The sequence below is a fragment of the Drosophila innubila genome (genome assembly GCF_004354385.1).
Source record: "Drosophila innubila isolate TH190305 chromosome 2L unlocalized genomic scaffold, UK_Dinn_1.0 4_B_2L, whole genome shotgun sequence".
In the NCBI taxonomy this organism is placed as follows: Eukaryota; Metazoa; Arthropoda; class Insecta; order Diptera; family Drosophilidae; genus Drosophila; species Drosophila innubila.
Window position 1 is genome coordinate 21,268,549 of NW_022995372.1, and position 115,687 is coordinate 21,384,235.

Here is a 115,687-nt window from a genome sequence, read left to right on the forward strand (position 1 = left end):
TTATATATTCGCGTTAGTCACAGTATTTTCTCCATTTTAAAAAGCCAAGAAAAGGAACTAAAACTCAGCAATAATTATAGTAATCTGAGATATACTCATGTATTAACCAGGAACTTTCTTAGAACTCAAAAGTTTCCGAGCTTATACAAATAGTTTTCATATCATCAAATCATCATATTCATCAATAAGAGACTAAGAACCAACTGCATAAGAAATGCATTTATATTAAAAGGCTGTCAAGATGAATTATACCATAGAATTATTTAAATTACATGATCCCGGAAATCAACCTATTCACTGTCTCAAACTAATCAGAAATTTAATTGAAAAGCAGATACTCGTATTTCAACAATGACCATAATGAAAATGATCTTTTCAATATTATATTGATCATTGAATCTACTTTAGAATCTAAATGAGATAAATGCATTAAACTTAAAATGGTCGGAAAGAAATAAATATATTTATATACATACAATTTTTTTCGTATTTTAAAATGATTAAAAAGTTGTTAAATCCATTTGAGAAACTCGTAATAATTTTATTCAATAAGCAAGCATATTTTAACTACCTAATGCTTGAAGTTCTTCTTCAAATAAATTTGAAATTAAGATCAGGGAGACTTAGAGACATAAAAAGTCAATCATATCCTTCTTATGTCTGCCTTCAAATGATAAGTTACAAGTTTTTCTTGTATTCCTCAAACATTCAGTTCATCTGGGTAAGAACTTTGGTAGATAAACAATTTCTTCAGCAAGTCCTGAATTCTCGTACACTCGTCTTTTGGTGTATTTGATGTTTGTATGTACATTGAATAGAGTTTCTCAGCTTTATTGCTTTGCTCTTGGCTACATGACAGCATCATTGATTTTTCATTTTTTTTTCGTGTCTTTCTTTTCCTTTCTTGCTTTTCTTTCTCTCTTTCATTACATTTACGTTTTCCCTTCCACTTCCGTTGAAATAACTTTTCTGGCGAGCACGTGCATGCAAAAAAAGTATACAATTTGCATATAGGCACACACATAAATGCGTGTGTGTGTGCGTGTGTGTGTGTAGCAGTGTTGTTGTTGTTTTCTCACTTTCAGCAGCTGCTGTCGCGTGCTTGGCAAAGCAACAACAACAACAACAACAACGAAACTAGAGTTGGCAAACAACAGACAACAATTTCATTTTAATTGCAGACGTATTTTTTCTTTTAGGGGTAAGTTGGAGAGGCAAGAAAGTGAGAGGAGGAGCGGAAGAGAGGGAGAGAGGGTGCAGGCTTGACTGCGCCACATTGCGTATACGCCCGAGTTGACCAAAGCATAAATCAAAGTCCAAAACGAAAACAAAAACAAACCAAACTTGCGAAAACTTGCGAAAACTGCAAGCTGTGAAAATGCTGGAAAGTGTAAAAAAGAAAAACTAAAATAAAAGTAAAAAAATCAATTTGTATTAAAAGAATGAAATTTCGATTTGCTGCTGAGCTGAGCTGTGACCTAAGAGAGTTTTAACGAGACTTTTTGCCCCACGCAACTTGCAGATACTTTTGTATCTGTGACGCCTTCAACTGACTGTCTATGCGTCTGTATGTGTCAGTGTTTGTGTGTATTTTATTTGTTTTTGTATGCGTTGCTCCTGTGGCTTTTACATAATTAAACGACGGCACGCGCTAACTTTGCTTTAAATAGTGAGCGTAGCTTTAAGGACACAGGCACGAGACACGAGACACGAGGTGGCATGTGGCAAGTAGACATTGTGGCAGCTTTGGCCACTCGCTAATGATTTCCCGGGGGCTTGCTAACATTCACTTATCACCACATTATTTGCTGCTTTGCTGAAAGAGCGATTCTCACCATTATCACTTACACTTGCAACATGCAACGCACGCGTGCCACAAAAACAACAATAATTTTTTATTTATATTTTCTTTATTTTCTTTATTTTTTAAATGAAGAGCTGACCGCGCGTCTAAGCGTAACCTCGCGCGTCTGGAGCGGACTTTGGAGCAAGTAAGCCTACTCCTCGGAGTAGGGGGTCAGCTTCTGAGAATATATCGACGTAGGGGTTGCGTGAATGGATGGAGGGGGTGTTGTGGGAGGGGGCAGGCCACCCTTGTGTGAACGCTTACGTGGACAATTTAGCTGGAGACACAAACGCGATGGCGATACGCTGGCAACTAATTTGGGTGACGCTTGCCACACTTGCCACACTCGCTGGTGTCTTGCGTTCCACCAGCTAACGCTTCCAGTTGTAAGTTCTCAGCTCTCAGCTGTCCGTTTTTCCAAGGGCAGTCGAGTTTCAAACCCTGAGCTTTGCTGCCCCCGTTTGTGGCAGCTGTAAGCTCCGTAGTGCACGACCTATCCCAAAAGCTTTTGCAACATGGCTTCCACACACCTTTTTGTGTTGCTTCCACTGCGCAGTGTTGATACTGCGCAACATTGCTCGCCAGCACGTGCCACGCCGCAGCACCACAGCACCCCCTTCAACCCCTGCGGCCACCCCTTTCACTCACCAGTCAAGTGAAATCACCACTGTTATTCAAATCAGTGCGCGCTTGTGGGCTGACGTTGACTTCTGACCGTCGACCGTCAGCATCGAGTATGGTAGCTAGGGAGTTAGGTAGGTAGTTAGGTCGTTAGTTGAGAAGTTTCCTGGTGCATCTGCACTTGCTTCAATGCATTTGTGGCAGGCTAACTTCACAGTCCTCTCGTGCCGTGCGCCTGTGCGTGTCTTTGCCTTAGCCGAACTCGAATAACGTAGCTCTTTTTTTATTGACTATAGTTCATTCCATATAGGTTTCTGGGTCAGGCCAAAAACAAGCACACACACATTGACGAAGAGCTTAAATATTATATGTAACCCCCCTCCCTCACCCCTTTCAGCACTAAGATGACCTCCTCTAATTTTCCTTTATACTTACATACTTTCTCATGGTTAATCAGGAAATGCATCCGAAAAGTAGGCAACAAACCGACGCACACAGCATGTCACTCAAATGCCCAAGTACTATTTTAATATTTATAATTTTAGAAAGATTCAGGCCGCTCTAGTCTATGAGATACCCTATAAGCCAATTAAAACTGCTAGGAGAAGAGTTTTCCTCCGGAAATATCAACCCTTTGTAGGACTTTAACTTTTTCTGTAAACATTTAAAAAAAAGATGGAAATGCACCGCAGGAAAATTAGAAAATTCTTACCTATATTACACTAAAAGATACCCTGTAATCATTAAAAAAATATATATATTAACGAATCGTTATAAAATTTCAAATGGAGTTTTCAACAGAATATTTAATCAGTTAATTATTTTCCAACTATAGGTTAATTATTCTGAAAAAATAAAAACATATGTAAATTGATTTGCATATATTGAAACTAAAGAAATATATGCAGAATAAAATTCAAGGTATTATATATTAAGTTTAAAGTTTAAGTTTTATGATATCAATATTTCCAATGAAGTTTTAAACAGTGTATTTAATCAGTTGATTATTTCCCAACTATAGGCAAAGTGTTCTGAAAAGTTAAAAACATATATAAGTTGATTTGTATATTTTGAAATTAAATGAATTTATACAGAGTACAAAATCATGGTACTATATATTAACAGCTTTAAAGTCGATTCCATCCAGAGGTGATCGAGTTTAACTAAATACATTCTCAGCGCTCTGTTAAAATGAAATTAAATTTTTGATTTAAAAATGAGTGTAAAAACGATGAGAGAAAATTAAAGAAGATTTCCTTAAAAATCCAACCTTATAATTTTCCCCATAAAGGTGTAAGTTTTATGATATCAACTAAACATGTATAGATATTCTGTAGCATAGTTGATTGAATTAAAAACAAAATATAATATATAGATATATAGGAAACCCCGTTTTTTACTCATTTCTACCTTTGCAAATTATATGTTAAAAGATAGTGCTTTATTCCTAGCTGAGAGTTTTAGGCTAACGGCGCACAATCAATAAATTTCATAAGCTAATAAATTTATATTATTGATTTTATAATTTATATTATTAACAAATAAGATACACATTACAGTTTTTTCGATATTTCCACCCAATGGGGGTAATATCTACCAAAGATATGTATTCCCTCTGTTTAAATTGAATTGAAAGTTGAACCATCACATCGTGATACTGCACTTTAAATTGGCTAAGCCATAAAACTGATCTATTTGAAGAGTTAAGAAATGCTAACAATTGCAGCTATTGTTATTATTGTGGCAGATTACCACATTGTGGCACAGATACATATATCTATCTATTCGTAACTGTGACTCATCCGTATGCGTTGTAAGCCCCCAAAAGTTTTTGGTGCATTTTGTATGCCAAAGGGTTTTGTTTATTGTTTACAGTAACGCCCCAGGCTGCATTGAGGCATCATCTGGCCATAATTCGTTGGCTTCGGCTGACAAAAGACTGACAGGAGAGAGAGAGAGAGAGAGAGAGAGAGAGGGGGGGAAGCTGGAATAGGCCTCTAAACAAAGCAAAAGCGATAGCCCAAAAACAATGTCAGCGTGAGCAATTTTAATGATTGCAGATATTTTAATGCGACGCCGAGCAAAATGCATTGTTCTCAAGCAGCTTACAAACTGTATCTATGTAACTATGTATCTTTGTATCTATGTATCTTTTTGTATATTTGTGTATGCTTGTATCTTTTGAGTTTTTGACGCTGCAACGTCAGCAGCAAATGGCGCTCCTGGGGCGATTTGAAAGTGTCGCATCTGCAATTGGAGCATCTTCAGCGATTACTAAAAGAGTACTACAAATAGCTGAATGCCATCTGAGAACAGGTGAAAACCAACAAAGACAACAGCAACAACAGCAGCAGCACTTTTCTTACCAAATTGCTGTACTTTGAAACTCTTTTTGGCCAAAATGCAAAATGATTGATTGACTTTCGCAATCATTATTATTGTTTGCCCGTTTTGCCAACGCTTATGTCGAAGTAATTAACATACACACACACGCACACACACACACATGTGTCTTAGACTAAGACCTGGAGCAAGTCTCGGTTCATTCAACTCTTCTTTGGATGTCGGCTTAAGTACAACCCGTTGTGCCCCATGTGCCAAGCTGTCGACCGAAGAATTGTCGCGTTACTAAACCCGAAAACAGGTCATACTACTTATAGATGCAATTTAATCTTTTGTTCTTTATTTCCATTTAGTATTATTTAATTTATAGCTACTTATTTGTTATTAATTTTTTTTAAAAATTTAGTAGATTTCTCTAAATATTTTTATACCCGCTACTTTTTTATACCCGATACGTTGTAACAGGCAGATGGAGGCTTCTCCGACCCTATAAAGTATATATATACTTGATCAGCATTAACTGACGAGTCGATATAGCAATTTGTGTCTGTCCGTCGGTGTGAGCGCCTAGATCTCAGAGACCATATGAGATAGAGCAAAAAACATTGACACACAGATTTCTATTGACCCCACGCAGGTCAAGTATAATATTATATAATAATATTACTAAATATCAAATTATCTGTACAAAAATTAGTTAATATATTTTGTACATTATTCACCTTATTATAAAATCAATATTTTCTAAATTCTTAGCATATTATTCTTAAAAAATAAACTTCAGCTGGATAATACATAAGATACATAAAATTCATTATATTCTTGTATAGAATATTACGTTTTTAATTTTAAAAGTGATTCAAAACTTGATTAAAATTAGAATATTATTTTTCATCCAAACACGCAGTGATTTAAAAGGTTTGACGATGCAAAATAATAAAATTAAAATATTGTTGCTTTAATTCAAATTAAGTTGCATTTAATATACCATAAAAAATTATACTAACTTAGATTGAATACTTTTTGAGAGAATTCTGAATCATTTTTTGTTATATACTGTTTGTAAATACTTTCAGAAAATTAACAACAATTAACAACTCTTTTACATTAAGTAAAACAACAGGAACACACCAAATAAGCAGCACAACTATTTTTTTGAGGTACCACCATGTTTGGTAAGTTGGCAAGTCTGGAAAATGAATTTTATGGTAACTGACTACTGCGTGGTATAACAGCAATTTTATGCAAATGTAAATACAGCAACTTACGGCAATCGAATGTTATCGATTGAAATAAACAAGGGCACAACTGTACTTGCACAATATGATCGGCACCATTTTGAGAGCGAATTGAGCTAGCGGCACTTAATTCGCTGTTAGTTTTGGTTTAATAGAAAAAGCGAGCTCACACACACACGCACAAAAGCGGGGAGTACTCAATTGATTATGAATATCTGGCGAATATCTTTCAAGTCTCTGGTCAACTTATTGTACATAATAAGCCTTGATGTATATACGTTTCTACTTATGTACATGAAGTACACATACATAGGCATAGACTTATTAGTATCTATTTGTTGAAAGAAATACAAAATTTAATCATAATTAAATTCATGGTTCGTGTATCAACATCAACAGCAATAACAACGACAACAACAACGCAGCAAATCAAAAGCTGCCTTCCTCTCTTCGCTCTTTGCTTTTTCATTGATTTGTTTAAATAGTTTATGTTTCGGCTCTCTCTCGCGCTCTCGCTCTCACACTCTTTGCATGTACATGCGATGTGCGCCGCAAGGTGAGCGTCGACGGCGACGGCGACGTCGTTTCGCTTTGAATTCGTCTTCAGCTTGTGTATGTGTACTATATATATGTGTGTGTATTTTTGACTGTCTCGATCGTTTCTATTGTTCACACGCACACAAGAGAGAGTGAGAGAGAGAGAGAGAGAGAGAGACGCTGCTGCTGCTTGTGTAGGCAGCGTCAGGTTGTTGTCGTTGTATTAGTGTAGGTAGAGTTAGGTAGACAGCTGCTGTCAGTGCGTGCGTGTGTGTGTGTGTTGGTCTTAATTGCGCCTCCGTTGGCTGATTGCTCGTTTACACGAGCATAATTCCATCCAATCTAATGCCGAGGCGTAATTTCACTTGGACGAAAACGCCACCCATTTTGTAGAGCATCTGCTCAGCTCTATTCCCCATCTAGATAACACTAAATACACTGTACGGTTCTTCACTTTTTGTATAATTTCATAATCATGTTTCTATATTTCACATTGATAACACCGGAACTGAAAGCTCTCGCTGTTCCATGTACTTTTTCATTTACTACATTTGTGGCATTAATAACTCATACTCTACCCACTACCCTTGCACCCTCTTGATTTACAAGCTGTGACATCGTTGTTGTTGCATACCGCCTCCACTTTTTTGGGAAACAGAGAGGAAACTTTCGAATGACAAATTAAATGTCATTTGCCGAACGTTTTTTTTTTTTTCCAACTCGAAGATCTTAATTTTTATACGCACTGCCTTTACTATAGCTCTTCTTCCTGTTCTACTACCAAATTTAGCAATAAAATAGTAAGCTACTATATTTTAAAAGAAACATTTTATTGTTCTTTAGTTTTTTTATTGAACATCTGATTCTGATTAAAGAGTTTCTAATCATAAGTTAATAACAAAATGTTATTTTTCATTAAACTTTATCAAATTATTAATTTAAATCTTACATTTTTTGGCTACACCAATAAAAAATTGACATAAAGTATGAATGTATTTAAATGGATGAAAAGATAATGAGCATATTATATAAGATGTAGTTACCCGATTTGACAGATTCAGATTATAATTAGGTTAACAATTTTTAGTAAATAAATTGAATTTTTAAGTATGGGGCTTATTAGGTAGGAAATTTAAGTGGATAATAATAGAATAAAAGATATTATAGTTATCCAATTTGAGAGATTCAGATAATAAACAGATGAATAATTTTTTTGCTTTCATTAGCCTTTAATTATTCTTAAGCACAACATTTGATGATAATTGATCGCTATGATCATTATTCGGAATAGAATATTTAAACAAATAAAGACTTTGTATATAGTTCTTAGTATAAAAAAATCGTTTATATCCTCCTCCGCGAGATTGGGGCCTAGTAAGCGAATCAAATTAGACTCGAAGTATCTGAAGAGCAAGATGTTTTTGTAGATACATTTGCAGCTGACAACAATTGTTCTACTTTGGAATAGAATTCAAGCTATTTTCGCTGCCGCTGCTGTTGCAGGAAGTCATTAAGCTCATGAGGTGGCATAAATAAAGTTTTCCAAACCGCCTGCGCTGGATCCTCCCCTAGAAAGCTGGAAGGTGACAGGCTGGCGTAACATTATTAAACGCGACAAAACAAAATAAAATTTACTCGAAAGAAACAACAACATGAAATTGTCGACGGCGCTGCAGCGGCTATAAAGGCGTTGTTGCAACCGTGGCACGTTGAAGGCTAGACGCTCCCCCTCTCCCTCTCTCATGCCCTCTCTCTTTCATTGCCTCTCTCCATCCAAAATGGACAACGATCGCATGCAGTGGCTAATGTATCTAATAGATACACGACGGCATGTCAAATGCTACCAACCGAGCATAAATGAAGGGGGGAGTGGGGATTGGGGAGGTGCGGGGGGTGTTGGCAAGGGGAGTGCAAAGAAACGATCGGTGGGATGCTGCATGCAGCCTTGCAACGTGAGTTCCTAATTAACATTGGGATTGTAGTACAAGTTTAATTTATATCTTATTGATGCCGGCGACATTTGTATTTATTTTTACCAGATGCTCGCCCTCCCCGTCCGCCTTCCCACCCCCACTCACACACTCTCTCGATAGGGCCCAATAGGTACTTCCCTAAGATTCACTGTCACATTATTGCCCGACATAAGTGACTGTGTGTGTGAGTGTGTCGAATGTGTGTGAGTGGAATTTTATTTTTATAAAAATTGTGGAAAGCTCGAAATTTTATATGAAATACGTAGGTATCTCATATAGTGTATCTGTATCTGTAGTAATTGTTGTTGTTGTTGTTTTTGTTATTTCGGCTATAATTATTGTTAATATTTGTTGCTTTCTGTTCATTTCACGCGTTTGTTGTTGTTCTTGTCATTTTTTATCTATACTCTAATTAAAATATTCGTGTGTTTGCCTTTATTTGCTTCGCTTTGCTTTTTATATTTTTATAGCGTGAACAAAAAATCCAAAATAAAATTGAGATACAATTTTAAAAATCTTACTTGTACACTGAAATTTCATTTTGTTGTTTTTGTTTGAATTCTCCTCAAATATTGTCGAAAACAAGCACTTCGAGAACGTGGGAGGTTTAATTTTAATTCTCAATATTTCTTGAAGCTTTCTAAATTCATTTTATTGTTGTAGTAACTACAATGTAGTGTGAAGAGAACGAGTAGGTCAAATAAGTACAGCTACCTAATTTATTTAAGCTAAATTTATTCTTGAAGTAGCCAATAAGTGATTAAAATAATTTTATGGATTTTATTATAAAGACATTTTTATAATAGGTTTAATTCAATATATTTACGGTCGGTTTTCAATGTCTCCTTAAATTTATTGAAAGACAAATTTTTTCAAACTTGACATTAGTTTCTATACATATTACGTCGAAGTATCTCTGAAAAACTGGCCCTTAATTTCTTATGCCACTTGCATCAATTTAGGAAATCTGCTTATTTCAACAGATTCAGAACAAATATTTCCATTATACCCATTCTCTTCTTATATTTTCAATTTAATAATACTAAGTCGAATATGTTGAGAACACCTTCGGAATACACACGATCACAAAAGTATGTATGTATTGTATTGGTCACTTGTTTTATTTATATCATTTATTAGTACCCATCTCTGTGTTTATAAATTTATTTAAAATACTTATGCTAATTCTTTGTATTTTTATGACGTTATTCGTCTGTCTTATGAAACATACTTATTAAATATGTGTCCTTGAAAACTTTTGATTTCACTATAAATTCATAAAGATCCAGAGATAAAGGTATACAATTTGAAGAGCCATCCCTTAATTACAGCGGGTACAGTTCTCACGATTTCAACTAATTTCGATTAAAATAACCTATGTATTAATTATCTAATATATCTCTAAGCTTAACACATGTATACACTCCACCTTCTTACTGTTTGTTGATCTTAAATATGCATGCAAGTATTACCAAAAAATTAAAATCATCTACAAGAACTGCAAATGTACATGTTTTGGTACATTATTTATGTACCTTCTGCTTATCTAGTGTATCAGACATCGAACATCGAACGTGTTTGATGCTTTTGTGCCACACAAAATTAACATTGATTTAACATATTCCTTTTCGCAGACAATCGCTTGAAGAAGTTTGTATTTTAAATTATATGTTTCTTAATTTGTTACTTCAATGAATCAATTATCATTTAATGATGGGATAATAGAAGATTTTAAATTCTATAATAGCTGCTGGTTGAGTTATTCAATTCAAGTGCGAGACTCTTTAAAGCTTGAACTGTTATTACATGCTACAGATTGAGCTGGCGAAATATCTGTATGGTAATATTCCAAAAGGTTTTTCATCAACATTTAATTAAACAATTTAATTAATTAATAATTTAATTTAACTGAATTCATTAATATATCCATGTAGTTCCCCTGGAGTACTCTACTCCAATTGAAATACAAGCGATTAACATTTTGAGTTAAGTCTGTCAAACATCATTGTCAAACATCTCTTTAACGGTTTGCTCGGTTGCAACTAGTTTCGGTTGGACGTGCAACATTTTGGTCAGGCATTACGATTTGAGGCGGGCGTTCGTAACAGCCGAACGTGGCGTTCGTTCCAACCGAAGCCGAAGCAAGTCCAACAAGACGACGCAAGAGCAAGTAAAAAAAAAATTACGCGGGCGTTCTCAGTACATTTCCAGCAATCAGACGGGCAGCAGGTGTCGTGGTTCAAGTGCGGCTAATCTTCGATTTGCCTTATTTGTGATTTGTTTTGGTTTTTTGGCCAAGTCCGAAACTCGCTTGCAATTGGATAATCATTTTAATTACAAATACAATTACAATTACTGTGACAATTGCAATTACAGTTACAAATCGTGAACGAAAAGTAATTGAATTAATAGTTATGGAAAATGCGAATGCTAATTAAATGAGTAATAAATTAATAAAATGAATGATAAACAAAGTTCAAGTGAAAATTCAATTGCAATTTGTTGCCTAATGCAAGCGAAAACAATAATCAAAATAAACAACAACTAAAATCAGTGACAATTCGCCTCCTGCGGCTAGCAATAAACAACAATAAAAACAACTACAACTACAACAGCAACAGCAAAAAAACAAACAAACAAGCACACACACACATGCACAATGGCAGCGGCAAATTGGCATAAATAAATAAAAATCAGCGTAGCTTTAGCTTTTTTACAACCTGATTTTTATGAATGAATGCAGCAGAAGCAGCGACAGCGACAGCGGACGGCGACGACGACGTCGCGTGCACAGGAGCGCAGCAGCAGCTCCACCCGCGCCTTGCTTGCATTTCGCATAGCCTAGTTCCCCTCGCTGCGGCCCTGACTAAACTGTCTTTATATGCGTGTGTGTGTGTGCGCGAATTCGATTGCGATTTTCGATTACATTTCTGATTTCCCCTTGCGAACGCCTTGGTGACACATCACGCTCGGCACTTGTCGTTGTTGTTGTCATCGCTCAAGCTCAAGCACACACACACACACACAGACGCAGACACACAACTACAAACAAACACACTTGCAGTGACAACAATTGTCGCTGTTGCAAAATTAATAACGGAAGTTGTGCATTTTATTAATAAAAGCGAAACTCACACAAAATACGCAGCAGCAGCAACAACATAAAAATCACAACTAAATCACAGCGCATAGAAAATGCACAAAGTGTCATCATCTGCTGTTTCTTCTTCTTTAGCCGCTCTTCTTGTTGTTGTTGTTATTGTTATTATTATTGTTCTGTTTGTGCACCGTGCACAGTGGGACGACCTCATTGATTTTGAATCTCTTCGTTATTACAGCCTTTGCAGTGTTTTGTGCATCTCCCTCAGCGAAAAGCCAGCAAATTAACTAAAATCTAAATTATAAATCGGAAAAAGTCCTACAAATTTTTACACCTCAAAACACACACACAAAATCAAATATCTCGCGTTTCAAAAGTATTTCAAAGTTTTGCATTTGTGGCATTTAAATTGAATACCAAATTGACCAAGAGACCTACAAGTGACTAAAAGATCAAAAGCGACAAAACTAAATTCGATATTCCCAAAAAGTAATCACCGAGGTTAATTCCAATAAGTAACGTTGAAATCTCAAGAAGAACTCTCATCAAAAATTATATAAATAAAGAATTGGTAAGTTAAAATGCTTAAAATAAACTACAAATTAAAATAAAATAAAAATTTATATTTCGTTTAAGTAAAGTCATTATTTTATCAATATTAAAACAAATGCATATCTCGAACTTATTTGTGTTTGAGTTTCTAATTATTTCCATTAGATATCATAGACATTTTGTTAAAGGCAATAGTTCCTTCGATTCTTGAAATTTAGAAAGATCTAAATTTGTTTTAGTTTAAATCTCAGATTTTTTCAAAATGAGTCTATTAAATGTTACTTCTCTGTGAATCTTTGTTGTTTTTGCTTCGGAAATTGGCTAATTTAAAAGATGTGTTTCAATAGCAATCGAATGAAGACAAGTTTCCGAAAAAAATTAAATATTTCAAATACTTTTAGTAGGGTGTAGCTGATTTAAAATCTTTTGAAATTAGCTTGCATAATTTGTGTATGGTCTTACAAAATGTTTCGATTATAATTATTGTTGTCCTTGCACTTGTCGAGAGTTAGAGAAATTCATCAATCATAACTCGGCAGATATATTTAAAGATCGTCTCAATTACGAACCCAAAACAACTGTCAGTAAGTAGTTGAGTACAGACATATGTACATACATATATGTATCTATATTTATTTTTTGAGAATAATGGTAATGGCAGATAATGAATAGTCGAACGATGTCGATATTTGGATAGATGCTTGGATGGATAGATGGGTAGATGCTGCGTAAGTGTAGTTTTCTCGCCCCGGCTAATGTTGTTTTTTATTTTGTTGTTGTTGGCCAACAAAAGCAAATACAAACATCGAGAAAACCGAAAATGTTAAAGAATGCAGAGAGGAGGCGAACAATTAACGCTTTGCTGTAATTACAGCGACTGCTAAAACACAAAAAACTAAAACGGGGAAAAGAAATAATGTTTGGGAACACACAAGCTACCAAAAATTAATAATCAATAACCCGCTAAAAGGCAGCAGCCAAGTCGCCAGAAGAGTGAGACGAAAGAGAAGTAAAGTGGCAGAAACAGGCAGGAGAGAATTGTAAAGACAAAGGTAATTTTATCGGTCGTTGAACGAGAAGATTTCCAAGCGAATTTCAATTCGATGATCTAGGGGGGAAATTAGGGGGTCCAGAGGGGGCCCTGGAGGCTGGTCTCAGGGGCGTCGCACGGTATGTTGTAAGACGGCGATCGGTTTTCGGCTAATTACGCTACAAAGTCGAGGTTCAGTTTTGGGCCTTAGCCGTTAGCTTGGCTAATTACATAAAAACAAGTGATTTGCGTGTGCGCTGGGGACCCAGAGGCAAGTTTTCGTAGTGCTGCTTGCTGCTTGCCGCATGCCGCATTGTAATTTGCAACTCACCAACTTGCGTAGCTAATTAGCTAGAGAATTGAGAAGAAGAATTGAAAGGCTGCTTCATTTCTTTCTACAGTAGTATTGATTTTGCAATAAAGCATAGAAAGGGGGAGGCAAGAGGTGACCTCTGACTGGCGCCTCTTTCTCTCTCTCTCTCTCTCTCTCTCTCTCTGTCTTTCTAGCTTGGCCTCAAACAATTTATCATTAAAAAAAAATAAATAAAATAAAAGTTTCTTTTTGACTGTGAGTTTCCCCCCCTGCTGTGGTCAAGGACTGCGGGAATGGGGCACATTCGTCGCCGTTCTAGATAAATAAGCATTCTTAATTATCCCCTTTTTGACTGAATACAAAAAAAAAAAAGAAATGTTATAAACAATGGAAAAACCGCGCACTTAATGCGTTTTCTGTTCCAGCAACAACCACAACAATATCTAGCCAAAATGCCAAGTATTTTTCTTCATATTATTCATTATTTTATTTTTATTTTTACTTTTTTTTCGAGCAACAAAAAGGAAGGAAAATGTTTTTATTGCCCGCGAAAAAGGGTACAAAATGGGCCGACGACTTCTTTGTCGTCTTCGTCGTTAGCCATTAGCCCCGCTTCCAGTCCCGATTCCCCCCGTTTTCCTTTTCGGAAAACAGCTCATAAAGCGTCTCAAACTTATGAAAAATTCAAAGTGCCGGCCAAAAAGTGGCCACAAGTGAGAGTCCCATTGGCGAAATGTTTTCAGTGCCGTCGGTAAACGAGATTTTAAATCGCCTGACAGCTCAATGACTTTTCCTTTTTACCTCCTTTACTTACTTTGTTTTTTGTCCTTTTCTCTTGTCCGGCAAATGTGTAATTGCAGTTTTCGACTCGGAATAAAGGAAAAGGGACAAATTTGTACTTCAATTGTTTTCTTAGCGCCGCTGATGACATGGCTAAAATTCCAGCTCAACTGTCGGTTACCTCAACAAACAAATCCCAAAATCAGACTTGAAAATTGTGAAATGCACTTTATTCTCGGATTATTTCTCGTTTTTGACATATGAATCAGAAAACATCAAAAGAATTCCCTTGAATGTGTGTATTTTGGCCTCAAAACTGCATGATTTGCTAGATTTCTTTGTTTGGTTTATATTGCCACTTTTTGGTCCTATAGAATATTTAATCCTTGCATGCATTATAATAACAAGTACCTAAAGAACTGCGATATTGATTAAATTTTATACAATTGTTTAAATAATAATATGAAAAATAAAATTTTATATTCTGTTTTAAATTTAAATTTGCTAGAAATTCTTAATTTACAATAAAAAGTTTTAATTTTTTAAGCAAATGATAAAGGTTAAAGAAAATTTTAATGGATTCACAGAGGATTCATTACTTAATCCTGAATAAACGAGAAGATTTATATTATATTGATTGCACTTAGTTACAATTTGTTCAAATCGGTCAGATCTAGTTACTATATATTTTTACTAAGAAAAAGTCGATTAATTCTATATAAAATTATCTAAAAAAAATGCGAATAGCAATATAAATAATATCAATTCTGTTAAAAATTCTAATAGGCAGGTAAGACTGTACATGTTGGAGTAAGTGTAACGTATTTAAATAAGTTACACAAAGCGTGACAAAATTATCTCACTCTGTTAGGACAAAATAAAGGATTTCAAACAGATTTATCGGTTGACAGTTCTACAAATATATCTGTATATATTTCGGAGACCATGAGTATGAACTGACATAATCACATGAAAAGCTTTATCTATACATACAACATACATATATAAATGGGCAGCAAACTAACAAAATTTTAGAAACTTGCATCCGTAAAAGGTTATTTTTTTTGCTGCCTATCACCCCCCTATCCTGCATTTCACCTCACCATCTATCAAGCCGCCCACCAAACCAAGCCCACGACCTAAAAAGCAACTCGCATATGTGTGTGTTTGTGTGTGTGTGTGTGCTGCTATTATCAAATGCAATTTTCTAACGCAGCCGCACTTTCAACGTTGACAACGACGACGACGTCGACGTCGACGCCAGCGTCAACAGCAGCAGCAACAATTGCAGTTTTAAGTGAAAATAAAACAAATAACAAAAACAGCAATAGCAACAACAACAACAATTGGCCAACAACAATAAAAGCCTAAAACCTAATAAAAATTCAAATTAACATTTGAAAGAGCGAATAGGCGAGCAAATGTGCAAGCGAGAGCGTCAAGTGGGTGCTGCCTATACAAGCAAGTGTGAGCGAGATAAAAACAAATAGATAAAGAGCGAGAGAGAGCAAACGAATTGAGAGCGAGAAAGCGCACATCATGAATGGAACAGACAGAGCCGAAAAGCTTATGAAATTCTATTAATTTTTGAACAAAACTGCATGTAATGTCTGTCCCCCCCCAATCCCCACACACTCTTCCTTTTGCTACCCCTTTTTTAACTATTTGCTGCCGCCTGCAGTTTCCTAATCGCCCCTACAAAATAACTGCATGATGGTGGAAAGGGGGCAGGCGGTGTGGTCATACAATTTTTGTTTTTGTTTTGCGTATTTTGTTGCAATTTGTTATTGTTGTGTGTGCGACTGCGATTCGTTTGTTGTTGTTGTTGTTGCAGTTCAGACTGCAGACACTCGCATAATAATGCAATTTGCCAGCTGCCCATCTGCTCCTCCCTCCCCACCCCACCCTTCGCCATCCCCATCAACAAATACCTCACTCCACACTCTCTCACACACACACACACACACACACACATACTGCAGTCGACGTCACGCGCCAAAAAGACTGCACGACCAACGACGCCGCTCGCTTCGCTGTCTGTCGGCAGCCCGAGCCCCAATCACACACACACACACTTGCATAAGCAGACATACACACACACACATGCACAGACAGTTGCAACTGTGCTGCCACCTGCAGGCTTGATATCTTCTGCCTTCTTCTTCTCCTGCTCCTCCTCCTCCTCCTCATGCTGCTTCTTCGTTGCCATCTCCATCTACATTTTATTTGCTGTTTGATTTGACTTTGCTCTCTCTCCCTCTCCCTCTCTCTTTCTCACTCTCGCTCTCGCTCTCTTTTGCTTTTACGCTCTTGCCTCCACTCATATTCTCATTTGTGATTTTTGTTTTTGTCCTTTTTTTCGCAGTGTTTGCCAGTTTTTCCACAAAACAGCTGAAAAAAGCACGTGTCATCGTCATTGCTAGCGACGCGACGCGTCAGCTTTGGCAGCGACGTCGCGACGTCAGCGTCTGCGTCGACGTCAAAGCCTGTCTGCGATTTGTGTCGTTTTGTTTTCCACGCGCTTCGCTGCTATGCCGCGTCTACTGCTACTGTTACTCTCCTTCGTCTCTATGCTATCATCGCCTTCGCATCCGTAATTCCCTTTTCATGGTCGCCAATTCGTTTGCTTTGCTCGTTTGCTCGATGTTTTTCTCCGCTTTGGATTTGGCAGTGCTTTTTTTAATACCCGTTACTTCTGAAGTGTAAGGGTATATTAAATCCGTTACATGGAATAAGATCTTCCTAGAAATATCCTAAAGTATGCCACTGTCAACAGAGTTTTTCCAAAATGGTGCCATGCTCCCTTGCGCCTCCGCAAATCATAACACATCTACAGTTTTGTAGATAGGAGGCTTTATATGATGGGAAACATTAGCCTTTAGTATTCTCAATTATTCCACTGAATCTTATCAAGATCTGTAAAGCATAAAGTTAATTATGGCTGTTTTAAGTTTTTCAAACAACAGATGTGCTTAAATGTATGCAGTATTTTTTTTTAAGATTGTAGCTACAAATTCTTAGTTGCAATTAAAATATATTTACTTTCTTATTATATTTTTATTAATTTTGTTGGACTAACGGGTATGTTATTGTCGGCGACACAACTAAAACGTTCTTGTTTGATTTGATTTTTATGCTTTTGAATTTCCTTTTGATGCTCGCTCTGTTCTTGTTCTTCTTGTTGTTGTTGTTTCGCATTTGTCAGCGGCAGACAGGACAAAATGGGGAAAACCCCATGATGAAATTGGCAAATCTACATAACGATGATAATAATGATGTTTGCTTTTTACTTTTATTGTTGTTGTTTACTTTTGCGCTTCTTGGTCTTTACAACTGCCCCTCCCCCAGGTGGTAAGTTCCAATAAGAAATGCGTTGTCCAAGTTGCAGCCCCAATGCAATTTCTTTGCCGACTTTTGCGCCGTTTTCTTTGCACCAGCGAAATTATTGATTCGCCGACACGTTTATTTTTTTTGTTGGCTGCACGCCAAGCGCAAAGTTGGTTAATACCAGAAGACAGTAAATCAACTGCAAATATTTCTCAAGATATTCTCAAAATATATTTATTTGTGTACATGAAAAATTGTTACATAATTGTTTTTTAATTTTAAAACTATTTCATTCCAATGGAACCTTTATTTACTTTTATTTTTTCTAATAAGAAAAACAAAAAAAAAGTTTAAATATTTTTGTAATATCAAATATTTTAATGGTATTGCTTTGTCAAAGCAATGTCTTGACTAACTGCACATACATATATATTTTATATACTGTACATTAGAAAGAAGACGCCTTTCGGTACTTAAGTCAATTGTGCAATCGCTGACTGCAGTCAATTTCTCTCTTTTTCGCTATCTCTCTCTCTGTTTCCATCTCTCTGTCTTAAGTTGCATCGCATTTTCTCTCTCTCTTTTTTTGCTGACTCTTAAGTTTTCGCCCAGTTTCCTCAGCTGAGGTTTGTTATTGTTTTCCATTGACGTTTATGCCGGCTTGCGAATTGTTGGAGTAAGCAACATGAATGAACAAACTCACACATACACACCGACTCACACTCTCTCACGCACACATTGAGTGTGGTTTCGTGCTGTGTCGTTCTTGCACTTCGTGTTGCTTCGAACGTGTTTGAAATCGCCTCAAGAGGCGTAGGCGTAGCGCGTTGGAGTGAATGAGAGGCAAGATAACTTAACATTGGGGCGAGTTCTATTAAAACAGCATTGCAACTGAATAAGCGAATTGTCTAAGGGCAATTGCTTCCAGCAACACTCTCCTCTCCTCTCCCACTCTATCTGCAGCACTGCTTGACCAGAGCTTGGTAAGTTGTTCATTAACCGTTAATGCGGCAGATCGTAAATCGAAGTGGAAGGTGTGTCACTGTGACTTATAAATAAAATAAAATTAAACACGAGCACAAGCGGAAATATTTGCGCTTCAAGTGCTGTGGTTGTTGTTGGTATTGTTATTCTCCCTCCTTTTCGTCTTTTACCTCATTGTTGTTGTTGTAATTAATGGCAAGCAATTACAAAAAAAGGAAAATAAAAATAAATATAAAAAGAGACCCCAACAAGACAACGCATCCAAAGGTGGAATTACAAAATGAAATGTGAAGAGCAAGTTAAAAAGTGAATTACCCGATAAAGGACAAAACGCGATTTGAGGTGTGTTTGCCTCTGGCCAATACAGTGCGTATCCCTCCCCCTCTCTCCCCCTCTCCTTCTCACCCACTCTCTTTCGCAACAGCACGACGTGTGCCTTGGACAGGTTAAGAACCCGTGCTCAGCATGAGGCTTTGCTGACAGACACAACTGCTGCACAGTGGGGCCAATCCATGAGTCGGAGGTACAAGAATCTACGAATTTAATGGATTAGAACTTCAATGAAATCAGTTAGCAATTGATTATGAATTCAGGGAGATCCAATATATGTAACATTAGGATAGGTCGATTAAATCAATTTATATAAATTTGATAAATAATTTTAATTACTAAAAAGATCAAGGAATTTTTTAAGATTAACATTTATCGAATAAATATTAAAATAGAGCCGTATTACCTAATTTTATATTAAAAAGCTTATTCGTCAAAAGATTTCAATATAATTTAGTTCTAATTTTGAATGTGTCGACTTTAACATTTAATCTTAATTAATGAAAAACAATACTTTGAGTGTCTTATTCTGTAATCATATTAAGTTTCAAATATATTATAAATAAATAGTTCAGAAAAATATAATCTCAAACTTTAATATTGATTTCTCCAATATTTGATATTTTCAAAAAGTAATTCCTAATAAAAATAATCTTAATTTTTAATTCCTCCTACACTTAGAACTTGTTTATTAAAATTTTCCCCATTTAACTTATATTGTTGTAATACCTTGAGCTATAATTGATTATCTCCACTGTGCATCGCTTCCATATCGGTGGACAGTCTTGTCCAGGTCCAGTGTCCAGCTGACGCGCTTAATTAATTACGCGATTGTATTTGTGACTAACTGCTCGTTGTTCCCCTTTTTCTCTTTCTCACAAAGTAAGCCTTAAGCGTTTCTTTAGCCGCTTACTGGTTGGGGTCGCCGCCCCAACTCTCCCTGTCTTCCTCTTTCCCTCTCTGCAGCTCCCAAAACTTGCGCATTGATGAGCAGCAAAAAGTTTTGTGGTAATGCAATCGCGATCTGGCTAAGACTTCCTGCGGGAAATGTGTGGAGTGAGGGGGGAGTCGCTTGGGAGAAATTAATACCTACTTAAGCTTAACTGGACAGTTGACTCCGTGAAGTTGTAACTGGAAGGTGATTCACACTATACGCCCAAATAAATCGTAACAAGTACTCGAACAAGCAAAACACATGGAATGAAATGAGTCCGATGGGTTTACGTTCGGTTAACGGTCGGGTCTTTTGGGCTCTGAGGTGGGGGGATTTTGTGGGTAACATGCAGAGCAAGTCAACTACTGAATATTCAAATGCTGGCAATTATCCTGGCGTTGTGCTGGCCACGCGACACGCCCGAAAGGACTTCAAATTATGAGAGAGGAAAAATATGTGGAAAAAAAACAAGAAAAAGAAGGTGGAAATTTTTATTACCAAAAATTATAATGTGCGATGCAACGCAATATGGCTAAAATGCCGAAAGGTGCAAGACGCAGGGCAACTGTTAATTGTACCTTTAACTCGCACTACACAACACAGCTCGTACACTGCACAACAAAGCTACGGGGGTAAGAGTTCAGCTGTTGTTCTCGGTCAGCGATGAGGTCGCGATCCGTCGTCAAATAAACACCGTACTAACCCTAACGACGGGTGGTAACCCTACCTAGCCGACAGGGGGGTAAGGGAAGTAAAGAAGGGGATAGAGTTGCCTTTGTTCGTGTGTTTCGTTTGGCCATTACGCTTAATTTCATTAGAAATTCATAATTTTAGTTCAGCGAGTGTGTGTAAGGGATGGAGTGGGGATAACGGGTCAGGTGTGCGGAGGGGGGGCGGGGGGGGGATGACATGTAGGGTGTTGGCTAGTGGGTGCTGTCACTTGTACATGTGTAAATGTGAGCAATAAAAAACGAATTTCATGTTTTGTTAGTTGTTGTTTTGGCCAACCGCTGTGAGTTCTGTTATCCTGTTAGCCCTTTTTTCCAATTCTCTTCTCTTCTTCTACATCATCTGCTTGTTGTTGCTAGTTACGATTGCTTGTTGTGTTGTTGTTGGGTCATTATTGTTGTCGTAATTTGTTTATAACGGTATTTATGAAATGGTCACAAGTCAACGCTTTCCAGGCTGTTGCTTTCCCCCCACAACCCTGCTGGGCAACCCCCAGACAGTTCTACCACACGCACTACTTCTCTCTTTTTCCCTTCCCCTATCCCTCTTTGTTTTCCCCCCTTTTTGGGATCACCCACAACAGTTTGGACATAGCGCCAATTATTCTTATTACGCCTATTACATTTTTTTTAACTACTTTTAGTTGTTGTTGCTTGAATATCGCTGCCCTTTTATGTTAATCGCCTTGTTTTTTTGGCTGGGAAAACTCGTGTAACTGTAATTGATATGCTTCCTTATCATGCAATCCTTTGTTAGAGCTTACCAACACTCAGAGTTTTCCTTCTTTGCTCTTGTTTTTGTAATTTTATAAGCCCTAATTTCAAGTATTGCTTAGAATATTCTATACTCATTAAACATATACAAATATCAGAAAAAAGTGTAGTAATATTCAGTCAAGCTGCTCATATGGCAAATATTTTGATAAGTTTGCTTAATTTAGAAATTCTTACTTTTATTTAATTTTGAAACTTTCATTTAATATATGCTCTTTGTCTTTAGACATCAAATCAAAAGCAATTACTTGTTTACTAGTGTAATAAACACCTAATGTAAGTGAAGCTCTTGCCTGCATAATTCGACATTTTAAGATTCGCTTTTAACTCTTCATTAGTTTATTGCTGTTTTTGTTTTTTTCTCTAATTAATAAACTTTCACATCTGAGGTTTTTTTGGGGAAAGATTTTCACTTGCATGCAACTTAAAGAAGACACAAATAAAAAATTAAAATAGTCGTAGATATTTTGTGGTTTTACAATGGAAAAAATTGGAATTCAAATCGCTTTATGCAAATGATTTGTAGAAAAAAATGCGAAGAGTGTAAAAGAAGTCGCAGCTGGCCATTTGTTCATTTGGCATGATCAATTCAAATGGCCAAAAGGCAAACGAACTTGGCCAGATACGATAGTTTGTTTCAAGTTTGAATAAATTTATTGGACTTTGACAGTTAGACTTTAATTACAGCATTTCTGTTTGTTCAGTTGAAGAGAGACAGTCGACTATTTTGGCCTTAATCATTGACTGAGGGGAAAGTGTAGCTCGGAATTGGTAACATGAACAGTGAAGTACAATAAGATGCGGTCGGTACGCGGTACAACCTTTGACCTCAGGTAGTTAGATACAGTTGCATATCCAAGAAGTTGCGTCTACCTTTTTCTGTACATTTTTTCTTCTTTTTCGGATATCATAAAACAATAAATCTTTTTAATATCTTCTATCGTTTGTTCTGCGCATCTTTTTTATACATTTTCTTGCCGAGGGCGTACATTTTCCCTTTCAGTTGAAAATTTCTCACGTCCTTTATTTTTTATTTTTGCCATAACAGGGTCATGGGTGGGGTAGTGAGACGGGGTGTAGAGGCGTTGGCATTACTCAAGTTTGTGGATTTGAAGTAATAACTCAGTGCGTCATAAAAATTTTAATTGCTTTGGGTTTTTTGTCGGTCAGCCAAGTGCCAAAGCAGTTTTGGTAATTAACATTAGCCAGAAAAATGTCCAAACAATGCAAAGAACCCAAGCCCACATCCCACAATTCCTCTCTCCCCTTTACTCTTTACTCCTCCCACACTCTAGTCAGGAGTCAACCAAAACAACAACAAAAATAAGTAAAAAACATGCCGCAAAGAACAATGAAGCAATAAAAATTGCAGCGCATAATTTTCAGCTGCCTCCATTTGGTGTTACATTGTCCCCCGCAAGCCCCCCTTTATCCCCTTTCTACCCGCAGAGAACCCTTTTCTTAGTGCCCAAGATTTTTGAAATTTCCACGCGTATTTGTAATTAGCTTACTTATTGTTTTCCCCGCTTTAACTGGAACAAAAGTGAAGTTTGGGAAACAGTGCTTTTAAAGCGAAGCTGAAGCTTGACTACCCCTAACCCGTTAGCCTTTATCCCTAACCTCTCACCCCTAAGTGCTATTTAACAGTGCTTACATTTACGACAATTTTGTAACATGTACCAAGACTTATACAATTTGGAATTTGATTAGGCTTATACAGTCTTAAATGAATTGTTAGTAATTCCGATAAGATTTATAAATTCTATCAGATTTTTTAAATATTTAAATATTTATTAATTTAAAAAAAATTATGAAATCTCTTAGTTTTGTGTAAGTTAAGAACTTAACTGAATTTGGTAAAGAAGTCATAATGTCAAGGAACTTAAAGAAGATTACTGATCATTGTGCATTTTCTCTAAAAGAAAACAATAACAAAACGAGTCAAAACAATTGTTGTGCTACCAATTGTTTGCTTTCTGAACCAGAATCCATTGAACTCTGATCCTTTATGTATTATACACGGCATTTGGATTTGGATTTCGATGCGGACTCGGACATGTGCGACATGTAGAAATAAAAAAGGGACGCTGTCATGCAGGAAATTTATTTTTGGGATCATGGAAAATTTAAGGAAAACAAACAGCAATTGTTGCTGGGCACTTTGAAGATTTTAGCCAAGTGCTAAGTGACTGCAATTAGACAGAGGCGAGATTCGAGAGTCAGGCAGGCAGGTAGAAAGATTGTTAGTCGGGTGCGTTTGAAACTCGCAATCGAATCGAATCGAAATTAGGAACGATCGAGGGGCGGCAATAAATTGTATTGCAATCGACAGTTTTATCATGAACTGAACTGTTGGGTCTCTGTTAAACTACATGCTCTAATGTTTCTTTCTATGCCATTGTCTACTTACAGATCGCATCGGATCACAGTCCGAAGAGCAGCAACTTGATGTAAGTACTTGGTTTAAATAGCTGAATTATATAAAGCATAGTTGAGGTCTGACTTGAACGTCAAATCAATTCGCTAATTGAAATTGAAATGCTTCTTTAATATGGTTAAATGCCAATGAAATTGCACCCCTCGGTGCGGAATCTCGGGGCTACGCGGTTAACAATCTTAATAGAATCAAAGAGCGACGCAATACAAGTTTTAATTTGGCGTAATTGTGACGGGAAACTGGGTGCGGTACGAGTACAGTCGAGGTACATACGCGACTACAATAAATAAGAGAGAGGAGGGACCCCTTCATACAATGAAATGCCATACGAAATATTGAAATCAATTAACCAAAAGTCGCGAGTACTCGACTGTCCAGCGTCTCGATTAATAACTGCTTGCAAAAAAGTAAACAAATCATCAAAATCAAAATTGAAATCAGTATAAGAAATGGACAAATTTGTAGGTGTAGACTAAGAGATACCCTGTGAAATATATTTCAGATCATTCTGATTTTATGTACACATATTCAGGAAAAAGATATGGGAACGGGTTCATAAAAACTATAACAAATCTTTGAATTTTCATTAAAAAATTAATTTTAAATTTAAATAGAAATTATGAAACAAATTATTTCTAAATTTTAACAAAATAAAAACTTTAAAAGTATTTGAATGCAGTCTTGTTTCTACCAGTACTAGTCTACTTTATGTGTGTAGGGTATATTAATGAAATGTATGTGGGTATTTTCAAATGGCAACAACATATAAGTTGGCATCAAAGGGGTGCGTCTATCCATACGCAATACGCCCCTTGATGGCCTCCTTAAAGACCGGCGCGCCAATTTTCTGAGCAGCTTCAATTGTCTGCACTTGAGTTCAATTTCTGTTCTGTTCTGTTCTGTTCCCTTATTGTGTACGTTTCGGTCAGCAACAGGAACAGAAAAAGAAACAGAAACACAAATTCAGATACAGATACAGACAGAAACAAAAACCGAACTACAATAGAGCAAGAGCCAATGATTTGTTTTGGGGTAAAATGCTTTTAAATTTCATATACACACGCACAAACGTTGATCATATTTTTAGCAACGGAAGATGTTTGTGTAAATGTCATAACTATAAATTTTATTACGATTCAAATGTACTGTGTACAAATTTAGATACAATTATTACTTACTTCATGAAAACTGTCTGAGAATTGTGCGTACTTTATATGCTTGATTACCCAGGGGACTTTTGTGGTATCACAAAAAAATGAAATATCGTGACATGGGGTCTGTTTGTGTTGAAAATTAGCAGACAAATCGAAATTGAACGGTAGAATAATGACAAATTTGGTGGAGTTTAGAATTTTGATAGAAATTTCTTTCCTGTATCACAGAAACTTCTTTTGTAGAGCAGAGAAAACTTAACTAAAATAATCCTTCAAAATAGATTTTGATCCATTCATATTGATAGAGAATAAAAAACTTTTCGGTGTTTCATAAATAGGACGTTAGATAATAGGAATTTCATCGTTATTTGATCAAGTTCTTTCAGTTTTAAAAGTTAATAGAGTTTTCTAACAAAATGTTAAATATATATGCACCTTTCCCGAACGAATGTTGCTCAGTTCGTTATCTATATGATCTTCGGTAGAGCATAGCTTGCACCCTGTTTTGCAGTTTGTACGACAAATGAAAATTGCAACGGCTTAATTACTTTTAATAAAGACGTCCGTGCGTGGAAATTTTCTACTTCATTAGCGAAAATATAGTTTTGCATAATGGCTCATTATGACAGACATGGACTAGATATGATCGAGGGGGTGTATGCAACGTGTATAGTTGGGTGTGGGAGGTCGCCTTAATACACACAAATTGAAAATTGATGAACTTATCCGGTATGGGGACGACAACAACAAGACTTAAGTAGAATATGCTGTGAGAGCACTCGAATATGTATGGATTGTATCGTATCAATCAATGAAGATCGTTCGATCGTTGGATCGATCTACAACAGATCTACAGTCTACAGTTTGCAGTCTACACATTTGAAGGAAATTACTAATAATAATTACGACTTTAATTGAATATTGCGCACTTCATTCATTTCTCATTCGATATTTGAATATGAATATGAATAAGAATTTGAATTTGAATTTGAAGAGGGGCAATGAGAGCATCAGCAAATTATCCATTATATACTTTCAATCGACCATAAACACTTGGGGTCCCCTCTAAGTTACTTTGCATTGAGGTCCATTAAATGTTGAACTGTCGGTGGGTCTATCGATCGATCGATTGAGGTACTGACGTTATATTTGGATACTGCGCTTAATGAAGTTCCCTCACATGCCCCAAGATATTCGCAGCGTACTTGTTGCTGCCCCTTCATGTTGCCCCCTTCAACGCGCAAACAATTCATGCATGAAAGCAATTTTTAATTTATTTTGGTTGAGCGCTTCATTTTCCTAAAATTATGACATAATCACAAAAGCAGCAGCAGAAACAGCAGGAACAACAACAACAAATAAAAGAGTCACCTAATAATGTCATGTGAAATTTATCGTACCCCAATTGAGTACCAGGGGCGTGGTTACCATCGCCTGAAGCGTGAGGGGAACTGGAAGCATGTATGCGAGTAGACAACGGAGGGGAGAAATAAATATATATTTGGATGCGACGAACACCTTCCGCTTCACAAATCAGCGCATGTGTTGGCATTGTCGAATTAGAGCAGCGACTAAGAGGAGTGAAAAGAGGGAGAGGAAGAGAGACAGGGAACCTTGGTTGACCAGTTGTCAGTCGGTTAATGTTAATTTTATAATTAACCTACTGCTAAAGCCACAGCCAAGACCAAGAGCAAAATCGTCGATACTCGATTATCGATTGAATACACTCATAAAATACACTTAATGGCACAGTGCCCCAGTCTTAGATACAGACTCAAACTGACACTCAATCCTCAATTTAGATTCACATTTAAATTGGCAACGTGCATTTGCTGATTAAGATAAGTATTCAAATGTCTCTTAAATAACTTCATTGCATACATACTTGTTAAAGATACAATCAATCAGTAAAAGAGGTAAAGGAAAAAGTGCATTAATTTTTCATATTTAAATCCGAATGGTAACATAACTAAGAAAGTTTTCACTTAAACTTGTAGAGTATACAAAAATTTCAGTGAATTCTATAACTAATTGCGTATAAATTAGAGAAACTTTTAAAGATTTCTCATTTATTAAAATCAGACAGTCAAATCTTCAAAATATCTGAAACTTGTTCGAAATGCTAAAATCCATGCAAAACAACTTGAATTGTCTTTAGGTACAAATTTATTAGATGTATGATATAATGTGAATCAAAAAAGTGTATTTCGAATATTCCTATGGTTAAAGTAGTAAAACCCAATTTAAAACCTGTAGCAAGTGTTTGAAAACCAACCAATTTTATTATTTTTTAATGAGATGAATAAAGAATAGAATTTAAAGCAAACGACTTAGTGACTTAGTATTTGAACACGTTGGACTACTTCATAGATACAAGTATATTTACACTATGTGCCCATTAACTTTGGATTGACATCAAGTTTAAATTCAGTATAAGCAAATACACTAAAGTCCAGGCCATATTTTGTAAATGTAACTCAAAAAATCCCCAATCTTAAATCAACATTTAGGAATCGTTAAATCAAGCAATGTACTAATTGAACTGCCTTAAATATTCAAATAAAACAGATACAATTCGACGCACTTCAATAAGCTTAATTCCGGTTTCGTCTTAATGTTTACAACATTTCCCATACATATGTTAAATTTGTACAGCTCATTGGTATTGATAAAACTGTTAAAAAAAAGTAACCTTTAAGAATCGCTAAAGCAAGCTTAAAAATGGTCGAATCTTTTTTCTCAACAGAAAGCTGAAGAGATAACTATCTTGAGGTAGAAAAACTTACCTGATATTTGATATTTGAGACCAACCTGCAATTTGGTTGACCAAAAGTCTAAAGTCAAAAGAAAAAAAGAGACAAAGCCCAAAAAAAAAAGGTTGATACAATCGAAATAATTAAATGAAATACCGTGGGCGAAGTAGATGGTCCAAGTATGTAAACATGATCATTAAATAAAACATTGAGAAAACGAAACAATACAATAACAACTATATAACATAGACACACACAAACGTGTAGTGAGACAAACAAATAGAAATAGAAAAGAGAGAAAAACCAGAAACAAGTTAACCAATGAAATAAACACAAATTTAATGACAAAAACGCGAGCGTCTACAACTTGGCCAATACAACGTGGCCATTGCTCGTTGCTTTTGACCATAAGCACATTACAATCAAAGCCATAGCTTAAGTCAAAGCGCGAGATCACAGCAGAGCAGCGGCAGAGCAGCGGCAGAGCAGAGCGACAACAAAGGGCAGAGTAACAAACCGATCCATTTTTGGGGGACGGCGCAAAACGAAAACTACAAAATGAGAAACACATAAAAATTTAAAAAAAACTTCAACGAAGCAAATAATGTATTATTTAAAGATACATGTAGACAAAGTTAGTTATGGTGAAAGAGCGAGATAGATAAAGCTGCAAAGGCAATGACACTTACAACTTTGCCATTTTTAAGATGATTTTTGGTTAATCTTTTTCTTTTTTGTAATTCCAAATGAAAAGAAGCTATAATATTAATATGTATACATAATGTACCTGATCGTAAGCTGTATGTGTGTGTGCTCATTTCACTTTGATTCGCTCTTTATTGCTTTTCTCCAAAGGCAAAAGGGAAAAATCGGAATGAAACAAAAACAAATTAGCTTCAATATTGTAGTAGTAGTATTTAGTTGTTGTAAGTGGTACATAGACGCACACACATACGCACACCTAACGCTTTCTCTCTTGGCGTTAATTGTATTCGAATAATGATGCAGCATACGTATGTTATGTATCTTACAGATACTTTTTCAAACCGCTCTTTAGCTTTTTACTAATTTAATTTATGGTCAGTTTATGTAAATTTTTAATACCATTCAGTTGTTATTGTTGTTGTTGGTATGCTCATATTTATTTTTATTATCATTTCTACTTTTTATTCTGTATTTGTGTCTTGGTTTAGTGTCTGGTTTCTTGTGCGTATTTTCAACATTTTTCTCCCTTTTCTCAATTTCTCAATATTACCAATTTTTATTTTATATTTTTTTTTAAGTTCATTGACACCCATCAAAAGCACTGAGCGTGCAGCGACAAATGTATCCGTATCTGAATCTTTCAAATGTATCTGTATCTGTATTGTTGTATTGCTTTGAAGAAAGTTGAAAACTATTTTTTAGTGTTTGTGAGCGGCATTTGCATACATTTGGCCAAATTTCTTGGCCAAGCGAAACGTTTTGGATGCGCTGCTAATTGCGGCCCATTAGATGCCTATCAGTTGCCTTGCCCCATTAAGTGCGTCATTTGGTTTAAGTTGGAAATTAATTAGCACAGGTTACCAAAGCACTCCACAACTCTCCGTCTCTGTATTTCTATCTATATCTCTATCTCTGTCTGTGTGGGTGCTTATAAAATCAGTTATAAAAAAATATAGCAAATTACAGATTGCAGTAACTAAAGATACCCTGTAGGTCCTCTTAAATAACTTTTTTTTTACTTATACTTTACTTATTTTGTAGACTATGAAGTTGATGGATGAATATATCTTATTAACAAATATTGTCTAATAAAATGCGACTATATTTCAGTTTATCGATTGAAATGAAACTGATATTCTTGAAGTACTACAAGTTCTACAAGTACTATCATATAACGAGTATCTAGAGTTTTTTTAAGTATCTACAAACTTAAAAGTATAACACAAAATTGTTGTATACTCTTCTGACACATTTATGATTATAGGGTATGGCAGAGAAATGAAACCAATGCACTATAAAACTAGAGAGCTGCCCATTATATTCACTTGGACAGCGTGTAGCGATTCACAGCTGCAGATACAAATCCCCACACACTCACGCACACAGATAACATGCTTACACATGAGTGATGAGACTTGGAGATGAAACCTAGCCATACCCACCTGCCTGTCCCCAATCGGGGCATTCAATTCAGGTTTCGATTGCGCTTCAGAATTCCGCCGGTTTTTTGTTTCTTTCTTACTTTTTGCCCCTCTTTATTTTAGTTTTATTTTCATTGGTTTTATCGCTTTGGCCCTGTCAAATTTGTCGACGTCTTTGGCCTATCCGTGGTCGTATCTCGTCTATTTGCCCATTTAATTTCGTACTTTTCGGTGCTCAGCTTGGAAATTTGAAATTTGAAATTACTCAATTAGTTTAATTAGCAGCCCGAGCGATTCGACTTGATTTGCGGTCATTTGCTGGCTATGACTACGATTGAAATGGATCGTGTAGACAACTTGGCACTCTTCTGCTTACACACACACTGACACACACGCACTCCCTTGATATACATACTTGATGCAAACTAATTTTGTTTTGTTTTTAGATAAACCAGTTTTCTCTAAGACAAACAACCAAGTTAATGTGAGCCAATCTCTCACTTTTTCTCTTTAAACCTATTTTAAAAATTTGTTTAACAATTTTCTACATGCATTTATAATGAAAAAATGTCGGCAAAATAAATATATAATTTTAAAAACGATTAAGGATATTAAGAAAATTTAATTAAATATAAATCCTTAGATTAATTGTAGAATATCGTGTTACTAGTAGTAGAAGATATTAGTTTATTAATATGAATTTTTTAACATTTCATTGAGTAGTTTTTTGCCTAAATATTTTTAAAATCTTATTCGAAACTAACATATATTTATTTATTTATTTAACGTCAAATAAAAGCAGTCGTTAAATTTTTTTTAAAAAGCTTACAATATTAACATTCAGTTATAAAAAATATAACAGATTGTTGATTTACAACTGACAAGATAATTATGTAGAATAACCTGTGGGTATTAAAAAAACTTAAGATAGATAGATAGCCAGTTGTGCAAGTATTAAGCATAGATATGCTTTTTACATGACTGTTAAGATGTTTAAGTAATTGAGTTTAGATTATCATATCAATTGACTATATTTTAAGTTCTGTAAGGTGTTTTGATGGAATTGCAAAGATACATATGTCAAAGTCAAAGACGATTGGGGGCGTTTGTCATTTATCAAAATCATTAATGCAATTACGCGACCCCGTCGGACAGGGACTGAGACTGGGACTGTCTTCTTGCTAGCTAATTATTTTGAATTATTCAATTTCATGTCTCAATTTAAATTCTCAGAGGCAATTAGGAAAGTCGGTTCTGTTGTTGGTTCTGGTTCTATGTTCTGTTCCCATTGCTCTTGTTGTTTTTGTTGCTATCTATCTGTCCAGTCATTTTAGTTTTTGTGCCGTTGAGTGGCACTTTGATGCAATACCTAGGGTTTGTCGGGGGGATCAGTGGAGGGTGTGTGCTCTACAAATGCAAATTAGAAATGTGTGGGACCAAAATGAAAACCATTTAAATAATTGAAAATCGAATAAATCGCGAGTTCTGCCAAAAACAAAAAAAAAAAAACAAATCGAAACAAAAAATAATAATAAGAAGAAAAACGTGGAAACGCAATGCAAATTCAAAATCGCTTCCAAAAAAAAAAAAAAAAAAATTGGGAGGAGCTTAGACCCGCAAGGCGGAAAAGTGGAAAAACAGGTGATGGAAACCAAAAACGGGGAGCCTAAAACTAAAAACAAATACATTGGACTGCAAGTAAATACACATCGAATATGCAGATATATAACCAACAATATATATTTACATATTTAAATATCTGTATATATCTTTATGCCGTTGTGTGGTTAGGAGAAGCGCGCAGGATTGTTGATGTACAAAATCTAATTAATTATTTCATTAAAAGTGTATTTTATTGACACTCTAATTTAGATTTTTGGATACAGCTTCGTGTTTCTATCTGTGTCTATCTAATTGTATCTATACATATGTATTAGCTGTGTATATGTATTCACGATTAAACTATGTTTACATTTTCCTGTGTGTGTGTGTGTGTGTTTGTGGCCCATGCGGCGTATGAGCAATTTTAATTGGTTTTTAACTAATTTGCTTGCATTTAGCCGACCCTTTTTGGTATCTTTGTGTGTGCTTTTGTGTATCTTTGCAGACTTTTATTAAAATTTACATATTGTCAATGATTTATTTTGGCCTTTTCTAATCAATTTTATTTAGGCAGCAACAACATCGAAAATTTCAAAACAATTACATTAAAATAATAAATAAAAGTGAGTTTCATATAAATCATGGTAAAAAAGGGACAAAAACGTAACTAAACAACAATTAGAACTGCATAGTTTTAGCTATGTTTATTGTGTAACTAAAATGCAAATTTCATAGAAATCGGTAGAGGTTAAAATATGGAAGTGAACTCCAAACAATGTATAATATAATTTAAAAGTATAGAAATACAAGAAAAATAAAATATTGTATTATATTTTTTAACAGTTTTCTGAAAAAACAAGTGCTAAACATATTTTATTCCTATTATGGATTGCATATCTATGCTGAAAAGTATGCTTTGTATATTTGATTTGAATCTGTAGCAGATATGAGATAAGCTTCTTTCTTTTCACAAAATTCTGGTTCTGAACCTAATTTCGATTATAATTATGTTCTTATTTCAATATAATTTCCCAAATGTGACAGAATATGAAGTCATAAACGTTTTCCTGTCTACATAAACCTAATGGAGCAATAAGATTCTCCATCAAGTTATTTCCGAATGCAAATCGTAAAAATACTCACAATAATCATAATCATCATCATAAGAAACGCCAAAATGGGTACGAGTTATATACATATATGACTGTATGTCATGCCCCTTCCCAAGTATTTAGTATTCAATGGAGGATGATACTCAGTTGTACCTCCTTCTATCTTATGCCTGATTTTTTTTTTTTTTTTGGGTCGTCGATTCGTTTAACAAGGCGCCGTATCAATTTACCAAAAATAGTTGTTGTGAACGTTGTGTGTGTGCTTTCCACTTGTCTAACAACAACTGTTGTTACTCTTCGTCCCCTCTTACCCATCTTTCACCTAACCTCTTCCCTTAACTCCTTACCACGCATGGACTCGGAATCATATGATTGGATATCAAACGCTTTGTGTGTTGTTTAGTAATTCGTTTTTTATTTACTATTATCATTTACATTTATTTGTTATTATGATATGTGCTCTCCCACACTTCTTACATACATACATACATATGCAGGGTATGTGTGCGTGTGTGTGTATCTGCTTTTGGCCTTTTTATTTGGACGTATTTCTTGTTATTTCACGCAAATTTTTGATATGTTTTGTTTTTTAGACAGTCGATTTGCCATTTTTAGTCCTTGTCATTGTTGTTGTTATTGTTGTTGTTGTCAATGTCTGCGCTAACGTGAGAAATGCAATTGCGTTGCACCCACAAACACACACACACACACACAAAAAAAACACACACACTCACATAGATACACACACATGGTATCTTTATATATAATACACTTCCTTTTTTGTTCCAATTATATTTACATATTTTTCTGGTTACCAACGCGGATCCGCGTTTTGTTGTTTCTTGTTTTTTTTTTATATATATATAGAGAAGGGGTCGTTTTTCGTTTTGTTAGTGTTGTTATTATTATTATTATTGTTGTTGTTGCTGTTGCTGCTGTAGTTGTTGTCCTTTCGAATTTATGCGATACGACGCGAATGTTTGTTCAATAAACGAAATAATTGTCGGCAAGTGTGTTATGATGAAATTGTTTTGGGTTACTTCATAAATTAGCGCACACAAACAGTAACAGATACACACACAGACACACCCACACACACTCACACTCACGCACACCCATATAAAGTTAAGTAAGGGAAATTGCGAGTGTGTTTTACCTCCCTTAAGTGAGTTTATCATTTGAATTTTACACATGCACTGTCATTTTTATATCCGATTTCTTTGCAATAAATTACTTAAAAACAAATCAGTCAAACTGAACAATAAGATCTCGAATATATAAATCTTTCAATAATTTGATTTAATTTGTTTAGGTTTCTTTTTTTAAAACCTCACTTATAGTCATCATTTTCCAACTAAAAGTATGTTCTAAAACTTTCCTTTTTTTCCAGAATCGAAATATATTTTTAGCTAAATTTAAAAGTTGTTAATCGTAAGCCTTATCAAACGTTAGGTTTTTCACATTTCATTATTACTATATTTTATTATATCAATTATATTTAATCCTTTTCCATATATCCAAAAAAAATACAAACATAAGGACTTTTTCTTAAGTACAATCATTTTCTTCGATCCCAAATTTAAATTCATTTATTTCTATCCACAAGTTGAATTTTTGGATTACAAATAGTTATTCCAAGAGCAGCACAGGTGTCGCCTTTTCAAATGGGCACTCCAAATGCAAGTACTTCATCCCGGACATGAGACCTGATCTCATAAGATGATGATGATGCCCATAATCGAATTTAAAGCGGCAAATCATTAATCAAAGCCCCGAGGCAGGCGAGCAACCAACGAAGATGTAAACATAGAAATCTAAAAACTGAAATCCAAAAAGACGGGAAACCACAACCCACAATTGAGTTTTAGTTGGTTTTTTTTGTTTTGTTTTGGTATGTGGCATGAAAAATGAACTTGCCGCAAATGCAGGCGCCAATTGCAAATGAAAAGTTGTTGCATTAGGCTTCTGTGATTATTTTTGATTATTATAGGCGTTACGCTCTTGCCTTCGATATATTTCCATGTGAAGATCATAATACAAAGATCAGATGAATGGGCTTATAAATATTTTGAAGGCAAGTAAATCGATCAAAGGTTGAAATGAAAGACGGAGAAGGAAAAGGGTCACAGCCTCGTGTCTCTTTTTGGTCTTTTAATGATCTTGTACAATTATTTGGTGTGTTTATGTGTGTGTGTGTATATATATGTTGCAAGTCAGAACTCAAAGATCGAGCTGAGCCCGGCCCAAAGAGTGTTCGCTGCTTGTAAACGGTTAAATTAAATTGATTTGCGTCTAATGCCCCCGACAAGTGGCCCGCTCGGTGCGCTCGCGTAATTAATGATTCCATTAGACACCGCGGTGGGGCAACTTGACTGTGCAACTGAGAAACTGAGCAACTGTACAAGTGAGCAACTGAACAACTGAACAACTGGTAACTGGGCAACTGGGTAAGGCAACCGCCAGCGTCGTCTCGCTGCTTAAGTATGAATAATTGGTAATAGTATTTAATGATGGGGTTTCCAACTGCTGCTGAGGGGCCACCTGCCGCCCCGTCTTTACCTCTGGACAGTGGCAATTGAACCTGAACCTCAACTGAGACCACGACTTATGTGTTTCTACCAGTGATCGAAAATAACTATCAAATTTTAACTAAACAAGAATGAAAGGTCATCTTTGGCGCGCTGAAGATTTGATACCCTTCCCTTCCATAGCCCTGCATTAAAATTTCCACTGAATACAGCTATGTAGTATAAACAGGGATTGGAAATAATGATGATTTTTATTTCTTTAGAATATTTAAGAGAATATCAAACACATGATCCAAAATAACACTTTTTTATGAATTTTATTATAATAAGTAAAAAAACAACACTTATTTATAAATAAGATAAAATTAAACTTGTTTTGCTAACTTTTATGTTATTAATCACTAACTAAAAATTAATTTCGAATATTTTTTTCTCTATGCGATTTCAGATTGAGCGGCCCCCGTTTACTCCGTCCATGGTTGTGGCCCCAATAGTCCGGTGAAAATGGACAAAGGCCGACAGAGGTTGCCACAACTTTCGCCCAATTAGCACAGGGGGATAACTGGACGCAAGGACGCAACAAGATTGGCGGAACGGCAACTGTAAATATTTGGAAGACACACACAAAGCTGCCACAAAGCAAGCATTCGTCCACAACAATACAATAGCCAAATCAAAGCATTAGCAACAAAAGCGACCCCCAAAAATAGAAGAAAAAAAAAACGTAGATCGAGTCCATTAAGATACAGCACAAAGGACACAAGAAGAAGAAGGAGTAGAAGACATAGTTGAAGACACAGAAAGAGAGAGAGAGAGAGAGAGTGAGAGAGAAGAGAACACCCGAAGAGTATAGAGTCGTAGTTCCTATAAATGACCGAATCCACACAGCTACAAACGGCGGAGAATAATAACGCGGGCGTGGTCAAAATGGAGCCACCGCCACTGGCGACCTCCACCCACAGCTCGCTCACCCACTCCCTTGTCGCCACAGCAGCTGCCGTTGCCGGCGCCGGCGGTACGGCACTGTCGCCAGCAACACCTCCCTTGCCACATCCATTGGGGCAGCATTCATCGCAGCAACATTATGCGCTTAAGTGGAACGACTTTCAGACATCCATACTCAGCTCGTTCCGTCATCTGCGGGATGAAGAGGACTTTATTGATGTGACCCTTGCCTGCGACGAGCGTTCATTCACCGCCCACAAGGTTGTGCTCAGCGCCTGCAGTCCCTACTTCCGCAAACTGCTCAAGGCCAATCCCTGCGAGCATCCCATTGTCATATTGCGCGATGTGCGCAGCGACGACGTCGAGAATCTGCTGAGGTAAGTTTTAGATCCATTACAACGCTATAAATGTCATAATTTAGCATATGAAGAACCTTTTGAGTTAGGAGAATTTATATAGAACGTATAAAAGGTCTAAACTGATTTCTCTTGGTCTATCACAACAATAATTGGAAAGATTTCATTGATTATAACAAAAAAATATGGTATTAGAAGACCCAACTTAAAACAATTTTTTGATGATACTAACGAATGTCTAGGCTGGAAAGATACTTGATGAAAAATTGGTCAAAAATCTGATGTAGAAGGTTCCTTAATAAATTAAGAAGCCAAGCTATGCAAATTGGAATGAATTCGCTTGGAATCCTGACGCATATCTAGACTAGACTAGAATAAAGAGATTGACTTTATGGGAAAGTTCTTTCCCTTTATTAAAAAAGCAAATAGTATTTATAAAATGTTTCCCTAACTTAACATATCACATACATATGCATTCAAAGTTAGAAAATTACCTCTAAGTTGTAGAAAACTCCCAGACTTAAGACTGTTGAGAAAAGCATTAATCAAATGAAGTCTTTAAAATCATTGGGCTTATGAATACCTATACAATCCAATTGGATTTTAATAGCTTAAACAATAATAGAAATATTAATAAACAACAACTTGTCCTACCACACCTTCATTTCCGCAGCTTTATGTACAACGGCGAGGTGAATGTGAGTCACGAGCAATTGCCCGACTTCTTGAAGACCGCACACTTGCTGCAGATACGTGGGCTGGCGGATGTCAATGGGGGTTATCCCTATGCCAAGGCGCTATCTGCCGCCCTCAGTCATAGCAACAGCAACAGCATTAGCCACAGCAACAACAACAACAATGCTGACAGCAGCAATCACAACAAAATTAGCAACTACTTGCCCACAGCGCTGAGCAATGCCAACAACAACAACAGCTGCAACAGCAACAGCTCGAGTAGCAACAACAACAGCAACAACAACAGCAACCACAACAACAGCAGCAGCAACAACAACAACAACATTAACTCACACAGCCAGAATTCACCGTTCAACACGCCGCAGACGCCAACGTCGCTGCCAGCGTCGAGTGCAGCCGCCGCCGCTGCCGCCGCTGCATCATTGACAGCCGCTGTTGCTGCAGCAGCCGCTGCGACAGCGTCGAGTCTGCCCTTGGGGGGCAACAGCCAGGCACAAAGCCAAAGCGGAAACGGAAGTGGAGCAGGCTGCGTTACGCCCGCCATTCAGGAGCTTAAGGCATCCGCAGCGTCGCCCGTAAGAAACTCCAATCCAAATCCAAATGCAAGCAAAGTAAAGTGTGCAGTTCCCCTCCAGCTAGCACTCGATTACTTTCAGGCGTTAACCAACACTAAACACATTTTCCCATATTATTTTCAATCAATCTTCAGGCGAGCAGCAACCATTGGGATCTGAGCGATATGGAGGGCAGTCGCAAAAGTCATTTGACACCGCCGCCCCAGAAACGCATCAAGAGCGCCGATTTGTTCCGTGCCCAACATGGCATCAGTCCGGAGCGTCTGTTAATTGATCGGGACTTTCCTGTTGCGGGGCAACATCCGTTGACAAGGAATCGCAGCCGTGACACATCCAAGGATCGCGATCGCAGTCTGGAATTGCGTGAATCTCTGCTCGGTCAAGCTCTTGAAAACAGCAACGGACAGCAGGCCAATCAGGTAAGTTAAAATGTCCTCACATATTGTCAAAACATATTTTTTAACGAATTAAAATATTCGTTTCATAATTTCGATAGATCTTATGAAAATTTCTAAAGGTACTACTAAAGAATTTTTTACAGAACCTGAAACAATACCGGAACCGGTTCTATAACCGTTTTATTTTTGATTGCTCTTGCTAATTTGTAATTTTTTCTTAAATTCTGCAGAAACATGATCTCGGCCAGAGTGCCGGCGAGGACTCGAACAGCAGCGATACAGAGCCATCGGATCGTGGTGATGGTCAACATGATGGCACACTCGATGGCATGGACAATCAGCGTTCTCACTCCTTCCCCAATGCGTTCCTGGGCCTCCAGGGTATTCCCGGCCTTTTGCCAGGACCCTCTGGCTTAGGTGCCAATGATTTCGGTGAGTCCATGTCATACTTCTCAGTATATATTCTTGAAACTGAGTAGCTTTCGGAGCTGCAATCAGTTCGATAAGTTTTTATTAAACGTTGTTATCGAATATTTTTGAGTATTTGCCTCTTGTGTATGATTTATCGATTGTCGCGTATATATCGATTTGCGTATGATTTGCATTTGCTAGAAGCTCGTTAAACAGCAAGTTACTAACTATCGATTGCTATCGATAAACCGATAAAGCGTCAGGGCATTACAAATTCGACAAACAATTGGCCAACTAATCAAACAATCCCAAAATCAAAATGTAACCAAAATGAAAACCAAAACATCTACATATGTATAAGAATAGTTAAGTGCGCTGTATATCGATTGTTATCGGTTTATTGTAATCACTCATTTGCATATCACAAAACACACTAAATATACATAATATACTTTTATATTTAACTAGTTGTTATTCTTTATCATTTAAGTTGCGCAGTGAAACTCACAAATAGTCAAGCTAACCGAATTATCTGACTATCGATAACACATATCGCAGTCTAATAAAGTAGCACATAAGCAAGGCAATCATTAGGATTAGGAGTAACTATAACGAGAACGAGAATTGTATCCCTATTCCAATCCTGCGACAAGTGTCAAGAAATATGCGAGGACCACGTGTCGCATTAAGGACGACAACGAGTAAAGTTTCCTTTTTTTTTGGGCCGGACAGCGGCTGGTCAACACATTTGAAGTGCGATTATAAACATATTCCAGCAGCGATGAAGAGGGATCTGGGGAAAGGACCGTAATGTTCATTTACGTATGTGCAAATGCTTCGAATAACGCACAAAAAATTATTATTATTACTATTTCTATTACTATTATTATGATTATGATTACCATTCGATATTATGTGGCCAACCCCTTACAAATATGAATCGTTTCCTTTCGTTTCCCTTACGTTTCAACGTAAAAGTCAAGTGTACGTTAAGTCGGCCAACTTTCTCTTGCTGTCTTTGTCTCATTCTCTTTCTGAATCTCTTCCCCTCTCTGCCTGGATTTCGTTCCGCTTTTGGCTTGTTTGTTTGCGTTGCCGAGCACATTACACGCACTTTGTATAGCATCGCAAATGTCGCATTTATCGGGCATTAAAATGGTAATCGGTCTAGGGATGAGCGCGTGTCGTGACACGACTGTTGGTTATAATTTTGAGGGAAACAAATATACAAAATATAGCATACTTTACAGCATAATCATAAATAAGTGTATTTTAAAAAATATTAATAGCATGTTTTTATTATATTTTATCTTGGTTTCAAATTGTATTTAATTAAACATTTTAGCTGAATATGCTGGATACTACCGTTTCTATTATGTCAATAATATATTGTATCTTATAAATGTTATGCTATGCTTAAAAATGTTACTAAGCTTTTAGTTTTTTTTTCGTAGTAATGCACAGAATTCTTTGCATTTTCAAAATTAAATTATACTATGTCTATAAGGTTTAGTATATTTTAATAAAAACACTGTTTTCCCCTTTTTCTGTTTATTTTATTATTTTGCAAGTGTAAAATGTAAATTCTTAACTCATCCAAATGTGGATTATATTGTATTCTTGACTGATTCTAGTACGGTTGGATTTTGTCTTTACAAAATAAAATATATATTTAACCATTATTTCTGTGACTCAAAGAAAGTCAGAACTTTCGCATCGTATCGCATCATCTCTAATAAGCATCTAAGCCCAGTGCTAGGCTAAAGTTAGTAACGTGCTCGTCTCCCCCTCGTCTCCTCCCTGCCCTTCCTACTTTCAGCCATAACGAACTGGGCCAAGTCCGTTCGCTAAGCCGTCGAAGCCATTTAATATTCAGCGCACATAGATCATTGCAACAAATGTTGACCGGCCGGCGGGTTAGTCCTTGTGACGAGCAGTCGTTCTGTCGTTCTGTCGTTGGGTGGTTTAGGAGGTTGGAGGTTTCGTTGGCTCGCCTGTCGTCCTGTCGCAGATGCTGTGGCTCAAAGCGAGCGGCAAAGAAATCAAATTTAATAAAGCATAAACATTCAATAAGCTTCGACTTCTACGACACGCCCCAACATGAGACGAGAGCACGATGGGAAGAAGTCATTTGAAATTCCGGACAGCGTTATCCGTGTACGGCAACCGTAACTGTAACGGTAACTGTAACGTTAACGGTAACGGACTTGCCACTAGGCTAACACTCGGTTTCTGGCCATTTCGCAATCGGAATCGAAAATATTAACGGCCTGGCCTAAAAAGGATAAAGTTTTGTGCAATGATAAAAATGATAAGTTCCCTTTTTTTTGCTCCTCCTTATGTGTTTTGTTTTCTTTAACTTCTGTTGCTGCTTTTTGTGAGAGGAGGCGGACAGTTTCTTCGTAAAAGGACAAAAAAAGGACATACATACATACATATTTAGATTTTATTTCGTTTTATTGCTTTTTTGTGCATTCGATTTATTTGAAGACATTGGCAATGGCCGAAACGGACTTGGAAATTGCGCACATGTGTGCGCAAGGACTTGAGAGCTATACCCCCGTTCTTATCCTCACTAACCGCCTTCATCCTACCACTCTCTTTCGCTCTCTCATCAATGCAGACAAGTCCTGCTCAGTGTAGTAATATGAGTTGGGTTCGCATTTTAATATATTTGCGCCCTTTGCCAGAACCTCTTCCCTGCCCGACCCTGCTTGCCCCTTTACGCCCACACAAATGTCACACACTCGCAATCAGATGCGGGACAAGTGGCTCGAGTCAAAAAAAAAAAAAAAAAAAACTACAAAGGCGAAAAAGTTTACTTTGCAAAAATCCGTTGCAGAAACATTTATAAAGTAGCCAGCCCCAAAAAGACTTGAAGAAGTAGCTGCGACAGGACGAAAAAAAAAATAGAAAAGAAAATGGAACTGAACAACAAGGCGTAGAAGAGCTAGAAGCTGGAAGCTGACCTCTAGAAGGCGTTGCCATCTCTGAGCGACATTTTAAAATGAAAATGATAGCAAAAGAAACGGAAAAGAACGTTGGGAATATGCGAGGGGGAAAGCGTTGCCTGAGGGGCAGTTGGAATTTAGGTGGACAGGCGGCAGGCAGTCGAAACATTGACAGCAAATAAATGGCAGCCAAAATAATAACAGCAAAAGGGAGGTGCAAGTCAGACACACACACACACAAACACATGTGTGTGTGTAAGTGTGTGGATAACAAGAAAACAAAATAGAAATGAAAAAAATAAAAACGAACCAAGCAATGATATTCAAAAAGCAAAACGGACTTTTTGGCAGCCCAACGATCTATATGCCAGCTCAGCAGAGCGCCATCTGTCGGCCGACTTAGTAAGGTGCAAGGCGTCAGAATGCTCGCTCCCTCCCCATATATTGTCCTTCCCCAATTACCACCCTGCGTTGACTGGGCCAATGCAGTTTTTGCAGTTGGCGCCAAGCGACGTTGTGGGAGTTGAAAAATCATTGACATATGAGTTCAGCTTGCTTATTTCTTGTGCAAGGACTCTGATAGAGACAGCAGCAGGGCAGCAGTTGCAGCAGGGGAGGAGAACTAAGAAGGCTGAGGGAAGAATTTGAGTTTGGGGCAGCGGAAAGTCGCTTGGACTTGGCTGGACCGAATGGCGCTGTCGTGGCTAATGCGCAAAGTTTTCTATCAGTTTTATTTGCCAGCTGTTCACACACACACACACACACACACACATACACACACATATGTAGAGAGAAATGTGCATTATATTGTGGCACATTCGTTGAAATCACATTCAACACTGTCACAGATTCCTCGCAAGTTTCATTCCAGCTAACTGATGTGATTTGCCAGACTGCACAGGAGATAAGGTCATAAGATAATTACCAAAGATTACCAAGAATAACTAACTAACTGAATTAAAGCAATGCCCTAGATAGAAGCTAATTAACCGAGCTTAAAATAAACATTTTGTTGGGTTAAGCAAAGTAAAAATTAAAGAATTTAAACGATGCGTAAAGTTAAAGTTGTCCTCTGGTAAACTGCTCTTAATATACTTACCAAAAAAGATACCGATTTACTAAACGTTTCTTAAATATGCAAGAAAAATAATTTATTAAGAAGAATCATACAAATATACATTTTTTCTAGAAAAAACCATCTTTTTCAATTAAAAAAAAAATCTTTTATCCCTAGTATGCAACAGAAATGTAGCAAAACCTCTTTGACGTGACAGTTGTAGCCAAAAGTCTGAGTTCAGATGATAGACTATAGAGCAGTCAATGGGTCGGGCAATAGAGACATTCAATGAGCATTGAGTAGAGCATAAAATTAGCAGCTGGCAATAAGCATGCGAGGAACATTTCTCAAGCCAAACAAAACGCGCCCAGTTCAACTTAATGTATGTATATGTGTGTGTGTGTGTGTGAGTGTGCGTGCTGGCCAAAAGTGTGTGTGTGTGTGTGTGGGGTTGTGATGTTGGCGTGTTTGCATTTAATAAATTCGATTAACAACGGAATAAATACGCTTAAATGCGGAAAATAATGAAAACTAACGAAAAGCGTTTTGTTAGACGTCGACGTTGACGTTGACGTCGACGCTGACGCTGACGTTAGCGTCGCTAGGGCGCCGCTTTCATTCAATGCGGCATTCAATCATTCCATTCAGTTATTCATTCGTTTTACGAGCTGTGTTATTATTGTAAATATGTTGCTGTTGTTGTTGTTGTTGCTGCTGTAACAAATACAAATACATTACGTGAATAAACGCACCCATTATTTCATTTCATCAAGAACCATTAACGCCAACACGCTTGCAAGTCCCCATTTCTCCCTCTCTCCCTCTCTCTTTCTTCATCACATATACATATACACACACACTTACCGCGCCTTGTGGCACACACTTGGCCAGCTTGACTTGCCCCCACCCTCTCTATCTCTATCTCTTTCTCCCTCTCACTCTCTCTCACTCTAATGCAGGACATGAATATGTTGGCAGAAGACACAGGACAGGCATAGAAACTTTTGCCAGGATAATGAGTAAAATGATTGGAAATACATTTTCAGTGCGTGTGTTCACGCTTTGTATCTCGAACTTTGTATCTGTATCTCTATGTCTGTAATTGTTGCGTATCTTGCAGCTGTACCCTTAGATACATAGCATTAAGAATATTAATAATAGTCCAACCCACGTCAGATCATCTCAATGGCTTTCTAAAGCACTCTCCAAATGCGACAGAGTGTTTGAAATGTTTATGTGCTGATTAAATATAGTGGCAGCTATTTAAATTGCAGAATTTAATAATATTTAACAAATTTTTGATTTATTTTAATAATAATATTTTAATATTTAATATGTTTAATATTTTGTTTAAGACTTTATCGCAGTAGCTGGAAAAGTAGGCAACATTTTCTTAAAGGTCTGCAATTGTAGAATTTTTTAAAAAGGTCCTTATTATTACTTTAAATTAATATAACTTTTGAAAGTATATATGATGCGATGAGTTATCTAATTATATCAATCAATTTCGCACTGTCTGATATGGTTTTTCTAGTTTTTTAAAATAATTGCAATTAAAAATGCATTATTCCTAGTTTCTTTTTCCTTCATGGCTAATATTCTTGTCTTTTCCATCGCAGACATAAACTATTTTAGAATTATGTCATACAGGAGTGCTCCAGAAATGTATTCCAGACAAAAAGCAACCCATAATGTAAGGGTGTTTGTTGGTTTTCAGTTGGTTTGCATTTCTGGAACACCCCTAATAAACTATATTATAAACTATAATATAGTTTAACTAATGTCAAAGAACTTTGCATATTAAATGTGCATTATGCAATATCTTTCTGTTAAAGCAAAAAAGTAGGCTACACTTTTTCTCAAAAACCCAACTGGACTCTGTTAGAAAATTCAAATTTTTCTTACAATTAGAGATATTTCTGTATTCATAGCAACTATACTCATCGTTCATTACAACTTAAAAGTTGACTTAAATAAATTTCTCTATTGTCGCCGCAAAATATGCAACAATTTCCTAACGCTTACTATTATTTATTGAGTTTAACAATGCCACGCCCACTAGCTTAAAAAATAGCAATAGAGAACAAAAAAACGAATGTTATCAAATTAATTTGAAAAACTCGCATCTGCTGCACGTCACACACACATACACATGGAAGGCCGAGCATTTACAGTTACAAAGTGCCATGGACACTTTTGCACACGAAACAGGATATAGAAAGCGGGGGCGGATGGTAAAGGAAGGGGGCGTGTCAAAGCTGGACCGAAAACGAAACCGAAACTAAAAACTTTTGAGTTAAATTCTGGCTCTAATGTTTATGTAGATGAGGGATTATGTCATTGTGTGCCACAGCAACAATAACAACACGGACCAGTAGCAAAAGGAAAACCCCAAACACACAGAGAGAAAGGGGGATGAGGGGTTGGGAGGGTGGTAAAGTCCAGAGCTGTAAAACCCATTGCAGCACTTGAAAATTCTAATTTTCTGCTTAAACTTCATATGAAATTGTTTAGCACACAGTTTGGCAATAGATGCGATGTGAAAAATGGAAATGGAAAACATTATTATTATTATTATTATTATTATTATGCGTGTATATGTATATGAGTGTGTGTGTGTGTGTGTGTGTGTAAGGAAAAATGGGCTGAAAGTCTAAGGCGGAGCAAGTGTTTTGTCATAGAATATACATTAAATTTAAAACAAATTTGTAGTTGCTGTAGCTGTTTTCGAGATGTGTATATTCATATATATATATATATATATATACATATGTATACATATATATATATAAATATATGCTACTTGAGTTTAACACATACAGACGTGTGCAAAATATTAAGAACACCTCTCCATAAAATTGATGTTATTGGGTGAACGGCTCAATCGCCATTCCTTAATTCAATAATAAAAAGGAAGTGAATAAAAAGTGTTAAGATTCGATAGAAATCGATGATACGTCGATTTGTATCGAAAATTTTATTTTTCTGACTACACGTTTTTAAATTAATCCAACAAAATAATCAAGATTATAAAATAAGAACATATTGGGATTTAAATACTAACAATTTTTTAAATCTTGTTTGATATACTAAAAAAATAATAAGTGATTAAATAAGAATCTACACTTTTAACAACTTTATAGTGCAATTTAAGCTGCTCTTATTATTTTGTACTTGTCTGTATACATATAAGTATGTACATTCGCTCTCTCTCCTAGTTATAGACACAAAGCCCAGGCAAAATGCAAAACTTTTGAAAACTATTTGGTTTCGAGCATTTTGGTTTGGGTAAGTCGAGGGACTACAGCTGCCTTTTGGGTTTGCCAGCCCTTTTTGCCACGCCGTATTTTAAATTCAAGTGGTCTTCTCAAAACACACACACACACACGCACACATACAAACATGTATACACAAATACATATATATTTACATAGACATAAGTACGTGTCGTCGGTGTTATGCTTAAGGATTTCGTTCTACCGAATCCGAATCCGTTTCAAATGCGAATTTATTTCTACAAAATATTACAAAAGTCAAAGACACAAACCATGGCACACACACACACACACTCACACACACATGCGAATGCTTCAGCCGCATGGAAAAAGGTCATTTTTGGGGCCATAGAATTTACATAAATCCATATGGATGCCGCCTGTCCAAGTGTGTGTAAGTGAGCGTGTACGTGTGTGTGTGTGTTACACTCTGAGTCCATTTTTGGGCTGTCCTCCTCCATCTTTGGCAGCGTCTTTTGGCCACGTGCCGTTGACAGAGCCAAAGAACTTGGAGAAACGAATGCTCCACATGCAACCTTACGGTATTTTTGCTTATCACACAAAGCTGATGCTGCCTCTGTATGAGTGGGTGTGTGTGTGTGTGTGTGTGTGTGTGCCTTTCGAACCCATTGATAGCCGTAAGCAGGCGATGAGCAAACCGTACAAACCGCCCGAAAAACGAACGTTTCAACCTTCAAGTTCCGGCGATTGTATTACCAGCAGATGCATGTGTGTGTGTGTGTGTGTGTGTGTTTGTGTGAGAGTGAGTGAGTATATATATGTGTGTGTGTGTCCGTGCGGTTTTCAAACGGAAGTTGTAAGGCAGCAGACGAAGCAGCGACTGTTTCGGCCTTTTCCATTTGACCCCGTTGCTACTTCGTCTTCATCTCCAGCATTTAGTTGCTTTTTTCCCCACTCTCCCCTCCTCTTCTCTTTCCACCTTCTTTCGACTCACACTGACGCATTGATATCCCTTTTAATGGATGAATTATTGCCGCACATGCGAAAGTAGTTGCTGTCCTGCCTCCTTCTCCTACTTCCTTTTCCTCCTTCTTCTTCTCCCTCTTCCAGCTGAACTCGTCCCATTTGCAATTGGAACGACTTGAGAAGGTCTCCTTATGCTTCTCTATCCTTTTACACACACTCACACACACACACGCGTTGGTATACACACACATGCTTTGTTTGCATTTCATTTCCTTCAGATCTTTGGCCCAAAACATGTTGCTAGCGGGGATGGGCAGAGGAGTGGGGGGGCAGTATAACGCCGCTTAATTAACTGACCCAAAGCAGCAGCACCTTCCCCCTTCTTACCTCCCTCAGTCAACCCATTCGCATTTACGGATGCGCAGGAATGCGCCAAATATCCATAATAATTGAAGGATATTACATCAATAAACCGAATGGTCCCCCTTTTCCGCTTTCTCACCCACACTGCCCCTGCCTCCTGTCCATATTTATGTGCGTAGTGACCACACACAGCATTGTGGGACGGATGGGGGAGGGGGGAGTTGACAGGATGAGAGCTGCATTTTAATATTTCTAAGTATCCTCGCACATTCGCATATAATTCAGGCATTGACAGCGGATCCTACACCACCATAGGGGCATGGAGAGGGGTTCAGGGGGCTTGCTTTTGATAGGGAGTGTGAGTGTCAGTCAGGCCGAGGCCATAAACTAAATTTATTGCAAATATTTCCTCAGCAATGAGCAATTTGTGCGATCGAATCCTGTGGACCTCAATCCAAAACATACACGCAATTGTGTATTGGTATTTATGGAAGTGTATGCGAGTGTGTGTGTGTGTGTGTGTGTGGTGTGCGTGTGTCTGTGAATTTAACGTGTCGATGATATATTTGCCGCAACGATTCATGGAGCTCCCGTCCCCCCCTCAGATTGTGAACCCAGTTGACCGGGACTGAAAATGAAACATTGTGCAAATTATGTGTGCTATAATTTTCGCACATATATAGAAATTTGATTTGAGGCGAAATTCACTGGGAGTGGATTTGGGCTATGAGCCTATTTTTTAAATATTTCCAATAGCGCTATAAAAGATTTTTATAAACAATCCATGAGATGAAACTTGAACTTATAATAAATAATAATAATAATAAACGAAGAGGAAACTCACTTTCAAGAGCCTTAAATTAATCTATACAAATTAAATATAAAATTGTTATCCTCAAAATATTTTTACCCATATTTACAAGACATTAAAATCATAGGAAAAAAGAGCACATGAAAAAGATTGTCACATATTTAGTAGATTTACATTTTAATAAACATTCTTTTTTAAAGTCTTAATTTCTTTAATGTACTTCATTAATTATCTCTCAAAAAAATATCATTTGATGTAATCTATAATAATATATAATCAAGTAAAACATAAAATATATACAAATTATGAGAGCATATTTTTAACATACTTACTGTAAGAACATACAGTCTAGTTTCTGTAAAAATAACTGTTCAAGCTGGATTTTATTTTATTTGAATTTTTTATTAAACATTTTCTAAATGTATAATAGGTAATCAATAATTTTTTTTATTTTTAACTCCTTAACGAGTTGCCGTTAGCGAAGTTTTACTGTACTTGTAAATACTTCAAGATTACCATTTATTTTAAAAAGCTCAACAAAACAAGTTTCTCAGTGTACTTATTGATTTATTGTTGCCGTATTTATTTTGCTGTGCGATTTATTTGGCTGGACTCACTGCACATACACACATACACGCACATATACAGGCACATGGAATTCTAAACAGCAGCCAAATTCACTCCACACACAGATACACAGATACGGGTAACACACACACAAGTTGTGGCACTTCAATGTACGAAAATATCAGCAAAAGAGTTTTTAGTTGCGTTGTTAGAAAATAAATACAAGCATACACACATACACACACACACACACACACACACACACAGGAAAATACACGTACAGTAGTCGAATAAAATTACTCATACGCTATGTCACACACACACACACACACATACAGACTGAGAGGCCGACAAAATGGTTGGCCAACGACGTCTAAACAACAACAACAACAACACCAACTACACAACGACAACAACAGTAACAAACATGAATTTTAACAAAATACAATTTCAATACAATTCAAACTTTCTAACTCACGCACACACACACACACACTCTGGTTTTGAGTGTGAGCGAGTCAGCAATAGATAGCATTTCACAGGGTGCCAACCGCAGTGGCAACATCAGCTCCCCCACCTCCCCTCCACCCCATCTCCCCATCAGTCACAATCTGCAGCCTCAACCCGTGTCCCACAAGTGAATGTGAAACTAAAACTTCCTTTACTCATTTCCTGTGCCCTCCCCTGCCCCATTCTTCTTTTACCCAACTCCCCTGCCCCCTCGCACACTACGCCACTGGCATTGGGCATCCACAACAACGGCTGCTGTTACGAATAGTGGGCAAAAAGTATCTCGCCCGAGTGTCTCGCCGGTTTTCAGTTGCGTTCTAAATTCATACATTCATTACCATCGCATTTCATTCACACACACACTCATACACAAGTCCCCCCATTCTCCTTCTCAACCTCTGAAAAGTTAAATACAATCGTTGGTCCGTAAACAAAACGACGCCCAACACAACCGAACACAACCCAATGCACGAGTGGCAAGGCACGAATAGTTCTCGTGCTCATAAAGTAATAAATTGTACCATAAATAGTGTGGCACAAGTGTACTATACGGTAGGTGTGGACACCCTACTGCCCTCACTGTGACACCCTACTTCTCAACCGAAGCTCTACCTTCTTGAAGCAATTCATTTTACAGCCATTGCTCGTTTCGCTTTGCACTCGAATGAAGTGCGCGCCCAGCTGGACTCAGCCTTTAGCTTAGATCTCCATTCATCCATCTATGCATCCATTCATCTATGCATTCATCAGTGTTGTCAACTTTTCACTAGCAAAAAAATAACTCTGTTATGGTAAATGGGAAAAGAGACGAGAAAAACGAAATTTTGCTACAAAGAACGTCGAAAAGAACTGACAGTTTTTCATTTTCATTTCATTGTTTTTAGTGGAAAATTAAAAAAAATAAATATTATATTTTATTTATTGTATAAAATATGCCAATAGTTATGAATTTTGTTTAATTTCTAAAAATCTTTTACATTTCAGTAACACCGACAATTCGATCGGTTATTTTCTAAAGATTTCCTAAAAAACATCTGTATTAATCATATTTCGAAAAATTTACCATAATTCTAATATTATCTCAAAGTGTCAACGAAAAGTGTAGAGACAAAATATGGATCATATCGAAAGCTGCTTTTAAACTTATAAGCACAAAAGCTGACGTTTAGCTTTATTTTTTTAATTCTACAGATTATTTCATCATAATTGCTAAATTTATTGTATTAGGTTAAAAAAAAACGAAAAGAAGAATTATTTCAAAATAATACAGAATTTTTTTGACCCATATTTCTAGATTTTTCGCATAATATAACTTAAAAAAATCCAGATTTGACGGGAAAAGTCTGTGTCGGCAGCACTGCCTTCTATTCTCCCAACTGGGATGCCTTTAGCTCACCTAGCAGCAGCTTGGCATTCGATTTCTTCCACAACCATCAGGCACAAGGGATCAGCTTGGTAAAGCCAGTAGAACTATGCTTATTTGCTTCTGTCACGCCCGCTAACGTCCCTTCCATCCCCCCACACATCCGTATAGCCCCCTGCACATCCGCTCTTTATATTCCCCCGCTTACCCTTGCCTAGATTACGCCCAACTCTATGTTAACCACATACGACCACATCGTTCATCATTGCCCCGTGTTTGTATGTGAGTGTGTGTGTGTCGTGTGTGGTGTGTGTATGTGTATGTAAGTATGTTTGGGAGGCTGCGGCTCTTGGCAGGACTCGAGGGGGTTGCGGGGTCCTATTGGGTGTTGGTTAGTTCGTCTAGCAATGCTCTGACTGTACTAATGAATTACGCAATCTAAAACTATGTACATTTAATTCAAATTCACAAAACTGTACGCCAAACTAACACACACACACACAACCATGCACAACAAAAGCAACAACAAGTTTTTGGGCAAACTTTTTTGCTGCCAACATCAGCGTCGACTGCGACTGCGACAGCGACAGCGACGCTTAGGCCGAGGCTGTCGTATATTTTTGGATATAATTCAAAGCGAATACATTTCGGGGCATGCAACCCCATCAGCAGCTGGCCGTGCCACAACCGAGTGCCGAGTGACTGTCCGACGGTCCGTCCGTCGTCCATCCGTCACCCTTTGCTCTCCATGTCCATTCCATTAGCGACACCATTGGCGTCAACGTCAGCATCCATCGCACATGTCCTTGCAATTGTTCTTGCCACGGCAACACCCTGTATCACCCTCTCTCCTCTCTCTCTCACTCTCTCCCCACTCTCTCTCACTCTGTGCTGCCGCTGCTGCTGCTGCTGAGGAGGAAGCACAGTTATATTCCCATATAATATTCGTACACACTTTGCAAACATGTTTGTCGATGATGTATTATACAAAATGCCCATAAAAAGGCCCGCATGAGCGAGACGGCAAAGAAGAATCTGGCTCAAAAGGAGTGGGAAAGTGTGTGTGTGAATGAGAGCATCCGATGGCGTAATCATCGTTTGTCTCTTCACATATACATATACACATACACTCAAGTGTATATGCGTGTGTGTGTGTGTGTGTTCTACACTAAATCGAAATGCCAAAATGCCCATTTCTATTCTGTGTTGGCCCCGCATAAGCGATACAGACATTTCGTTTTTTGGGGTAATACATCAAACTAGCCGCATCAATAGCACACACACACACACACACATACACACAGAGGGGGTTGTTGGGTTGCATGCGGCGTGTTAAAATAAAAGCAACAACGACTACAAAAACAATGGCCAAGTTAATATGTGTCCCTGGCTCGCTTCAACGGAGAGACCCTACACACACACACACACACTAAGGGACCGCACACTTACAATACACACACATGCACGTACGTTAGGGTGTTGCTAGAATTTCAAGAAATAAAATCTCTTATTTGAACTAAAAATGTAGCTAGAAATAGCTGAAAAATTAATAAAAGTGCTTAAAAAAAATACATTTTTTTGCATAATTCAGTTTAATTTTTATCTTATTAAAATCGCAGATCTACAAGCTAAGAATAAAATAATTTAAATATACCATGTTTTTTCATCTACTTAATTGTTATGAATTTTTGTCAAAAGTAGCCAAATAATTTTTTAAAATAGTCTCTTTAAATTACTTTTGTTCTCGACTCATTTTAGCATGAAAAATCCAACGAAGAACTTCATTGTTTTCAGACAAAGTTTTCAAAATTAATTTCAATTACGTGAACCACAAATATTGTAGTTAAAAGAAGACCAGTTACTTTTGATTTTTTATTTATTCTTAAAGTCATCTTATTTTAAAAATCAAACTTTTATCAAGTAAATTCTTCATTTTAAAGAGAGGTTCTTTTATGAGTATAGCCAATTAGATTTCGTAAAATTTTTGACCTTTCTAGCTATTTAATTGCTATGGTGGCAACACTGATGCGCTGTAAAAAAAGAGTAAAATGCTAGTACTTCATGCAGAACCAAATCGAATAGAACAGCAACAGCAACAACTAGAACTGTAAGGGTAAAGTTGTTGCCACCAAAAGTAAAGGAGATAATCTTGGCCAAAGACGAAGAGCCAAAATGCTTGCCAGGAACCAACATCTTTGCCTGTCTGTCTGACTGTGTGTGTGTATCTGACTGTTGTGTGTGTTGCCGACAAACTGCCAAACAAACCAAGGTCTGTCGACGGCAGAACTCCGTTCTAATGACCGCCAAGATAGAATGACATTTCGGGGCTGTCAGCTCTCATTGTTGCCCCGATGTGTTGTGTTCGGTTGCTGCGTGTGTGCAACTCACACACAGACAAGCACACAGAACCCACATATCAGTCTGTGTCTCTGTGTCTTGGTATGTGTACGTGTATGTGCTTGTATTTGTGTTGTGAGATGTGAAGGAAGAAAACTTTAAGTACACAACGCCCAAGGAGTCGAGCTCACAGTGCCAACAACACATGCACAGTGGCAAAATGAACTGATAACTAAAACAAGGGTTTAACTTTAACCCATTCCAGAATTTTATTTCTCTTAAAATTTGAGTAAATGCCTTTAGTCGAAGCTCTAAATTTTATCTATGATGCAACTTATAATTCAATTATTATAGTACAAAATGTTTCAATTTATTTTCCATTTCAAGAAAACTTATTTGTTCTGCCTAAATTTGATTTATTATTATTTTACGGCATTAAAAGTTAACAGAGATATTCCATATCAGTATCAATATCAATATTTCACTTAATTTCGAACAAATTTATGAAAAAATCAGTTCTTTTTGTTACAAATTTTAAATACGAATCGTTAGAAATAAAATAGACGAAAGAATTAAAATGCATTTTTTTTACTGTAATGTTTCTAAGTTTTTGAGCAAACTTCCACGATATTATTTAGGCGAATGCCAAATTTTCTCTAATAATTATTAATTGTCCTCACTTTTCGTTTGCTTTCGCACCACTGTGCACTGCGCGTCTTATGTGAAAAAGAAAAAGGCTACATTTTGGCAATAAGACGCCCCGTTTCTGGTTCTCTCAGGTCCAGGCTTAAGACCCCGAACCCGAACCTGAATCCGAATCCGAACCTCAACCCTGACACAGTCACCAGGCAGAGAAGCAGCGGTCCAAGTACGTGAAAATTGATAGATGAGTTATGGGAGAGCAAAAGCATAGGATATATTCCACATGCATATGTCCTTTATACACACAGACACACACATACATAGCATGTCTGTCGGTGTGTCTGTGTGTGTGTGTGTAAGTGTGTGTAGTTGCCTTTTGCAAGTGGCAATGAGTCCGAAGACGTTCAATGTCTGTCCGGCGCTACCCTTACCAACTTACCTCCCACTACACCCATCTCCTCCCCTGTGTGTGTTGTTGTGTGTGTGTGTGTGCTTGTGTGTGTGAAGCAGAGCATTTTTCAACGCCAGGAGAGCAGTGGAGAGAGGGTTGAGAGTTTGAGTTGTGGGTTGAGCATTAAAAGTTTTTGTATTTATTTTGCAGTCGGTTAACAATATTCCTTTTGCACATCCAACCCGTTTGCCCTGACCCTCCCCCCCTCCCCCCTCTTCACCCCCTTCCAGACTTTCCTGTATCCTTTCCCGCAACTGCTGCTTACCCCTCTCCATCCAGCCTGTGGTCCTTTTGCGTGGCATACGAGTAAGAGTTTTGTAATTGTATGCGTGCGTTTTGTTTGCGGACGTGGTGAATGTCTTGGACTACGATGTCTTGTACATACATACACATGTCACACACACACACACACACAAATAGGAATAGGAATTCGAGTACATGGTAAAAGGATATGTGGGGGGCTGAAAACTTTTATGTGTAATACATCAATTGCAAAAAGATAGCCAAATGCTGTTAAGTTTATATACTACACACACACACACACACACACACACACGCACACACTTTCTTATTCTGTTTCTCTCTCTTTCTGTCTCACTTTGTAAGTTGCTTTTGGCTCTGTGTTTTGTGCTTGGGCGGTTCACTTGGGGCCAACTTACTTAGATGCCAAAGCAGCCGAGTGCTGGGCGTAGCAGCGGGGTGTGGCAGGCTGTGGGACTGTGTGGAAGGGAGGGGATGGCAAACTTCTCGAGCGCTGCGCAAGTAAAAGATACATTTATTATGTGCGAAGAGCGATGAACACAAGCGATTTATCCTTTTTAACTTTTTCCTTTGCTGTCCACCCACTGTGTGTGTGTGTGTGTGTGTGTGTGTTGTGGCTGCCGTTTGTTTGTCTGCGTATTTATGTATGTGTGTGCACGTGTGTTCTTGCTTTTGTTCTTCATCTCCAACCTACACCCCCCTCTCTCTCTCTCTCTCTCTCTCTTTCTCTTAGCCCACATCTCTGCCGTGACTAATTTATTACCGTAAGCGGGCATCATCTAAACAGTCTTTAAACTATGCAAGTGTGTGTGTATGTTTGTGTGTGTGTCTGTGTATTGCGGGCTAATTTCCTTTACTATAATTCGCCTCAAAGTAGGCAATGCTTTTTGGCTTATCCTCAACTAACACACACACACACACATCCAGACGCGACATATGCAATTTTTCAATCGTTTGCTCCTTTATGACTTTTCCTTTTGCCCCCTTTTCCCTTTGACCGCTGCAAACTTTTCTCATTTCAAAGTTAAAACAACAAACAACATTATCGCCATTCGTCACCCCCAAAATAAAAAGATTTTCAAAAAAACGTTGCGCAAAATCTCCAAGTGTCCAAAGCAAACAAACAAATAGCATATGAGAAACAATAAGTAGATAAAACAAAACTTTAATACTCTTTAAGATCTGTTTAATAATAAAAATATTTTAAAACAATTAGTATATAAAAATATAAATATTCAAAAACATTAATACAGTCCAATTTTGTATATTAAACTTCTCATGCTTACAAATTAATTTATTTATTAACGTCTTCTAAAAATCAGTGGACAGACAGTAAAAGAATTAGTTTGATTTTAAATACAATTCTAAAATAAGAATGTAAAGTAAACAATAAAATTCTTTAAAAATCAATCTTAATTCATAACTAAAAGGATTGAAAAGCTAAAGTATATGTTTGAATTTTAATCATGAATTAAATTTAATTTTTTAAGGAAATTGTGTGCTCTACATAAGCTAATAGATGGGTGCATCGAAAATATACAGGACTCTTTTAGATTCCATTATTGGTTCAATTCGAGAAGAATATAATAATGTAAAATATCATAGCATACTTTTCAGGGCATAAAAATGCTTAAAAGGATTTAAGGAATTTTTTGTTCTATCTTTATAAAAATGATTTTTCCTAAAATCTGTAGAGATTTTTTTAAGGATATTTTTATTTTTTTTTAAATAATTGAGCAAAGTGTTGATGTTACTGAAAGTTCAGTCTTCAGTTGGTTTTAATCTTAACAAAATTATTGAGTATTGTTATATTCTATACCATTTAAATCATTTAAAAGGGATTGATTTATTTAATTAAAAAATGAATTTAGTTTCAAAATCTCTTAAGTTATATTTTGACAGCTAAAAGCGTTTTTAAATGTTGTGTTATCAACTGACTTTCAACTTGGCTGTATATTTCTTAATAGTTAGCGTATTACCTTGCCAACATTTCAGCAGCATAGCTTAAAATATTAAGCAATTATTAATAAAATTAGCAGACCCAAAAGAAGTGTATACATTTCACTAAACCCAAACTTTCTGTGTCTGTGTATGTTTATGTTTCTACTAGTGTGTGTGTGTGTGTGTGTGTGTGTGTTGGTGGATATGCATTCGATGTCACTTACAATTTTGGACACAACTTGAACTCTCTTCCTTTCCCTTCTTTCCTCTCTCTCACTCTCTTCAGCCTCATCGTAGTCCCATCTTGAATTTAGTTCCGTTGTCAGTTCATATATCACGGCTGTCCTGTCGTCACACATGCTCTCCACGGCAATTTCGCTTTCAATTTCGAATGCTATCTATGAGATGGCGAGCGACCACGCCCCCTCTTCAACCCCGCCCAAGCTTTATAAAAGAAAAACAAGCAAACTTGTTTGCAAAGTTTAAACAACATTTTGTCATTTTTTTTTGCCTTTTTTTGGCTTTGCTTGGACCCACTGTACGTGCCCAGTGATAGTATTCCCCCCGCCCCATCTACCCCTCACCAGAAAGTTAAGGTTTGCTTTCTTTATTTTTCTTTTTTTTTGCTTGTGCTGCGTATGTGCCTTAAGATAAACAAATACAAATACAGAGATGGATTGTGCCGAGCGTGTGTCGACTGACATCTGGATGGACTATGTGTGTGTGTGAATGTGTGTGCAATCTAAAATGGGTTTTCGATAAATCTTGAGCTCTCCCCTCTATCCATACCCCTACGTCCCCCTTGGACTGTCCGCCTACACTCGTCTTTGCTAATTAACTCGCATCTAATGAATACAGTCAACGATTTTTACGGCTCGCGCTTATGAAAATTCAGTTGGGGGAAGAAGGAGATGGCAGGGGGAGGGGGAGGTCAGCTAGCTGTGTAATCACTTTATCAATAATTCAATCAGAACTTGCTGTCGTCGCAGACAGACGCTCGTAAAAGTGCGTCGCCAATTTGTTAGCAAAAAAGTTGCTGGAATACTTGAGACGCATGTATTACGTGTTTTATTGTCAATTCGACGATAAAATGGCACATAAAAATTAATAAAATACTCCCCTCTTAACCCGCTTCAAACACTCTACATTTTGAGCTGTTTTTATAGTTTTATTATCTTTAAGATGTCAAGGATTACTTGGGTCCAGTACAAAAATGCAAAACCAAACCGAATTTGCTGAAACCGCGCTCGTAAAAATCCCTCTTACCCTGAAAAGCAGAAGAAAGAAGAAGAAGAAGAAGAGCAAGTCAAACCCATCATAAAATGCAGCCCACAAACATTTCAGGTTATTAAGTAATAAATTCCTATAAGAAACAAAGGCAACCAAATTACAATCCATCCTCCCCTTTCTCTACTTCCATACTTTTTGCCTTCAAAAAATATGCATACTAATAATAATAATGAAAAGTATGGGTTGAAGAGGTGATAATGATCGCAAAACATCGAAAAATGACCATTAAACACACCTACGGCACAATAAACCACACCCCCCATTTGTGCAACCCTTTTTTTTCAGCTACAGCGACAAAGACAAAATGCCGCTGATATGCTTACATATTGAACCCCCACCCCCACCTCTACCCCCAACCATCCCTAAGCTATATTATCAATGGGCCTGGCCCATTGACGCGAGTGATTTATATAGAAAAATTCATTATTTGCGCGCTACAGTCCATTTTCCAAATGCAAAACGAGGTTAACAGTGAGCTAAGGGGTAGAAGGCAGGGATGAGGGGCTAAAAATAATGGCCAAAAGGTAAATGTTACTACAGCTGGCTTTATCTTTAATAAAGCTAATTTCTATTGCCGCTAACAGCACCGCGACATGCGAATGAATCTGAATCTGAATTCGAATCGAAGTGACTTTAAATAACCATTAAGTCTCACACTAGGGGGCGCCACATGCAATTGTTCTATCCGTGTGAAGAATGTGCGGGTGTGTGTGTGTAAATGTCTTACATAAATGCGGCCAAAGGTGGCTTTTATTGGTATGAGGGGACACCTTAAGCAAAGCGGCCAACAGCGCCTTTGCATGTGGCCATAATTGATGAGTCCTGGCCACCAAGCCCAAGTCGTTTAGGCCCAGTTATATCGCTGCCAATACAAGCCCAAATCAACACTGACGTGTACGTACAGTTTCTTCAATCATTAGCTTGACCAATATGCAGAGCTTTGTTTATAACACTTAAACTCCATTGGACTGCATTAAAGAAAGAAAATAAGTTGGGTACTAAAGAAAAGATTATAGAAAAACTGTGATTTTTATATGTGCTATTATTGTGAGCTAAAGTTTTTAATTATACACTCAGTCTAATAGCTCAACAGAGGTTTGTAGACCTTTACTTATTCTATTACTTATTCCTTTTTAACCCTAAGACCTAAAGCTCTAACTGTCGAATCTAAATTTAATAAAAAAAACAAAAATAATTATGAGTTATATATTTTAAAAATTATAATAATTATAATCCCTACTACAGTTTAAAAGATAGTTGGAGTTTATTCTGCTTTGATATTTTTTGAAGATTCTTTATGTATGTGTAGATAGACAAAATCTTTTTATTTCAAGTTAGATACGAGTTAAGTACAGCTGTGGATTTTATATTGCATATATAATTTTATTTAGACAGCTTTTGCATATTCTTAAAGAATATTTACAGCTCTCTAAATTTGTTGAATCTCATAATATTTCTAGTTGCACCCAAAGAGGCCACCTTGGGGGCCAAAACCTCTGACCATGGCTTAACCATATGTGAAAGGCACAAAAATAGCTGGCAATGTGCATAACTATTTAGGAAATTGAGTTTGCATTTTATATTTCATTAATTATGCACAGAGAGAGATTTTGATTGGGTGGTGACTAAGAGGGGGAGCATTACGCACAGGCCAACGCACACTGCACACTGCACACTGCACACAGCACAGTGCAACCAAACTCATTGAAACCTTGAATAAAATCGAGACGCAGGTAAATCTTTTGAGAGGCAACCACACAAAAATTGCAGCGTTTGGGGTTAAAATCTTACGCCTGATTTAGCCAGATGCCGAACCCGTCTACACACACACACACACACACACACACACACAAAGATGTGTGTGTAGTTGCACTTGCACAAAAATGTGCTTGGCTGGTCAAAGGAGCTGGGATCCTCGCCAGCTTCAGTCCCTCTAATTCTGCTCGAATCCTTCTCGAATATTTCTCCATATCTTCTTGAATACCCGTCCTCTGTTTTGAGTGCTAAACCAAGTTGAGCAGCTGCAGCCAATCGAGTGGCTCAAAAGACACAAAACGGCAGCAAGTGGGGCATGTTGCATGTTTTATATGCAACTATTATATATGTACACACATATGAGTATATAAAGCATTACACATACATGTTGTATTTTGTATTTTATTCAATTTTATTGTATTTTTCACTTGATATATTTATGCAACGTTTTTGTTTGCCTTTTCCCTTGAGTTGTCACGCACAAAGGCCGAAGTAAATTGTTTAATTTGATTTCATTTCGTTTCGTTTCGAAGCAAAGTCTCTTGCGTCATGGCCCAGGACATGCCTCGACCTCAGACACCCGATTCCAGCCCGAAACCCACTTAGGGTCTAGCTAAGCATATACGAGAGATAGAGACACGCCTTTGTCTTCCTCTATCTCCCTTATTCACTCTCTCTATCTCTGTCTTTGCAATGCAAATCTCTGGTCATCAAATGACTCAATAGACGCCCCCAGGTCTGACACAGCCCTGACAATTCTCTATACATTTAATTGCGTTTTATTTTTCAAATATTTATTATTATCGAATATTGAAACGATATCCAAATGCAACCTCAGCACGTCATATAAGACCTATAGTCTGAAATACATATATACACAGATATATTGAGTTGTAGCACTCAACCGACAATGTTTCTGGAGCACGCGATTTGACGCGCCCTCAGACATTCGAGATTCTACACTTTATCCTTTAGTCTACTGCCAATTGGCTTTCGTCACGGATTCTCTTTTTCTCTCCATACCATGATCCTCTTAGGAGTGCTACGATTAAGTATACTGCATGAAAAATTAATTCTAATACATTAATAGACGATTGGGTTAAAGAAATATGAATGAAATTTCTTTTACTTATTAGGCTTATGCCTTAGAGCTGTGCTCTTTCCAACAAGAACTAATTAACTCCTTTATTGAGTTAATATCTTAAGATATTCGAAAACTATATCGAATTCATCATGTTTTTTATGCGATTCGGTTTTTTTTTTTTTTTTGGATAAGTTTAATTTTGCAAGTGAATTTCAAACTGTAGAAATAACGAATGACTGAAAAATGAGGGTTTTACAAACTTTATCATATTTAAAATACTTAAAACTAGTTTCCTTAATAATCTTAACAAATAAAACATTTTTTAATTTTAATATAATTTTAAAAAAATTTAAAAATAAAAAAAGAGATTCCAACACCTCTCCCCGACGGGGAATTGAACCCCGGTCTCCCGCGTGACAGGCGGGGATACTAACCACTATACTATCGAGGATGCTGATTGCTGGGTCGACGAATACGAAACTTCTACGAGTATAAACTTCTAATGCACATTCTAGAAGACAATTTTTTAACACTCGTGCAATAAGAAATGTTTTGTTTGTTTATTATCATGTTGCAATTGCTTGCACAACGTTGATAATTTAAAAAGATTATTTACTGTCAAAGTTTTTTCTTTTAATTTAAAAGACCCTTTATTCAAATAATAATATTAAATTAATTTTTGTATCTTTCTGAAACTAATTTGGTACATGTAGTTATTATTCTTTTAATCCATCTTTTCAAATGATGAAATTTCCTACGTTGAGCTTCAAAATAATATAAGCTTTCGTGAGTTTCACTGTCGCATTAAAAGCAGAAATATAAAACGTTTTATAATTTTTTAAGAATATTTAGTGTTTAGAGTCAATTGTGTAAATAATTTAAATACAATTTGAGCCGTAATTATATACAATTTATTTTAATTTATGTAACCGCACCTTATGAACGATCATAAACTCATACTATACGATATTGCTTGCCTGCCTGTAAACTATTTAGTAATCATATAAATACCATATATATTTATACATAAAAGATTTATATAAATTATGTTTAATGCAAGTGAAGATATAAATCAATAGGACAGAGAAAGAACCGAATTGGCATTTGAACTGGACTCAATTGATGTGTGAGACTTTAGTAAAAGCAATGGAAACTGTTAGAACTGAATGTTTCCCTGACAAGAAAAGAACAGAATACAACAATTGGCACAATTAAACTGATAAAAATGTAATATAATCTGGAAAAAGAAAAAGAAATTTAAAAAAACAATTAAGAATACAAATTGAAAGTTATTCATTCAGTTCTGTCTGTTGTTGTTGCTGCTGTCTGTCTACTTAAGTGGATAACTCACATAGAAACACCTCACACAAACACCAATACACACACGTACTTGAGCAAAATTGAACGAGACACATAGAAGAAATTCGAAGCAGTAAAACCCTTAACTTTGTCAACTGATTTCTGATTTCAAACTGACTCCTCCTTCCAATTCCCCCTTCGATCAATTACCCACCCCCCGCTGCAGGCACATTCCTGAGCAGTCAGCAGAGCGGCATTAAGCAGGAGATTTTGGATGTGCCCGCCGAGGAGCTGCCACATGAGGCACATGCCGCAGATCGTCAGCCGACGGCCTGCAAGTTGGCCAAGTTAATGCAACGGCCGCAGTTGGCGCAGCTTTTTGAGCGACGCAGCAACAACAACAATAACAATAATCATAATAACAACAATAATAATAATAACAATAACAATACCAACAACAACAATAACAATAACAATCGTACATTGTATAAAAAGAATCGATCGACAAACTCATCGCCAACACCTTCGGCCAGATCATGGAACGACAGCGAGGATGAGCATGATTACAATCAGGATGATCGCTCCAGTTCCGCCTCATCAGCCATTTCATTGACCATGAAGCGTTGCCGTCAAGCCAGCGAATCTACACTCTACCAGACGCTGCAGCAACATCAACATCAACAGCAGCAGCAGCACCAGCAACAACAACAGCAACAATTGCAGCAGCAGCATCAGCAACAACAGAGCGAACATCGTCCACAAATCAATCAGCAGCAGCAACATCAACAGCAGCAGCAACATCAACAGCAACAATATCTGGATGAACTGCAGCAATCTGTGTCCGTTTCTCATCAGCAACAATTGACTGCGAATCTTTTTATGGCACGCACCATTGCCTTGAGTCGTTCCCGTGATTTTCCCGAGCTTTTTCAGAACACTTCAGCTGCTGCCGTGGCCGCCGCAGCAGCAGCAGCTGCCACAGCAACAGCGTCATCAGCAATCGCTGGTGCTGCGGGCAATGTCGCCGCACCTGGTGGCAGCAACACCAGCAGTGCAAGCAATGCCGGCAGCAACTACATGTTGCCGTGTCCGCTTTGTGAGACGCCGCTGGAGCAGCGCGTCTTTCGGCAACATCTTGACCGTCATTATCCGCGCGACAGTCCCGTCTGTCCGGTTATTGAGTGTGGTCGACGCTTTGCCCATCCGAATTCGGTGCGAAATCATATGCGCATTAAGCATACCCTGCAATGGGCCAAAATGAAGGCAATGCGCTCCTCGGGCGGCCCCTTTGCCGGTGGTCCCGACTTCAAATTCAAAAGCGAGGCGGCCAACTAGTTGGTATCGATCACACGTCCACAATATGCCCGCAGATACTCGCACTAGTACCAAGTAAAGCTTTCTAGGTTGCTGCTTTCCGTCAATGGCGACAATAATTCTAAACCTAAACCAAAAACTCGAGACACTCGCATCTATCCTAGATAGCCAAAAATAATAAAACGTAGCACGAGCCTTTGATCCCCTTTCAAGGATCGATCGTAGTCGCAGCCCGATTTTCACTTAATCTTAAAGATTGCTTTCATTTTGACAACGGTTTCATTATCTAATAATTATATTACACAATAAAAGTCACAAATTTTTCAATTGATATTATTTTTCTACAGTTTTTAAGCTAGAATTCTAATTAATTTAATTATATTCTATGGTCAAAAAAAATTTAATGAGGAATAACATTTTCAAAACGAAAATTAATGTACGTAAAACTTCTTTAGTAGCTTTGAAAAAAATTGTTAAATTTATAATTACAGATTTGATACCGGAATTGATTTAGTGTCATTAAAAGCTATCAACAATAGTGAGGTTATAAAAAAAAAAAATAAATAATTAAATTCACCTAAAGTTTTTATATTGCTGAAATTGTAGATTGGTTAAGTGTTTGAAGATCGGGCTGTCTGCTGAAGAATGTGGATGATATGATGCTAGCATACAACAATTATTACGTTCCTATATTCAATATAGTATACTATATTAAATAGTACATATACATATGTACTTCCACTACTGCGTATGTGCAACTTTATATACATATGTATAACATACAACAAACTAGGGATACACTGTAAAGAACCCAAAGAAATGATATGATATATAGCAGTGCTGCAAGTTAATTGTAATTTAGTGCAACTGGATGATTGATCCTAAAGATTGACAGATTGGCTACTAGACTCCAGTTTTAATGAATAAAAACTTAACTAAAACTCAACGTAAATCGTAACTCGTAAATCCAAAATCCAGTATTATACATAGGAAAAGCTAATAAAAACTACACACACTTTATAGTATGATATATATGTATATGTAAGCGTATAAAGCATAAACCCAATTATAAATGGAGGTATGTATTTGTAGATAATGAGCTGAAAACCAAGCAGAAACAATTATAATTAGTTATTATGAATAATGATAATGATACTACAAAATAGAATGTGCCTGCGTAATATATTTTTAGCCAAAAACAAAATGGAAAAAAATAAAAAACAAAAACTAAACTAAAGTTGAATATAGAATACAACCTACTCACACTTACACTCACACAAACACTCTCTCACATACACACACACACACACAACACAAATATAAACAAATACATAGAGACAAGGGAGAAAGTTGCAAAGTTTTATTAGAGAAAATTCAAGAATGGAAGCTCAAAATTGTCATCTGAATTGTAATACTTTTGTTTATTATTTTCATTGGCAATCTGCAGGGCATAATAGAAAAAAAGAAGGAGTAAAAAGAGAGAGCGCGAAAACATACGTAAAAAGGTTCCTATAATGTTAATCAAAAACTAAAAATAAATAAAAATGAAAACACTAAAAATCGTAACTAAAATGAAATTGAAAAATCTGAGTAAGAGATAAAAGATAGAAAGACGATCATGATCCAGAATCGTTGCGATCGTTGCGGTATTATGAATATTCTATTCCATTTCGACACGGACAATTTTACAGTTGTGTAGCCTATAAAGTATATTATTATTATATTATGTACTCGTAACAACTTTATGTATCATTTACGAGCATTTTAGTTGGCCAATTGTTTGGAGAAATACCTATGTATAGCTCTTATAAATGTATCTGCAATTTATGTACGACTCGATGAGGCAAATATATTTTGGTGAATAATAAAGAGCAAACGAAGAAAAGTCGATGTCATGGATTTCCAATTACTTTACATTTTTCTTTACCTTTCAAATAGTTTATAGTTTTCAGAAAAGAGCTCTAAAACAATCAAGTTTGTTGTACAGCGAAATTAACTGATTTCCAACTTCTTTTATTTTGATAAACATGATTTCGATTCCATTTCCAATTTTTTCACGTTCAGTTGGTTCTTCTCTTGACGTCCATCTCTCGAGAATATAAAGGGCTCTTCCAGTTTAATTTTCCTAAAAGGTTTCATTTCAATGTTTCAAAATAAAGTGAGATTCTGAAATTCAGATTCTTATCCAAACGACACTTTGATTGTTTTGTAGCTCTTAGAAACAGGATTAAATTATGAGAATTAAATTACTAAAAGCGTATTTATTTCGTGTTCTTTTCTCACAGTTTCACGTCGTTCTTTGGAGATGCGTGTACGTGCCACAGATCCGCGACCATGCCCCAAATGTGGCAAAATCTACCGCTCGGCGCATACGCTGCGCACTCATCTGGAGGACAAGCACACAGTTTGTCCTGGCTATCGCTGCGTGTTGTGTGGAACTGTGGCCAAGTCCAGGAACTCGCTGCACTCGCATATGTCGCGTCAGCATCGCGGCATTTCCACAAAGGATTTGCCCGTGCTGCCCATGCCCAGCGCCTTTGATCCGGATCTCGCATCCCGTCTGCTGGCCAAGGCCGGCGTGAAGATATCTCCGGCTGAGTTACGGGCACGTGCTTCACCCACCGGCGGCAGCGGAAGCAGTGGAGGAGCTGGCAATGGGGGCAATGGACAGAAGTTGGACCTCAGCAATGCCAGCGGTGGACCCATGGACGATGTGGACGATTCTGACGATGATCCCGAGGATCTGACCACCGGCAATGGACTCTATGGCGTCGGCAGCAGCGCCAGCGACCTCAGCCGCTATCACGAGAGCTTGCTGAGCAACTTTGGACACGCGAACACAACCATTTCTCGGATGCGGAACGAAGCTGCCGCAGCTGCAGCTGTTGCCGCCATGGGACAGAAGGATCTGGGCTCTGGCGGCGGCGGAGTTCAGTTGCCCAACAGCAGCAATGCGGGTCAATCCCTGCTGGACACGTATCTGCAGTTCATCACAGAGAATACTTTCGGTAGGTGACACTGTACTTATACTCTTTTCCCATTCCAATCCATCATAATCATAGTACCGAGCTCTAATCGCGAAAATATCATATGCAACAATAGAAAGTTATCGGTGTTAGAGTTTTCTTAAATCTTGAATTGAAATTATTTACAAGATTAAAACTATGAACTCCACGTATCCAATTCATTCTTTCATTCATTCATTTCATTCTTTTTATAGTTTACTACGTATAATTTTAACTTATTTTGTTGTTTTAACACTACAAGAATAACTAATTAATTATTGTGCTAGCCACAAGTTAAATTCAAAAATATATAATTTTTTTTTGTAAAAAATTAAAACAAAGCTTCAAAATATTTTAGATAGTAACTAATTAATTATTGTGCTAGTCACAAGTTAAATTCAAAAAATATATAATTCTTTTGTAAAAAATTGAATCAAAGTTCAAAATATTTTAGATAATAGCTAATTAATTATTGTGCTAGTCAGAAGTTAAATTCAAAAAATATATAATTCTTTTGTAAGAAATTAAAACAAAGCTTCAAAATATTTTAGATGCGCTTGACATTTGATACATATTTGATTTAATTGAAAACTGTTGGAAATGTCGCTTATTCTACAATGTATTATTATTTCTGTTGCAGGCATGGGCATGTCACAGGAGCATGCAGCTGCCGCGGCGTTGCATGCCGCCAAAATGGCGCAATTGAATGCGATGGGACACAGTCTGGACAAGTTGCCAGCGGGTCTGCTGCCAGCACAGTTTGATCTGAGCAAGTTGACAGGAGGCGTAGGTGCAACAGCTGGTTATGGCCAAGGTGGTGCTGGACTGACCATTGAACCGATACTGAGACGCGACCAACAACAACAACAACAACAAGCGAGCAGTCTCTCCCCAGAGCTTAGTTCTGTAGGTCACTTGCACCACAATCTGGTCGGTGGTGCTGGTGTTGGTGATCCCGATGAGGTGGATGTCGATGCCGATGCCAATGCTGAGATTAGACGCGATGGCTCGGAACCAATGGATTTGGGATTGGGCCTGGATAATAATCAATCCGGCAGCAACAATGAGGTGGCCAATTCGGATGCCGAGGAGAATTACTCGGAGGATGAGGGTGTGCACAACACATAAGCGATAAGCGAAAGGCAATAACCACAAAATTTGGAGAGTAAAAGATAGAAGATATTACGATATTACGATATTCAGAAGAGTCGTCAAACAAACAGTTGTATACCCACAAAAAATGGAACATTTGTAACGAGTAGCCTTATCCTCATGTATACCAGTTTATGTGTACTATACGATACGATAGTTACGCTAGTTACGATAGTTATCTAGAACTAGAAACAAATCATACAGATCATACTTATTATGTGCTGCGTGTGCAGAAATTTTAGTAGAATTTATGTTGTGCTTTTAACAAAACAAAAACAAGAAACAAATTTAAGTGAACAAAAAATCTATCTATTTAAAAAAATTTAAAAACAGAGATGATTACATGCATAAACAATATTTAACCTATATACTACCTATATACACATGTACCTGTTGTGTGTATACGAAGAGAAGAAGATAAAGCACAGAACAAGACAAACTCGAAAAAGAAAAGAAATGCAAGAAAAACTCATACTCCAAAATACCTAAAGCTAAACCTAAACATAAAAGTACTATAGACATCTAGTTATTTAAGTTTAGTGTTAAGAATCTCGAAATTGAGTAAACAACTCTGTAAATAGTATACAAAATGTTGTAGGAGATACGCACCCGGACAGAATGAATCCTTCCCATTTGAATACTCTTAAATCCGTCTTAAGTTTTTAATAATTATGTAATTTTATCAGATGAAACAATTCAGATGTGCCATGCCACAGATAGAGCTTACATATGACTCTGGAGACAACACAAATACGAGTACGCCTATACATATATACATACGTGTATGTATAATACATACCTATATTTATAGTGCTTAACCATATCTCAGGAATACACGTGGATGACATTCCCGCTGCCTCAATTAAACAGCCGGAAGAACCGAACTACCTCAGAAATGATTTGTGCAGCCCTTGTACTCATTATCCGTAATACCTTTATATATCTTCCAGTAATCGTACTTACACACACATTATAGCAGACACATCTGCTTAGTTTTAGGGTCTCCATTGAATGGGTGCGCAATTTAATCAATTTTTAAAGAATACTGCTATCGCCAAGCAATGTAAATTTAATTACTATTATTTATACACAATTATGCGATTATGTACAACAAAAGTGAAAGAAACTACAAGCACATACAAAACATTTGCTTAGATATAATTAAACGCGTAATCGCTCGTATTTGGAAAATATATTGTAATAGAATCAAATACCTCATCATACTCAGATCACATAAATAATCACTCACAGATTCATTTAAAAGGTTTCTCTCCACGTGTTCCATATAATCGCAATGTCATTATGCCCGTATTTCCTATATTGTACATTTAGTTTGAATATGCTCTGTTTATTTTAGGTTTATTGTTAGTTTCAAGATCGAAGATGAGCACAGACTCTACAAGAGTTGAACCCCACTTGCCTTATTATAACATATATATGTGTTACTTTAGTAATTTTCTACCTCAATTAATTTAAACGTAATTTACTTGCATATTATTTAAGCGCGCAATTTTATAAATGTATATCTTTTTTCATATAGTACTTGTATCTTTTGAACAAATCTTCAATGATAATTCATCACGAGTCACCTAACATAGCATAAATTTAATGAATATTGATGAAGCAAATGCATAGAAATAAATTATACTATTGAATAAAGCAAATTATAAGTAAATACAAATATGTTTAATTTGTCTCTCTCTACCCTATTTTATATTGCGTCCGGCTACGTTTCTTTTGAAACCATATATTACTTATGCTATTTTTAATTATAAGCTGGAAATGCATTAATGGCAACACTCACACGAAGAGACACAAACAAACATACACAGAGAATTGAGTTAAGTCGCTAGAATAAAATGAGTTAGTTAAATTAAAGTCGTTACATAAGCAATTTAAGTAGAGATCCATGTGCTTAGAACGTTATTAATATATTTATTGAAATTACAATAAAGTCGCGTTATGAAGAACAACCAATGTGTGTTTATTTATTTTCGTACGTTCAAATACAGATTCAAATTGAATTTTGAATTTACTCAACTTTGCCAGCCCTGTCAACGATCATATCTTGACTTATCGATAGCACCTCACATATTTTCTATTTGTCAGCCCTGACGATTACATGAAGACGCAAGTAACTTTTCGATAACAAGCCATTGTCTGAAGAGTGCTATCGATATCACCAATGACGCTGTCATCGCAAATGTGAATGCCTCAGTTAAAAGAAGAAGCATTCGCAAAGCGGCAATTGTTCGAATTAACTGTAAAAAAAAGTCAATGTAAAAGCTAAATATTTCATGTGAATAAGTGTTAATTGTTTTTGAAATTATGTCCGCCAAAAGCTCTATTCAAGTCTGTATCAAGGTACGTCCTTGTGAGCCTGAGCTGCCCAATTTGTGGCACGTGAAGGACAAACGAACCATTCATCCAATAGACAGTCAAGCAGATCCCTGTGTTTACGGTGAGCAACCAAAAAAAGCAACAACAACAACAGCAAAAGTATTAAAGATGGCCGTAAATTTAATTTTCAGATTATGTCTTTGATCAGGGCTCCAACAATCAAGAAGTTTTCGATGGCATGGCCAAACATATTGTGGAGGCCTGTGTAAAAGGCTTTAATGGCACCATATTTGCATATGGCCAAACATCGTCAGGTAAGCAAACACAGTTAGTCGCGTAATTGTTTTGACCAAATTTAAATTTACCTATATTCCCTAAATCCTTATTTTTCTGGTTCTATTTTAAAAATAAAAAATAAATACGTGAAGCATCATCGTCAAAACAATTACTTGACATACTGTACATTATTTATAGAATATGTATAGCAATTTATGGCTTAAGTGCATCGAACGACAAATTTGACCCCATTCATGTTATTGTTCCCTTGACAGGTAAAACCTATACCATGATAGGAGACAGGGAGAATCCAGGTGTAATGATCCTGGCTGCAAAAGAGATCTTTAATCAGATTTCCAATAACAGTGATCGCGACTTTTTACTTCGCGTGGGTTACATTGAGATTTACAACGAGAAAATCTACGATTTGCTCAACAAGAAAAATCAGGATCTTAAAATATTTGAAAGCAATGGCATGGTCAACGTTAATTGCGAGGAATGCATCATAACGACTGAGGAGGATTTGCTGCAGTTCCTCTGCATGGGCAACAAGGAGCGAACTGTTGGTGAGACCAACATGAATGAACGCTCCAGTCGATCACATGCAATATTTCGTATAGTAAGATAACTTGCATTCATTTATATTTTCATTTTCTTTTTTAAACCGTCAATATTCTCCTTGTAGATTATTGAATCACGCAAAACAGATCGCACCGAGGACGATGCGGTCATTCAGAGCATATTGAATCTGGTAGATCTGGCGGGATCTGAGCGCGCCGATCAGACGGGAGCACGTGGAACACGTCTTAAGGAGGGAAGTCACATTAACAAGAGTCTTCTTTTTCTGAGCAACGTCATTAAGAACTTGGCTGAAAACGAAGACAATAGATTTGTTAATTACCGGGACTCGAAGCTCACGCGAATTCTACAGGCATCCCTTGGCGGCAACGCGTTTACCTCCATTATTTGTACTATTCGTCCCTCCAATATGGAGGAATCCCAGTCGACGTTGAATTTTGCAATGAGAGCGAAAAAGATCCGGTTGAAGCCGCAACTAAATGAAATTGTATCCGATGCAACAATGATGAAGCGCCTGGAGCGTGAGATAAAGGTGCTCAAAGATCGCTTGGCTGAGGAACAGGCCAGAAATGAAAGCCAGCTTAAAGTGCGACTGTTGGAGCAGAGAATAAAAACCGATACGCTTAAGATAATTACCAGCAATACAATCACAGATCATCGCAATAAAATTCGCCGGCGTACTTGGTGTCCAGCCTCATCGAACCCAGAGACAACGGTCAAAATTGAAGCACCTTTTGTAGATAAAACTGAATCGAATGGACCAACTGTCAATGTTAATTTCTCACACTTGCCGAAGCCGTGCTTTTACCCAAAAACATTAAACCCAAATCAACGGGCATTGAATGGCCCGACGACTATAAATATTATGAAATCCCTGGAAATCAAAGAAGAATTTAATTCCCTAGTTGAACCCAATTTTGAACCGACTGTAAATCCCACTCCAGCTGCAGCTCCTGGCCCCAGAATGCGTTTAATAACACTTACGCCAACCATTGCTCAAATGGGTGCTAAAGGGTGAGTTTTACAATCATATTTACACATTTCAATTACATTACATTTCATAAACTCATTCCCAATCACACATTTACCAAAACATGCATATGTAGTAGGGAAATGCTTGAACGTGAAGTTGTGGAGCTGGAAGCATTCACCAAGATTGAACAGCACATTAATTCAGAGTGGGAAGTGCTAAACGAAAATTTATCTGTGGCGAATGCTAAGATCGATGAGCTGCAGGCCGAGCGTCTTAATTTGTTGCAGCGGTGAGTTGAATAAGCTACATTAAGAATGTCCCACACTTTGTAGTTTCATTTTCATCAAAGTTTGTTTAGAGTTTTGACAAGCGCATCCCCAGCAAGTAAAAAAAAAACTAAACAAATAATTTTTGAAAACTACCGGTCTGGGTAACGGGTAACTCACAGTCGAGCACACTCGACACTAGCATTCAAACTTCTTTCGACTCAAGTTTCAAGCAGGGGAAAAGCCTGTTATAAGTTTTAAAATTTTCGATACATCATTTATTTTGAAATTTTTATTTAAAAGTTATGGAATTGATTTTTAAATAAATCTAGAGAAATAATAGTTATTTTAAAACCAAAAATAATTGGTAGTCAATAACTTTTATTTGGAAAATAAAAATAAACTTATTTCGTATCTTTAAAATCAAAATTAAAAATGAGAATTAAAATTGATTTGATTTATAAAGGTATGAATAAAAGTTATGGTGTGATCCATGTTATAGTAGCATATTTTCTTCACACTGATTTTTTAGGTTTAATTTTGGCTCCATAACTGCTACATTTGGTCCATGCTGTCAAATATTAATAGTAATTAGAAATCGATTAACATTCCACAAATAATATTGTTATTGTTTATGATTTGAATTGCCGGCCGGCGATTTGAAAATCGAATTCACCACAGCAGGTGCGCGATAAAATCGTGTAAATCAACTCGTGTTGAACTCTGTTGAGATTCTCTTCTAATTTATAGAGTCTCGTCATTCAGACTGAGCGCCGAGTGCGACGTGAGTGGAGAGCGGCACACACGAACCCAAAGTCAAAATAAAGCTGAAAGATAAACAAAACGTTTCGTTAAGAAAAAAAAAAAAGACCTACCTATTTAGTATTGCTATTGTGATAGCACTGGAATATAAAATGTGTGTGATGATGAGAGCCAGTTTGTCGAATGTCGAATGGAAATGAATTCGGCCCTGCCGATCGACCTAACGATCTGAAAATGGCAACAACGTTGACGATAAGCAAAACGAATCTCCAATCAACTAGCTTGAATGACGTCGCAACGGTTTGTCGATTAATTGTTATATTCCATAATGTGTCCATGAGTTGAGTTTTGTGCAACATCAAAGTACGTTCCATTTCAACGAGCACACGCTTAGTTTATGGTAATCGATGACGTCGTTTTGCGAAGCGTCTTTAAAAATCAAAGACGCGACACTGATGTAACTCTCTTCTCTCTCCCCAAATTAAATTGGCCCATTATACCCGAAGCGTGTGAGTAAAAATACGCATGCAACAACAAAATGCAATTATATGGGTGTGCGGTGTGTGGGTATGTAGTGTGTGTGTGTGTGTTTTATTGTAGGGCTGAACCGCAATTGGAATGCTGTCGTGTGATCATCTGGAGACAGCAGCTGCAGTCTCTATTTTTAGGGAGCTCGCTATAATTGTCAAAATACTTGTCCGGGAGAAATTGGAACCCAAATGCAACTTCAACTTTTTAAAGATATATTCAACTGAAAACTAAGCTATAGGTAATAGATATAAAATATGATAAATTCAGCAAAGTTGTATATAGAACTGTGTGCATAATTATATATATGTATATTATTAATATTTATGTTTTAGAAAGAAAACAGGTTAAATAAAAAAATAATATGCACATTAATAAGAATTAATGGGAGTAATCTCTTGTTAATTGAATTTGTGTAAGACATCTGCATTTATCAGTCGATTATCACTATGATAACTATATAAATAAACCTAATACATTATATTTTTAAGGCTTGAGGGTAATAAACTCAAAACTGATCACATCTACAACCACATACAAAAACAACATATTCCATTCGAATGCACATTTATTTATACATTCTTTTATCATTATTTCCTTACTAATTGTGATTACTTTGCAGATCGGAAGCCTTGCAAGTCGATGTGGATGCCCTGAGAAAGTCCAAGGAGGAAGCTGATGCGAAAATAGTGGATTACGAGGAGCAATTGAAGAAGCTGAAGCAAACGGTGGATAGATTGGACATGGAGAATCGTGCTGCTGTCGAATTGGAGTTTCAATTTAGCAGTCACAAAACGAAATCAAAGCTGAGAGAGAATGAACTGCTGACGGCGCTGTCGGAGAAGGACAGCGCCATTGATAATCTGCAAAAGTCGCTCAATGAGCTGTCGAATGAAGTGCTGCGGAACAGCAAGGATGATCACATGCGTTCCATTTGCCCAGCCCTCGAAACAAGCTGTGAAATCATCTGTAAGAAGTGTGTAGAACTGGAGCGCCTTCTCGAAGAGCACAACAATAAACCTAATGCTGACAATGGTGGCCTGGCAATTGATTGTGAATGCGAGCAATTGCGTCTGGACATCGCCGAGACACGTGCACAGCTGGAGAGTGTGCAGAGCGAATACAAACAGATGAGCAGCGATGTGGCTGAGAAATCGGAGCTATGCGATCGCCTCAGTCGTGACGTCATCTCTGCTGAGGAGGCAAAGGAGGAGCTGCAAGTGAAATTCGATGACCTGGAGCAAACGAAACTGCGTCACGAGCAGATTATAAAGAACATGCAAGAGGAATATAATGCCATAAAGCAAAAATATCAAGCCTTACAGCGGGATTATGAGACTCTGGAACGCGCAGCAGCTGCCACAGAAGAACAGCACAAGAAGTTGCAAAGCGAAAATGAAAGATTGCAGCAGGAGATCAGCACATTGAAGCAAACTGTCGAGGAGATTCAACTGAAACTTATTGAAGCAGCTGCCACTGAGATCCACGAGGCTCTTGTGCAGCAGCTAAAGGCCAGCAATGAGCAGCTCATGGCCAACTTGGCCCAAATGGAGACCAAGTATGGTGAGCTGCAAGGCGAATACGATGATCTGTCCAATCAGCTCATGGAGAGCGTGCAGGAGGGCGATAGTTTGCGTGATGAATGCAACGCGTTGCAGGAGAAGCTCAAAACGGCGCCAATGGACACTTACATCGCTCAGCTGGAACAAGAGGTGGCCGAGATGCGTGAAGCAATGACAAATCTGCAATCCGAGCTGCTTGAGAAATCTGTCATAGCCAACAAAGTGGAGGATTACAAGAGTCAGATCGAGTCGCTTGAGAAGCAGCATGCCGAAATGACTATGGTGTGCGAAGAGCTGCAGGAGAAGGTCAAAGAGACGACCATAAACGAGAGCTTGTCCAGGAGCACAAGCACACTGATTGCAGCAGACACCGATCAGGAGGAGGAGGAAGTCGATAAACTTAAGCTCAGACTCAATCAAATGAATGGAGAAGTGCAAAAGCTGCAGATTGAAATCAAAAATCAGCTATCGATCATTCAACAGAAAGATGTGCGTATTGAGGAGATGCAATTCGAGGTACAGGAACTTAGTGAACGTTGTCTATCCATGGATGTTCTACAGGTTGAGCTCCGCTCGAATGCCCAGCAACAGAATGAGCTGCTTGATCGCCAGACGGCAAAATTAGCCGACGATGTCAGTCGCATTGATCAGTTGCAGGAATCCAATGCAAAGCTGACAGAGCGCTGCATAAAAGCTGAAGAAGCATTGGAAGAACGCCTCAAACTGGTTGACTCCAACAAGGAGGAATACGAAAAACGCTTAAACAACTTGCAATTGTCACTGAATAATGCCAGAAAAGAGTTTGAACAACAAGAAAAAATGCATAAGGGGGAGCTTAATAATATTAACCTTGAGTTTCTACAAAAGATTGAGGTGAGCGAGAGTCGTTACCGAGAGAATCTTCACAAATACAATACCGAATGGCAGGACAGATTGCAGAAAATAAGCGCGGAGGCCGATTCTGCCAATGATGCAAATACCTTGGCAATGGATCAGTTGAATCGGGAAAAACATGAACTCGAATCGTTGTACAATGAAAGCCAAAAGTTGGTGGAACAACTGCAGCATAAGTTGAGCTCTAGCGTGAAAGATAAAAATGATGCCGAATCTTGCAGCGAAAAGCTGCAGGAGTTGCATGAAAAGTGCAAGAAGCAACTGCAGGATAACGAGCAGTTAAAGCTGAACTTGGACAATCTACAACAAGAAAAGACTTCGTTACAGTCTGTTGTCGATGATAACAAACTGATAATAGAACGTCTGAACCAAGAGCTGCATTCTGAAAAGAATCTTCGACAATGTGATTCAAACAAGCTGCTAACTTTAAGCCTTGAACTAAAGGAAGCCATCCAATCTAACGCCACAGCAAAGACCGAGTATAACGAACAGATAGAAGCATGCAATTTAAAGGTAAACGATCTGCAAGAAGAATTGAATAAGGCAAAGCAATTTGCTAAGGACGTTGACAAACTTTCCGCGGACTATGAGCAAATTCAAGGTGCTCTGGCCAAAGCCAATGAGTTTAACAAGTTCTTGGCCCAGAGAGCCGAAGATCTCGAACGTGAATTCTCATTGTCGCAAACAGAGGTGAATACTCAGAAAGCTAGATTGGATAGCTTACAATCAAAGCTGGATAATACTCTGGAAGTGAAAAACAGTGTCAGTTCAATGGAGGCCACGCTTACACAAAAGCTACAGCAACTGGAGAATGAAATGTCCGAGCAGACTCATCAATTTCAGCGTCAGATTGAGGAGTTGGAAAGCTCAAAGGCTGAACTTAACTTCAAGATGGAATCTTTGCAACAGCGAAAACTCGAATTGGAGACATCGAATCACGAACTAACTGTTAAGCTAAAGAACGATCTGAACATGCAGAATCTTTTGGAAAAGGAGCGAGAACAGATTGTCAACTTACAACAAAGCAATGCTCAACTGCTGTCGCAGCTACAGACGAAGCAGACAGCGTGTGATTCAATGCAACAGTCCTTGCAACAGGCAGAGTTGCAGCTAAAATCTAAGCAGGATGAATGTCAAATATTGCAACAGACCATTCAACAATCAGAGTCTCTTTTAGGGAATAGACAGTCAGCTTTTGAAGCAGTGCAACAGTCCTTGCAACAAGCAGAGTCTGAGTTAAAAGCTAAACACGCGGAGTTTGATAAATTGCAAGAGTCCTTGGAACAAGCAGAGTTGCAACTACAAGCTAAGCAGAGTGAATGTGAGGCATTGCAACAGTCCTTGCAACAAACAAAGTCTGAGCTAGAGATCAAAAATGACATCAATAATACATTGCAACAAATAGAGTCTCGGCTAGAGATGAAAATAGCCGCCTATGATGCGTTGCAACAGTCCATGCAACAGGCAGAGTTGCAACTACAAGCTAAGCAGGAAGAATGTCACATATTGCGACAGACCTTGCAACAATCAGAGTCTCAGCTAGAGCTCAAACAGACGGCCTACGAGACACTGCAACAAACCTTGCAACAAGCCGAGTTTCAGATAAAGACTAAGCAGGATGAATGTGATGCACTGCAACAGTCCTTGCAACAAATAGAGTCTGAGTTAAAAGCTAGGCAGAAGGAATATGATGCAATGCAACAATCTGAGTCTCGCCTAGAACTCAAACAGGCAGCTTATGATACACTGCAACAGTCCTTGCAACATGGAGAGTTGCAGCTGAAGGCTAAGGAGTCAGAGTGTGAGGCATTACAACAGTCGTTGCAACAAGCAGAGTTGCAGCTAAAAACTAAGTTGGAAGAATGCCAGATATTGCAACAGTCCTTGCAACAATCAGAGTCTCAGCTAGAGATAAAGAAGGCGGCTTATGATACATTGCAACAGTCCTTGCAACAAGCAGAGTCTCAGTTAAAGGCATTGCAACAAATAGAGCCTCAGCTAGAGCTCAAAAAGGCGACATGCGACACATTGCAACAGTCCTTGCAACAAGCTGATGTTCAGCTTAAAGCTAAGCAGAAAGAATGTCATACATTGCAAAAGTCCTTGCAACAAGCGGAGTCTCAGCTTCAGATTAAACAAATGCAATGTGATGCTTTGCAAAAGTCCTCGCAACAACTGGAAGCACAACAGGTGCAAGGTGCCACAGAACTCTCTAACAAAAACGCCGAGCTCGTCAACCGAGTTAAAATGTTGCAAACAGAAATGGACAAACTACGCTCAATGCTGGTAAGCTTTAGATATATATATATATATAGATTGCATATTTATTCGCAATTTCATTTAAATTTGTACAGAAAGCCAACAAAGTTAGCTTCGATGCGGATCGAGCACGTTTGGATGCCACAATTTCTAGTCTACTAGAGGACAAACGCAACTTGGAGGAGAAACTTTGCCTCACTAATGATATTGTCCAGAAACTGGAGACGGACTTGAAAAACAAAACCAACAACAGCAATCTGTCGTTTGATTCAAATACATCAAATACATCGCCAGCTGCCAGAAGGAGTTTGGATCGCGATGCGCCGCAGCCGCGGGTAAGTTCTCCAAGCATATAAAATAAAGAACATTTTGTATAATATGTGATTTGCTTTAGAAATCTTTAAGCTTGGAATCGGAGGTGCGTCGAAATCGAAGAATCACCACACACGACGAGAGGCGTCAATCGTATTGGAATGATTCGCGGCACGTGGCCTGCATGACAGATCCCGTGGGTAGGTTCAACTGACAAATTGGCATTAGTTTGATTAATTTTAATAGCTTATATTGATTTTGTATTAAGATACCAACTGTAACTGCGAGGAACTTGATCGTAAGCTGAAGGAATGCCAATTCGAGCTGTTTATCAGGGAGAGTAAAGTGACTGCACTCAACATTGAGTTGAAGAATCATCCACTGAAGGAGGAGAATGCTCAACTGAAGAAACGTCTGCAGGAGGAGCAACAAAAGGCGCGGGATGAACTCAAGCGAATGAAGAACAAGCACTCGGATCTGATGAGCAAATTAAATGCACTCACTGCATCTGCATCCATCTCCAGCAATGTCCAAAATGCAACTTTCGTTCCGCCCGTGCTGGTAACTATCGAGACCCAGACAGAGTCCGAGTTGGAGCTGGACTTGCAGAAGACGACCGCCAAATTGAATGATGCTGTGCAAATATGTCGCCATCGCTATAATTATATCAAAGAACTGGAAGATAGATTAAAGCAGAAAGAAAATAGCGATACTTCCAATATTTCTTCACAAACAACTGGTGAAATTATTCTACTTAAGGTAAATACACTTTTAATTCCCAATTGATGTTGTGCATGATGCATGTTTAACACGAACTTCTGTTTCTTTTTCAGTCCAAATTGGATACACAAAAAAAGGAGATTGCTGCCCTCACCAATAAATATGAGTTGGCCAAGAAAGCCCTTAAAATGCGAAAGGATGAAATTGTTCAACTGCGTCAAAACGCTGGCACGGACACAGCAGCAACATCAAAATAAGTCGTTTTTCCATAGTATTACTATGTTGAGTGATCTTGTCTTAGTCTTGTTTAATTATCGTATTTCAATAGTTGTTTACTTGTATCAAAATAAACCATTAATGTTAAGTGTTATTTAATTGTTGTTTTAATTTCGATAGACAGACGCAGACGTGTGCAATGGAAACATGGTCGATAGCTTTCGATAGATAAATGCGATAACGAAATTAAAGACAATCGAAGTTGTAGGGTTGCAGCAATGTTTTATCGCACGCCTATCGACCGACCACCACACTCATATTAAGTCTTGTATTAAAAAAAGTTATTCTGCTTAAGTTGGCCATGAATTCGGCAACAAAGGTATGTTAAGTGCAATCGCGATGAGTGAATCAATCCATGAGCGCATTTACCAAATATTATGGCCCCATTAATAAGTGCGGGAGAAAGGCGGCTGCGACTCGTCATTTTGTCTCACTCCTGCGGCTGCGAATGGGAGCTAAAATTGTTTGTTTCATGGAGGGGAAAAGGGCGCGTTTGTTTTGAATTTGCAACGCATGCAAACAACAACAGCTGCCACAACAAACTCAATTTCATTATTCTTATATTCTTCTGTGTGTGCGCAGGTTGGGGAGATTTTCACGGCCGCGGGACAAGCATTCAGCAAGCTTGGAGATTTGACGATGCAATTGCATCCAAATGCCGAATCGCCCTCTGGGTAAGTGTGTCTGTGTGTGAATTGCCGGATTTGTTGTTATAAAAGCTGTGCTAATATTCATGTGCACTCGTTGATTTGATGATTTCATGTTCCCTCGCTATGCCGGCGTGTGCTCTTAGTAAATGGACAGACGAGGAAATCGACATGTTGCACTCGTCCATAATGCGCTTCTCGGACGATCTCAGCAAAATCAGTTTAAGCATTAAAAATCGCACAGTGTAAGTGTTCTTCTTCTGCAATCCTCTATAGCGAGGGAACATGATTATGGCCAGTACATCATTGTAATCACATAATATTTGCAGATCTCAAATACGACAAGCGCTCAAGAAGAAGGCCTTTGAGGATGCTGGCATACCGGCTAAACAGGTGCCCGTGCAGCAGGTGCAGCATGTCATACAGACAGTCCAGCAGCTGCCAATCGTTCAGCAACAGCACGTATTCAAGTCACACATCATACAACAACAACAGCAACAACCACAACAGCAGCAGCAGCAGCCGCAGACGAAGCAAATCATATTGCAGCCACAGACGACGACAACAACCGTGACAATCAAACAGTTTCAGCAAATGCAACAGCAAAAAGCTGCCGCCTTAGCTGCGGCACAAGCAGCTGCCGCAGCAGCAGCGGCCAATAATACGGCGACCATCACAGAGAACATCATTATACAGCAACCCACATCAACGACGGCGGTGACGGTGCAGCAACCGCAACAACAGCTGCAGCAACATCAACAAAGTAACGCTGTTGTGGCAACGTCTGCGTCGCAGCAGCAGATTATTGTGCCTGCCACTACAACAGTATTGTCATCCAGTTGTCCAGTTACAGTTGGAGCCGTTGTGGTCGCCGACGATGTTGTGAGCACCACGTCGAATCCATCGTCGATATCGACGACAAGTGCGGCCCTTAAGTGTGGACCGGATGTCTCAATGACACTAAATCGGATCAATGTCCAGGAGAATGAGGTGGACGTCGAGGAGTGCCTGCCCGCTGAGGTTGTTAAGCTGGATTTCGTTAGCGAGGAGGTAGCAGGGTGAAATTTGATGCCAGCTAATGGTGAAGCTTCGCCCGATCTGGTCGAGGACTTCTATTACTAGTTATAATGTTATACCAGCTGCAGAATTACAACACATAAAAGTAAACTCTTTATATTTAAGACCATTCTTGGCCTAAACTGTTGAGCGTTGTCATATATGTAAATGTAAAGACAAATTGTAAAGTGAAAACACAATTTTATCTGACGCGCATTGCTCAGTCAGTTTTCTTATTTGGTGAGTTAATAATAGCGTTTGTCTCAACTAGATCTAAATTTAAGACGAGATTCAATAGTGCAAAGTACATAACAAAAATCGTGTAAGTTGAAAATTAATAAAAGAGCATAATTTTAGTTTTTTTTATTGTTTTTTGCTTTTAGGGGAATATTGTAACATATAATATAAACCATGGACAGTAGGAACAACAAAATTAAAATCAATTTTAAACTAATCTCAATAATTTATTCAGTTATTCTTGGACACTTATTTAAATGTCAATTTTTCTTGCGATTGATATGCTGATCACTATTAATACTAGCAAACCCACTTGCCCATAAGCTTGAAATGCGTGCGTCTATGCATTTTTAGAGTAATTTCGATATAATATAAAACAGTAATTGATATATGGCACTTATTTATTGAAAACATTAAATTTTGGTAATAGCAGCATACCATATGTAACGTTGTAATTAATGGTAGTTTGTGACGTCACACGGGACTCAAACGAGCGAACAAAGCAATTAACTGAACTAGTTCCTTCGTTCACTTGAGTGACCAGTTCAATCAAACTTATCTGGAACGATGTTGTAGTTGTTATAAAAATAAAAACAGTCGCAAAAATAAATTCGTTGAAAAAACTGGCTGCTTGAAAGTAAAAAATGAGAATAGGGATATTACTAATAGTATGCATGAATATTATTGGATCGCTGGCATTCAAACCAGTGGTAATTCTGCATGGCGTTCTCTCGGGAGCTGAATCAATGACACTTTTAGTGCGTCAAATTGAAAAGGTATTTATAAATATGTATGTAAATATGTGAACCGTCCTTTGTTATTGTTTATTTCCACAATGACGAGTTCAAAGTCAAACTGAAAGACTTCCTAAATTTCGATTATAGATTCACCCGGGGACAACAGTGTACAATTGCGATAAATTCAGTGGTTGGTACAGTCTGGAGAGCGCTTGGTGGCAAGTTGAACAGATCAGGGATTACATAGGTAGCTTTAACATATTTTGTTTGAATTCCAAATGTTTAACTTATGTTATCGAATAGATCAAATTGGAAAGCTTCATCCAGATGGGATTATTGTACTAGGTGAGTTTTCTTGAAGTGTTCACAGTCTGCTGTAATTTTTACTTATCTCTGAACAATTACAGGATATTCTCAAGGTGGTCTCTTGGCAAGGGCGGCGATACAAAGTCTGCCTAATCACAATGTGAAGACCTTTATATCGTTATCATCGCCACAAGCTGGTCAATACGGAAGTGGGTGCAACATCTTATATAGTAATTTATATAACTCCATAATACATATGTGTTGATTTATTTTTATAGCAAGTTTCCTGCATTTAATATTTCCGGATCTTGCGGCAAAGACAGCCTTTGAACTGTTTTACTCCAATGTGGGTCAACACACATCTATAGGTGGCTACTGGAACGACCCGCATAAGCAGGAATTATACATGAAATACAGTGAATTCTTGCCCTTAATTAACAATGAAAAGATCAGCTCAAATTCAACATCATTTAAAATGGGAATGGAACGCCTCCATAAGCTAATCCTTATCGGTGGACCAAACGATGGCGTCATTACACCATGGCAGTCCAGGTACAATATATTACCATTGCATTTTTTCTATTTAAAATAATTATATTATTATGTTCGACCTTTAGTCATTTCAGTTACTTCAATGAATCATTGGATGTGGTTCCATTCTATAAGAGAAAAATATTCCTGGATGATTCGATCGGACTAAAAAAATTGCTGGAGGAAAATAAACTTATAATCATTGTTAAGCCATATGTACATCACCTTTCTTGGCACACGAACAGGAGAGTCATCAATCAAGTAATAATGCCGTACTTGGATTAAACTGCGATAATATGGAATTGAAGCGAGTAGGAGGCTGTGATTGGAATGATGGAATATTCATTTTTGAACTGATATCTGATAAGTACACATATATGCTGTGTACATATTTAATAATTATCTGAACTATTAGAACAATTTATACAAATATTAATATTGTTTTCATTTACATATTATTTTTCTGTATGTTAGCAGAAAAAATATTATTTTTAAGTTGTAATCAAAATAAATATTAGAATGGCAACACATTATTTACATAACTTATACTTCTTCAATTTAAAAAGCCAAAAATATATTCTAATTATGTTTCTATTTATGTATATAATCTATTCAAATAGATATTTATGCAAGCAGTGCAAGAAATTTTAAAATGTACACCAACACAGGATGGTATAATTACAAGTTTGTCGTTTTGAACAATTAAATAATTCGTATAATCAAAATAAAACCGGTTGATTCAGCTGAAGCTAACAATATTCGTATTTCTATTAGAGATGATACGATAGCTTATGGGATTACGAAACAATTTGCTGTAACAAATTTGTATTTGTTGATGCAAAATTTGGATCCCTAGGCGAACTAGGTTTTTTTCGTTGCCCTCTTGTATCAAGTGGAGCCCATCTTGCAATTCTGTTATGGAAGCATTATCAAGATTAAGCACATAATCAAATTCTTCCCCGTCAGGCTCCTGCGACTTATCATCATCGAAACTTAACTTGCGTCTACGTTTGGCAATATTCGCTGCCGCGACTTTCTCTTTCTTGTCCTTTTTTATTTCTATTACTTTGTCTATCAAATATGGATGACGTCGCTGCCAAAGTTGAATGTTTTAATTAATTAATTTCATCTTAACTGGAAAGTGTACATGCACTTGGGAGTGGGGTACTACTTACTCTAATTTGCTGATAGAAATTACCTGTGCCATTTCCCAGATTGCCGCTTAGCTGGAATTCCACGACTTCACGTCCCTTTCGCTTTTTGATTTTAAATATACCTCCATTCAAAATGTAAGGGATCTTTTTTGTTTCGTCGGCCATCGAATTGTTCTCAATTGTTAACAATTTTTCCGAAATCGTTCTGTACAAACAAAAAGCACCGTTAGTTCTCGCGGCGTCCTTTTAAATTGGGGCTGCCACCCTACAGAATTTTCCGATCTGGTAGCTTGTTCTATTTTAATAAAGAAAAATTTTGTTGCAACTTCTAAAATTTGACTAAATTGAAATTTTTTTTTTTTTAAAGCTAGAATTTTTGTTCGAATTTTCTCGATTTTATGAAATTTTTTTTTTTTTTATAAGTAAATTTTTAACTTTTTTCCCCTTTTGTTGCGAGCTTTAAGCCTTTATTAAAATTTATATATATATTTTTTTGAGTTGCGGATTTTAAATTTTCATCAAATTGTTAACAAATTTCAAAGGTATTGCATTTTAATATTTGCATAAGCTAAACTTTTAATTTCGATGCTTCCCGATTTTTAGCATCGCAAATTCGGTACTCAAATTGAAAACTATCGACAGCGCTGCCAGACTTGCCAGTTACAACTAATAAACACAGTGCTGCTTTTGGATTTATCGATAAATGCGCCGCCGGCCCGCGTATAAAGTTGTGAAATTTCCACTTGTTGGACGAAAGTGATTCTGTTTTGATTTGGAAGGATTAGCAGTGCTAACAAACATGGCAGAAGGCGATACAGCTGAGCAGGATGCTGAGAATGTTATACGCATAATGGTGGCCACTGACAATCACTTGGGATACGCCGAAAAGGACGCTGTGCGCGGGGAGGATAGTTTTACGGCATTTGAGGAAATACTGGAAATGGCTGTAGCCGAGGATGTGGACATGATTCTGCTGGGCGGCGATTTGTTCCACGATGCAGTGCCTAGCCAAAATGCAATGCACAAGTAAGTGGAAGTCAGCCAATCAAGTCAAAATTGGAATTGGAATTTGAATTTCTTTTGCAGATGCATCGAATTGTTGAGGCGTTATACTTTTGGAGATAAGCCGGTGTCCCTGGAGATACTGAGCGATCAGGCGGCTTCATTTCACAACGCCGTCAATCAATCGGTAAACTATGAGGATCCCAATCTGAACATTGCCATACCCGTCTTTTCCATACACGGCAATCATGATGATCCAAGTGGTTTTGGGCGCCTGAGCTCCTTGGATCTGTTGAGCACAACAGGCCTGGTTAACTACTTTGGACGCTGGACAGATCTGACCAAAGTGGAGATAAGTCCCATTCTGATACGCAAGGGTGAAAGCAAATTGGGATTATATGGACTCAGCCACATACATGATGCCCGCTTGGCGCGTCTCTTTAAGGACTATCAAGTTGTAATCAATGGACCCAATGAATCCGATGAGGAGTGGTTCCATCTGATGGTTGTTCATCAGAATCGCGCCGAAAATCGAGGATTCAAAAACTATATTCCCGAGGAGGCGCTTCCTTCGTTTCTGCACTTGGTTATTTGGGGTCACGAGCACGATTGTCGCATTGATCCTGAGTTGAATGCTTTGCGGGATTTCTATGTCTCCCAACCCGGCTCATCGGTGGCCACATCTCTGTCCGAGGGCGAAGCGAAGAAGAAGCACGTCGGCCTCTTGGAGATATACAAAACAAAGTTTCATCTGAAGCCTCTGCCATTGCAAACTGTGCGTCCATTTGTCTTTGATTCTATTAATCTTGCAGAATGTGTCGATAAACTCAATTTGGGCGAGGGTGATGCCTCCACAAAGGTGTACAATTTCGCCAAGGAGCGCGTGGAAGCCATGATTGAGCATGCCAAGACGATGCTAACGGACCACCCGAAGCAGCCAAAGTTGCCATTGATACGACTTCGTCTACTGTTTAATGAGGAATCGCACATGTTTAACACCATTCGATTTAGCCAAATGTTTGGCACGCGTGTGGCCAATCCCGCTGATGTGGTCAAGTTTGACAGGCTGAAGAAGTTTAGGGGCAAGAGTGACAAGATCAGTGTCGACAAGGAAGCGATGCAGCGTGCTATGGTAATTGCCAATATAACCTGTAACTGGTCAATGTATTAATGGTTACTCTTTCAGGAAGTGGACAACACCAATCGTGTTGAGCAATTGGTGGATAAATATTTCGAGCAAGCGAATAATCCACTCAAGCTGATGCACTCCAAGGCATTGGCAGAGGTAACCTATCGCATGGTGGATCATTCCGATAACGATGCAGCTGATGATATCTTTGGGTTGGTTTATTGCTATGACATTTATTTAAATAACATATTAATGTCCTCAAATCAATTGTAGCTTTTATAGTCAGAAGGCAGTTGAGCATTTGATGGAAGCTCTGCCCGATGATGACAGCATTGACGAAGAACTGATCAAATTTCGACTCCATCACAGTGCCGATGAAATGCTGAAAGCATTGGACTCTTCTGGTTTTAAGGGGGTAGGATCTGCAGCTGAAAATGGTGAATCACTGAAGATTGAGACGAATGCTTCAATGTCTACAGCTGAAGAGCCGCCCAGCGTTGGCGCTGGGGGAGCAAGAGGTACACGTGGGCGTGGTCGTGGACGAGGACGTACTGCAGCAAACACTGCCACAACCAGAGACACAACCAGTCGCTCAAATGACACATCAACCGTAAGCTGTTTTAACACTGCATTGCCTTCGATTTTAATTCCTCTCATCTTCATCTTCTGCAGAATTCGTCAGGCAGGCAGCAAACACTTTTGAGCGCTGTCAGTAGTGGACGCAAAACCAATCCAAATACCTATGTTATATCGGATGATTCCGACTAACTGTTATTTTTATGCTTTTGAAGCACATTTATACTCCTGTGAAGCATTTTTATATTTTTCAAGGCTTTCCAATCGCCTCTAAAAAATTTTAAAATAAATTCAACTCAGTTTTTAAGAAGTCTGTTAAATCTATGTTATTTGATGAGATTTTAATTGTAATTTTAAACATTCATGTTCCAATTTTTTGCTGTTCTTCACACTTCAAATTGTCATAATTTGGTCAAATCTTTACAGATACCCTTGCGGAATCTCCATTTTATCACTGTCCATATTTTCCATACTTTCCTCGACACTTTTGCATACTATCCCCTTGACTCTTTTTTGAAAATTCAAACTGTCATAATTTTGTCAAATCTTAACCGATTTTCTTGCGGATTCTCAATTTGATCGTTTTTTGGCCACTAATTTGATTCTGCATCAACATTGGAAAAGTAATTTTTTTGTCATCCTTGTTCATTTTTTCTTGGCACTTTTTAAAAAAAAAAAGCTTTCTGGAAAAATCAATATTTGTAAGCCAATAAATCGAAAATTCGGTTCTTTTTTCGGTTTTTTACATTTCGAGTTAATGAACATTTCTACATCTCTCGGAATCCAAAAATGTGAAGGGAAATTCGTTTCAATATTAATTGCAGATTTGAATTTTGTCTTTTCCTTTAGAACGTAATACAAATACTTATACTTTATAAGTAATACTTTGTTTATTATGTTGTGAAGAAACCACTTGAAGAATATTTGGTTGGTGACATGTATGCTGCACCCTTATATTTTTCTAAAATTTACACTAAATCTTAAGAGCTACGATAAATAAATGGGCGCCAGTCTGGACACGCAATGGAGTCAAGGCTCAACTCGGCTTGAATTTCTTTGGTAGTCTAGCTGCATCTGCTTTGAACACACACATTTACAAACACACGCACACGCAACTTGGACAAGAGTAAGAGGTCAATAATGTCCTCTCCTACTGCTGATGGTACTCGTAGTAGTAGCGATATGGATCTACCGAGGAACTACCTCCGGCAGCTGTGACGCCCACGTTGGGATTTGTTTTCGATACGGGCCTGATGACGTACGTGTTGCGTCTGAAAGATAGGTTAAAAAAAAATTAATTTTATTTATTATTTCTTAAATTTAATAACTATTTATTTAACTAGCGATTGACATTACTTGATGCAACCTTTGATAGCTACTTCACTTTCCATATAAAGTAAGTCATTAAATTGTTTTGACAAACTCTTATATTACCATATTGATTTTAATTGTTAAAAAATAAATTTAAACGAAAGGGTTTCGTTTTTATTTTAGTTTTAATTTGTTCTATGAACCATAATATTTAAATGAGGGAAGAAATCAAATATCAAGAAAGATATTCTCCTTTTGCAAATCAGAATATGTGAATTCCATAATTAACACTTATAATTTTTAATTTGATTGGGTTTTTCTGATTCGACTATAATTTACTTTTTTTTGTACATAAAAAGGAAAACGGTTCGTTTAATTTTATGAAATAAAAATGGTTTTAATTTAAATTTAATATACATTTTGTAGACTGTTTTTAGTTGACATAATAAAGGTAAATAAAAGATTTTGAACTCTCACCTGTTGTGCTCGCCGGCGTGCACCTGGAAGCTGGTCTCCTCGCTGTGATCGTGTGAGAAGAGCTTCTTCAGTGCAATAATTCCGGCTATGGTCAACGCCACTTTGCTGATCACCAACGCCTTGCCGGCAATTGCGGCCAATGCCTTTAGACCCAGCGGTCCAGCGATGCCCATTGCAGTTAGCAACGCGGCAATCACATACTTGATGTGTCCACCATCCTTTTGCTTCTTCTTCTTCTTATCACGACCTACAAAGTGGTCCCCATCCAGGCTTAAGTCCATGTCGAATTTCAGCGCATGCGTACGCATCAGTTTGTCGGCCTTGGAGAGGAGGGCGCGATCCAGGGGTGCCAGACTGCCAAATTGCCTGGCATCTGTCAGGGAGCTTATGATGCTATCGGTGTCACTTTTGTTCTGCTTCTCCAGCACCAGGCCGTCCACGATTTTAATAGAATCCCGATCCAAAGCACGCGTCAATGCATGCAACGCCTTCTGCTTGAGGCAGCCAATAAAATCGTTCCTCTCCTGGCAATCGTCGTAGACACGACGCACCAGTGCCAACTCCGGTCCCAGTCCCCAATCATTACCAGCTGGAGTGGGAGTGGATTCAACGTTGCTGTGCCGGCGTCGTCGTTGCATTGGACTCGCAGCTGCCTCCACGCTTGCTCCGATGCTGGCGGCGCACGCCAGGAGCAGCAGCCACTTGAGACGCGACATTCTGCTGGCTATGATATTGGTTATATATGTGTATGTATATTCCGATGTTAATCCACAATCCAACAATGCTGTGTCTGCCAAACGTCAGCGATCTTCGGATGCTACTGCAGCGAAATCGCTGTTCGCTCCTCGCTTTTATAAATTGCGATCCATGGATGGCCACAATCTGGGAATCACTCAGATGGAAACAATTGGCGTGCGCCAATGAGATGCGTCTGTGGCGGGAACAGGGGACGGCAACTTGCAACTGCAACAGAGACTGCCACTGATGTTGCCTAATTAATATTAGCCATTTTTTGGGCTTTTCTTTAATCGCATTTATGGCTCTGACATGTTTTCATTATCAACTCACCCATGGCTGGGATGCTGCTCATTCAATTGCCCAGTTTGTATTCGTGCTGCTGCACTGCATCTGCCATAGCTTCAGCCTTAGCCTCGGGCTATGCCTCGGAATCGCTGCGAACACCCATTAATAACACTTTTCAATTTCTGCTGTACCTTATACCCTGTACATCAATGTGGTGTCTAGAGCAGTGTTGTCCAAAAGTAGTATAAACTAGGCTAAAAAATATTTTTTCGTTAAAAAAATTTAAGAGAATATATATAATTTCAAAAGAAATGGATTATCCTCTGAAGTTTAATTAATGTTGCCTGTAAGTCCAATTCTTTGAATCGAATCTAAAGAAGAGACTATAGCTTTATAGTCATATATCATATATCCGAACTTCAAGGGACTCCTTTAAACTCCTTTAAATTTGGATTTAAACAAATAATTTCAAAACATTTGCAATTAAAAATTATTTAGATTTAAATATTTTAGTTATTTAAGTTAATATGTTTTATGTGAAACAGTTGGCTTACTCTTTTATATAGGGTATTTCCTGGTCGGACAATCTCTCATAATTATTATAATTGATATCATTAAAATGTAATTGAATTATATTACCTTGACTAGAAAAATATGTATCTGTGGCATGCTTCGTATTTGTAATTATACTGTGGTTCGATCTGAATAAAACTTGTTTATGATAAAATTTTTGCATTAATACTAGTATTTACTTAAAGTATTTTTACAAAGTTTTAAAAATGTATATTTACAAATTATTTCAGAAGATCAAAAATATCTGTAGATCTGTATAAAATGTTTTATTATTATAAATAAATATACATAAAATGAAACTATGATTTGAAATTATTCACAGTTCTTGCATTTGAACTAAAACCTTATAAAATGATTTTTTATTTCCAAACACTTAACAAAGTTTTTTTCTCCAATTTGTTAATATGCTGTAAGAAATTAGATTAGTGGAACTATACTATTCAAACAAATTGCTTGCCATGGCTAACAGCGAGCTGATCTGTCTGAGCCCACAAATCAAAACGGTAATTAGTAAAAGAAGAAAGATATAGATATATAAGCATATACTGCGAATCTTTATGGAGGTGTAATGCCCCCCAACAAGAGTATTTAATGCATCTTTATGATGCGTGTCATAAAGTGATTTAGTCCGCCACAGTTGGAGCTGCAGTTGAAGTTGAAATGGGTATTGGCCTCCAATTCGTATTCGTATGTGAGGATTGATGCTCCTCAAGTATAAATTGATTAGGCGGACGACTGGTTTCATCCAACTCTCTGTGAGTCGGCTGCACATTTGGTGCACTGGCCCAGTGGGTGAAATTGAGTTGAATACAGTTCAGAAAATTTTCTTTTCGCTTTTCATGCATGAAAAACTATCGCATGAGCCTTGCCAATTCAATGCGACGCAACGATGAAAGCGGATTGAGACAGACGAAAGAGAAGAGCATACTTTTCTCCAACAGTTGGCAGATCTATTATTGTTACTGTGATGAAAAATGCTGGAGACACTTTCGACTCCATAAAATCTACAAATTTCTAATTGTTTTCACTGGTTTCAAATGGGAAAGTAGATGTGAGTTTATTTATTTTATTTTAGTATTAATATCGCCATTAAAAAAATATCTTTTTATCTGTACTTAATTTCAATATTTATTCACAATTTATAGAGCTTTTAAAAACATTTTGAATTAGTTCTATTAAATTTAGTTGTTTATTGATCTTGTGGCATATTTTAGTAGATTAACAATGTTTTACACTATTATAAATCAAAGGACTTGTTCATGGGTGTCATAAATATCAAAACCAACCGAAAACGAACTAAAACGCATACATTTTTGGAAGATTTTTGATTGGTTTCTGTGGCTCTCTGGTTTTATTACCTTTCTTCATTTCAAGTTTATTCTATTTACTCATACTTATATGTATATTTTTATCTGCCCTTCATGTTTCCAGTGCTCACAGATTCACCCGAAGTCAATCATATATCTATGTCGAGATGACATTCAAGCAAATAATTAGACATAGACGGCTGTGTACATAGCGTACTATATACAATATATAAGAATTGACTATATACCATACTTATAAGAGTAGAAATCAACTCATGTGGCTGCCACACGCACACTCGAAATCCTCTGCTCAAGAGGGCGTAAATAATTTAATACATCTAGAAAATTGGAAATGAAAGTTTCTTTGTTTTGGCTTGGCCGCAGATAACTTTTAGTTTCAATACTCACCCAAAGGGGGGAGAAGGGAAAACAATTGTGCGATTTATTTGCACATTTAACGAGTGTGGAGCTTCTTCTTCATCTTCATCATCATCCACATCAGCATCATCATTGAGCTCTTATCGTCAATAATCATCATATGCTCAAATTTTTGGTCGCTTAATTGGAAAATTGTTGTTGTTTCCATTCTGTTCTGTGGCTGCGGAGTGAACATTACGGCTGAGTGATTGAAAGATTGGATAGATGGATGATTGGATGATTGGTTGCTCATCCGAAAGAAAGAGACAGAGACAGAATTCATAGAGAGAGAGAGAGAGAGAGAGAGCGTGAGTAGGTGTGTTTGATTGATGACTCTTAAAGGCATCATTTTGTGGCATTGTTGCAATAATATTTGCCATTTGCCAAGTGGTCAAAGCTGTTCCATATCTAATAATGGGATTTGGGTGTGTCTTGGGGGAGGGAAGAGCTTAGCTCAGTCTGCGATTGCGCAATTCTGAGGTTGAGGGTGGAATATCATTTCATATTTCATCATATTTCATAACATGCCCCTTCATGCAATCTGTGGGCGTACACCAACAACAAAAAAAAACTTCTCCAAAATGGCGCTCCCGGTTCTCGGGTGCAGCCCTTTGAAGTTATCATAGAGGGTGGCTGGGTTCACCTGCAGCACACACTTGGAAAACGGAAAATGGAAAATGGGATTGTCAAAAGAAGTCAAAACCACAAAGAAAATCTCAGCGGCTGTTTGCAAGCTACATATCAAATCATCAAGCCCGTATCTCGTTTCTGCTTCATGTTTGCACCTTTCCATCGGTAAATATATATATTGTATAATATATATGTATCTGTATGTATATAGACAAAGAAAGAAACGGGAATGCCGCAGACGACTTTGTTCTATCTCTTTAGCTGCGGTTCGTTCGGTTCGCTGTCTCTCATTTTCCCAATTTCCCAGAACTGCTGGCAAAACTTTTTACATTTTAAATTTGTTGGCTTGCAACTAGCTTGGGCTAAGATTTTTTCGCCTCAACCACGCCCTGACAACGCCCCCATTTTCTCCCTGTTCTATTTCCCTGCTTTAGCGTGTTGCCTACAGTTAAGTCGGGGGAACGTATATTTACTTAGTACTAAGTCCTTACACTGTTAATAAATGGAAGCTATAATGGAGAACTTAGGCTAATTTCTCGGCTTGAAAAAAAATAAGAGCAAATTATAGATGCATTGAAAATAAATGTAAATATATTCAGAAAATAATAAAATTATTTCCATTAACAATACAATTATTGATATTAAAAAATTATAGCTCTAAATAAAAATAAAATACAGTTAGTGAATAATCAATAATTTAATATAATTTAAAAAAGTTTTTAAATTATTTAAATTTTAGCAAATCCATAGAAATTAGTTATTAAGTGCTGCATAGTTTTAGGTGTTAGTTGAATGTCTATTAACTTCAAAACGTACCTAAAAGTATGCTTTACATTTTCTTTGAGAGGAATAAACCTGACTGTATAATTCAACTGCAGGGATGCCAAAGAGTGAATTTATTTAACAGAATAATGCGACGAGAAATCTATGTACATATAATATTTTAAGTTTTGTCTAAACCAATCTATTTCTTATGTATAATAGTGTTTACTTGGTAGCACTCGCATTAAGAGCCGTGAAATGCAAAAACTTTCCCATATACACAAACCATCATATGTACGTCATAGCATAGGTTGTGAATTTTTAAGGTGTTTCATTTTTGTGGCTGACTATCAAATATGGGTTCAGAAAGAGCACCCAGTGCCTCCCCCTTCCCCCCCCCATTCCCCCTGCAGCGACACTTTGCAGCAAGTTGCAGTTGAAACTTTTAAGTGGCAACTGCGGTTGGTGCTTGGCTTTGCTTGCCTGCAGTTGGCAACGGCATTGGCATCAAATTTGCATTTGACCAGGCGACAGGTGGCAAATTCCAACAGTGCTTCGATTACTTATAGACTATATAGTATATAATCCTTATATAGTATGTGCCATTGTCATTATAAGTCGACTGTAACAATATTTGGGTTGGGTTTTGGGGTAGAATAAATTGTTGCAAATACAAACAGAAATATAATTTTTGTTGCCACACAGACAGACAGATAGACAGACAGAGGGACGCACACACACGTACATATGTAGCATATATGTATATATCGTAACGTATTTATGGCATGCCGGCACGTACGCGATATATTGCAACCCAATCGAGGGGCAGGAGAAGGGATGATGACAGTGGGGAGAGCGAAAGGGGCTGGAGGTTGGCAACGCTTTTATTTATTTGCTAAACTTCGTTTATATCGCACAAGGACCAAAAAGGAAACACAACACAGAGAACGCCGCCATGCCGAAGAGGCAAAGGAAAGGGAACAAGGGGGAAGGACTGCACAACTGGGATGTCTAACGATATTTCGATTTTGATATCTTTGGGTGTTATCGTTAAATGTTTGCTCGAAGGGCGGCAAAACGCTTACAATGTGCCATGTTGATTATGGTTTCAATTTTGGTATTTGCTTTTCATTTTATTTGAGTCCCAGCAAATGCAGTACAGACCGTAGTGCTGACTAGACATATCTTCAATATGCCTGCGATATGTTACCCAGTTCAGATCACCTAACACTTGCAACAATTTGCTGACTGTCGGGTCATCTGTGTGACTTTTAAATTGGCCCCCCAAATGTGTCAAGATCATTATACTTGCGATGATTCCACGAAGGCTAAAACGAAAGCCTTGTCTGACTTAGTGCCAAATTTAAATGATGCTTCTCTTCATGGCACACGAGCATATCGAGCATACCTTTTTGACAAGGGTTCTACCTGTTGGCCCAAACTGCCCAAATGCCCAACTGCCCGTCATATGTCATAATTATAGCTGCAGCAGGATCTCGCTTCCTTCCTGCCTACCTTCCCATCCTGCCATCGTCATATAATTGGCCCAAAACAGCATTAACTACATCGCCAGAGGCTGATCAAGTCTAGACGAAAAAAGTCAGATTTTGAATGTTTTGACAGTTGGCACTTGATTGGCGTAGAGTGACGGTAGAAAGTGAATCCTACTAAAGCACACATTATCAGCAAACATAATAATGCTTATTTGTAATACTGAAAGATACGATTAAAGTTTTCGTATATTTATTATAGTTGCTTTAGTTTTTTTTACCAATTAAATTGTGTTTAAAAATCAAACAAAAATAATTCCGTTGTCGATCAATCGTCAAATTTCTCCATCGAGTTATAAATATTGAGTTTTCACAAAAAAATTATATTTAAAACGATGAAAAAAAGGGGAAATTAAAAAAAAAATTTGACAGTGATGGAAAAGAATTGAATTTTCTCAGAATCAAATAAGAGGCTAAAAAATGATAAAATTGATCCGAAAAAAAAATCGGTTAAGACTTGACAAAGTTATGACAGTTTGAAGTTTTCGAAAAAACGCCAATGGGAACGTATGGAAAAATTAAACAGCGAATGAAAATTAAACTTTACAATTTTGGCGCTGAATCAAATTATGCCATAATTTTTAATTTAGATAATTTTTGATTTCCGTAAGCCAAATTCAGATATTTTCAATACATAAAAAAGTGTTGTATAATTTTATTATTATAGCTAATTATGTGAATTCTTCACTTAACATATTTTTAACATATTTCTCGGAAGTTTATTAATTTAGTTGTCTTTAAACATTATATTAAACTTTTTTAACAAAACTTGTCCCGCTAAACCAAATCGGGTAATAACAGCAGATTTTATTTATACTTAATTGATTGTTAAAAATATCTCTGAAGATGCCTATTTAATGTGAGCTTATGTATAAATTTTGACATGAAATGATGATGAGATCAAAGATTTTTGACGGACAGTTATGGGTTTATTAAAATTACATAAATTAATATTCCATGATTTTACAAATATAATGGTTAGTTATATTGACAAGAAGCAGGCAAAACAAACCGTTATTGGTCATAAAAAATCAATTAGGCCAAAAGAAGACTACCACAAAGGATGCGGATCTATGCACGAGCAAGAGAATGAGTGAAAGAGGTAGAGAGAGAAGAAGAGAGAGACAGCGGCAGTCTTGAGATAAGCTCCGAAGGAGGAACGGAAACTAAGGGGGAAGGGGGGAGGGAGGTGAATAAAGGTGTTTTGCCGATGTTTGTTGTGTGATTTATATGGCTTTTAGGATATTTTATTAAAATGCATATTCGTTGCTCGAATGTCATTCGGCCGACGGTCGTGCGGTCGGCGAATGTTTATGATTTTCATAAGGTCTGCAGCCATTGGTTGCATTTGCATTTGCATTTGCAACACGGCTGACTGGCTACCACATCGTGACGTTGCTTGTTGCCCCAACAGCCGTTGTACGTCATAAATTGTCACCGCGAGTGGCGAGTGGCGAGTGGAAGAGTGGAAGTGTGGCAAGTAGTGAGTGGAGCAGACCCAGAGCAGACTCTGCGATCGGGGGCCAAGTCAGGTGAAGATATTGTATCTGATCGTTGCGCCCGCTGCGGGTCATAAACAAGCGATGCGTGTGCTCTCAATGTGGAGCTTAGTCCTTGGCGACGACTTCTTTTATTTCGCTTGTTTTTCCACTTTTTTATTTTTTTTTTGCGAGTTTAATTAAAGCAGTTTGCTTGTCTTTAGTTTTGTATCTGCTACAACAAAAAGAACAACAACAACAACAACGAAGATGACGGAGTCGACGACGTTTGAGGCTTAGTTCGGGATTCGTTTATCGGTTTATTTAAATTTCGTTTTGGGGTTCGTATTTATGTCCATAATCAGCACATGGAATCCCGTTAAATCGCCTTATAAGGCACTTCGCCATTTTGGCCCGCTTATCGGCAACAGCAACGGCAACAACGGCAGCAGCAGCAGCTGCCACGCCTACTGCGCTTAAGGGGCTGAGTTTTATTGTGGCACAGAAATTGGATTTGTATCAAAATACACAAACACACACATATATATATAGGTTTTGTACATGTATTTCAGTTTATGGCAACTCATATCTGACAGATATAAAAGCTCAGACACATACACACAAAATGGCGGCGTCTTGCTGTAAGTGTAAGTGTAAATATACATATGCATGTATGTATCCCTATGTGTGTGTGAGTGTATGATTGTGTTAACGAATGACGACGACGACAACGAAGAAAAATGATAATAAAATAACGCAAATATGGCAGAAGGAAATGCTCGTTATGCGAGGATTTTCTTTTTATTTTATGTATTTGCCACATAAGCAGCTTAAGTGGCAACACACACACATACACCGACTGAGATAAGGAGAAAGAGATAGATAGATAGATATGTTGTACATATGCATATAAGAACGAAAGGATCAGGCATAATGCTGACTACAAGGATTGCGCCGTTTGTGCCGCATGTGCCATAATTTGCAGCCAAGTGCCAGCAGCGCAGACAACACACACACACACACATATATATATATATATATATATATATATATTTATACAAAACAAGGATACAATTTTTTGGTTGCCTTTCAGCCTTGGATTTTCGTTCAACGTTGCGAAATGGCAAAATGGGAAAAACTGGGAATGAGGAATTGGGGCATAGGAATGGGAATGGGAATGAATCTGGAGGCATATGGAAAAATGGGTGCATGCCATAAAAACAATAGCGCACATAAATTCTGCACAAATATATATAAAGTATGCAAAAAGGCATAAAACGAACAAAGAAGCCAACAATCCGTTGGCTCAAATGGAATGAGTATTGGGTGCTGCCAACTGCCAACTTCGAACTGGGGCCGTTGCATACAAAAATGAGCTGGCAAATACAAATACACACACACACACACACACACACACACACACACACACTCACACACACTCGTCCTCATACTGAAAATGGTTACGAAAAATCGTAAAACATGAAGAAGAGTCTGAAAAGTCGCAAACGATTTCTGTTTGTATTTTCTACTTTATTTTTTTGTTCTGATTTCGTTGGAATTTTAACGAGGCACAACAAGCAACTTCACGTATGTTTATGTGAGTGTGTGTGTGTGTGGAGTAAGTGTGCATGTATGTGTATAAATTGTATTATATTTACTTGCATTTAAGTAGGAAGTCTGGTTAACTCTTGTTAAGACTATAATCATAAACAGAATTTAAAATTTGTATTTAAAATGAGTATTTTAAATCCATATAATAAATATATAATCATTCAATAAAGCTAATAAGCTGTTAATCAGTTTAAAATCAAAAAGACTTTATTAAGCAGCTATTTTCAATACTAAATAATTGTATAACAAGTTGAAATACATTTCTTGCAAATATTTTTTAATTACTTAATTTCAGCTTCAGTTTGACTTAAATTTTTTCTCTAGATTTTAAATTAAAATGTAAGATTTTTCATACTCGATTTAAGAATGTCGCTTGACGATTTTGAGATTTATAATTGATTTAATTAAATATAAGAATTCTAAAAGTCTAAAGATATTTCAGGGTTGCTTATTTTTGTGTTTTTCATCAGTTGAAAGTACACCTCATCTTATAATATGGTATAGTGGAGTCTTGTTAACTTTCGATGCACATATATAATGACTTCAATTACAATTATTGCCGAGCGTTAAGAGCATGCTGTGGAAGAACATCTGATATCGCTGGATATCAATCTTCAATTCGTATACTTGAGGAGGAGGTGGGAGATCGGAACGAATGCGGAGAGTGCCAGAGGCTTTTCACGCTTCTCCGACGGGGTCACAGATGTTTGTATTTGTGCCCATCAGCGCTACCCGTAATTGGACATCGGTTCAAGTGGACAGGGCAGGTCCAATGGCCTCTGAACTCTCACCCTCAAACAATACGGAATATTTTCGACACAAGTAATTGTGATTTTCCGTGTTTTTCTGTTTGATTTTCCATTGCTGCTGTTGATGATTTTTCCTTGAATGGTCACTACAAAATTGCGTGAAAATATTCGAGTGACAGGAACAGGGGAAGAGGGTGCGGGTAGTGAATGAATTTGTCGTTTTTGGTGCGTCAGAAATTTATGCTTTTTAGTTTATTGCCTTTTGTCCGACTTGGGGGCGGTGGTGGTGGTGGTGGGGGAGGGTTTTGTTGTACAGTTTTATGAGTCGAGTTCGGGACCTCATGTGTTGGCGATTCCCGGTCAAGTCGACGTGTAATTGGGAATTTATTAGTCGCTGGAGACTCATTTACATTTTTCTTGCTGGGCACAGGACAGAGAATCGAGAGAGGAAGACTCTGCGGGGGTTGAGACGGACTATTTTGATTGCCGGCGAAGGCAGCTGAACACACAGCCGAAAAGCTGTAGTCAAAGTAATTATTAGCAGTTGTTTAATTTATTACTAGACAATTTTGATTTGTGGCCATGTCTAAACAGAGGAGAAGGATACAAATGGCTACGTACTCGCTGTATTGGCTATTAATGGGAATTCCAACATATAAATATAAATTATTATGAATTTAAATATTAAGCTATGTTGTCCTCGTTCTTGAACCCTAGAACCCTTGTAATATAAATAATATATAATCTAAAACTGAAAAACATTTTGGATCAATGAAGCATTTTTTTTTTAGAAATTATTTATACTTAATTGAAGATTAATTTAGTATAAAATAATAATTTCATAAAGTTAGTTGTTGTTTAATAATAATAAATTCTCATGTTATTTTATTTTCGTTTTCAATAGATTTGTTTAGTTTATATGAAAATAGCTTTATTAATTTAGTATATTAAAAATGTTTAAAATTTTCTATATTTTAAACTCTTACAGACTAATGTAGAATTTTATTAGCTATAGCTATAACTTAGCTCAAAACTAATTTGATATTTTTTATGCAGTTTTTTCTTATTTCTCTCCTTATATTTTTACTCAGCATGAAATAACTAAAAAGTGTTTAGTTTACCAAAGTTTTTCGGTTCTATAATTATTCAGAGCCCTTTATGATACGCCTAAAAGTATGCTTTAGGAAGAAATCGTAGCTTAGTATGAAAATAATTGAGACTGTGGAAAATCTTGTTACCTCCTTCCACATTTTCGCAGCATTCTTAATCTCATTATGTGGATAGCTTATGTGGGTCTCGAATCGATGTTTGGTATTTAAAATACACAAAAATAAGAGAAATCAACAACGTCACCAATTTCCGGCAATTATTTCGACTGTCGGTCGATTTAATTTATTCGTTGCTCAAAATTAAAACGAAGCGAAAACAAAGAAATCCCCTTGTCCAAATCGCGACGTTGTAAATAGGCGCATCCCAGCCCCAAAACCACACCAAACTCCCCATTTTCCATATCCATTTCCCACTTCCCGTTCCCGATTTCTCATTCTCCAGCCAAGGCTCACCCCATGTTGTGTTTGTTAGCGTGATTTTTCATTCCAAGCGCAATTGGTTTTCAATTCATGGCCATGTAATCCCCAGCTCCGTGGGATATTTCAGGGATTTATGTTGTTTTTTTTCCGCATTTTTTTGCCGTTGTCATTCCTAGGGCCATCGAGGATGTGGGTTGGCAATGGGTCCCTGTCTGGACGGGAATCCCCTGCATATTATTAGCGAGCACCGCGTGACTTCGAGTTGAATTTTTAATCAAATGCACATAATTGCCAAAATAAATCAATCAATTTGGCTTCGTGGCTCCCAAATTAGAAGTGACAGTCGTACCGACCCCATGTCTTCCCCCCTCCTCCTCTCAGTTCCCTGTAGGTGCTACGCATAAATTACAAAAGGATCTACAATTTTCCGATGATTTTTAATAAGCACAAAAGGCAACTGACATTGGACTTAGTTACACTTAAGATTTGGTTTACGAATCATTTGCAGGACTTTGTATTGGTTGAAGCTCTGGGGTGGAAGGGCGTGATTGTTGTCTCCTCTGTTAATTCGATGTCTTAAATGAACATAAATATATGTGATAGCGATCTATTTGCCATCTCTCCCCTCTTAGCACGTGTATCGCGTCTGTTAATCCCTGAGATATCACGACATAGACACGCTCCGACTCTCTGACTTTGTGCCCATTATGAAAATGACAAATGGAGGGCAACTGTCCCTCCTCCTTGCCAGCATCCAGTAATGCAAACAGAAGGGGGTAATACATAAGGCGGAAGGTGAGGAGGTGCTTACACAAATCGTCTGGCATCGTTTTTGGTTTCCGCTTCTCCCGCGTTTTTTTTTTCTACATTAAGATCAGATCTTTGCGCACGTGCGGGATTACATAGAAAAGGATTAACCTTAAAAGTAACACGAGTATAATTCTCTACCTCCACTTTCATTTTTCTGAATGTGTGAACAAACGAACTATTGTTTCCCAAAACTAAAAATTATGCATCTTTTCTCACAACTTACAACTTAAGGCTTAAGTGACAAGAGAGCTGAATTTACAAGATGCGATTGTATTTATTTTGTATTCTGATTCAGTATATAAGATTTGATAGCTAATTTAAAAAAAACACTAGTCGGAAAGGCTAGAGTCGATATCCCGACCATAGAATACACATTACTTATTTCAAAAAAGAACTTTATACAAATTACTATCTAATAAACCTACTGCATACTTTTGGGTGCTTGTTTTGCCTTATTTATTGATAACTTTGGATAGCTATTACTGCCGTTCTACTTGTCCGATCTTGCTGCGATTCAGTGGAATAATGGATAAAAATAAAATATAGCATTTACGTGGCAAATTGGGTTGCTCACACAGACGGACGAACGGACGGACAGACGGACAGATGGACAGACACACGTGGCTATATCGACTCGGCTGTTGATGCTGATCAAAAATATATATATACTTTATAGGGTCGGAGATGCGTCCTTATCCCTGTTATTTTCATTCCAATGAACACAATATACACTTTTACTTATTTTTTAAGTAACGGGTATAGTGAAGTTGATTCATTTGCTTTTACCATTAAGTTTGAGATCTGAAATACTTATTCCTATATATTCTACAAGAGTTGATTGAATTTCTTTTTAAAAATTGTATTGTAGTAATTTAAGTTCAGCGTTTATTTTAAGAGATTTATTAACAGTTTCGAGTTATCACCCCCCATTGGGACTTCCCTCCAGGCAATTGCCGCGTTGCTGACAAATTTGTGTTTAAATTTTAAACCATAATTTGTCGACACGGAAAAGGGCAAACGGTTGCAAGGGAACTGACGGCGCAGTTATTAGCCGCAGGGTGGGTGTGGCAAAAGGGGTGACTTTGCAGGGGGGTTGTGGCAGTCCGCAATTGAATTTAAAAAAGGAGAACGAGAAAAAAGTGCAAAGTACATTTTTCAAAAGGACAAACAAAACGAAACGAAAAGTGAAACGGAAATGAAAACAAACAATGGAACGAAGGAAAACAAAGTAACCTGAGAAGACAAACCGAGTGAGTAGCGAAGTTCAAACGAAAAATGGTTGCCCATGATGAGAATGATGATGATGATGACGAGCCGGGAGGGGGGCTGAGGGGACTGAGAGGACTATGGTGTGGGTTGAGCATAAGCTTGAATAGCTCGAAAGGGGAGTGTGAAAATGAAATAAGTATAAACAAATAGAAGCGCACAGTGGCAGCTCAATTTGAGCAAAGTCAAATGGACAGAACTAGAAGGACTAAAAAGGACTAGAGCTGGAGGGTTTCATTTCCCGGGGGTGGCAGTTTATTCATTTTTTAAAGTTGTGACATGAATATCTCTTGCAGCGCATATTGTTGCAGTCACATTTGGGACGAGGGTAAGTTAGGGGAAGCGGGGGGATGGCCGGGAAAAGATCCTGTCCACATGTAAATTGAAACAAAATCTGATTTTTTATTCGTAGCCAGAAGAGCGTGACAGTTGGCGCTGTCAAGGATGTGAGAGGACAACAAGGACAACATGTCTTGTTGTTTGTCGTTGCATTTCATTTTCATTTCACTTGTTTATTTGATTGTTTTACAGGCTCATTTTAATGAAGTGAGTGCCACAGACCACAGATGTCCTGCCAGTTACCCTCCTGCCTTCTGCTGCCTCAACTTCCCGCTCCGCTCTGCAGGCAACCTTCACCTCATTAAGACGCGGCAATTGTTGGCCAATTGCATTGTCAGCACGAATCCAATTTCAGTCGCTGACTGTGGCATAAATCACGCCGTTTAATAACTAATAAACGGCGATGTCCAATTGTCCGCTTGTCCGCTTGGACCCACGGGTCCTCCTGCCAAGTGCCAGCTGTCACTTTGGCCCAGAACACAGCATGGAAAAGCGTAAAATAATCGCAAGTTGCCGTGTCAAGTAAAAAATACCCTAGAGGATTCCATCAGTTTTGTGATTTTCTACTTATATTAAGTCATCATTTTTATGCATAGCTCTCTCGAGTAGCTAGTCAGTCCCCTGGGAACTAATCGTCCTCCGTTCGGGGTCGGTTTAAATCATAGCTGAATTTCTGGGTGGTTGACATTGTTCAATTGGGCTTAAGGTCTGCACGTTTTTTACAAGTGAGTGAAAAGTTGCTTTCAATGTTAAAAGACTTCTTAGTTTCACTTCTAAATACATTTTTTTTATCTAATTATTTAACTTCATAATTGGAAATAAAATAAAAAATAATTTTAAATAAAAAATGTATATTAAATTATAAAACTTATACGATTTTACATAACGACTGAAAGGATAAACAAGTTAAGTTAAGTCTGGAGCAAAATTTGGAATAACCAGAGAAATCAATTATTATTTACTTCACAATTAAAAGTATGCAACATTTTTTTTAAAACAAAATATCTATTGAACAATTCCAATCAGACTCTCCAGAAATGACACCAATGTCTAAGAAAGATAAACAGGTTAACAGGTAAATTATTCGATTAATAAAAAAGCTTGAGTATCCAAGGAGTCTGAAGCCAGAACAGCTGCCAAGCCCCTGGGCATAATTGAAAGCCGATACTGAGGATTTTGGATTCAAACTCCAGCTTTCACAACAACAATGATTGCATTAATTCGCTTGCAGGTGTGCAAAAGTCTAATGGGTGTCATGACTGAGACGAAAGGCGCAGAGAACTCCCCCTTGAATCCTTCCCCCTGTGGCGTTACTCTAAAGCGTCAAAATCCTTCAACTTTTCGCGCACAATGAATGAGGGCAGAAAATGAGGGGTAAAGCGGAAAGAGGCGTGGCAGTTTCAAGTGTACTTCGCTAACAAAAGAATAAAAAAAATAACAAAAGTATTTGAATTGACAAGTGCCATCAAAATAGAAACGGAATTAAATTTATCATGCAAAGTGGTGGCTTCTTAACCCACCCCCTCCTAGGATGAGGGTGGAAAGACAAATAGTACCAAAAGCTACCAGCGACGTCATCGATCAACTGAAGCATGAGACAGGAAGAGATACATTTAAATATTGAATAATGTTTTTACTGTCTACTATTAGGCGAACCAAGAATGATGGACGAAATCTTGAGATCAACTGGACGATGATGAGGACAATGACGAAGCAGTTGAGTCAATGAGTAGGAGGAGGAGAAAGGAATAGGAAAGGGGAAGGAAAAAGCTGTCCTGGCAACATGAATTTGAGCAGTTGGCACGTGAATATTTCCTTGGCAATTTTAATTTTAATTTGTATTTAATTTCATAATTAGAGCTGAGCCGTGGCACGTTTCATATGCGTCGGGTGTCGCCTCCGATTACGGAGTGCAGAGTTCGGAATGCGACACCAGCCAGATTGAAACGTGCGTTCAAAACGTGTTAATGATAATCCGCTTACAACCCGACCTAAACTCTTTGCTTTCATTCATAATTTCTGCTAATAAGCCGAGAACTTGGCATGTCAGCAACTTAAATGAGGGTTTCTCCTTTTACTCGACAGAAAAATGGAAAGAGATAGTGTAGAAACAGAGTGAGGGAGGGAGAGAGAGCGAGAGAGACTGTCAAGTCACGTGACTTTAGCCAGTTTTCCAATTATTCTAATCGGTTGCCAATTTTGTGGAGTCATCGAGGCAGCTGAAATTGACAGACCGAGTTCAATTTTCAGGTTATATCCAAAATCGATTTGAAATATTGCTGCGCTTTGGACTTTTCAATGTTAACATTGTGCGAAAAGTCGACAAATTGTTCAACTAAAAACAGCAGCAATCAAACAAAATTGAATATCAGCGGATACGGAAACGGAAGCGCCAAAAAAATAGACAATCATGACAAATAGCAACAGTGAAGCAAACTATAAAAAACAAACCGAATTGTGTTGAAAATTAAATACACTAACTTACAAGTGATAACAACAATAGTTTTAAGTATTTTAATGTAGATTTTTAACTTAATTGTCAATTGTTCGGATTTGCTTTTGGAGAGAAGCAAATAGAATAATATGCACGGACCACGAATAATGATTATGTCCTTTAGAAAAAAATTTCAAAAATTAACGACAGGCAATAAATAACAGAGTCTGTCATCATTTTTATCTCTGTATTACGTATTTGATAACTAAGTATGATACCTCTGTAAGGGTATTAAGAGTACGTAAATATGTAGAGATATGAACGTATTCGGATGTGAAGGACAGTCCATTGGCAGTTGCTGGCCGGACGATTGGTTGAATTCCATTTTATGGCCACGTCAGCGCGAATTGTGTCATGAGTTGGGTGTGGCAAGAGATGGTAAAAGGGGATGGGTAGAAAGGGGGGATAGGGCAATTGTTACGTGTCAATAACTGCTACAAAAAGAGGACATTGCAACACGATGCACAGTTGCACAAATAGCAACCGAAGTGCACCTTAATAACTCTCTAGTCTGCAGCTCAAAATCAATTGCGAAATTGCAAATCGGCCTCAATCAATCCCTGCCTCATCTCTCTTCAACCTGCCCCTTGAAATCCTCTCGAATTTGACGAGTTTTTTACGAATATTAAAATAAATGTTCTTTCATGGTCAGCCATTTTTGCGAATTGAAATTAAATTGAACTATGCACACAATTGCATGGTCGATTATAAAATAAAATAAAAATATGTAAATAAATATGTAAAAAGTGTGACCGGGGTTCAAATAGAGTTTGTAGCATATCAAAGGGAAGCAATAAGTATGGGGTTTTTCTCTTTATTATTAACTTTTTGTTGTGTTTCTGAAAAATGTATACTATATGTTTTAATTACTTAATATAGAATGTTTAGTTGAAACTATTTATATATTATTTTGTAGTATTTAATAATCTATAGAAAGAGCATCTCCTAATTTTCAACTAAATTATATGTCTTTAAAAATCTCTAATATTATATGGATGTAGCATAACATAGACATATTTTATATTTTATTTTTTAAAATGTATTTAACCTAAAAGTTTGCGAGAGAATTTTTAATTTGGAGATAGAAAACTAAAGGTATATGGTATTTCCGTGTAGGTCAATTTCGACTGTCTTTGTGCTGTCATTTGAAATGTATTCGCTAATCTCGAGAACACATCTGCGATGATCAATTGACATGTCAATGTCTGCATTTAGTCAAGCACCGAGAATGAACCAGCCCCGATATTACCATCCAACTACCATATCGTTTTTAAAAGACCGGATCTCGGGTTCGGCTCGGGGTTGGGGTGACTTTTTGTCGGGGTTTCATGTTCCTGGCAGTTATTAACACGCTTGTAGCGATTTGTCAAAATTCGCCGTATGACATGTGTGCAAACAAGGACGAGACACGAGAGACAATGCCAAGGATCATCAGGGTCGCGGGGTTGTTATGATGAGATAGTTACTTGATGAGAAAGGGTTGCATTTGCGATGTACTTGCAACAGTGCGATTGACAGCAGTTTGTTTACATTTCATTTGACAACAAAAAAATTAAATTCATTTCAGATTTTCATCGAATTTCGCAACTGAAGCGTTTCAGATGAGAAAAAAATAAACCATAAAATATACAAACAAAACAATGGCAAGCGGAAAGCATAAAGGGACCCGAGACAGGGTCGTATAATGGATACAATCAATCGCTTCCCACTCTTATCTCATCCATTCCTCTCTTTCACTCATAGTACTCGTATTTATGCATATCACTAAAAGTTTAATTAAAAGCACATCAAACTGCAGACACTGAAATCAATCACAATTACCAATTCGACATCAGCTCGATTCCTGATCCGGGTCCGTGTATGGATACCACATACTCTCGAGTGTGTAAAAAATTGCCGAAATGCAAAAAACCAAAAGGATAAAAAGAATGCGACACAAGGCGAAAGACAGAGAAAGAGGCAGATAGAGTGAAAGAGAAGGGAGAAAAAAGCGTTTTCATTTTGTAAAATTTCGCTAATTAAAATTCCAATTAAGTGGACAGCAGGAGTATTAATCTCAGCACTTTAATGGATTTTAATATTATTATTTCATCACATTTCTCTACTTGCAATGCAAACCAAGTTTTTATCATAAAAGTTGCTCCCAGTTCCATTAAATCTTTTCATCAAACCTGAACTTAAATTGGGACACTTGTAAAAAATTTTAAGATGAGTTTAATTAATGAATAAAATAAAGTAAAATAATAAATCAATACTTTTAAAGCTGGGAGAATTATTAAAGTTTGGTTTGAAGAACTACATTAAAAATTCAAAATTTTCTAAAAAATCTAAACCAACCGACAATATCCGTAGTTATGTTGCATTGATCTATTTCTTTTACTGCCCAATTGATCAATATGGTCTCAAGTTTAGACTCTAAACTCAGACCTGGTTTAATATTGCACGAAATACTGTACATTAAAGTTCTTTGCGTTGCTACCTGAATTTGGGACACGGTTTTTGTAATCAAAACTTGCCATGTCCTGTTCCTGGCCCTCGGATAACATAAACGAGATACATAAAAGTAGCGCCAAGGAAATTGCTTCCACACGACTGACCTCATTAAATGCAAACAGAGTCCGACCACAACAATTCAAATCAAATATAAAAGTCAAAAATTCATCGAAGCCCGAAGAGGAGAATTGGCCCAGTGGGGTATGGGAGATAAGAGAGCTATGTGAGTGGCGGTGGAGGGGGGTTGAGGGGGGTGGTGCTATTCGTGACGCGTTTAGTGGGTGTCTTGAGAGCGGGAGTCGGCTAACCACAACAGGAGCAAGAAGCAGCATTAAGGAGCCACTCAGCGGCAGCAATGAATGGAAATTTGCTTTGCGGAAAAACTTAAACACCGGAAACAATTAATTCCACTTGAATTAACATATGCTCCGATTGCCTGGCAAGGAGTGGGGGCAGTTGTATGGGGGTTAGGGGTTAGGGGTTGGGGGTGCCCACAAAACAAATCACGACCCCTCGAAAAGTGTTGACTAGCCGATGGTTACGGGTAACTTTACTGTTTGCTGATTGATCGTCGTCTCCTCGGAAAACCCTTCGGAGTACTCTTCAACTTTGGCCCTAATCGGTCCAAAAGCTCATTCACGTTTATGAGCCAAAACTTTTGAGTTGGCACAGGGTATGGAGGGGGCGGTTAAGAAAAGTGGTGAGGCACAACACCAATTTACAGAAATGAGTTAAGAAGTTAATTGCCGGCGGACAGGTAATTTCTGGCACACTTCAAATGCAAACGCCATTAAATAATATGCAAACAAGGGGTGACTCTGCCAGTCCCAGTGTCCTGGCACCAAGTCAATCAAGGACCTGACAGGCCTCCTTCCCGTTCCCAATCCCCACTCAAAACCGCGACACGTCAGCCATAAAGTCACGAAATGTTGCTATGTCCTTGGCCATTGCGTGTTACCTGCGGTTAGCTGTTAAGTAAGTTTACCAACAGATAGGCAAAGAAAGAGACGGATAGAGGGAGAGAGAGTAGTTCAGGGACGCGTGCTCACGTTTAGGCGTAACAAATTACCATTAAACTGACGCTGGAATCAGAAAGGGGAACTTCCTGATTATTATTTAATGATGAACCCTGACATATTGTCATGCTTATGTTTTTTAGTTGATCCACTGATATAATTATACCAAATACTCGTATGCATAATAGTTAAAGGTAACTAGTCATTGGTTCATTCACCCAATTTGCCAGATAATGGAAAAAGTTTAAATTAAAATGTAGTTTATTACAATTTATCCAACCCTTATATTGTATGAGTATGGTCTAAGCTCCAACATTAAGTTAAGGTACAATACCTTACTTGTAATAAAATAAAATAAATTAAGTTTAGTCGAACCTTTCATAACTTTGTAAAAACTGGACCGATTTTTAAGCGGTATGTCATTTTGATCATGGTTTGGCCTCTAATTTTGTTCTCTTTTCAAGTTTAGTTATTTTTGTGATACAAAAAATGTTCATTCTAAATCTAGGCTATGATTTAATGCAAATTTGATTAGTTCATGTCATCAAGATTACAATTAATTTTATTTTATTTTGATTATTCTGCATATTTGCGATTTTTTGTTGGAATTTTATTATATAATGCTTGACTCAAGTCGTAAAAAACTTTTTTAATGCGCTTCAAAACTTGCCTATCGATTTTTTAAAATTTGAAATGAACAATAAGTACACTAAATAAAGATATAGTATAGTTTTAGTAAATATTCTTGTGTTCCAGTGTATATTTCCTTTCCCCCATTTTCAGGAATTGTACTGGACATTTTTCGTTCTCATCCTGCAGCTGAAAACTAACATCATCAACGAGAATGCAATTATTCAACTGCCTGCCAACCAATTGTGAAATGCCAAGAACACCCTGCGAATTTTCCGCACTGTCAGCAAATGCCAAAGGCAATTTTTTAATTTCTTAATTTTTGCGAGGTCATGAGAATTAGCTTCGTCTACGTTTACATTTCCAAACCCAATCCCAGTCCCAATCCGTATCCCAATTCCGAGCACCCAGGAATCCACGTAGCAACGAGTCACATTGGCGCTATTGTCCACCACCAGAGCTGGTGGTAATATTTCTTTATCTTCAGCTCCATCTTGCCCCGTTGCCCCTTGACCTGGTCTCATCATCAGAGAGAAAGCGACGCTGACAATGAGATGCGAGGCGACATCGAGATGCGCCCTTTGTTTTTCTCTAGCTGCTCCTGGACAAAGTTTATTCATTTAGAAAATTTGCTCATTTTCTTTGCGGGGCAGATACCAAATTATTGTTGCCTGGCTCAAGGGGGCAGCAGTCGAGGGATGGAGAAATGTGGTACGTGTTCGCAGTTTTCATATAAATTGCGGCCAATAACATTTTTCAGTTGGCAAAGCAAGAAAAACGCGCACAAAGCAAAAGAAGAGAGCTGAGAACAGAGAAACCAAAGAGAAGACGTATAAAAAAAATGGACAAAAGCTGCTGATGATGGCTGCTTCGGACAGAGCCTGGGACCTGGTCATGGGCCAGCTGAAACTGGCTCATTTAGCCAGAGAGGCGGAGGTGGAATGAGGGGAAGTGTAGCGGGAAGGGGAATTGGTCAGCTCGTGGGTGTTGCTGTGGTTGATAGCGCCCAAATCTCGCCGCGACAACACTTGGCCAGCAAAAATCTCTTTGTCTTTTTGCTTTTGCTCTATGCCATTAGCCAAAAACTTAGACAGACAGACAGCACTAAGGGAGGGGAGAGAGAGAGAGAGAGAGAGAGAGAGAGAGAGAGAGAGAGAGAGAGAGAGGGGGGTGGATGGACGATGGACGAGCAAATTATTCCCCAAATACCCCGAGGTAATTATAAATGTCCTTCCACGCTCATCTTGAGCCCGTCAGATGGACGCCCTGTTTTGTCTATCATAATGAGTGGCAGTCCGACATTTGGACATAATTGTTCAATTATTTTGTTACTTATTGCCTGGGCCTGTGCTTAGTCCCCACTCTCCCACTCTCCCTTTCTCCTGCTCTCCAATATCGACCCATTGTACATTGTCGTTTTTTTGCCTTCTATTACTGAGATTTGTCTATTAAATACTCGCCTGGCAGGCGACATTCACAAACTTGCAGATAAGTACACTGAGATATGCGAGACTATGTGTGTGTGTGTGTGGGCGTGCCACGCCCACAGGCACCACACGACACCCGCGACACACGCGTTATCCATTTTGCCATTTCGTTGTGCGACAATCGAACGTCAAATTCAATTACAATGTCAATGCTGCAGGGGCGGGGTAAAGGGGGTCGCACAGGAGTGGCACATAGCCCCTGGCCTCAGGTGTGTTTTGCCATTCAATTATAAATTTTCAATAAAAATTTGCCCATTCACGTTCGTCGCCTTTATTGTTTTTGACATTCGTCGTCGTCGTCGTTGCGCATGCAAAAATAAGGGAACGCCCTGTAACCCCCTCGCCATCCAAAACTTTATTGAATATAATAGAAGCAGGCGTGGCCTGCACTTCAGCGTGTCACTGCAGTGAGTGTGTACTGTGGGAGTTCTCCTTTAAATCGAAGTTAGCTCGCCTCGGGCAACAGTCAATGCTGTAAATGACAGTTTAGGATCTGCAAAGTCAATTGAATAACTGCAGGCGAGTCTGGTTAAAAAGTGCAAGAAAGAGCTCTTCTAAAATATACTCACAATACTCACATATATGGGAAGCTACTTGAAAGTGAATTTAAGCCTGAACAAGTCCTCTAAATCAATATGCAGTAATGGAGATCGCTGAAACTTGTACTTTAATTGATTGAATAGAATGAATATATATTTCTTATAAAAAAAAACAAGTGGGAAAGGCTATAGTCGAGATCCCGACCTAAGGATACCCGTTACTCATTTCAATCCTTATAAAGAGACCATCCGTTTCTGAGATTATCATATTATTTTATTTTATAAAAAGTCGGATAGGCTGTAGTCGAGGTCCCGACTATAGGATAGGATACCCGGTACTTATTTGACTATAGCCTATCCGATTTGTTCTGCTTAAAATAATATTTCTTTAAACAAGTATTATTATTGTATTGATAAAAAATAATAATTCTTTAAATGTTCACAAATGTTTGCATAAAATGTGCTTTGTCCAAATTGCAAATCATTCAAATTGGCGACAATTCCAGACGATTGAATGAACCGACCACTGTGAATAGCTTACATTCGTGTGAGTGTGTGAATCGCATTGAATCGCCCAATGACATATCTGTAAATCAACGCTACAGGCCAGGAACCACATTCCAAGCAGAAGTCAGAAGAAGGCCCAAAGAAACGAGCTATAGGAGAATCACCTCAAGACTGAGTCGCAGCTTCAACTGACAGATGGACAGAAGAACAACAACAAAACGTAAAAATATTCGCAATGATCATAAATATTATTCAGTTTTGATGTCTGGGACAACAGCTTGTAAGTGGAAATCTGCAAGGCAAACTGTTGACTTGGCGGTGGTTTTGGTGGTTCAATGGTGCGGTGGTTCGGTGGTGGTTCGGTGGTTCGGTGGCTCTCATCATCAACGCGTTGCGACGCAACGTTGCCCTGGAGGCTGTCGGCAAACGCTCTTAGCGCTTCCTAAAAGCGACAAAAGTTGCCAAAAAGGGATTTCCATTTTTCACACAGATGCAGATGCTCAATACGATGCCATGCTCCTCCTTTCCTCCTTTCCTCCGGCCACCCTCTGCTTTGAAGCTCGTCAAGAGACGGCAAAAAGGTGTTGAAGAAATTGTTGAACAACAAAAGCGCAAAAAGAGCAGCCGAGTTGCCAGTTGGCAAGTTGCATAAATGAAGCATCATTGGACTCTGCCACAGACACGCTGTCTGGCAATGCGGCGGGACTGTCGCCCCTGGGCAAAGACAAAAGGCCGCATCGTCTGGGGAACTCTGTGGCAACTGTGGCAGCAACTGTGGCAGCAAACGCGCAGGCGTCGCATTGTCTTCGATCGCATTATTAGCCCAAGTGTTTGTTAAAACAGCAACAACAACGATTTGAATTTCAGCACCCAGACTCCAGACTCAAATATTAAAATAGTTTGCCTAACCGATTCGATTCCATTCGATTCCATTCGATCCATCGATACGATCGCATCGTGTGCCTACATATGTATGACATTTCCACACACTCAGCCAGAATGTGGCTGAAACTGAAACCCAATGTAGCTTTCTAATCGGACCATTCTATGCAAAATATGATAGAAATCTCTCTGAAGCTAAAGTTGGAGCTGGAATTGGAATCGGGTTGGGGGTTAGCAGAGTTCGGGTTCTGGTTCTGAAACTGGCATTACCATGGAATCGATGCTCGTTGGAATTCAGTGTGAAGAATCACAATCATATGCAGTTTGTTTGTCTCCGATCTCTCTCAAAGATTTCATTTTAAACCCATAAATTGCGCAGGCACAGTGGCTGCAAATCCTTCGAAAATTGACAATGCTTAAGCATATTTTAAGGAATATTGCAACTAAAAATAAACAAATTTAATCACGACTGGCATCAGCATTGAAAAATGTAATTTTTATAATATTACAATTGCATAACGATCGCGTTCTGAATAGAGAATTTGTTATCTTTTTTTTAAATGGAAAATTAATAATTCGAGTCTATATTGTAAGTAAGATTTTCTTCTAATACTATATATATTATTATTCAACTTAAATCAAGCAAACTTTCTCGCGGTTAAGTGAATTTTAAATTGATTAAAGTGTGATTTCATTTGCTTGCGCTTACAACAATACAGAAATTGTATAAGCTGGTTGCTTTGCCCCACTGTGCAAGTATTCAATAAATGAATCTAGGGAAGAGGGCACAAAATATGATTGCTGTTTGGAAGGAACCACGGATGGGAAGAGGGGGGAATCATGTGGACAAGAAACGGAATGTGGAACGATTTTGGTTTTGTTTTGCTTAAGCCGCAGTCAGTTTGCGTTCCGTATTCGGATTGGGATGCGGCTTCTGCTGATCTTGTTACCGATCTCGATTTTTGATGCCGATTTTGACTGCTACGCGACGCGTTGACAATTCCCTTGAACTGCTGCTGTGGACACTGAGGCAGAGGCATACATAAATCCCATGAATCCGACAACGACTGCGACAGCGACATCTTGGGGAACAGGAACAGTACACGTATGTGTCGGTGTCGGTGTCGGAGTTGGAGTTGTAGTTGGAGTTGGAGTCGAAGCTACAGCCATTGTCACTGCATGCCACTCGAGGCATGATACTTTATTCATTTATTCCAATAATAATAATGCAATGCAAACATTGATTGTCATCGATTGTCAGGGGCGATGCCTGTCCCGTCGGCTGCGCACGCGCAACAATCACCCAGTTGAATGGCGAGGGGCGACGGGGGGTGCAGACTTATGCCCTTTTAGGGTATTTTTGATAGGTGACAGATTTTGCGCTCGCTCGGCGATTTGTGGGCTGAATTTATGAGTTGTTCGCTCAGCTTGTTGTAGTTGTTGTTACTCTTGTTGCTGACATATCCTGCTACCCGTCTGTCCCCCATTCCCCATCCTTGTCTTCTCTCGTATTTACATTTCATTTCACGTTTATTATTAATGTCCCTTCAATGGTACGCAACGTATCCCTTAGCGCTCTCTCTTTTTCTCTCTCTGTCTGTTTTGCATAAAAAATTGTGGCAATTTGTATATCGCATCCTTTTGCCTGACATCGTCCCAATTCAATCCCAATGAGTAACGAGTTTGAGTCCGATCAGGGGCAGGAGCAGGAAGGGGTGCTGAAGGGGAGTCGGAGTCGCAGTCGGAACCTGTCATGTAATTGCTTCCCATCAGGCGCTATTGAATTTAAATGAATTCAATATTGCATTTTCACGCTAAAATGCTTCCAAAAACAGATTTTTCATTTACACTTTCTGAATGGTAAAATCCGGATTACGTATCCCACGGGCAAAGCATTGATTCCGATTCTGCTTCTGCGCACCAAACCAAAAAGGACACGTGAAAAGTGCCTTCCCCATTTGTCGCGTCCCCCGTTGGTCATTCGGTCAAAGGATCCGCCGCAAAACACCGCCTAGCCCCTGGCCGAGGGGCTCAGGATTACGGCTACGAATATGACTTGAACTACGGCGTTCCCCACTCTATAACAGTCCCACTTCCCCTCGCGTTCTCCTGTATTGCAGTGTTTCTATCTAAAAGGACTTCTCTTTGTATGCTCTTTGTATGGTAAAGGATTCGCTTTTCGCACTTTTTCATTGCTGCCAAATTAATCAAAATGTGTGCGAAATTTAAGCAAGAAAAACAATTTAATTGAAATTTATGCTACCGACAGAGCAGTTTACTAATCGGATTTTATTTCACACTTTTCTTGATACTTAAGCAATTTGAGTCTAAATTCTTAAAACAAACTTATATCTATTCTACTTATTGGTTATTTGTTGATATCCATTATACTACTTTGTAATGCCTATAATTTTAACTTTTTAATAGAAAGCAAACTTGAACCATCTACTAAGAGTTAAAGTTGAAGAGGATAGTTTTTTATTTATTGAGTCAAACTAGCGAGCGGAAAGACATTTCATTTTTTAAAAATAACCAAAAATACAATATTAAATTTTAATTACCTTGTAATTGATATTCTCACCTATACATTTTCTTACTAATGTTATACCAAGGAGCATAAAGCCATCCATAAATGGTATACACCATCAATTTGGACTCGTTTTTGATTAAAGTGCCAGATCAGGGTGTTACATTTATTTATTGCTAACGAAATGATTGTGTTTTGTACCTTTCTTCAATGACGAATGATCTACATTTTGATGTCTTGTCTTTTGTTGTTTTTTCAGTTTTTTATTTAGTTTTAGCCGTGCATTTTGTCAGATACTCGGATACGGCATGACTTTTTAATGTACTCGACTCGATTTTTGATTCGTTTCTGTCGTTTTAATGTGCATTGAATTTTAATTTTGCCAATGGAAGCACTTTCAAAAACCCATCGAGAGTACTACGACGCACCAAAATGTTTGTCAAAAATATTTTAAAGTTAACTTTGCCTGCGTTTCAAAATTTATGCCAATTCTGCCATAAAATAAAATAAAAAACAAAATGAGTCCCTCGCAGTTTTTTGAATGCGGAAAAAATGATCTGATTTATATTTGACACAATGGATTGGCCGACTGCGTGTTACAATATACATACATTTATTTATATGGGCTCAGTTTGTATCTGTATCTTTAAGCTACACATAACTCGCAGCTCTTTGGCAGTCGCTCGCTTTGATACATAAAACATAAGCCTGGCCATGTCTCGGTGAGGGGGGAGGTAGGGAGTTGTGATCCCTCGTCTTGAACCGTAAATCGCTACAGACATATGGCGGCCATTATGATGCGCAATAATGTGAAATTTTAAATGAAACGCGGACAAAAGACCTGTCTACGGTTATACACTCGTAGAGGCCCAATTATATCGCAATGAGTGCTCGTAAAATATTGGGGTGTTGACAAATTATGGCAACGCCTTTGATCGCATCACGTCTTGCACGTTAATCAGCTGTTCTACAGGGTATACAAGTAATTCAGTTAATCACATATTCAGATATTCAGTTATTCACATATTCGGGTATTCGCATTGCAATGATCACTTTAATGGCCCAAATAGTTTCTGATAAGTGTTCCGATCAGCCCAGAGATAAGGCATTGTCTCTACGAGGAATATCTAAGCAGATGGAGTCAAAATTTTGAAAAAGAATTAAAAGTTATTAAATTAATAGAGAAAATAGTTGTGAATACATCTAAAATTTAGAAATGGGTTGTGATTTATGTTGAATCGGGATATATCTCTAGATTTTTTTCAAAGTTCCAACTAACAAAATTTTATTAAAACTGACT

At 37.7% G+C, this 115,687-nt stretch overlaps 7 protein-coding genes, 2 long non-coding RNA genes and 1 other non-coding gene across 16 annotated transcripts; 6 read left to right on the plus strand and 4 right to left on the minus strand.

Moving 5' to 3' along the window:
* The first annotated feature begins 10,715 nt into the window (after window positions 1-10,715).
* LOC117781203 lies at window positions 10,716-11,957 on the plus strand. Its single transcript, XR_004617155.1, has 2 exons — window positions 10,716-10,801; window positions 11,897-11,957. It is a non-coding gene; the product is annotated as an uncharacterized LOC117781203 (long non-coding RNA).
* An 11,863-nt stretch (window positions 11,958-23,820) lies between these two features.
* Window positions 23,821-68,831, plus strand: LOC117780930 (protein abrupt). Its single transcript, XM_034617624.1, has 7 exons — window positions 23,821-23,860; window positions 35,571-36,444; window positions 37,097-37,694; window positions 37,829-38,113; window positions 38,323-38,524; window positions 64,987-65,709; window positions 66,347-68,831. Exons 2-7 carry the CDS (start codon window positions 35,993-35,995, stop codon window positions 66,832-66,834), a joined length of 2,748 nt encoding a protein of 915 aa, XP_034473515.1. The 5' UTR covers window positions 23,821-23,860; window positions 35,571-35,992; the 3' UTR covers window positions 66,835-68,831.
* Trnad-guc lies at window positions 60,468-60,539 on the minus strand. Its single transcript has one exon. It is a non-coding gene; the product is annotated as a tRNA-Asp (tRNA).
* Window positions 68,832-68,933: 102 nt separating the features above from the next.
* On the plus strand, window positions 68,934-78,699 carry LOC117794525 (interaptin-like). 5 transcript variants are annotated; one of them, XM_034635163.1, is made up of 10 exons: window positions 68,934-69,319; window positions 69,390-69,512; window positions 69,750-70,093; window positions 70,160-71,067; window positions 71,160-71,315; window positions 73,205-77,324; window positions 77,393-77,632; window positions 77,692-77,809; window positions 77,878-78,368; window positions 78,443-78,699. In XM_034635163.1, the coding sequence occupies exons 1-10, from the start codon at window positions 69,187-69,189 to the stop codon at window positions 78,584-78,586; spliced, it is 6,777 nt and encodes a 2,258-aa protein (XP_034491054.1). In that variant the 5' UTR covers window positions 68,934-69,186; the 3' UTR covers window positions 78,587-78,699. The 5 variants fall into 5 exon arrangements, with proteins under 5 accessions (XP_034491054.1, XP_034491055.1, XP_034491057.1 ...); XM_034635164.1 differs by lacking the exon at window positions 71,160-71,315; XM_034635166.1 differs by lacking the exons at window positions 68,934-69,319; window positions 69,390-69,512; window positions 69,750-70,093; window positions 70,160-71,067; window positions 71,160-71,315 and adding an exon at window positions 72,326-72,354.
* LOC117794527 lies at window positions 71,705-72,300 on the minus strand. The gene is made up of 2 exons (XR_004618440.1): window positions 72,168-72,300; window positions 71,705-72,119 (listed from the first exon to the last, which is right to left on the minus strand). It is a non-coding gene; the product is annotated as an uncharacterized LOC117794527 (long non-coding RNA).
* A 131-nt stretch (window positions 78,700-78,830) lies between the features above and the next one.
* On the plus strand, window positions 78,831-80,665 carry LOC117780183 (putative mediator of RNA polymerase II transcription subunit 15). Of its 2 annotated transcripts, XM_034616607.1 has the most exons (4): window positions 78,831-78,924; window positions 79,188-79,279; window positions 79,399-79,497; window positions 79,582-80,665. In XM_034616607.1, the coding sequence occupies exons 1-4, from the start codon at window positions 78,907-78,909 to the stop codon at window positions 80,312-80,314; spliced, it is 942 nt and encodes a 313-aa protein (XP_034472498.1). In that variant the 5' UTR covers window positions 78,831-78,906; the 3' UTR covers window positions 80,315-80,665. The 2 variants fall into 2 exon arrangements, with proteins under 2 accessions (XP_034472498.1, XP_034472499.1); XM_034616608.1 differs by lacking the exon at window positions 79,399-79,497.
* A 468-nt stretch (window positions 80,666-81,133) lies between these two features.
* On the plus strand, window positions 81,134-82,849 carry LOC117780284 (lysosomal thioesterase PPT2 homolog). 2 transcript variants are annotated; one of them, XM_034616742.1, is made up of 6 exons: window positions 81,134-81,321; window positions 81,430-81,529; window positions 81,586-81,627; window positions 81,690-81,797; window positions 81,867-82,138; window positions 82,794-82,849. In XM_034616742.1, exons 1-6 carry the CDS (start codon window positions 81,190-81,192, stop codon window positions 82,815-82,817), a joined length of 678 nt encoding a protein of 225 aa, XP_034472633.1. In that variant the 5' UTR covers window positions 81,134-81,189; the 3' UTR covers window positions 82,818-82,849. The 2 variants fall into 2 exon arrangements, with proteins under 2 accessions (XP_034472633.1, XP_034472632.1); XM_034616741.1 differs by lacking the exon at window positions 82,794-82,849 and adding an exon at window positions 82,206-82,515 and having other exon boundaries at window positions 81,138-81,321; window positions 81,867-82,140.
* LOC117780285 lies at window positions 82,684-83,361 on the minus strand. Its single transcript, XM_034616743.1, has 2 exons — window positions 83,318-83,361; window positions 82,684-83,212 (listed from the first exon to the last, which is right to left on the minus strand). The coding sequence occupies exons 1-2, from the start codon at window positions 83,324-83,326 to the stop codon at window positions 82,859-82,861; spliced, it is 363 nt and encodes a 120-aa protein (XP_034472634.1). The 5' UTR covers window positions 83,327-83,361; the 3' UTR covers window positions 82,684-82,858.
* A 636-nt stretch (window positions 83,362-83,997) lies between these two features.
* Window positions 83,998-86,304, plus strand: LOC117782038 (double-strand break repair protein MRE11). The gene is made up of 5 exons (XM_034618951.1): window positions 83,998-84,299; window positions 84,360-85,407; window positions 85,462-85,616; window positions 85,678-86,014; window positions 86,077-86,304. Exons 1-5 carry the CDS (start codon window positions 84,073-84,075, stop codon window positions 86,170-86,172), a joined length of 1,863 nt encoding a protein of 620 aa, XP_034474842.1. The 5' UTR covers window positions 83,998-84,072; the 3' UTR covers window positions 86,173-86,304.
* Window positions 86,305-86,903: 599 nt separating this feature from the next.
* LOC117781378 lies at window positions 86,904-88,484 on the minus strand. Its single transcript, XM_034618128.1, has 2 exons — window positions 87,769-88,484; window positions 86,904-87,251 (listed from the first exon to the last, which is right to left on the minus strand). Exons 1-2 carry the CDS (start codon window positions 88,482-88,484, stop codon window positions 87,131-87,133), a joined length of 837 nt encoding a protein of 278 aa, XP_034474019.1. The 3' UTR covers window positions 86,904-87,130.
* Window positions 88,485-115,687: the final 27,203 nt, after the last annotated feature.

Bases quoted from the DNA above. Each gene is read 5' to 3' on its own strand.
- LOC117780930 (XM_034617624.1), top strand. From the start codon at position 35,993: ATGACCGAATCCACACAGCTACAAACGGCGGAGAATAATAACGCGGGC. The intron at 38,114-38,322 runs GTAAGTTAAAAT...TAAATTCTGCAG, and splicing joins ACGGACAGCAGGCCAATCAG to AAACATGATCTCGGCCAGAG. The intron at 65,710-66,346 runs GTAGGTGACACT...TTTCTGTTGCAG, and splicing joins CATCACAGAGAATACTTTCG to GCATGGGCATGTCACAGGAG.
- LOC117794525 (XM_034635163.1), top strand. From the start codon at position 69,187: ATGTCCGCCAAAAGCTCTATTCAAGTCTGTATCAAGGTACGTCCTTGT. The intron at 71,316-73,204 runs GTGAGTTGAATA...ATTACTTTGCAG, and splicing joins CGTCTTAATTTGTTGCAGCG to ATCGGAAGCCTTGCAAGTCG. The intron at 78,369-78,442 runs GTAAATACACTT...TTTCTTTTTCAG, and splicing joins GTGAAATTATTCTACTTAAG to TCCAAATTGGATACACAAAA.
- LOC117780183 (XM_034616607.1), top strand. The intron at 79,280-79,398 runs GTAAGTGTGTCT...GTGTGCTCTTAG, and splicing joins AATGCCGAATCGCCCTCTGG to TAAATGGACAGACGAGGAAA. The intron at 79,498-79,581 runs GTAAGTGTTCTT...TAATATTTGCAG, and splicing joins AGCATTAAAAATCGCACAGT to ATCTCAAATACGACAAGCGC.
- LOC117780284 (XM_034616741.1), top strand. From the start codon at position 81,190: ATGAGAATAGGGATATTACTAATAGTATGCATGAATATTATTGGATCG. The intron at 81,322-81,429 runs GTATTTATAAAT...TTTCGATTATAG, and splicing joins TAGTGCGTCAAATTGAAAAG to ATTCACCCGGGGACAACAGT. The intron at 81,798-81,866 runs GTGGGTGCAACA...TTATTTTTATAG, and splicing joins ACAAGCTGGTCAATACGGAA to CAAGTTTCCTGCATTTAATA.
- LOC117782038 (XM_034618951.1), top strand. From the start codon at position 84,073: ATGGCAGAAGGCGATACAGCTGAGCAGGATGCTGAGAATGTTATACGC. The intron at 84,300-84,359 runs GTAAGTGGAAGT...TTTCTTTTGCAG, and splicing joins AGCCAAAATGCAATGCACAA to ATGCATCGAATTGTTGAGGC. The intron at 85,617-85,677 runs GTTGGTTTATTG...AATCAATTGTAG, and splicing joins GCAGCTGATGATATCTTTGG to CTTTTATAGTCAGAAGGCAG.
- LOC117781378 (XM_034618128.1), bottom strand. From the start codon at position 88,484: ATGTCGCGTCTCAAGTGGCTGCTGCTCCTGGCGTGCGCCGCCAGCATC. The intron at 87,252-87,768 runs GTGAGAGTTCAA...CCTATCTTTCAG, and splicing joins CACGCCGGCGAGCACAACAG to ACGCAACACGTACGTCATCA.